This window comes from Podarcis tiliguerta (genome assembly GCF_965153285.1).
Source record: "Podarcis tiliguerta genome assembly, chromosome: 6".
Taxonomy (NCBI): domain Eukaryota; kingdom Metazoa; phylum Chordata; class Lepidosauria; order Squamata; family Lacertidae; genus Podarcis; species Podarcis tiliguerta.
The window spans coordinates 39,984,478-40,106,203 of NC_139539.1; the positions used below are offsets into that span (position 1 = coordinate 39,984,478).

The window sequence follows — 121,726 nt, forward strand, 5'->3', positions numbered from 1 at the left end:
GCACTACGCTATAGAGAAATAATGAACCCTTTATTTCACAGCAGCACTGTGTATCCTAGACACATTATTCTCTGCATGTCTAATCTAGTCTGCAGGTAGCAAAGGCACCTCCTGTTCCCTGTTCAAGGGCAATCAGTCTTTTCCCCATCTGTAGCTTCTGCTCCAGCAGAACGGCCTTGCTGTCTCCCAGCTGCAATCATTCCTGGAGGAGTCCCAGTGAGGTGGGCTACAGATGCTCAAGGACATGTTTTTTCTCTGCTCCACCAAACGTGCTTGTTCACAAACATGCTTAGCTGTGAGAGGAGCAATCACGAGGGATCCCGAAAAGCGACCGCTCGCTTTCCACGGCGTGTTGCAGTTCCCATTGCATTTACACTCTGAAGCAGCACAGGGCCCAGCTCAGGAAATAAAGCCCATCCATTCTCTTCTCAGCCAAGCTTCATTATGCAAAGATGCACGCTTGAGCATAATTATACCGCTCCCCGATTTTAGGAGTGGGAAATATTAGCTTCATCCTCCCCATCTCCCTGCACCATTTTGGGAGCCCATAGTTACTTGCAAATGCTGTTAAATGTTTTAGGTTCTTCGAGCAGAGCTACTGCCTGCCAGGAGTTTGCTCTATTGAAAATAACTGGCAGGGGGAATGGATGTGCATGACATTAGCCACTTAGGTCACCAGTGATTTCAAATAAAATGAGCATGTATTTACAAAATGCATAGATTCGTTTGGATGTTTCACTATCCAAATAACTTCAGAGTTTATGGAGGTTCCTTTGAATGAGGCTACCTTCATAATGAAGGGGGTGGAGGGGGGGGCGCTCAGATGATTCCCCTCACCATTTCTCCGAATGGCCCCTTTGTGAAAGTGGTTCTCCTTCCCTACATACGTAAAATGGAAGGATGCAGGAGTTAAATTACACCTGCTTTTATGTAGCATGTAGTTTGACCCTAAGCTGCAAATCTTTGGTCACCCAAAGAGGCTGTTTTGCTTTGAGGTTGAGAGGCTGCTGAGTGATTTCTGTAACTTTCTGTTGTTGCTAACATGCACACACACACACACACACAGAGAGAGAGAGAGAGAGAGAGAGAGCTTGTAGCTGTATTCTGATCTTGCCTAGTGTTTTGAGGCACTATGGCTGCTTGCCAAGTTGTATTGCTTCCTCTTTCAGGTCTGTGGAAGCACATTTTTAAGCTGGAGTAAGACAACAGAAATGAGCTCATTGCTCAGGATGTCCCCCACCACCACAAAAGTCACATGCACAAATAGATCAGGTGGTTTTCGCAAGCTGAGAAAGGAGATGTGGAAGCTCAAATCCAGGGCCAAATGTGGTCTTCTGGGCATCTCTGTCTAGTCCTTGGAACTCTCTCCAAGCCACACACCCCCTGGCCACATCCCACACCAGAACTGTTTTGCATCCTCCTTGTGTATTTTTGCCTGGCCGATAATGCCTCTTGTCTGCCTGCATGGAAGAAGCAGAATGGTGTGTTGAGTGTGAAGATACCAGCCTACAGTACAAAGGCAAAATTCATAGTTATTGCCAGCAAATCTTCCCTCTCAGGTTTATTTTAACAGTGGTTTTCTCAGATTTAGTACCAGAACCCGTGTTCAACACCTTGTTACAGTTCCAGTAATAAGAAAAATAGCACCTCTGAGTACATTAAGAGTTCTTTTCCTTTATTGTTGCACCCCACACATCTGGCAGAAAAGTGAGGGTGCCGGCCATTGGAAAGTATGGCTTCCAGGCAGGTTTGAGCTGGAGCATCTTATTTTAGAAACTAATAACAGCAAGATCTCCTAGTCTTACATATAGTCCCAAGCTAAGTCTGCCACCAGCAGTGATTCATTCTCTTCCAGCTGCACACACTTATTATTTTATTACACATATAATTCCATGTGATTAAGTGTTCTGAGGGAAAGTGGAGTCTTCCGCACTTCACCCCGGCTCTTTATAAATCACGCTCTTGCAGAAAAGGAGACTTTGCTCCACCTCTACAAAGGAAACAAAAACAGTGTTTCAGAGATTGTTACCATTTGCCTTTGCTTATATAAAGTTTGGCTATCCTGGTTTCTCAAAGAAGCAAAGATCACATGAGGAAAAACGTGAGCAACAGAAAGTCTTCCCTCTTCCTGTGTGCCCCCACACTCCCAACAGAGCAAATTTAGATTTAAGGGAGAGGAGAGGGAGATCCTGTGTTCAGCCAGAAGTCCTTGCACTAATGGAACTACTTTGTTGGACAGCGCCCATCAGGTTTTTGGGGGGTGGGTGGAGAGTGTATCATGAAGGCAGCCTTTGCCAAGCTAGCGCCTTCCAGAAATTTGGGACTAAAACTCCCATCAGCCCCTGATGGAGGGCACCAGCTTGGCAAAGGCTGCATGAACCAATGTTTTTTTAAAGTATGGGGCCTATTTGTCACTAAAAAAGGAAAAGGAAAGCTCACCAGCTGTTAGACCCCGGCAGTTCTCCTCCGAGCGAATGTATCACAGTCCTGCACATGCAGTATTTTCCTCTTTTCCCAAAGCAATTCTTGGTTATTTATAGGGAAATTGGTTAACTTTTAAATTCTTAATCACAGAAGAATTAATTACACAGGAGCAGAAATCGAAGGAATTACCTCCCATTTGTCGTTAGTAACAGCCATTAGAGCATGTAATCAACAATTCTGTTATTCCATGAACTATGTATGGCACCGTGAGCTCCTGAGATAAAAAGCTGGGGTATAAATTCTGTGCACGTGTTTTAAAGACAAGGGGAGCTGCACTGTACAAGAATACTTGAAGTTAATCTGAAGTTTATAAAGTCCAGAGGTGGCTTTTTGGCCCGTCCCTTGCCTTTTTCTCTGGCAGGTATGCAGAGACCTGTGCACCTTTTCTTTAGGGAGAAAAAAATCCCAGGAAGGACAGAAGAGTGTGAGAGCAAATGTTACCAGCATTAGCTGTCCTATTTCACAAGAGGCAAAAACAGGGGAAGAATACCCTAGCTTGATGGTAGAGGATCTGACTTGCAAGCAGACAATCCCTTGTTCAACCCTTGTTCAATCTCCAGGTAGGGCTGGGAGAAACTCCTGCCAGAAATCATGGAGCTGCCAGTCAGTGTAGACAATACTAAAAGGTAAAGGGATCCCTGACCATTAGGTCCAGTTGTGGCCAACTCTGGGGTTGTGGCGCTCATCTCGCTTTACTGGCTAAGGGAGCCGGCATACAGCTTCTGGGTCATGTGGCCAGCATGACTAAGTGGCTTCTGGCAAACCAGAGCAGCACACAGAAATGCCGTTTACCTTCCCGCCGGAGCGGTACCTATTTATCTACTTGCACTTTGACATGCTTTCGAACTGCTAGGTTGGCAGGAGTAGGGACTGAGCAACAGGAGCTCACCCTGTCGCAGGGATTCGAACCGTCGACCTTCTGATCGGCAAGTCCTAGGCTCTGTGGTTTAACCCACAGCGGACAAATAGTTTGACTTAGTATGAAGGAGATTCCTATGTTCCTAGAAGCTTCTGTTTTTTGAAAAGGGAGGGCAATTTCCATCTGGGTTTCTTGAAGAACGGTTTTTAATACTGAGGCCATGCTCAACAGCAATATTTACCTGACTTAGTCTTGCCCAAGAGTGAGAAAGAGGTCTTGTGCAAAACCTTGTTGTTGTTTTTATGATAAAAAGAATGTATTGTATTAGTCTCCAAAGCAATCTCTCACATGTAGCACAGGGAGATCTTGGGAGAAGAAGCTCTTCCTACCTGGGTTCTTAAAATTCAAACATGACTTCAGCACATGACAGTCGGTGGAAATAGGAACACTTGTATTACTTGAGCGCCCAGAAGCAAAATGGCATGGTTTTGCCCAGGCAATGAGCAAATGGCCTTGGGGTTTGTCCATGGACATAGCACAGCAGCCAGCCATCCCAAAGGCACCAAGCAAGTTTTCACGCTGGCAGAGACTGCAAATGCATAACAGGTTATTTTTTTTACTCACTGGATTTTTACATTTCCAAATTTGCATGAACTGTAAACAACAACAAAAACAACAACACAGGTTGGAATTTTGATGAGGAAGATGTTTGCAGACTCTGAAAAAACCTTGTGTGGATGAGCAGCCCCGATTCCACACTGAACTCCCACCTGGAAACACCTCACAGTTCCCTGTATTTTAGGGCTGTTGTGTTTTTTTGTAGGTATGTCTATTGTGATAGTAAGAATTACTTTAAAAAGATGTTCATGGAGCTAATCTGAGAAGCCTGTGTATCAGACAGGACTCCTTTCCCCCTTTAATAAGGGAGAATTCCTTTGAAGGCAGAGGCAACACCACACCTGTATGGGGAAACCATCTCCTCCAGAATCTTTTGAAGCGAACAATAGGTTCGTTCATATAAGGCTTAAACTCGGCTGTTGCTCCAGGAATGGGAAATTACATATTAGAATCTCATGTATGTAATTAGACAGTGCCATTGTGATAAGGGGCTCAGATACAGGAAGGCTCAGGTTGCGTTTGAAGAAGTGGTGAAAGCCCCTTAAACACTGGTTCAGGAATAATGCTGGGTGGGAAAGTTTATACAGGGAACAAATTTATTCAGGAAACAAGCGTTTCCATATGGATGGGATACAATTCACCATCCTTTAATGTTCAGTATTTGTTTGTTTTCTGATGTTTGTGCTGCAGAAGTATGGATGGGTAGATTCCAAGCTTGAGGACAAAGACATAGTGGGTGATATTGAATGTTAGTTGTGAGTAGACCCACTTGCAATAATAATAATAATAATAATAATAACAACAACAACAGTTATTAACAGTTAAGTTAACAGACAAATAACTTAAGTCTATTTTAATTAATTAATTAACACAATTTAAACACCTGTTGATTGTGATGAGAACTCAGAGCGGCTTAGAAAAATAACAATTAAAACATTAAAATTGCCTATAAAAGACAACTGTTCCTCATAAGGTTTCCAGACCCTTGATCGTCTTGGTCACCCTCCTCAGCACATGTTCCAGCTTGTCAATATTCTTCTTAAATTATATCTCCAAGAACTGGAAACAGTATTCCAGTGTGGTCTGACCAAGGCAGAATAGAGCAAGGCGGAATCTACACAGATATAAGAAACGCTGTGAAAATGTGTTTTTAAAAAAACGTTTTGAAAAACACATTGAATTTTGCATGGCACGGTTTCACCATCTAGTGTCACATTTGTATACTGCACTTTACAACACATTTAAAACGTTTCGTTTGCAGCTCCCGAGACTATTTGAGTCCCAAGACTGTTTCTTCCCTTGATCCGGACACTATCCCTCAAAGCAGTATAGAGGATGAATCAATAACACTGGAACATCAATCAACTCTGCAGCAAATCAAAAATCAAACCAGTCACTCTCATATTTCATCTAGGGTGTACACCAGAGCTTTCCAAATTGTGTGTCGCAACACAATAATACATTGGCTGTAGTGTGTAAGTGTGTCACTCAGACACTCCCCGTTCTCCTTCTGGGGTTGGAAAGGGGTTGGTTTAAACCTCCAGTTTTCTAGTAAAACTGAATTATTGTGTCATAAAATGATGCATGCCTGAAAAAGGTGTAACCAGCATGAAAAGTTTGGAAAGCTCTGGTGTTCTCACTCTCCTTGTCCCTTTGCATACAATGCTAGCATCAACAGCCCCCTCCAGATGTTGTTGGACTCCAACTGCCATCAAGGTGGCCAAAGGTCAGAAATGATGGGCGTTATAGGCCAGAGGGCACCAGCTTGAGGAAGGAGGCCAGGGGAAAAGGTGCGTCATCTTTCCAAGCTCTGAAAACTCACCCTCAAAAGAGTTCTCAACTCTTTCCTAACCATTAGTTCCCTGTCAGGCAACATCTCCCAGCCATCATTCCTGGGTCATTAAGCAGAAATCTGCGAGACACCATGAATGGCTGGCCAGCAGCCATAACAATATTTTCATTTGCTCTGAAGAAGTGTTGCTCAACTGCACAAAACCAGCTAGGTAAGGTTGCTTTTCTCCTTATAATGACTGCTTACCTAGAGCTCGTCTCTCACCTTCAACCTACCTGGACAGTGCATTGTAGACTGTGATGCTATGCGTATTAAGCCCCACTATGCTCAATGGACTCTAATTCAATGTACATTTACCTCCCAACTCATAGATAAGTATGCCTAGGACTGAGCTGTTAATTGCCCTCTTCACATAATCCAATTCACATGATTTATTGGAAAATGCCTTGAAGGGCCCTTAGCTGAGTATCGGAACAGGCAACAGGACACTTAATGTATGGAAATGCTGCCACCGTGTGGCATTTTAGGTTCACTACTGAAGATTCACAAGGAGAAGGGGACGACAGAGGATGAGATGGCTGGACAGTGTTCTCGAAGCTACTAAAATGAGTTTGACCAAACTGTGGGAGGCAGTGGAAGACAGGAGTGCCTGGCATCCTCTGGTCCATGGGGTCATGAAGAGTCAGACACGACTAAACAACAACAACCAAAGATTCAGAAGGCCACACATGCTCCAAAGAAGGTTTTGAATCATTCACAGAATTTAGCACATTTCTGAAGTGAAGGGTTTGGGTTCTAAATATGTTGACTGACACACATCAGTATTCTAAATATCTGGGTAATTTTGTCTGCACACAAATGTTTTTTAACAGGTGCCAAAAAGAGTACAGTGAAGGCGCCTGCCTGATATCAAGAGGCAGAGAGTTCCAAAGTTTAAGTGCTGCCATGCTAAACTAATCTTACAAATGTGGAACAGGGATTGTGGTGGCACCTGTAACTGTACCAGTTCCTCAGATTGAAACTGTAAGGCGATCTTGTTGATAAGCTGCTCCCAACTTGTCGAGGAGCTAGAGCTAATTGTTGAAATGTAGCTCCCATCATCTCTGGGCACTGGCTATGCTGGCTGAAAGGATTAGGAGCCCAAGACCTGAAGGGCTCCCACCTGATGCCTTCTTACTATCAGTCCAGAGGATGGCATTGGCTCTCACCTTCCTCCTCCTTAGTGCCGGTGTTGCCCTTGTAAAGCACAGCAGAGTGGAGGATGGGACAAAACTTGTTGGTTTTGCCTGTCTTTGGCTCTGGCTCCCCCTACTGTTGGCTTCCCTGCCTTCCACCCAACAAGAACTGACGTACATCAGCCACTCCCATTAGAAAGACCTTCATCGTTGACGCTACTATTTGAGGTTGCTGTTCCCCATTGGCTGTTAGTCTCAATAAATTCCTAGCAGGCATCTAGGCAATTAGGTGGCATGGCAAGTAACAGCAGAGGACCTGCTGCTAAACCTGCATTTTGGAGCAAGTCCCAGAGGAGGTGATATTTTGAGTCCAGAAAATGAGATGCTAAACAAACAGCACATATATCCTTGGCACGTACTTCTCATGCATATTGATAAAGAAATCATAGAAAGCCTCACCAGGGACTGCAGTAAATTTTTTTTGAAAAGGCCTATTATTTATGGGCACAGAAGAGTTCAGTCTTCTGATAATGCTGAAACTGAACTCTCTAGCTGTAGGTCTTGCCCTTTTATCTCCGCTTTTGCTAATCTACATTCCAAGTAGAGTGTGCTAGCTGATGAAAAACTGATGTCATCCAAAAAACTGTTGCCATCCTGCTTGGTAAGCAGTAGTTGACATGGTGGGGAGGCTGTGCTTATCTGAACTCCCAACAGCTGAGTCACTGCTGCTTCCTGAGAGGGAAAGTGGGAGCGCTGGATTGACTCCACTGGTACTAACTCCCTTCCCACTTTGCTCCACCCCCTTCCTCCTGGTAAGCAGCACCAATGCAGCCACCAGGAGGACAATTAAGCACTGCTGCTGCTCCACACAACCTGCTACCAAAACCTGCAATGGAGGAGAGTCCAGCACCTTCCGAGGCTATCCGTTGCACTGCTGAATAGCTTTTCCCATCAGAAAGCTCTTGCTAATCTCATTTCTTCCATTTTGAATCCATTGGTTGCTTCCATTCATGGATGCTTCTCCTGAGAATTTGTCCAAAGGCTGGTTAATATTGTTGGCATCCGTCTGTCCCGGGAGACAGTGGAGGAGTGCACCTTTGGGGGTGAAGTCAAACCACTGGAGAATTACAGCACCTGCTGTAGCTGTAGAGACCAATATGGGAGAGACATGTTTTGTTGCAGCTGGGGTAGATGAAGGCGTCCACTTGTGCTGCTGCTGCTGCTGCTGCATCATGGCATTTCTTCTGTCTGCACTCCTCCCAGTTGTCATTCCTTCTCTGGCCACTTTGTGGATACACAAGCTGACAGTCTGTCTTCAGGCACAACGGTCATCTGCAAGTGGTTGGTGTTGCAAACCTTCATGTCTCGTTTGCAGACTTCTTTGTAACATGGAGTTAGTCTGCCAGTGGGTCTGGTGCCAGAAGCCACCAGGATGACCAAACCATATTCACATTTGAGGCACAGTAGCATTGATTACTGGGGTGCCTCGCCAAGCACCCACATAGATACCAGGAGATTGTACACGGTAGGATAGATGATTGGTATAGCCCAAATCCTGTATTACCCATAATACCACATGTGCCACTAGGAGGCAGAACTTTGATGGGACTTTGACATTGAAAGGAGCTTGAAAAAATAGAATTGAGCTGTTGTTTGTCTTATGGCCTGCCAACACACACGATCATTCCTAGTTTAATGTTAGCACCTCATGATAAGCAAAAGAAAAATTGCAACAAATAACAGGGGGCCATCCAGACATCCTTTTTATTGTGCATTCATGGTCATTTGTGCTCATGATGATATTGGGGTGGTTAGAAGCAAGCCCAGTTTCAATACTGTTGGCACCTGCAAAAGTTTCAGGGCTAATATAGTGCTTTGTTACCAGTCTGTGGATGCTCTGCAGCTTCCTGCTGAAATCCTGTAACTTTTCATATCACATAAGCTCCACCTTCGTTGTGCTACAGGGCAAGAGCATCCCTCTAGATGGCGCTAATGAGGTAGCCTTGAGGAAGCATCGCAGAATGACTAAAAGAAGCAGAATGATGTGTAGACAGTCCAGCATAAATTCACTATTACTGTGTCAATATCAAAGCAGTGAAAACCCTCCAGTCCTGAGGGGTTGTGAGTTGTATCCAGTGCTGTTGTGTGTGAGAGGAACAGACTTCTACTCACACAGTGGGACTTTCCTTTCCTTTCCTCCTTGCTTTGCCCCCTGCAGCAATCTCAAATTTGGTTTCAGGGGGTTAGGAGAGCCTCCACAATAGATTTTGGGGGTGTACAGGAGTTTGCAGAGGGGAGGGGAGCAAAAAAGTGAAGCCCTGTCTCAGAGTGGTACTCTGTTCACACTGCTCTGGACTCTGCTCAGTTTTCTTTCCTGAATAATGACTTTGCTACTGGCGCAAAGAGCCAAATACATACTTTTTGTATGATCTTATTGGACTTATTAGTCACTTGTCATCCAAAGGTCTCCAAGCAACACACAGCAAAAAACAAAAAAATAGATATGCAATACATAATACCATGGGGGGAAAGTGGGAGGGGGGTCATATAATACACTAGTATTTCATATAACATAACATCCATTAAAAACTTATTCAAATAATACACAAAGCAATACTGTGACCCACTAACTAACACATAAATAAAAATAACAAAGCAATACTCTCACCCCTAATTAGCAAATAAACAAAAATAAACAAAACCTCAACCTCCCCCAGTCCAAAAATCATTTACATCGAACCAACAACTTTCCCCCTTTAACCTCCCCAGCCCTCCCTGAAGCCTGGTGTCAAGGCCAGCTGTTACAAATCAGTGGTGGGTGGGTCCAAGTGTCCTCCAGAGGTGGTCTGACATCTTTCCTTTCCCTTCAGGTTGGAGCAGTAGCAAAACAAAGCAGGAAGGTGGTAGCAAAAGGTTTACCTACTTTGCAGTTGACTTGGCTATTGCTCCTGTCCTGCTGCTGGTTGTGGGGGGTAAAAAGGGATCCCTGACCGTTAAGTCCAGTTGCGCTGGGGTTGCAGCACTCATCTCACTTTATTGGCCGAGGGAGCCGGCGTACAGCTTCCGGGTCATGTGGCCAGCATGACTAAGCCACTTTTGGCGAACCAGAGCAGCGCACAGAAACGCCGTTTACCTTCCCGCCGGAGTGGTACCTATTTATCTACTTGCACTTTGACATGCTTTTGAACTGCTAGGTTGGCAGGAGCAGGGACCGAGCAACAGGAGCTCACCCCATTGTGGGGATTCAAACCGCCGACCTTCTGATCGGTAAGTCCTAGGCTCTGTGGTTTAACCCATAGTGCCACCCGTGTCCCTGGTGGTGGAGGGTGCTTTCTATTTAAATTGTACTCTGTTCTTTTGATTCCATTTATTATCCTAAATATAATATGTATTTTATTTCACAACAGAAAAGTTTGTGCTTGACCATTTAAAAAGCAATTTCAGGTTGCATTTATTTTGAAAACAACAACAACACAACTTCAGTTTTGAAGTATAATTCTGTTGACACATGAACACTTGCTTCCAAATTCTTATCAATAGCTTGTGTCCCTTTGAATCAATAGGAAAAGACAATGGCAAGTTCACCCTTTGCACAATGCATGTTGAAGGTTTGAAGAACACGATGAGGACCAACTTGAGCTGATCCAGTTGTGCCATCTTTGGAAGCTACTGGAAGCTACGGCAGCAGGAATTCTCTTAGTAACTAGACACGGACATGAAGGGCAGAAAGCTGAGAAGTAAACAGGGACATTTGGCAAATACAAATTTAGCAGAGAATTAGCACCAGGCCTAATAAAGAGCAGCATGAAAAGCTGCTGTTTGCCATGGGAAGCATCAAGCCCCGGAAATTACAACTCTGGTGCCATATGCTGAAACAAGACCCATGCATATGGAAGGAGCTGGCACAGAGAAACTAGCCGTATCATTGAGGGGAGCTGGACATCTCCGGGTACCATTTCCAAGCAGAGCCGCTTGAGGGCAGACTTGACACGCGCTGCCTTTCCACACTCGCTTTTTCGCCCGGGGAAGAAGTCAGTCTTTTAATTCCTCCTCCTCCTCCTCCTCCCAGCACCAAAGGGAGCAGGACAGTGACACAGGAATAAGGGGAACTGAGGCGAGGGATGGCATGTACAACCTAACGTACTAGCACAGCTGCCGAGGAGCTGAGCCAATGGCTGCGCAGCCAAGTCCACCCATCCAGTCCTGCTCTCAGAGCCTTAAGTTACTGCTTTGAACTACCCTCCTTGCTCAGAGAGGAACATGATGATGATGCTCAGTGTGAGTGGAAAGGAAGACCCTGCTGACAGTTAGATGACATGGCCCCTGACAGGGATTGCTGCTGAGAGGTACGTGGTTTCTTCCACAGGCCGAAAATGCAAAGCAATTGCCTTGGGGGTGCAAGCTAAGCACCAGCATTATTAGTATTATTGTTTTCATTTTTAAAAGCAAGGGAAAATCCGGCTTCTTCTAAAAATTATTCATCTTGTCCCCTCACTCCAGAGCTTACAATGCTCAGCTGATTTGTGCATTTCTTAATGTTCCTGGCAATACGCGGTGCAGAGGCTGAGTAGATACTTCAGGGTACAGTGGGGGGGGTACCTGTTAAGGCTGCTAGTTCTGGGTGAAGGTTGGCTTCTGCATGGCATGAAGGTTATGTGATGTCCAGGGGTGTCCATGTGTGTAGGTTCTGGATTTAATGCTTTGCACTGAGATATCCATAGTAAAAAACGAAGAGCATATGTCCCAGTGGAGGTATGTGTGTGTCCATGGACAAGCAAGTCTTTCTTCAGACGTAGGATTGCAGCAAAGTTTCTATTGTGAGGGAGATTTGCAATGCAGCCTCTTATAAAATCAGCCCAGGGACCTGTGTTGAATAAGCTGTTTCAAGTCTTCCTCCTCCCTGCCAAGCATAGGCACCAGCTTCCTATGTTTTCTTTCTAGAATGGTGTCTTCTCTCTGTCAGTCTGTGGGACACAGCATGAATTCTCCTAGCCCCCTCTAAAATGGGTAAGGGATGCTAGTTTATGAGGGCACATATGCAGTTTCTTCAAAACTGCAGCAAGAAAGCAACGGAAAGGGCAGAGGGGTGAGGTTCAGCAATAGAGCAGAATAATGCACTGCCATATGGCAAGAAATCAAAGCTCATGTTGATGCCGTATCCTGCTTCAGGGTCAGAGGAAGACACTGAAGTGATCCCTTAATGTTATTGTCACATGATGGTCACATGATGCATTTACAAACGGCAACTCTCAAAGCACAGAGAGCTAACTCCCTTGGTTATTATTTTTTTTAAGGAGTTTTAAATGGGAGATGTAGTTCTTGATTCAATGTGTATGCTCACTCAGCTCAAGATTGCTGCAGTATGTGTGTGACAGTGACTTTTACACTTATCGGGTGGTGTGGTAATTGGACAGATTTTGATCTCTGACACACATATTGTCATTCTGGTGATGCAGATAGCTATCTCAAACAACCACCGCGTCTAAACTGATATATAAGAAGTTGCATTTGCACATTCTTGCAGAAACTCGTTGGCGCTTTATTGTTGAAATTCTATAACACTTTCTTAGGAGTCACACCCCACGAAACTATCTTCTGAGGAAACACACCTAGGACTGTGCTGGAATGAATCATTGTGGAAGGCACATTCAGGGACCCTTTAGACCGGTGTTTTTTGCAGGTGAATTCTGGAACATGTCATCGATGGAATCATAGTACATTGGTGATGGAGTTATACTGGACTCCACTTTGGAGTTATACTAGAGGTCATTCTGCATTCTTAGTTCTGCAACACTTCTTCAATTGCCACATCCACACCATACATTTAAAGCACCATGATGCCACCTTAAAATGCTTGGTTTCACCCGAAGAATTATGGGAGGTGTAGTTTGTTAAGGGTGCTGAGAGTTGTTAGGAGACCCCTCACAGATTCCAGTTCTCACAGTGGTTTAACAATCAACCCCTCTTCACAAGGAACTCCAGAAATTGTAGCTTTGTGAGGGGGATAAGGGCCTCCTCAGTGCCCTTAAGAAACCACAGCTCCCAGAATTCTTTGGAAAAAACCATGGCTGTTTAAAGTGGTTTTGTAGCATTTTGAATGTATGGGGTGAACATGGCCAATGCCCGCACATTATTGCCATCTGGAGGGGCACTCTTGCACTACAGCGCAGCAAAAGTGGACTATTTTTTTTTAACAAAAACAAAAACCTAGAACATTTGCTGTATGAAAAGTTACAGGATTTTAGTAGGAGGCTACAGATATGTCCCGATTGCACACAAAGCAGTATGACAGTGCCAAAAGTTTTGCAGGCACAAATGGTATTTAAAGTGTGATCGCATCTAGTCGCCCCACATCATGAGTATGAATCATGATGAATGCTCAGTGAAAAGGACATCTGCAGACATAAAAGGTACGTTGGCATATAGGTACCTTGAAAAGCAATGGAGTAAGCCAGAAAGCACCTGTGTTCAGTTGCTCGTTCCGATGCACATTTTCATGTGCTTCCAATGTACTTTGGCAATTCATAAAAGCATCCTGTTAAAGCTTCCAGAGATGTTCGAGCCTGTGGGTGGACAAATGGAAAATCCCATGGAAATAGAAACAGGTCTCACACATTCCTACTCTCACACACCTACTCAGCTGGTGCTCGCAGAGAATGCCGAGTTCTGCCTTGACAAGACTTCAGTCTGCAGGAGGTCTGCTTCTGATGTTTGTTCCTCCAGATGGCAGGGATTCATCCTAGCGCCTGGTAGGCAGGGATTGGCGCTTAGGGTCAGCTGACTGAAGGCTCAAGCAGACTGCTATTGATAGCACAAGGTAGGACTTTAAATGCGCCTCATTTATGGAATCACATATTACAAAATTAATAGAAGAGGGGGTGTGTGTGATGATGATAATGATGATTTGTCAGCACCACAGCATGTGGGAAGAGGTCCACTCTTTGCTCTCTTGCTGCTTCCCCCACTCTTAGTAGCAGTAACAGGACACTGAGGGGACGGGGGACGGGACACTGGGGGTGCAGAAGAAGATACCAGAGCCTTAAGGACATTTGCAATCTTCAAAAGGAATCCTGCCCAACATAAAGGCCTTGCTTGGGCCAGTTGCAGTCTCTCAGCCTGACCTACCTCACAGGTTTGTTGTGAGGGTGAAATAGAGCCAAGGGGAAAGCTGTGTGCACCACCTTGAGCTCATTGAAGGAAAGATGGGATACAAATAAGTAATAATAAGTAATAAAATATTGCAATTCACTTATTATAAATCTATTGTGGTATCATAATGTATTTATTATACATCTGCACTTGAAACACTGTGTACAGTGGTACCTCGGGTTACAGAGACGCTTTAGGTTACATATGCTTCAGGTTACAGACTCCACTAACCCAGAAATAGTACCTTGGGTTAAGAACTTTGCTCCAGGATGAGAACAGAAATCACGCGGTGGCACGGCGGCCGCAGGAGGCCCCATTAGCTAAAGTGGTACCTCAGGTTAAGAACAGTTTCAGGTTAAGAACGGACCTCCGGAACGAATTAAGTTCTTAACCCAAGGTACCACTGTATTGCTTACCCCGTCTCCTAGAGCTGGAAGAAGGTGCAGAAAGGGCAACCCAAGTGATCAGGGCATTAGAGCAACTTTCTACCCACAGCAGCTACCACACTGGGAGGTTTCTTGGGTTAGAAAAAAAGATGATTTTTTTTGTGGTGGTGGTGGTGGTGGGGGTTAGGCTTATTACATGATGTATAGTGTGGAAAGGCTGGGTGGAGAAAACCTGGATTTAGCCAATGAAATGTATCTGAAGTAGTTTGAGGAGTGACAAAAGCCAGTATTTATTTGTGTGGTGCACCACTGTTAATCTGAGGAATTCATTGCCGCAGAATGTGGTGGTGACCACTTGCTTAGATAGATTTAAAGGGAATATAACATACAAGCACATACATTAATGGAGGAAAATCAACTGTGGACTACTTGCTAAGGTGGCATAGGGTGTGTGTGTGTGTGTGTGTGTGTGTGTGTGTATATATATATATATATATATATATATATATATATATCCCATCTTTCTCCCAGTTGGGATATATGAAACTTTCCTTCATATGCCTGTTGCTGTGGAGCAACAGCAGGAGAGGATGAATGCCGTGTCTGGTCGATCACTGTGGGAAACAGGATGTTTGGTTCAACTGAGCTCTTTCTTATGCTGTTACAATAATGAACTCTGGCTCAGAGTGGCAAGGGGCCTACTCACCTGTTCACACGCTCTCCTTTCCAAGGGTGCAAAGTGTTAGTCTCAATCTTGCCCCCTACTGACTAGAGGCATGCCTGGTTGCTTATACGTGACAGGAAGTCCTACAGAATTTGGTGGAGTTTCCTTCTTGAGTAGACACGCATTGCAGTGCAAGCTCCTTCTTGAGTAGACACGCATTGCAGTGCAAGCAGACAGTTTGCTCCCTTCATTAGCACCCCCAACACCACCAGTTGAGGTGGGCTGCCTTTCCCCACCTCAGGGGGCCAGGGAACCTCTCTGTCTGGCTCCCAGGCCACTCCCTACACCAGCCTTGCTTCATACCCTCTTTTGAACTTAACTGGAATGCGCCCTTGAACTCTGATGGTCCTCGCTTGCCTGAAGGAAAGTCAGAAAGGGATGTGGGTAGAAATCAGGCTACTGTACAAAGATACTGTTTGTTCCTATTGCTCTATTCACCTTTGCCTCTGGCCTCAACTGCCATGGAAGGGAATTTCCCTTGTGTGGAAAATGGTTCCTCACCCCTGCCCTACCTGACGATGACGCTAAGGCTATTGATGCTATTCAAGAAAGAAATTAAGATGCTTCCTAAAACTGTACAGTCATACCTCATGTTGCATCCCCTTCAGGTTGTGTTTTTTTGGGTTGCGGACTGCTGAAACCTGAAAGTACCGGAATGAGTTACTTCTGTGTTTCAGCAGTCGCGCATGTGCAGAAGCGCTAAATCACACTTTGCACATGCACAGAAGCACCAAATCACAACCCACGCGTGCACAGACGTGGGTTGCGAACACTGCGGGTTGCGAATGTGTATCCCACACGGATCACGTTCGCAACCTGAGTGTCCACTGTATAATGAGCAGGAATGAATGCCCTTTGGTTTCCCAGAGGAGGCCTCCTGGCTCTTCAGGAGCTCCCCAATGACTTGTCCTCCAACTGCCAGATTGTCGGTCCCCAGAGTATCTGTTTTCCTCTCCCCAAACCTCCTGGTCCTGCACCTAAAGCACCAGAGACTTTTCTCCTGTGGTATGTGACAGGAAGGGAACCTTTTCAGCAGAGTGTGACACCACCAGCACCAGCAGCCACCCCGTTCTGGCGTGAGGGAGACTGTCCCTCGTTAATCAGCATTTAATTAAAGGACATGCTGACATTTGGAAATCAGAAGCAAGTCTCCTGTGTGGGCTGGCTCCCTCTCCTTGCCTTCATCTTGCCTTCTCTCTGAATCACTTGCTGACATTTTGCCAGACGGCCATGCATTTGTCTCCTTCCCCTTTTCAATTTAAAAAATAAACAGAGGAGGAGGAAAGCTGCACGGCTGCTCCTTTGGGAGAGGATGATGCGAGGGCCTCGGAGGCTCCGGCAGTCAATGGCGGGACTGCGCGTTGCTCTCAACAGTCTGTCAAGACAAGGAACGAGCAGACAAGTGCCTAATTACTCCTTGTTGTAAGCCATGCCAAAAATTCCTGCTAGGCCTCGTCTAGACGGGGTGCAAAGGGCCGCTGTCAGCTTTTGCTGCCATTTTCTAAAAAGTATAGTGTAGTGAATGCAAGCAATCCCTGCATGTCATGGCTAAAGCATGATGCTTTCCTTGTTATTCTTTGGATGCAATCCTTTGTGCACTGACTTAGGCTCACATTCTACTGAACTAGATTCTACACAGCCATACTTTCCCCATCTCAGACACCTTTTCTCCCTCCGGTAAGGTCAAGCCAGTCCCATAATATCAGCTGTGCTGATAATATCTAATGTAGATTCTTATATTGTCAGGAAACTAACCACTCTTGCCTATTTATACAAGTTGCTAGAAAAACACAAATCTAGTTTTGGGGTGGGTGGGTCAACTCATGTTAATTTCAGGGGCTTTTTAAAATATGGATTGTATCCAGCGAAGTCATCCTGTTTATACAATGATTTCCATCTGCTCAACTGGACTTCCTTTCCTTCTGCCCCCTGTGCATAGGAGCCAGCTCCTAGGGGCCAAGATCCCTTTGCCCCCCCATAAAATATTTGAGGGCCTGGATTGCCCCCCCCCCCCGGTTGGTGGGCATTGCTATTCAAATGGTGTGTGCAGGCCACATCTTGTGATCAATTACGCATGGAAGGACTTACCTGGACCCCCCAATATTTTATTCAAGTTGGCACCCCTGCCCCCATGTGCCCCCATGTGCTCCAGAGAGGGTTGGAGAACCCCCAGAACAGACAGGGAGAAGCGAAGGAGAGGAAGTCCCCTTGCGCAGGCAGAAGAAACGGGGCAACTTTGCTGGATACAGCTCAGTGTATTTATTTTAATTAGTGGCAAAGGGTCTATTGAAGCCTCATGCCCTGGAAAAGATCTTGCTAATTATGAATGCAACAAAAACCTGGCTTCATAAACTATGAAAGGTTTTTCCTCGTTTGCCCGAGTGAGGAAGAAACCTTGAGAGCCCTTCCGCTGCTCATACAGAAGAATGTATAACAGCAGCCATGCATTTATTTCAACACATAAAGCAAAAGGGAACACCTGAACAGTCAAGAACAATTCCCCCTCCTGCAACCGAGTGCCTCAGCGGTGCTATTTATCTTTCAAGTGAACATCTGCAGCAATCTGGGTGAGAACTCACCAGCCCGGCTGCCCTTACCTTCTGAGCGGTAGGCCGGCCGATCTGGACGGGGCTTGAAAGTGCAGCTCAGGGTTGCAACCTGAAGCTTTGAAACAGCTGAGCCACATCCCAAGCACAGTTTTCTTAAACAAAGACTACAACGAATTCTGAAACAGGCAGGTTACTGTTTCCTAAACCAACTCCCTTGGTGTCCTGGCTCCTGCTTGAAACATGCAAACAGAGGCTGTTACTTGTTAGTAAGAAAGCTATCTTTATCCGGGCAGGCAATGGTACAGGCTCCGCAGCAGATACAGTGCTCAGAAGCCATGACTCTGGGGTTCAAGAACAGGGACTCCTCCAAGGTCACACCCTTCCCAGGCCTTACTTTGCACCTTCCTCAATGGCCTTTGCCTGCCTAGAATGTGTCCTTGAGCTGCCTCTTGCTTGCCTGGATGTGTGGTGTGTGTGTGTGTGTGTGTGTGTGTGTGTGTGTGTGTGTGTATCTAAAATGACCTAATTGCTGAATGACGGATGTAAAGTAGAGATGTGGTGAAGTTTCATTCAGGGTTTACAGCAAGGGTCAGCAAACTTTTTCAGCTGTGGGCCGGTCCACTGTCCCTCGGACCTTGTGGGGGACCGGACTATATGGGGGGGGGGGGGGAGAGAATGAATTCCTATGCCCCACAAATAACCCAGAGATGCATTTTAAATAAAAGGACACATTCTACTCATGTAAAAACAAGCTGATTCCTGGACTGTCCGTGGGCCAGATTTAGAAGGTGATGGGGCCGCATCTGGCTCCCAGGCCTTAGTTTGCCAACCCATGGTTTACAGCATCCCCGTTCCTGAGGTGCCTGAAACACTGACATCACACTGCAAGAGCATTCTAGATTGATGAGCAGATAGACTCCGCAGTCATTTGAGGCAGACGTCCATCTTGCAAACTCCCACCCCACCCCCCGCATTAGGTGCTTCCTGCCTCCCATACCTTCTGCTACTTTTGAAGCTGGTCCAGAGTTTTTGTTTATCTCTGAACCCATTCCAGGGACGGAGAAATGCAATCAGCAGTGAGCGATGGGGAGAGGAAGGCGAGGTGGGGGCGGGGGGGGGGAGCCTTCACCATTCGCTTCCCCTCGGCTGCTCATTTCAGCCTTCTTTCAAGCAGAAATTACTCGCATTAATCAAGGGAGAGAATGTGTTTGCAGCCCTGCGAATCTGGTGCCGTGGAATCAAATTCCATCAGTGGCAGCGGGAGGACAGCAGCCTCTATCTCTGTCACACATGGCCTAATAGAGCCATCACCGGAGGAAATTGGATGTGAGAATTCTCCCAAATAAATCTGCCCTTAAAAATACCAGATCTACATGACAAATGGATGCTCGTAACAGAAACCAGTTCAGATGTCCAGTGTGCCAAATCAGTATGGATCACCCTGGCATTGGCTAAGGCGGCGGGGGGGGGGAGGTTTTGCAGAGGAAGGGTCTTCTAAGTGGGATTGCGACAGGCTGCAAAAGGAGAAGGGGCACAGCAACTTTCTTGATCACAGTGCAGGATATAAGGATTTGGGGGTTTTGTTGCTAGGTTAGATGTGTGGATTCTAGGATAATAACATAGGAGCCAGGACTTCTGGGGAATGTATTGCTGCTGAATTAAGAAACAGCTCTCAAAACCTTTGCAGGGGGGCATTTCCCTCCAGTCATTCCTCTCCCCACCTGGTTTGGGTCTTCAGCAGCCAGGTGCACATGTTGGCCCATACCTACCCATTCTCTAGGTTCGTTCCCAGAGGCACTATGAAGGTTCCTCACCGTGCTATAATGCCCTGAATGTAGGTATTATGTTTGAATTTATTCACCTACCCCAGAACACTGAGACGGTACAGAGAGGCAACTTCGTTACATGCAAACAGCACTATTAAGTGCATTGTCCAAGATCACAGAGGGAGGAGGAATGGAGCTCTGTTGCAGAGCAGCAAAAACAAAGAAGTGTCTTGTGGTTTCGCAGATTTATCACGATGGACCAGAGCCCTCTTCATCAGAGTAAAGAACTGAATCCGACCTCTCTCTTTTTGCAGCTCTGTTTAGCAGACTATTTTTCTTCCATGACAAGAAGCAAGGGGAGTTAATGTCCCAGGTCTTGCTGCTTAATTATAAGCAACACTGTAGCTTCTGGCAAGTGCAACCATCTTCCAGGCGTCCTGGTCTGTGCATTTATCCTGAGCTCTCTAGGTGCTTTGAAGGAGCTATAGTGTTGCCACTATCCGGGGGTGACAGCTGGTTTATTTTTAGTAGTGGGACTGGGAATAAGAGGGTTGATTTGCGCTTTGCCTTAGGGTGAGCCTTTTGCCTGTGTGAGGGAGACACTCATGTCGACTGGAAGGGATGATCTCACCATCTAAACATCTTCTGTGTACCAGGCGGAAAGGTCTCCAGCTGGGGCAAATTACTGTCACTCCTTTCAGATCAACAAAAGGTTGGAGATTTACATCCTGCTCAGGAGATGCAGGTTTGAAGGCCAGAAAGGATAGTTTTGTAGTCGGTAGGATTAATCTGCTCAGTTGCCAAGGCCAGAGGATTTCCACCACCTAGTCACACTTGTGTGAAGTGTGTCTACTTGAGTTGCTGCTGTCTCTCTGGGTTAAGCTTATGGTGCTGTAACAGGGATGAGTGAATACGTCCATGTCAGTTTCTCCCTCATTTTTTCAATCTTAAATTGGGTTCTCCATATTTCTCCCATCAGTTTGTGAGTGGTTTGGGGTTTTTTAAAATAAAAATTTCTCATGAAAATCAACCAGCATTTCAGCATTAATTTACATTAATTAACACACCACATTTTTGTTAACAAATTTACCTAATATACGTACTGTTGCAAAGAAATTTTCCCTAATACAATGAGTTTTTCTATATTATTTTCAGTAATATTTGCATTTATATGCACACTTTACCCTTGTATATGCATTTTTATACACGTCTGGAAAACTACATTGCAAAATCCATAGCAGTGCAAGTTTTGAAGGATTGCTGTGTTTCATTTTGCATATTGTGTGGATTAGGTAACTTCTCATTTAAATGTGAATGGAATCAAAGTTCTTCCCCATCTCTTTCCAGTTAAAATGTTGGCACAATTTTATTTTTTAAAAAATAAGGCCCCTACCCACAATCCAGCCCACCTCATAGTTTCATAGTTAATAATTAAATTGGGCTATTCATTTCCAGACTGGTTTCAGGCTTATCCCCCTTCACCTAGTCTGTTCCTAGGTTCCATCTCTTTGTCACACACTAGCGGGTGGGGCCATGCAGATGTCAACACTGGAAACAGCACCTTCTTCTGCATAGTTAATATTGCACACTGAATGCTTGGAAACTGCGATATCCCCCGCAGCAAAGTACAGCCCTGAAGGAACAAGATGGGACTGTGTACAATGAATGAGAAAAACACATTTATTCTGCAATAAGCTAAGGGGCGAAATCCCCCAGTCAGTTGTTATGTCTCTTGCAAGATATTACATTTTTCCAGCTTCTTCGCCCCATTCAATAGGTGTCCACTTTGCAAGGAAGTCATAAAGACAAAAACCTGCTCTGGCTTCTGCAAAGGAGTTAATCACTTTCTCCCACATCAGACTGCAAACTCGTCTTGCCATTGTTCTGAACAGTGCCCGCCCTGTACCCCTATCTATTCCTTTTCAACTGTGTCTGTGCCTGTGGAGCCACTGAATGCCTTCTGTTCTTTGCTTCATACCCAGCAGCACCAGATGATTGAATCTTGACCTTTATTGTTGTGCTTTATTAACTCTCTGTCTTACTGTGTGAGGACTGAGCACCATGGCAGGTGGACAGGGAGACAAATGCCATTTCCAGTACATGCACATACCTGGGGGTTGTTGGACCACAAAACAAAAAATTCGGAGTGAGTTAGTGCTGTGGATTTCTCAAAGGTTTTCTGTTAAAGAGGCTTCCAGTTTTTTCTGCCTCATTCTCAGGGCACTTTAGAATGTCTTTAGACCAGGGGTCTGCAACCTTTAAGACAAAAAGAGCCACTTGGACCCGTTTCCGAAGAAAAAACAACAACTGGGAGCCGCAAAACCATTGCGACATTTAAAACAAATATATCTCCGGAGCCGCAATCTGACAGCGGGCGGGAAGGTGACGTCGGGACAGTGCGTGACTAACGCACGCACCGCCCCCATGCGACGTCACAGCCAGTACAGCGCCCGCCACAGTGAGGAGTGTCGGGGCGCACAATGCGCCTCCTCCCCTCACTAGTATCCACCCCGGAGCCGCGGCAAAGATGTAAAAGAGCCGCATGCGGCTCCGGAGCCGCGGGTTGCAGACCCCTGCTTTAGACCGTCAGTGGCTTTTGAGCTTGTTTTGTTGTTGCAAGGTGGCCGAGAGTGGCGTGTCTGTCACACACTAGCGGGTGGGAAAGCCAGCAGTCACCAACACGGCACCCTCAAGCATGAACGCTCCTCCAGAGGTCTTCCCTAGCACTCACAGGGTGCCTCTGCTACTGCTCAAATTAGGCTTGAAAGAAGCATCCTATTATAGTCAATAAGACAGGTTGTGGTTTGTGTTTGGTTGCGCTTCGAGGCCCCCAAGCCCTTCCCCCATAAATAACTTCACACTGACACTTAAATTTTAGTTTAAGTTATTGGGCAAAATTTTAGGCCACAACTTTATTAATTACAGCAAAGTGAGCAGTGTTGGCTTAGGCATTGGCAACAGACTATAACTGACTCCTGCCTCTCTGGCTGGTAGTCTGAAAGGGTAAACACCAAACGAGGGAGCAACATCAATGAAGATCAACCGAAGCTCACCCCGGGGTTCCTGTGGTCCTGGCATGGCCCTAGCCCCTCAAGTGGACTTCGGACGAAATCCAGGGCCCCCAGATTCCTTTATCGGAATACCCTATTTCTGGAGGGGCAATTGATGGCCGCACCTCCCCTCCCACATACTTCAATAAGCCAATGCCTAACCGCCAAACATTACAAAGGGGGTAGGCGAAAACCAAGTGGCCACAGCCAATCTGCCCAATGGAAAAAATTCCTACCCAGCCCCTGCTCCAAAGCAGGCAACCCAATCCAAAGCAAGGCCAAAGACCTAAAATTAGGGAGGGAGGGTGGATGTTCAGCATCGCAAAGCAAGTGCCCCCAATCAAATCACGCTGCTGCTTCTATAGGCCTCAGGAATCATGCCACTTGCCCTGATTGGCCAAAACAGCCTGGCGCAATCCCAGGCCTAATGGTTAAGGCTTGGGCCACACCTAGCTACAACCCACCCTACAGGGGTGTCCCGGGGGGCCGAGTGCAACCAGGACCCTCATTAAGTAGGATCCCATTTGTGCTTCGAGGCCCCCAAGCCCTTCCCCCGTAAATACGGTAACTTTACACTGACACATAAATTTGTGTTTGGTTGTGGACTACTTCCTATGTTCAGAATGGTTGAATTGCCCTTATGACAGCAGAACCGGGTGGGAACCTGTGTAGCTACTAGGGCCTACCCTGGTATACCTGATTGCAGTTTGTGCATTGCCCATGATATTTCTCCAGTTTGCAAATATCCCCACAGACTCAGAAAGGGTTGGCGACCCCTGCAGTAGACGTTTCAACAACACTCTCCCGCTTCTCAGTCATCCTTAGTTGAAAAAGCCCCATGGGTGGAGTTAACACAGGAAGGCTTGCCCTGGTTTTTAATTGAGGGGCAGGAGTGTAAAGTGAGATGTTTTGTAGAACGGGAGAAAAGGGCACTCAGGAGCATCCCTCAGCTACCCCATAAATAAGCACAACAAAACCCTTTCATCCCACTTATGAGAATTTCACCAAAATTTTCTCTCCTGTTTGGAGATTGCCTGATGCAATTTCTTTCTCATTAATGATGGAGAATGGTAGTGTGTGTGTGTGTGTGTGTGTGTGTGTGTGTGTGTGTTTGGCACTAGCAGGATTTGTGACTGGATGGGAACAAAGAAACAAAGATCTCTGTCTTCTTCAGCAAAATCTTATTGGGTAATTTTAAGCAATCTGACACAAAAAGCATGGCACTGTCTTCTTAGATGTTATTAAGGCCCCCTTCATGCATTATGCACATGAAAGTGTTTCCATTAGGGAAAGCAGGACCAACATTGTTCCTCTTTCCACCAGTGCCCCTTGATGTCTGTACCAGACCCATAGCTATGGGGAGGCTAGTCGGGATTTTTGCCCCAGGTGAAGCCTCCAGAGGGGCGCCATTGAGGCTCCCAGCCTGTGTGTGCGTACACAAATCCACATGGGTGTGTGTGTGCCAAACCAGTTCCATTGACCTGGGTGCAAAAAAAAGCCTAGTTTTGCCCCTGGTCTGCACTTTGAGCATGGAAATCTGAAGAGGGGAAGCCTTTCTACTTCTGTTTCTGTGTGATCTGGAATACTGCCCGCACAGGGTTGGAGATGCATAGAGTTCTATGCACATAGGCCCCACTTCTTCAGATGTCTATACTGAGGGCAAGTGGCACAGCCCTCTTCCTCTTCATTGCATGAATCTCCCTTCCTACGTCTGGTGCACCAAGGGGGTTTCAGACCACATCCAGAGAGTAGCTTCCTCCAGAAATCACAGCTCTACATGAGAAAGGGAATTAGGTTTTTCTGCCAAAGTGGTACCTGCCAACTAACACAGTGGTGTTTTTGTTTGCTTCTGTTTTTTGCTAGTAACTAGTTTAGGCTGTGTTATCTGTGCTTTCAGGGATCAGCATAGATTGTATGCAGCTAATGGTGCCTTGGTTCCATGCGCTTGGGACTTTCAAAAGCTTCCCGGAAAAAGCACAGAGATTTTCACAGCAAATATAAATGAAAACAGGTAAAAGTAATCAGGGAACCAGAACTGGCTATAGCTCCCTGTCAAGTGTAAACCCAGGTTTATTGCCCAGTAATGTGTGAAACAGCCAGCTGTAAGCCAGCCCCAGTGCCCCTGTGTTGCAGATATTAGTGTTTGTTTTGTCCTTCAGTGTTACCTTTCAGATGCTTCCTGCACATGTCGGGCTTCTTCTCACATTGTGGACTGTTAATATGGGTCAGGTGAGTCCAATTCTGACTCATATTTTTTCACCTTTGAGGGCATCAATTTCATAGTTGGAACCATGTGGAAGAGGAGCGGCCTGTCTGCCAATGGTGCTTGGGCGCCGGCCACATTCAGGGAGATGATATGCAAATTGCCTTAATTATGCAAAATATAATTATATAAAATCAAAATTACATGAAACAGAATTATGCACCTTAGCTGCATCCCTCCAGCTCATGACAGATTTCAGATATGCTTCTCAGTGCAGAACAAGTTGCCCATTGCTGCATTAAATTCCCAGGTTCTTTCTGTTATTTAAAAATTCAATTTCCCCCATGGAGGTTTAGAAGTATTAAACAAAAAAGGGAGGGGAGTGGAAGGTCCCAATATGCTTGGAGTCCCAGGACTCCAAAATCTGAGGAACTGCATTTTTAGATGATGCATATCAGATGTGCTGCTTCTGCAAGCCACATCCACTACACTAGAAGCACACCTTTTTAAAAAATAAAAACAATTTCCAGCCAGCCGAAGTAGAATTGGCCTTGTCTCTCATTCCTAGATGCTATGGGAACCCTAAGATTTTGTATGGTGAGTACTATCCACTCCCCACATTTCACCATGCTCCACATTTCTCTCTCTCTCTCTCTCTCTCTCTCTCTCTCTCTCTCACACACACACACACCTAACAGGGAAAATGATACCATAGTGGTAGCACTTTCACCATGATATTAGCTGTAAAGTAAACTTGTGCCACCAGGATCTGAGACCATGAGGACTAGAAACTAGGATTAATTTTTTTTTTATAAAGCTGAAATCTGGGCCCATTTGGCACACATGCTAACTTATATATGCAGAGTCCCAAGTACTGTCAACAAATCTAAAATTTGACAAATAATTTGACACACACACAAATTCATGAAGAGGCACGCAGACACCTTGCACAATTCTGAACCATCTAACATAACCGTATCATATATTTGCTGGAAGGACTCCAATAACTGACCCAGCACAGTTCCCTTAGTGAGGTACAGCTAAACATAGTCACATACTGCTGATGAGAGGAAAGTGTGTGTGTGTGTGTGTGTGTGTGTGTGTGTTGAAAGAGAGAGGGGAGTGAATGTGCCTCTGGGAGCAAAGGCCCCATTCCCACAGGCAATACCAGAGGTGGGGTCTACTTGCTAAAGCCTGACAGGCAGCTTGCTGGCCGCAAGGGAATATTGATTACTTTTACAGTGTAAACTGACAGAGCCTATTTGGATGATGTAATGAAGACAGATGATTCTGGTCTCCTCTCTGCTCAGCTTGGAGGAGGAGCTGAGGAGGGGGAAAGGAATCATCAATCAGATCCTGAAGACACACTCCATCGCTTTCTCCACCTTTGCTCCCCCCGCCTGGTCCCTTTCTCCCATCACATTCCCCCAGGCCTCTTTGTTCACACCTCTAGGCTATTCCGCACCCCTCCCTCCCTTAACCTTCTTTTCCATTGCAGCTCATTTTCTCAGAAATGAGCCGGCTCCGTATTAATTGCCTTGCCTTCACCGATGCAACAGCCGCTGATCATTCCGTTCTCATTAGTGCAGGCTCTGCCCGTGTCTCTGAGAGCTGGGGGAAGCCATTCAAAGCCCTTTTTAATAAGCAAAGAGATGAAACAAGGTATGGCTATTGAACGACTAAGCCAAGACCTCACAGCAAGTGTGTGTGAGAAAGAGGACAGGGATCTGAACTGATGTCCACGGTGGATCTTGCTCCTGCAGGAAGTAATGATGGTCACCACCTTGGATGGCTTTAAATGGGGATTGGACACACTCGTGGACTGTCAATGGCTATGTCCTTCCTCCACTGTTGGAGGCAGTATTCGTTGCTGGGAATCAGAAGTGGAGTGAGTGGGCATGTTTAGCCTGGAGAAGAGGAGGTTAAGGGGTGATATGATAGCCATGTTCAAATATATAAAAGGATGTCACATAGAGGAGGGAGAAAGGTTGTTTTCTGCTGCTCCAGAGAAGCGGACACGGAGCAATGGATCCAAACTACAAGAAAGAAGATTCCACCTAAACATTAGGAAGAACTTCCTGACAGTAAGAGCTGTTTGACAGTGGAATTTGCTGCCAAGGAGTGTGGTGGAGTCTCCTTCTTTGGAGGTCTTTAAGCAGAGGCTTGACAACCATATGTCAGGAGTGCTCTGATGGTGTTTCCTGCTTGGCAGGGGGTTGGACTCGATGGCCCTTGTGGTCTCTTCCAACTCTATGATTCTATGATTCTATGATTCTATGATTCTATGAGTGCTGTTGCACTCAGGTCCCGCTTCTGGGATTCTCATAGTCATCTGCTTGGCCACTGTGATAACAGGATGCTTGACTAGGTAGCCCATTGGTCTGATCTAGCAAGGCTTCCCTTGTGTTTGTGTATAACCTAGACGCCACCTTATTTTTGACCAGTGGCCTTTTTCTTCACTACTTTGTCACCAATCCCCCTCCCATAAGTGTATCTGTGTTGTTTGTTTAATAACAGAAATGATTTATAGCAGGGGTCAGCAAACTTTTTCAGCAGGGGTCCGGTCCACTGTCCCTCAGACCTTGCTGGGGGCTGGACTATATTTTGAAAAAAAATTATATGAATGAATTCCTATGCCCCACAAATAACCCAGAGATGCATTTTAAATAAATATGTAAAAACATGCTGATTCCCAGACCGTCCACTGGCTAGATTGAGAAGGCGATTGGGCTGGATCCGGCCCCCGGGCCTTAGTTTGCCTACCTATGATTTAAAGCCTGTGTTTCCACACTAGATGCCAAAGTCAGCTAACATCAATATAAACGCAAAAATGCACAGCAAAATGAATGAATAAAAAGTAGAAGATTTGGGGAAATGTCCCCTAGTTCAGTAGTAGATCACCTGGTTGCATGCAGAGGATGGCGGGTTTTAAACCGCTGCCAATCATTGCCGATAAAACTGGACTAGATGGGCCAGTGATATTTCACAAGGATAATCTATACCACAAACAAAGTGAGGAGAGGAAAGGTGGCCTTCAACAGGAAAGAGGAGAGTTCCCCACCCTTGGTGTAAATAATGGGGAAAAGATGGCTCTACCCTCTCTTGGAAACTATTGTCTGTTTCCAGCTTAATGAGGAGATGGGAAGAACTGGAACAATGATGACACCCCTGTTCCACTGCCCTGTGCAACGTGCATGCGACAGATGTTCAGAAAAGTAACGAGTTTGCACATTAATTTCAGGAGCTACTGCCCAATTAATACCTAGGGTGGGTGGAAGGGGTGTGCCTGCAGGGTGGACGGCTGTTCTGCAACACAAAACTTGCTAAGGATTCTGCAGCTTATACTGTGGGGGAGACCGATTCTGAAATCTGCCTTTCCTTCCATTTGTGATGGTCAGTACTGAATGCCAGGGATGCATACGTGATTCAGATAATGTTGACCTCATTGGTATTCTGCCGTGCAACTTAGGACGCACCTTTTCATTCCAATTTATGATGCAGAAAGAACTATTATTCCTTACTTGCTATCAGCTTCTACTATGCATGACTGTTAGGACTGAAATTGCATTCCAGCTTTTTTCCGGGTGCCCGTGCTTCCTGATTTCAAAAAGACACATGGGGAAAGTTTCTTTATGGTGTCTTCCCCTGAGTTTTATTTGAAGTGTGGGAAGCTGGAGCAGCAAGGACTCCTGAGAGCAGCATACTTAGTGATTTTGTTTTTAAGTTCATCTTGGAGTGCTGGATTAGGACTTGTGAAACCAGGCTTCCAGTCCTCACTTGGCCAGGGAGCTCACTGGGTGACTTTGGGGCAGCCATTGTCTCTCAGCCTAACCTACCTTGCAGGGTTGTTGTGGAGATGAGAATAAGTGTGTTTGCCACTTTGAGCTCTTTGGAGAAAAGGTAGGATATAAATGTAATAGCAAATAAATAACAGTGGCAGGCCAACTGTATTATGAGGATGGGGCACTGAAAATTCATGCTATGTGTCACATTAGTGACCTCTAGGAGCAGGGAAAACTTCATAGGGGATTTCTTAAAGGCCTGGATACCTCTGTCTGTTGTATGCAGGGATTAGGATGCTGCTATAGCTATGATACACAACACTGCTACTAAAGAAGAATTATAAAACCAGACGGTTAAATATCTCTCCATTCCAGCTCCTGTTTCAAATAGAGAACAACTAAATATTCATAGACAACTTTCAATCAATCTGATTGCTCTACTGAATTTTCATGGTGCTTCCATCAAGAACTTTAAGTTCAGATCTGCCTCATATGTGCTCATGAATGATGCTTCTGAAAATACCATTATGTTTGCAAATGCTGCTTTTGAAGTTCACAGAGGTGCGATAATTTTGTTGCTCATTAGCTCTCATAGTATTTGAGATGCTTTAATCTGGTGTTGCTGAATGGTTAATTCAGTGTCTACATCTGATTACTTTGGGGACACACAGTCTTGATTATGTACTTTGTGGTAGCTTGACTCCATCTCAGGTGTGCTATGAATATAAAAACAACCTGCCCGCCTTGATTCTAGGTGATGGGAAGTTCTGAAAGAAAATGAATAGGCCACAATTTAGATTTGGGTACTTGTCAAAGAAAACCACAAACTGCACATCTGTACAGCACATTAAACCTCTGGCTGGCATAGTATCTTAAATTATATTCAAATCAGCTAATATCTGTGCAAATAAAAGACTTTGACTTTTAAAAAAGGGGGTGCAGTGGGGGAGGGCCGCCCCGGGTGTCACCACTGAGGGGGGTGACAAAATGCTGGGCGGCACTCACCGCAGGGCCTGCAGTGTGCCCAAGCCATGTGTCTCACTTGGGAGTGACGCGGTGGCTTGGGTGCCCTCAGGCTCTGCGCTGCCCAAACGGTGTGCCCGCCACCTCCCCCTCAGCTGTAGGGCAGGTGAGTGGGAGCAGGCAGGCAGACTCCACGGAGCATCCTGCCCCGGCTCACCCCGCCCTGCGTGCTGCCCCAGGCACCCAATTGGCTTGCTGTGCCGCTTGATACAAGATTTTACATTGGAAAAGAGGGCTGTGGACTGAGCATCATAAGCAGACTGCTGGGTGAAATGTGTGAATGAGTTCATTTACTTTTGCAGTTATCAGTACCAAATTTCACAAAACAAGCTGTGCCATTTTTGGATGCACCCAAAAGTGCCAGAGCCCCTTTTGCAGAGTTCTGCATTTATCTAAATTTCCCTTTCCTATCATTTCCTTTGGGTCTGTGGGATACCAATATTCTGCATGTGCTCTGGAGATAGTGAGATCTGTAGATACAGCCACCAGTGGCAATCATACGAGAGTCTAGACACTAGATGAGCAGCAAACTATATCTCCAAACTGTACTCACCTCTTTGCCAGGTGAGTCATAGGCAGAGCCCTCCATCTCTGGGTAGATCAGTCTGGTTCTGCAGAACTGGACTCCTATTGCAAAACATTTCTTAATGGCAATTCACTTCATGAAAAGAATTACAGAAGCAAATCTTCAGCGGCACAGTTATTTTTAGTGACCATTCATCCACTAAGAACAAAAGTTCTGTCAAGCTCCATTGTGAGGATCATGCAAATGAAAGCCACCAAGCCAAATAATAACAATAATAATTTTTTTAAAAAGAAGCCCAGCTAGGGCTGACAAATACCCCTTCCTCTTGGTTCATGTGGGAACCAATGACACTGCAAGCAATAGCCTCCAGAAGATCAAAAGAGACTACGAGGCTCTGGGCAGGAAATTGAAGCAATTAAATGCACAAATCGTCATCTCATCTGTCCTCCCAGTTGAACGACGTGGCCCAGGGAGAGAGAGGAAAATAGTGGAAGTAAACAGCTGGCTTCGCAAATGGTGTAAACAGGAACGGTTTGGATTCTTAGATCACGGACTGCAGTTTCTTGAGGATGGACTTCTGGCAAGCGATGGGCTGCACCTCACAACGGTTGGGAGGAATGTTTTTGCCAAAAAACTCAGAAACCTCATCAGGAGGGCTTTAAACTGACTAATGTGGGGGAGGGAGACAGTGCTCCTGAAGGAAGGAGTCTATTAATTGATGAAGATGATCATCCAAATGTCATAGACCAAATGGAGCAAACAGCAAGCAGACCTAGTGGTGGGAGGAAAAAATCCTTAAATAAGAGACACGGGGGAATGACTAATGGACTTCAATGTCTGTACACTAATGCACAAAGCATGGGAAATAAACAAGATGAGCTTGAGCTCTTGGTACAGCAAACTAAATATGACATAATAGGCATCACTGAAACCTGGTGGGATAAGTCCCACGATTGGAATGTAAAAATGGAGGGATACAATCTATTTCAGAGAAACAGACCAGACAAGAAAGGAGGAGGAGTGGCGTTATATGTCAGGGATGTGTATACCTGTGAAGAGATCCAAGATTTAGAACCTCAAAGCCAAAGTGAGAGCATTTGGGTCAAAATTAAGGGAGAGAATAATAATAGTGACCTCATTGTGGGAGTTTACTATAGATCCCCAAGCCAAACGGAGGACATAGATGATGCCTTCCTGGAACAGATGGCCAAGCATGCAAAAGGAAGGGAGATAGTAGTAATGGGGGACTTCAATTACCCAGATATTTGTTGGATGTCAAACTCAGCCAAGAGCATAAGGTCAAACAGATTCCTCACTGGCCTTGCAGACAACTTCATTGTCCAGAAAGTGGGAGAAGCAACAAGAGGAACAGCCATTTTAGATCTGGTCCTAACCAATGTTGATGACCTGGTTAATGGGGTAGAAGTGGAAGGATCATTAGGCGCAAGTGATCATGCTCTTCTGAAGTTTACTATACAACGGAAAGGAGCAGCCAAGCATACTAGGACTCAATTTCTTGACTTTAAGAAAGCCGACTTCATAAAACTTAGGGAAGTGCTGGGTGAGATCCCATGGACAGTAATACTAAAAGGAAAGGGAGTTCATGATGGCTGGGAGTTTGTTAAGAGGGAGATAGTAAAAGCACAACTTCAGGCAATACCAATGAGACGGAAACATGGAAGGTGCCTAAAGAAGCCAGGGTGGCTATCTAAAGAACTTTTAACTGAGTTAAGATTAAAAAAGGATGTGTACAAAAAATGGAAAAGGGGGGAAACCACCAAAGAGGAATTCAAACAAATAGCCAGCACGTGTAGACACAAAGTCAGAAAAGCTAAAGCACAGAATGAACTCAGGCTTGCTAGAGAGGTTAAAAGCAACAAAAAAGGCTTTTATGGGTATGTTCGTAGCAAAAGGAAGAACAAAGAAACAGTGGGGTCACTCAGAGGAGAAGATGGTGAAATGCAAACAGGGGACACAGAAAGGGCAGAACTCCTCAATGCCTTCTTTGCCTCAGTCTTCTCCGATAAAGAAAACAATGCCCGACCTGAAGAATTTGGAGGAAATGATTCAGCAGAGGAAACACAGCCCAGAATAACTAAGGAGATAGTACAAGAATACTTGGCTAGTTTAGATGTATTCAAGTCTCCAGGGCCAGATGAACTGCATCCAAGAGTATTAAAAGAACTGGCAGATGTGATCTCAGAACCACTGGCAGTCATCTTTGAGAATTCCTGGAGAACAGGCGAAGTCCCGGCAGACTGGAGGAGGGCAAATGTTGTCCCTATTTTCAAAAAGGGGAAAAGAGAGGACCCAAATAATTACCGCCCAGTCAGTCTGACATCAATACCAGGGAAGATTCTGGAGCAGATCATTAAGCAAACAATCTGTGAGCACCTAGAAAGGAATGCTGTGATCACCAATAGTCAGCATGGATTTCTGAAAAATAAGTCATGTCAGACGAACCTGATCTCATTTTTTGACAGAATTACAAGCCTGGTAGATGAAGGGAACGCAGTGGATGTAGTCTACCTTGATTTCAGCAAGGCATTTGACAAGGTGCCCCATGATATTCTTGTAAAGAAGCTGGTAAAATGCGGTCTTGACTATGCTACCACTCAGTGGATTTGTAACTGGCTGACTGACCGGACCCAAAGGGTGCTCATCAATGGTTCCTCTTCATCCTGGAGAAGAGTGACTAGTGGGGTGCCACAGGGTTCTGTCTTGGGCCCGGTCTTATTCAACATCTTTATCAACGACTTGGATGATGGACTCAAGGGCATCCTGATCAAATTTGCAGATGACACCAAACTGGGAGGGGTGGCTAACACCCCAGAAGACAGGATCACACTTCAAAACGACCTTGACAGATTAGAGAACTGGGCCAAAACAAACAAGATGAATTTTAACAGGGAGAAATGTAAAGTATTGCACTTGGGCAAAAAAAATGAGAGGCACAAATACAAGATGGGTGACACCTGGCTTGAGAGCAGTACATGTGAAAAGGATCTAGGAGTCTTGGTTGACCACAAACTTAACATGAGCCAACAGTGTGACGCGGCAGCTAAAAAAGCCAATGCAATTCTGGGCTGCATCAATAGGAGTATAGCATCTAGATCAAGGGAAGTTATAGTGCCACTGTATTCTGCTCTGGTCAGACCTCACCTGGAGTACTGTGTCCAGTTCTGGGCACCACAGTTCAAGAAGGACACTGACAAACTAGAACGTGTACAGAGGAGGGCAACCAAAATGGTCAAAGGCCTGGAAACAATGCCTTATGAGGATCGGCTAAGGGAGCTGGGCATGTTTAGCCTGGAGAAGAGGAGGTTAAGGGGTGATATGATAGCCATGTTCAAATATATAAAAGGATGTCACATAGAGGAGGGAGAAAGGTTGTTTTCTGCTGCTCCAGAGAAGCGGACACGGAGCAATGGATACAAACTAGAAGAAAGAAGATTCCACCTAAACATTAGGAAGAACTTCCTGACAGTAAGAGCTGTTCGACAGTGGAATTTGCTGCCAAGGAGTGTGGTGGAGTCTCCTTCTTTGGAGGTCTTTAAGCAGAGGCTTGACAACCATATGTCAGGAGTGCTCTGATGGTGTTTCCTGCTTGGCAGGGGGTTGGACTCGATGACCCTTGTGGTCTCTTCCAACTCTATGATTCTATGATTCTATGATTCTAGGAACAAAGTCAAAAAGAAAGATCAAGAGCACACAATGTTTGTACCATCATTGCTGCTTCTGAAAGTTGCACAGATGCTGGCGGGTGGAAGGGGGAGCAGTGGCTTCTGTTTTTCTGCCCAGCCTAATAAGGAAAGACCCCAGTGTGCATCACTCGGTCTTGAGTGCTCACAAGAACACCTTTATGTGGACCGATACATTTCAGAGATGGACCAAATCCTAGATTCCTATCAGGTCCTCTTCCCATGTTCAACTCCAGAAAAGTGATTTGGATGACCTGTCCTTTAAACAGTCCCCCACATATCTTGTCACTCTTTATAAGCTAGTCTGTGATTGCAAATTGCCACCTCAGAAACGGACCTCAAGGGAAGCCAAAAGATACAGAGGAAGTGCTGGTGGTGAACAATAGATGGCTAGCTACATTTTATAAAGGAGGCGCTGCTCTTTGAGACACAGAATACTATCTGTAATTTCCTGTCGTGTTGAAATCATAAAATAAACTGAGAGTTGTGATTTTTAAAATCTGGTCGCAGGGAGACAGAAATAATATAGTGTGTGTGCCTGAGGGAGAGAGACTGCAAATTAATTTGGTGCTTTTTCACTTTAGAATTAATTAGGTTCTTAATTGAGCTTCCTAACTGGGTAATAATGCCCAGATCCAGGAGCCTGCCTTAGCAGAAGGTAACAGTGTGGAACTGTGCAGTGAATGTAAAGATCTCATCATAACACCATTGATGCAGAAGTCTTGCCTGCGCTGCGGCCCAATGAGGAGAGAGCAAGGGATGGGGAGTAATGTATTCAATAACATCACTTTCAGGTTGCAAAGCTCCTTTCCATAGCCTATGCCGGAGGGAGGGAGGCCTCTTCATATACACTCGTCCAAGGGCTTCCCTCCCCCCTTCCTTGCACACACACACACACACACACACACACACACACTTCCCTTACAATTAGGAAGATACCTATTCAACACTGCTCTTATTGCTAGGCTTTGTCTCTCTGTCCTTTCTTTGCTAGCAAGCTCTGTCCTGAGTCAATCGGTGTTCTTGCGCTCAACGGTTTGGTTAGTTGCTTTTGTGTTATCTCTGCCCAAGAATTCCAGCTCTGCTGAAGTCTTGAAATTAAGGCACCAGGGAAGAAATCACATAAAGGAGGAGAGAGGGGGGAAAAGTAAGGCAGTGTTCTTCTCTTTCTTTGTTTAAAGTCTTGTCTGGTGGAAGAAAGCATGAGTGACATTTTTGTGAATGTGTGTGCACTGTGTACTATATAATGTTACACTGTATCTCTGTGTTTTGTGTGTGTGTGTGTGTGTGTGTGTGTGTGTGTGTGTGTAGCCCTTTATTCTTATTTTAAGCAATGAATCGAATGCCAGTGCCTGTGAATGATAATCATACGTTCTCATTTACGCACACACCCATTTGTTTGAATAGTGTTTTGTTATACCTGCAATCAGTATGTTCACATAAATCTGTGGATTGTTGATGAATAAGAGGAGATATATTGTCATTCCCAAGAAAGTCACCCTAAGTGGATGCGAAGACAAGTAGCTGCATGTGGATAGGGTCCTAAACATACCCATATGTCTGCAGTGGAAAGATAAATAATGTGCATATGCACACACAATAAATCCTATTGGATCAGAGCTCTTTGGCTCAATTTAGATTTGTTTTAAATATAAGACAATTGTATGCAGGCATATGGGACCATTTGCTTATAATGTGTTTACTTTTGCTCATGGTTGGACACTATGTCCTTTTCAGATAATAGTTTTATAGGAGTGTGTGTATATGTGTGGGCTACTAAAATGAACTTTTTGATTTTTTGCACTCTATACATATCTTTGTTTATATGCTATAAAGAAAATTATTATGTCTGCATGATTAAAATGCTGCTGCCATGTGTGAAGTATGCATGCCTTTATAACCATAAGTTTATTTCTGTAGAGACAGGCAACATATACTAGGTATGTTGCTCTTACATACATTTCTTAGAAGTTATTTTGAAATGAATGCAGTTGACTTTAGACTGAGGTGTGCTCATGGAATCAGCCCAATCAGGCACAAGTCCTTGCTTATTGTCAACTGCCATCTGTGTGTATGAGTAAAGCCTTTGTTTTTTCTGATGCCGTTTGCAACTAACTGATGGCTGCCTGTATATTTGTGTGATCAGATAAAAAGTTCTTTAATCTGTTGCAGTCAAGTATCCCTCTTTGACTGCAGGCGAAAGGGAAAGACACACAGTTAGTAATTACATCTCTTTAAAGGAGTGTGACCTGAACAATAGATAATGGTAGGTAGCTTGATTTTATTTTAAAAGTAGCATGTTCTTTGGCTACAGTTACAGAGAAGGGTGATGACCACCTCTAAAACGCAACATTGTGCTAAGTAAAAGCTAGAACTTCAGCGTAGCAACTGAGATTTTTTAAAGGAAGTCTTTATGAAGCCCAATCAACAGGCATAAACAGGAAGGATGAATTAATTCTCTGAAGGGAGAACCTTGATTAAAGTCATTTGGTTATTATAATTACTTCAAGGGTGTACATAAAGATGCACTCTGGGACAGCCTTCACCAGCCAGGTGTTTGGGACTACAGTTCCCATCAATGGTGCTGGTTGGGCTGAGGGGAATTGAAGTCCAATGCAGCTGGAGGGCACCAGCTTGGCAAAAGATGCTCTAGGTGTATTCCCAACTGCCAATTTAAGAGATAACAGTTTGGTGCAAAGAGACTAAAGACTTTTCACTGATTTACGCTCCTACCAGTAAAGAAAGATGGTCAACATGAAAGCTCATGAGATGAATAATTCGTTTCTCTATTGGAAGCTTACTTGAGAAGGACACAAAAGAAAAGGGTGAACAGGGAGATAAAGAGTGGAGAGAGAGAATGAGAAAGCAAAAAAGGAATAGAATTTGAGACTGTGTTAGTAGTGAATCTTGGAAGTCTCTCTCTCTCTCTCTCTGTGTGTGTGTGTGTGTGTGTGTGTGATCTCACCCACCACAACCCCATGGGGATATTGATTCGTGTTAATAGTGTTTGCCAGCTGGCATGATTGTGAGATGAAAGAGTATGTTGAACTTCAGATAGGATCTCCCTTTTCCTTTGATTTTGCCTCACATTTCCAGATCCTCTGCAGGTTCGCCCAGGATAAGATAGACATGGCATTATTGGTCATTGCCTTGCTCCCACTGGCTTTATTTGTAATGAAGGTGGAGAAATCTTGTTTGTACTCCATACTGTGCGATGGAATTTGTCTATTAAAAGCAAGCTAGCCGGGGAGACACCGTAGTCTCGATGCAGACACATCCCTGCTGGGCAGAAATCTGCACTCCCTTTGTTTCTGCCTTAATATTTTTTCAATAAGGAGAAACTGCTAGCCATAGATTACAGACGGCTCTGGCACACCTCCTGGGTGAGGCGAAGTGCACTGCTTGGGGGTACAAAGAACATTTGCTAACTATTAATTGTTGAGCTATAGGATCCTAATGTGATGGAGCTGGGTGGGTATGTTTAGACTGGAGAAGAGAAAAGTAAGTATAAAAGGAACAGCTGAAGATGGAGGAGAATTGTTCTGTTTTGCTCCAGAAGGTAGGACTAGACCCAAGAGCTGGAAATGGCAGGGAAGCAAATTTTGGCTAAGCATGAGGCAGCACACTCCCCTAATGGTGAGAACTGGTTGGCAGTGGCCCAATTTGCATATAACATTGAGCCAAACCATAGCTCAGCAGAAATGAGGAAATACAAGTGAGTTTCTGGAGTGAATATTTCAGCCACCATGTGCTCTTTCTCTGGTCCTGTTGCTGCCATGCTACTTCGAACTAGTTTGGTGTAGCATTATGTCCCAACCCAGGTTTGTGGCTAGTCGCTGAGTCTGGTGTCATGAAAGAGGAGCAAGTCGTTAAATATTTAATTTGTAATTGTTGTGTTTTTTACAGCCAGGAAGGAGAAGAGACAGTTACTAGTTTTTCTGCCTCAGCTGCCCAAATAGCTTGGCCGGCCTTGAATGCCATGCACCTTGACTTATGGTGGGAACAGGGTACCATTTGCTGCTCCATTTCAGGCAGCAAAATGTCTTGAGCAGCCCTGGGGGGGGGGGGAGACTGTCCGTCTCGGAGGCATTTAAGCAAGGACTGGGGAGCCTCCTCTCAGTGGTTGCACGCAGTGCAAATCCTGCACTGAGCAAGGGCTTGAACTAGATGACCTCTTAGCTTCCTTCTAACTCCATGTGTGGTATCCAGCTCAGTTTTACCCAGAGTACAACCATACAACTGAATGAACACGACTAAGTTAGGTCCATTCATTTCAGTGAGTAAAACTTGGTTGAATGCCACCCTGTGGCCCTGATTCAACTAACCTGGTGTGCTAGTGGAAGCCAGCGCACAAGATCTTGCAAGTGCAATGGGATTTCCCCTCTGCACATCCCCTGCACCTCTCCTAAATCCACTCTGGAGGGTCAGTAGAACCCCCAGACCAGTGCACAGGCGGGGAGGGGAGAGGGGGGATTGTTCCAGCTGGCTAGGGGAAATGCTTGCACTGAAGAAGCAATCAGAAGATTATGGCATTGAATTCCACCCTGTGTTTCTGTGATTCAAACTTGGGATACGGATCAAGATAAATGTGAAATCCCCCCCCCCCTTATGCTCAGAAAAGAAGGTTATGAATACTCTAGATTGAGCTAGATTATAGCTGTGAATATCAGCAGAGTGAGCCTATAGATGATTCAGAACAGAGTGTTCATATTTCCAAAACGAAAAAGAGGATTTGCTGATGTCCCATTGCCAGAAAACTGAAATAGCAAAAGATCTCTGTGTGTGTTTTGAAAATGTATTCTGTAAAAGAAAAGGTGGGGGATCTCTGAGTGGTGTGAGATTCTAAGGCTTCGTGTTTCCACCCCCTACCCATTTGCAATCTCACACAGCGCCCCTTTCCTTTGCTCCCTTTAATGGTCCATCACCCAGACAATCGCCTCATCAGGAAGCTATCCTGGGTTATATTTGAACACTTGCTTAATCCAGGGGTTAGAAGGGTCTCACATACAGCCTAACCCCACAAATGAATAACACTACACCCACCCACCCCAGAACAAGACATTTGTCCCCAGATCTACAAACAAACAGCAAAACACAGATTCTCTGTAGAAATACAACAGACAAGTAAACAAAAGGCATTAGAACACACATTGTTAAATCAGCTAGTAAAACACAATTGCTCTTTTAACCCAATGCCGGTGAAGTAACAGCTTATTCAAGCAAGTTTTCAGTCCATCAGGATCCCTTCAGGCCTTCCTCTTACTCCTTGGTTCACACTCCCATCCACATTTCTGCATCTCAGAGCTACTGTCTCCCACATTTGGCAGCTCCAAATGGTGAGTTTTGTCATGTTTAAGCCAGGATGCAAGACTCGGTCCCAGAGCTGCATTGCTCAAAGGCCTTGCTCATTCTTTACACTATATAATTAAACTGCACTCTTGGACAGTGTTTCAAGAGGGGGGCTAGGGATCTCTGGCAGTGGAGGAGCTTCATGCTCTGGCACTGGGGGCGGAGAGCAGGCGGGGGCGTGGCACATGTCCTGGGGGCATGGTGGGGTGTGCCACCTGCGGGGGCGGGGCGCCCAGTGGGGGTGGGTGGGGGCAGCCACGATGGCACCCTGGGGGTTGTGCTGCCGGGGGTGGTGTGCTCCCCCTCTTCCTCTGCCAGTGATCTCTGGCACAGTTTCCTATCACCTTTAAACTACAATTCCCAGCATTCTTTGAGGTAAAGCTACAGCAGTTAAAATGGGACAAAGCCTATGTATGTTCTGAAGATGGTGAAGCCTTGTGTCTTCTATCCCTTGCCCCACCCCCAGCAGTCCTGATCTTATTGGGGGTTGTTTTGCAGAACTGAGACTCTATTGTCCTCACTGATTCCTAAATGAGTTTATCTGTCCATCCCTCCCTCTCTGCTCTCCCATCTCACCTGTCATTAGTCTGGGTATAAACCTGCTGAAGCTGCACATGCAGACCCTATTTTACAAATATGATGTGGATGCCAGTATGAGAGGCCTCTCTCTCAGTCCTCCTTAGGGTACTACTTACATGTTGTCAGACAAGAAGACGAAAGAGGATATGAATTTGCTTAACATTTCCACATGCTAATTCATATGTATCAGTACAGATTTCAAAATGTTTGCTAAAATTTAAATAGAAATACCACATGTCCTACCATAGTGGGGAAGCCTAGATCCTAGTTACCCCCTGGGAACTGAAGTTTACTCCTCACACAGCTACAGTTCCCAGCACCCATCAACACACTACAATTCCCATGATTCTTGGCACGGTTGCATGTTTTAAATGCCCTTTAAGTACATGATTTGTATGCAGCCTTGGACTGGGGTAGCCCTTCAAATAGCAGACTCCTTCCAAGTGAGGACTGTGTTCTGCCTAGTAGGACTTAGGTAAAGGTAAAGGGACCCCTGACCGTTAGGTCCAGTCACGGATGACTCTGGGGTTGCGGCGCTCATCTCGCTTTATGGGCCGAGGGAGCTGGCGTACAGCTTCCGGGTCATGTGGCCAGCATGTCTAAGCCGCTTCTGGCGAACCAGAGCAGCACACGGAAACACCGCTTACCTTCCCACCGGAGTGGTACCTATTTATCTACTTGCACTTTGACGTGCTTTCAAAGTGCTAGGTTGGCAGGAGCAGGGACTGAGCAACGGGAGCTCACCACTGACCTTCTGATCGGCAAGCCCTAGGCTCTGCGGTTTAACCCACAGTGCCACCCAAAACTACCACCCAAAACCCTTTCCTGCTCCTTCCTCACCATAAAAGACAGGTGAGAAGCAGTGCCTAGGCCAGTGCCTCTTGCTTTGAGTGTCTCTTGGTGGTCTCAGTTCAGCTCTGTTACCATCCCAGGTTTGGCCAAAAATGTTCCTGGCTTTTAAAAATTTCTTTAAACCCGGGTATCTATGCAGTAGACGGATATGTGACATAACAGAGAGAATGGATACAACTTTTGCAGTTTGCTAACATGCTCTTTGAGGTTCCCTGCACTTATTATCCCTCACCTCCTTTCATCCTGATGCTTCCAGTTCTTAATCCTATTGGGAACTTAGATCTCTTACCACGGATGAAAGAGGAGGAAGCTTCTGGTCAGGTCTGCACCTGGCAGGTGCAGCTCTGCGCTCCTTGCACTTCCATAGCATAAATGTCACCGCTCACTGAGACCTGAGGACAAACTGCACAGTATGTTAGGCACACTTTTGAAAAAGGAGCCGACTGTCAGCCATTGCTGGTGAGGAGAGATATTAAACAGAAAACAGTAATTGACAACTTCTCTCCTCTCTTTACTGCAGTGCTGCCTGTTTGCTCATCCTCTTTCTCTCTAGGCCAGGGGTTTCTAAGCCCTTGTTCAGGGGTCTAGTCCAGCCCCCACAAGCAATTTTAACCCCCCCACCAAAAACAACAACAACCCACATTGGTCATTGCAGTGGTGGCAAAAATGGTTCGTTTGTTTGTTTACTAGACACAGCATTCACCCCACAAATCACCGCCTTCATGGCCAGCAAATCAATCATTTGATGAGGGGAGGGGAATTAACAACCCTCCTCCTCAGCTGGTTTGCCTGGATCAGTTGAGGAGGTGGGCTATGTGCCTCTGTCTGTGTGGCAGTATGTGTTCAAAATTGCTTTGGACCACCTGCAACACTGACATGGGGCCCTGGGAGAATTGGTGAAGGGTGAATTTGGCTGATACAAGGTGAGCTATCTATGCTCTCAGTGTTGCACCACAGACGGCTGGTGGTGGAAGGAGCAGCTGCAGTTCCTCTGCAGTCTCCCTCTGGGTGGCATGGTGGAGACTGAACTCCTCATCCAGCCACCCTGTGGAAGCCAGAATGAAGAGGGTTCATGAGCCTGCCAGAGAAAGAGAGCAGCAGGCGAGTCATCAGAGGTGGCAGCAGCCCTCACAGAATCCTTGCTGCCCTTGTTTGTGTTCAGTGGCTAGTCTTATCTGATCCAGCTCCAATGTATTAGAGCCAAAATAGCCTTTAAAAATAGACAAATGTGCCTTTGTCCCTTAGCTCGAACAGTTAAACTTTGTCCCTGCTGATTATAATTACGTTCCACTGATCATCCAGTTATCGATATATCCAATTATTAGACTTACTAAAGTTTACATGCCTAGCCAATTATGAATTTCATATGCAGTGCAAGGCTGAGCAGTTCGGTATTGCCCACGCTAATACAGATCACAGGGGCTACTCTACCTATTTGGGACTTTGCAGTTGCATTTTAGCATGAAAAATTCTGCCAGTGACCTTTGGCTGCTCAAACATCTGCTGAATATTCTCAGGATATTTGAAAGCTACAGGTGAGATCCAGTGATACTTGATTTCATTTTTTTGATCAAACAGTCAATATGTTGTAGTATCTGATAGCCTTTGGCCTACATGCATGCATGTAGTATTTGACTAGGTATGTCAACGTGATATTTCAATGTCATCAATCTGTCTACAGAGAACATAAAGAACCCTTTAAATGTTGCACAGGATTTTAGGATATTCAAATTCAATTTGTGTGGGACACCACTTGTCTTCACCACCAATCACTGTGAAGTGAGAGTATGCTCTAGAGGAGAGCTGTGGTTGGTTTGGAGCCCTCCAGTATAAAGCACACTCTGGCCATGGGAGTTGTGGTCCAACAACATCTGGATGGCCACAGATTCTCCATCCCTGACTATAGTGCACCCAACACTCACCTATAGCTGTGCTTTACATGGGAACAGTGGCAGTGATTAGCTTTCTTTCAAAGAATTTCTTCCATCAACACTAAGCTTCTCCAAAAACCCTACATAAAGCCAAGTTCCCTAGCAAATATGTAGCTTGAAAACCACTGTGTGTGGTGTGTGTGTGTGATGGCTAGACTGCAATCATATTTTCAGTATGCAACAGATGGCATACAATGGCCACCGGTGTTTGAGAGCCTATGAGATTTCATATTTTGGATCATTCTTTTTGCAGCCAAACTGGGTGGCTTTATCTAGCAGTTGGTAGGAGTGTCTAATTTTGTCCCCCCCCCCCCCCAAGTCACAAAAAGAGTAAAGGTAACCATGTTGGCTCATCAAAAATATTTCAAATTCCATATTACGACAATACCTTTATTAGTCCCACCAAAATATCACAAAACAGTGTGCAAACTTTCAGGTTCCACAGAACTCTTTGTCAGGCCAGATGGTAAACATGTGTGGGGCGGGTGAGAATTTTTTTCAATTGATGCTGAAACCATGGAATCTGCATCTGGTCACAGTCTTATGATGGAAGGGGGAAAGAGGTAGCAGACATTCAAATGAGGTTCTTTTGAATGCACACGCAGGGAACAGAATTACTAGGGGAATTGCCATGTGGGTGTTAAACAGCAGCAGTCGGAGCAGGCAAAGGAGGGAGAGAGTGCAGCAAAAGCTCAAATCAAGTGAAATGGAGCAAAATGAAATTCATCTAGTATCATTTTAATCCAACGTTCCAGCAGCTGCCTTGGCTAATTATTCTTCAGCCGGTGCTGGTGGAATGTCAGCAGGCGAGCGGTGTCCGCAGGGAGGTTGGTTCGCAGAAAAAGAAGCTCAGAGATTCTGCCAGCATTCTTGTCTTCCCATTTGCCTTAATTTGCTCTCCTTCCTACTGAAAACTTCTCTCCTTTTTTTTGTAAGGGATAATAGTACATGAACAGAGGACTTGGGGCCACTATAATGCTGAAAGTTCATGTCATATCAGATTGGATCAGATTTCAGGAAGTGGGACCAGATTTGTTTTTGAACCAGGAGGTAAACCATCCCCCCCCCCCCTTTCCTGGTCAAAGTGGTTTAGTAAAAATGCTCCAAATTAACCTGACTCCCTGTAAGAGCCATAGATAATCTAATCCAAGATACTCAACTCCAACAGAGTAAAGGCACACAGGCCAGTTTCATCCTTGGAGATATGTGTGGGAGCACTTAGTTTTCTCATTATTCCCCTTAATTTGTTAGCATTCAGAATTATAGTAAAGATGTAACAACAGAGAAATCGTCTGCTGCACTGAGCGCTCAGTTAATTGCCAGTGTCACATCAATTTCACTCTGGGGGGTGTGCAGCCATGCATATTTTTTGGCAGGGACCCCACCTTGGAAAAGCACTCGCTGTCTTTCTGACAGGGAAGAGGAGCATATAGCTCTCCAGATGTTGCTGAACTCTCCTTAGGCCCAGCCAGCATGGCCAATGGCCAGCGATGGTGGGATTTGTAGGAAGCTGTAGAAAGGGGGTAGTCGGACATGGGGCCCTCAGATTGATGTGGGACTCCCAGGAGCCACATTAGAACTGAAAGAAGGGCTTGGATCAGGCCAAAGGGACAACCAGATGACCCAATAAGGAGCTCCCAAGCAGGACCTTGTGGAATAGTTGGGGGAGTTGAGTATGTTTCAGTCTGAAGAAAAGAAGACTGAGAGATGATATGAGGCCCATCTTCAGATCTCTGAAGGGCTGTCACCTGGAAGATGGAAAAAGTTTGTTTTCTGCTGCTCCAGAAGGGAGGACCTGAACCAAAGGATTCAAATAACAAGACAGAACGGTCTGATGGTAAGAACTGTTTGACAGTGGAATGGAGTGACAGAAGGTGGTGGACTCTCCTTCACTGAAGGTTTCTAAACAGATTTTGGATGGCCATCTGTCAGGGATTCTTTAGTACAGTCGTACCTCGGGTTATAGATCCTTCAGGTTACAGACGTTTCAGGTTACAGACTCCACTAACCCAGAAATAGTACCTTGGGTTAAGAACTTTGCTTCAGGATGAGAACAGAAATCACATGGTGGCAGCCGGAGGCCCCATTAGCTAAAATGGTACCTCGGATTAAGAACAGTTTCAGGTTAAGAACGGATCTCCAGAACGAATTAAGTTCTTAACCTGAGGTACAGCTATAATGATTTCTGCACTGCAGGGGGTTGGACTAGATGGCCCTGGAGTCCCTTCCAACTCTACAGTTCTATGATTCTGTGAACATCTGGAGGGGCACGGCTTCACCATCCTTTTTCTTCAGGGCCAGGAGGAGCCTGTTGTTCATGTTTGAGTAGAAGCCGGATTTGCACAGTGCTGAGACTGTATTCAGACACCACTTCATTCCATTTTCATGATGTTTCATTACCTCATAATTTCCATGTTTTATGGTCCATAGCACATAAAAGCAACATTAGAAACTGGGACAGAAATGCTACCATTATAATCAGGATAACTAATGCAATAGACCCCAAGTCTGAATGCAGAGCAGGGTTGTGCCCAGCTCTGATTGGCTGGTCTGTGCAACAAACATGCTCCCCCATAAGCAACAGATTTCAAAGTGTAAAAAGAAGTGAAAATGACAAACAAATAAAATTTGAGCAGATAAACATGCTGTTGCTTGGGGAGTGGCGGGCAGAAGCAAAATGCCCCCTTGCACAAGGTAGAGTTCATTGTTACTTCTCTTAACTTTCTCTTAGCTTAACTTAACCCAGATACAACCCAAGCCCACTTTTTTATTGTTGACATTCCTTGGGGGACGAACAACCAAGAAATCCATAAACACACCCTGAGTGAGAATTCTAGGCTGGAGGCTGCGGTGCAAAGGTTATGCTTGTTTTCTTTGTTCCGTTCATGCAAGATGAATGGCCAGGCATTGCTAGGAAAATGTTTTTCCTCATTTCCCCTTTCCCTGTTAGACACTCTGGAGATCAAGTTCATGAGAGTGATTCCTTCGCAGTGTGTGCGAGAGTACAGGTCAGAGGCATCCTCAGAAATAGCTGGAATTCGAACACGCAGGGTTCGACCGGTAGCGTTGCCATGTTTCCATCCTCTCCCTGGAGTTGCTCTTGTTAAGCTTGGTATGAAGAAAGGGTCATATGCCCTTTGCTTTGGGGAGTATGTGTTTGTGAAAGGGAGGTGGGAGAGAGGGAAAGAGAGAATGAGTGAGATCTGATGTGCTCCTAGTACAGTAGACGCAGGGGTTTTCAAAACCTTATTTTTCAGCTTCTGAAATGCTTATAACAGAGAAGCCCCAGATACCTCTATCCCCCAAGAAACATCCCACGTATATACAATGTACACCATACAGTCAAACATTAGGCAGGTCCGAACAATAGTTTAGAGTTGATTATATCAGTTAAGTGTCTTCTACTCTCTGCCTTAACAGACTGTCTCAGAGTGAGCCACACTTAGCTGGCGGTGAAGAGACAACATGGTAATTTCCAGTGTACTGAATAAACATGAACCATACTGTTTTGAAATTGTCTTTGGCCTTTGTGTTCCTTCATGAGGTGTTTCGTTAGTTTCTCCATAACAGCTTTGTGCATCTCACCCTACCTCTAGAGACAAGTTAGCAGCCGTTTTCCAATATTGTGTTTATATATTTCCAGCTGTACACATGAAAAAGATCAATAGGTCCTTAAACAATCAGTACTTATGGCCATCTATAAACATATTAAATAACAACCGCCATGTTTGGCTCCACCCTTGACTCCTCCTGATGTCAAACGCCTGCAACGTTGCCCCCCACCCCATCGCCCTTGCAAGTGGGCACCTCTGGACAGGTGTAACCTGCAATGTATACTGATATTTTGTCAGTGACACCACTTTGTAGACTCAATCTGACTCCTTCTATGCTGTTCTCCCTCTTTTTAATCCCCTTCTTCTAATCTTCTTTCCTCCCCGCTCTCCCCAGTCATATCCAGATCACTGAAGCATAATTTACAACACAGCTTCTTCCCTTACTCTCTAGTTGCTTGTCAAAATTACTGGGGATTAAGCAGAGACCTAACAGTTTAGTCCTTCTTTGCATTTCTGTTTTGGGCACCTGAAAATGACGCCCCTCATTCCCCAGCTCTTCCTGTCCTTTCCTGTGTTCCTGTTTGACTCTGCTGTGTCACTGTGTTCTCAGATGAGCCACAATTTTCCTCCAGGGGACTTGAAACCCAGACTGTTCAGTTTCATGAGGAGAGGTGCTCTTGCTGCTGCAAGGGAAAGATGGAAAAGTTCTCAGCTTGCTGATAGGAATGTAATAGGTACTCAGAGCAGCTTTTCCTTGGGCTGAATTGTTGTGGTGTTTTGGTTGTGCTAAGTAAGGGAAGAGACTGAGGCTGTGTCAACATCAATCACGAGGAGCCTGATGGCCAGGAGATGGGCAATACAACACCCCTCCCTGACCAGATTGGCTTTTGAATCTTATTTCAGCAGCAGGGATGGGACAGCATCTTCCACCACATCTGAGGAGAGTAGGCTGCTTAGGGCAGGGGTAGGCAACCTAAGGCCCGTGGGCCAAATGCAGCCCAATTGCCTTCTCAATCCGGTCTGCGGATGGTCCAGGAATCAGTGTGTTTTTACATCAGTAGAATGTGTGCTTTTATTTAAAATGCATCTCTGGGTTATTTGTGGGGTATAGGAATTTGTTCATATTTCCCCCCCAAAATATAGTCTGGCCCACCACATGGTCTGAGGGACATTGGACTGGCCCATGGCTGAAAAAGGTTGCTGACCCCTGGCTTAGGGCATGGGAGAGGAACCTGGTCTGGCCTTATCTTCCCTACTCTCTGCAGGCCACCCACCTGTCAATGACCTGATGCCACAATGCTACCAGGCTTCACCATGCAGGGTATGGAAAGAGCCTGATCAGCAGCCTTGAAGTCTTGATCCAGCAGCTGATGGGTGGTGATTTCTAGCCTGTTTTCTGCATGGATTGGCTATGCAATTGAGTTTCCCACTCCTGACATCATGCCTTATCTTTAAAAACTTGTTGGCACACCTTCATCTCTTTTGAACTTCTCGCCTTTCCCCCAAATTCCTGGATTGTGACTCCCGAGCCTTGTGTCTACGGCTCAGCCTTGCCATTACTTGCTTGAACAAAACCCTCCTTACTATAAGTAAGAGCCTTTGCTTGCATGTTTTGGAGGAAGAACCAAGGCCTGCTTCTACATGGTCTAGTGGCAGCATACATGCAGAAGAACCACAAAGATGGTGTACAAACCCCTGCTATCTGATTGCTCTGAATGAATCTGGATTTGGAGAAAAGCATGTTAATAATGGTGGGGTGGGGGGATTACTGTTCCTTAATGGTCAATGGCCAAGCTGTGCATGTTATGTCTTTGCTCAGGGGGATTTACATATAGTTCCTTTTACTAGTCCACCATCCAGGCAGTTGACAGTTTTTAGAGTTGCTTAGCTACTTCAACTTAGTAGAAGTAGGTGATGTACCTGCAGACCATTTTCTGGGTCTTCAGTAGGGAAGGGAGAAAATCTGCCCCCCATTTAAAGGCACTGTTTACCTAATTTGCGTTTTCTGAAACAATATGAGAACTGAAACACAGTCATCCTTCAAAATATGTGCTTCTCTGAATTATGCAGCCAAGTACTATGAAGAAAATGCATAATCTGGGGCACAGTATCCATAAATATGCATTTATTATTGAAAATAACGGACAAAATGTATTATTTAAGGCAGTGTTTTTTCTAAAAAAAATGTTTAGGGGTACTCTCATTTTCCTACTCATATTGAAATACTGCCCTGCAATGAGGCCAAACATAGATTCACAAAATGTTTAGGGGTAGCATACCCCTGCGTCCGCCCCCCAAAAAACACTGATTTTATGGGATTATGACTTTGCAGAAATGTGTCTATTGGGTGAAATTGCATGTATATATTAGGAGAAATTCACACTAAAATGCTGGTGAATTTTCACAAGGACTCCCTTTTTAAAGAAATCACAAATTGATCTGAAAATGTGGAGGACTCAATTTGAGATTAGAAAAATGAGAAATTGTGATTGTAGCACTGAAAATAACCTTTACAGAACAGAAAAAAAGTTACTGCTATTGGGGAAAATATTATTTTGAAGTGCTTTATTTGATGTGGTAATTGCAGGGATTTTCACAGAGGAGACATTTCAGGCAAATGGCTCCCCATATGAAAATAAGGTGGGAAACACCTCATGTGTGAGTTTTACCACTTAAAAATAAATGTGTGAACCAGTCCTTTGCTCTAGTTCGCTCCTAGGGCAGATCCATCCATATGCGTTGGCTCACATCCCTTGTTTAGTTGCTAGTAGTATATGAAAGAACCAGTATTTATGGCCATTTTCTCCTCTAGGTGGTAAATTTTGTCGTCATAATGCAGTGTGCTTCCCAAGGTACCAGGTAATTATTTGAAATGGACCGATGTATAGGGGGCTTAGTGTCACTCTATCCCATTTGGAGCAAGCTAGATTGTTTCATTGGTTGTTTATAGGAGAGTTCTCAAAACTCTAATCTTTTATTGCAGAGCATTACTCTCAGTATTTTTAGGCTATCACAATCTGCAATGCAATTTAGATGAATTGTTTCACCCCAATGAAAGACACTCTAGAAGAGAGGTGGTTGACCTTTGCTGGCCTTATACCAGGCATAGGCAAACTCCAGCCCTCCAGATGTTTGGGACTACAATTCCAATCAGCCTAGCTAACAGAACCAGTGTTCAGGGATGATGGGAATTGTAGTCTCAAACAGCTGGAGGGCTGGAGTTTGCCTATACCTGCCTTACACATATGCCTTTGGCCAACCTTCTAGGGCCAAAGTGGAGGGATGGGGAGAATGTTCCATTGCACAAGCAAAAATATTTGTAGTGATTTGTACAAGGTGCATTGTAGCATGTACCTTCATTCTACGTTGGACCTTAGGGGAGTCAAGAAGGTAGAAAGGAACCTGCCTTTTCATCGGAACAAAGAGAGCTGCCTGACACAGAATCAGACCATTGGTCCATGTGGCTCAGCATTGTCTGCAGTACCTGGTAGCATCTCTCCAGCATTTGAGATGGGGAGTCTTTCCCCGATGCTACTTGGAGCTGCCAGGGGTTGAACCTGGGATCTTCTGCATGCAAGGTGGAGGCTCTTGCACTGAGCTGTGATCATGCCCTTTGATTTCGCAGGGATGGCCTTACTGCTAGGCAGAATGAGGATGTTTCAGAGGCCGGATGCAGGAGTGGGGTGGCAGTGGCTTCCAAGTCTAGCTTGCACAGGCCCCCCTAGCATACTGCCCTCATCTATCTCAGCACCAGTACTGAAGTAAAGGTTGGTTGCTGGTCTGCGCAGCCTTTTTAAGTGGAATAGAGGGAGGTTCTGGCGCCATCTTGTCCTCTGCCTCAGACAGCAAAAGGTCCTAGGCCAGCCCTGAGGAATCAACACAAAGGACCGTGTGTGCATATAACTGAAAACTGAGAATCTGGGAAGCTCTCATTATGCTTAGACCAGGATTAAGGTGCTCATGAAACTGATGCAAATGTGCTTTTGAAGATTTAGCAGCCTGGCAGCCTTTTAAGAAATAATGCATCAATGCCTCCAGAATATCAGCATGTGGCTTCAGGAGTCAGCCAGGCATGGTGGGAAACGGGACTGGGAAGGCTTAAATCTCTGAAAGAACCAATGTGACTAGAGGGCTGGACTAGAGTAGACCCGTCACAATTAATGGCCCCAGCTTAGGACAGGATTCACCTCATGAACCCTGTCAATAGAAACCCTGAGCAAGGATTTCCGCTTGTGCCACAGCAATTTCCCCATGTCCTCCCTGCATGCTCTCCAAATGGACCCTGGGGGAGTCAGAAGAACCCCCCCAAATGCCACACAGAGGGTATTGTTCCATTTGACAAGCTGAAAAGCTTGCACAGACAGAACATTCACCTTAGCACTATGATGAATTCCATCCATAGCCGAGTTCATTTCGGTGAGTGTCCCCTGTGTAAAAGTTAGTTGAATACCACCCTTGGTGTGGGGAGAGCAGCGGTCAAATCCCCATAGCCCCCCAAACTGACTGGGTGATCTTGAGTCGGCCCCTGTCTCTCAGCTTACTCCTCACAGGGCTGTCATAAGGCTAAAAGGCAGGACATAATATGCTTTAGAGGTAATATTGGACACAAATCTAATAGATAAAACATCTTTATCCTCTCTGGCCCCACCACACACAACTCATTAAGAGCAACGTGGGAAACTGAACACCTTCCTCCGCTTCAGATATCTGAGTAATATGCACCTCCCAAGCCACCTTGGTAACGTCAGCATCCCCTGTGCTGTTTGCGTGTATTGGGGGAGGCAGGCTGCGTTTCCATTCAGTACTGGGAGAGCTTGGCTGCCTTGTGTAGGTGGTCTGCTGCAGACAGCCCACCAGTTGATTGTTTAGAGCACTAATCAAAAGGGGATGTTTTCCCTTGCACAAAGATTTGTGTGAGGCAGCCTCTGACTCCCCTCTCCTCCCCACTTTTAAGGAGCTTAAAATCTTTAGTAGCTCATTGTTGTCATTCTCTGTATTAGAGTCCATTACTCATCAGGGCTCTTTTGTGCTGTTCCTGCAGATCTAGGTGAATTCCCCACTGGTTGTATCATCTGGTATTGCATTTCCTAACTCGCCGCCTAGATTTAATTACAGGCAGTGCTGCAGAGAGATGAAATGTCTGAAAGACAAAGCAGCGCTGAGAGACACTGGGGCATCCTGACAGGCTGGGCCTGAGCCTGCTGCTGCTGCTGCTGCTTTGAGCCGACAGGAAACATGACAGTGTTCCTTGTGTCTTGAAAGCCAAAGATGGTGTAGCTAGGGAATATATACACATATTGAGCAAATATATACACATCTCAGTGCTGATGATACCACTTTTGTGTGATCCTGTGTTTATGCTGGGCTGCTATACAGAGTGCCTCCAAGCACATCTATTTATTTGTTTATATATTGAATTTCTATTCCACTTTTTTCTCCAAGGAGCTCAAGGTGGCGTACATGGTTCTCCCTCTCCTGCATTTTATTCTCCCAACAACCCTGTGAGGTAGATTAGCCTGAGAGGCCATGGTGAGCATCATGGCCTAGTGGGGATTTGAACCCTGTTCTCCCAGGCCCTACTCTGGCATTCTAACCACTATACCACACTGGCTGTCATATTTGGCCAAAGCGGAACTGTTGTAGTTGTTAGAACATGGCTGACCAACACAGTGCCCTTCAGATATCTTTGAACCACAATTCCCATTATCCCTGATGGTTGACCATGCTGGGTGTTGGTCCAACAACATCTGGGGGGCAAAAAAAGCTAACCTGGGTTATGCTGTTAGACCAGGGCTAGGGACATCCAAGTTTAAATTCCCACTCAGCTGCAAAGCCCACAGCCAGTCCCATCTCACACAGCACAATCCTATGCATCTCTAGCTCAGTGGGGCTTACAACCAACGCAAGTGAGTATAGGATTGTGGCCTTAGCCTAATCTATGGTACAGGGTTGCTATGAAGATGGAACAGAGGTGGGGACATTTTGCCTGCAGTCCTGAGATCCTTGGAGGAAGGATGGGATCAAAATGGAATTTTTTTAAAAAAACAACAACAGCCAAGATACTGTAGAAGTGTGTTGCAGTGGTGGAGACCCCTGGCTTTACTGGTCTGCTAGAGGTGTGCTCTGTTTCACGCAAGTAACAAGCTAATGGCATGGTTTGACCTTTGCCTTGTCCTGTAGGTAAACCTTGAGGGGGAAGTAGCTAAGCATTGTAGCATGCTCTGTTATTTATCAAACAAAGTGTGTGAAAACGTGGAATTTAACACTTCTCATTGTTGCACTGAAATAGTAACACCTCCAGCAGGCACAAGCAAGTCTACTAACACTGCTTTAAGGCATGCCTGATGAAGACTGAATAAATCCACACTTGGTGGGTGAGATGCATCTAATGTACACAGGGAAGTTGGTGCCCAAATTAAACAATTGTTTGGGTTTTCATTTAATTGGGGGTGTTGTTCTTTCAGCTTTGACCACAGATTACCAGGAACAACATTTACTTATTTTACTTACTGACAATGAAAAGGTGATTTGGCATATTTTATATCATCAATTATTTCTAAAGGTCTTTTGATGTGGAAATGGGTTTTGGAGGAATGCTCTCTTGGCAGGATATCAGCCAGCCTTCTTGCTCAAAGATCTTTCCTGCAACGTCCTACCCCCACCCCCAAGTGTTATTGTTGGAGCAAAACAGTTTTTACATATATTCCTCTGTGGGAATTACTTTAAGGGACTCCACTGGAGCAACTGATCTGTGTTTTGTCAAAACACAAGGAACCTGAGCATAGTAAAGAGGTTACAAGTAGAAATCCACTGGTTTGCTCACCCAATCCAATCCTGCTTTCTCTTTACTTTTATTCCAAGTTTCTAAATGTCAGATGGGGGCTAACTTCCAGGATATCCTAGGTCTAATCTACAGTAGTACCTCGGGTTACAGACACTTCAGATTACAGACACTTCAGGTTACAGACTCAACAAACCCAGAAATAGTACCTCAGGTTAAGAACTTTGTTTCAGGATGAGAACAGAAATCGCGTGGTGGCGCTGCCGCCACAGCAGGTGGCCCCATTAGCTAAAGTGGTGCTTCAGGTTAAGAACAGATCTCCAGAACAAATTAAGTTCTTAACCCGAGGTACTACTGTATTAATCTTCAGGTTTTGTGAGTCATGCTGCTCTCTTATGCCAAATACCTATTACTGTGCAGGAAAACAGAGCTCTAAAGTGTCTAGCAGAGTGCAGCCCTCTGGATATTGTGGACTACAACTCTCATCTTCCCTGAACATTGGCTATGCTGGCAGGGGTTGATGGGAGTTGTGGTCCCAAACTTTTGGTGGGTACCACATCAGCTGCTCCAGGAATATAGATGCCATCTATATTTCAATAGTTTGGGAGATGAGAAGAACGCTGCTGTCTTGAGGACAACTTCTATTCTTTCATGCTAATATGAAGTCATTTGTTAGCAAGTGCCACAGGAGCAATAGCAGCTTGCGCTCTGACCCTGGATCACTTGCGGTCAAATTTAGGTGCAAGGCTTCTCTCGCTGGCATCTCCTAAGCAGGACCACAAGCAGCTGACAGGGGCAGATATCACATCCTAATAGACAGATAAAGTGTCAGGCTGAGGCAGCATTCATCAACTTGGTGCCCATCAGCCCCGACTTCATTCAACACCTTACCCGGCCATGTTACTCCTTAGGTGAAACTGAGCCACTCACACACTCTCAGCTTAACTTACCTCACAGGGTAGTTATGAGGATAGTATGTTATGCATGCCACCCTGGGGGAAGGATTGAAGCCAGCTAAAACGAGAAACTCGTTACAAGTTCGTTAAGGTTATTGCCACTGTTTCACAGTAACAGCTATCTAATATGGTTTTCACAATTAGCATACGTACCAAACCTCTCAATGATTATTATCTTTATTGTTCTCATAACATGCACATTTGGGGAAATACTGCATAATGGCTGCTCAGCCTGTGCAGTCTGTACACACATAAGAACGGTTTGACAATCTTTGAGTGGCCAATGGACCAAATCCTTTTTGACACGATTGAGGGGGCCTCCGAACTGTCCCTATTTTGCATGAGGGATTCAAGCACACACCAGTAGTCAACATGGTGCTCTGCAGATGTTTCAGACCATAGTTCCCATCATCTCTGGCTTTTGACCACACTGACGCACACCCACTTGCAAATCTGATTATTTGGGGAGTAATCAATGTGGTGCTCTCATTGTCATCTGATTAGACACTGTGAAAGTAGGATGCTGGACTAGGCGGGCCTTTGCAGACCCTCCAAGTGTCCCTATTTTCCAGGGATGCCCCTGATTTAGAGAAGCTGTCCAGGTTTCTTATTTGATTCTGGAATGTCCTGCTTTTCCTTAGGATGTCCCTATTTACATTGGAAAAACATTGGAGGGTATGGAGTTATCCGACCCCCGAGCTGTCTGAAGGCAATCCTGTATAGAGAAGGGTTTGTTTTTTAATGTTTAATGTTTTATTAGGCTTTTATATATGTTGGTTATATATATGTTGGTTGTATATATGTTATATATATAAGTTGCTCAGAGTGGCTGGGCCAACCTAGTAAGATGTGTGGGGTATAAATAGTAAAATAATCATTATGGAATGGGACGTCCCTATTTTTATCAGAGAAATATTGGAGCGTATGCCTTTGGTCTGAATTTAATATAAGGACATGATCCTGCTGGATCAGACCAATAGCCCATCTTATTTTTGGTCTTTGTGGAAGCCTCCCAGAGTGGCTGGGGAAACCCAGACAGAGGGGCGGGGTACAAATAATAAATAATAATAATAATAATAATAATAATAATTATTATTATTATTATTATTATTATTATTATTATTATTATTATTTAGCATCCTCTTCTCATGGGAGCCAAACAGATTCTTGTGGGAAACCTGCACACAAGAGAACTCTCCCCTTTTGTGGTTTCTAGAAACTGGTATAGCAATACTTGGATTTGGGTAGGAGACGCTGTTTTGGATTTTATGAAATGGGACAGACAATGTACTGGGAATAGCACCTCCTGCCTATTTGCAAGCTTCTGCACCTCAAAATTACATAAACGTTTCCAATGTTTACAACCTCAAAGTGATTCTTATTCTTTAGCCTGGATTTCCCACTGCTTGAGGAAGGGAAACCATCTTTAGAAAGTATATACCTCCCTAAAACGACTTGATGGGAAAGTAATATGGATAGTCAACAATACCACTATTCTATACCACTTTTCAATGTACAGAATGCTTTTCTTTTCTTATCTCACCACTCTGTTATGAATCTGTCACATGAACCTTGCAAACCACTTTGCTTGTCAATGAATAATTCAGCTTTGTCAGCCAAAAAGTGGGCATCCCTCCTAAAATAAACAATCTCAGCTGGTTTTCTTCCAATAATAATTCACAGCCTAATGTTTTGATTCAGATCTGTGATGGTGAAATGTGACATTATTATGCTACTGTACTGCAGAATGGAGCGCAGTGGTTCGATAGATCCACTTTATCTTTTGTCAAGTTAGACAGGAGATTCACTGTTGTCTAGGGTCTGTCTGTACTACATTTTTATGATGGATTAGTTATTACTTGAGGAAGGGCTGTCGCTCGGTGGCAGAGTACATGCTTTGCATGCAGAAGGTCCCCAGTATCAGCAGGTATGACTAGGAAAGATTGCTGCCTGAAACCCTGCCATACGGTAGACAATATTGAACTAGACGGACCAACGGTTGACGTGGCATGTGCTAAGATTATGAAAGATTGTGCGAGGGCATATTATCTTCAGTTGCTGACCTTTCTCCAGGGCCTTCACAAAACTTAGATTTCAAGTAATGCCATCTGTATATCTTGAAGTGAGTAAACAGTAGGAGCAAAAGCCTTTTGGGATGTAATCATATTGGGCATATAATTCACTATTTGCTATTCTGTCCCTTATGTGACCGCAGCAACATGACAAGTATTTCTTTATTTCTGTGTAGACTGACGTGATAATGACGGTACTATACAGATGTACCACAATGCATAAGGAGGAAATTTCGTGTCCTCCAATAATAATAATAATAATAATAATAATAATAATAATAATAATAATAAAATAATTTTTCTTTTTCTCCTCTTGCCCTTGCCCTTTTTTTGTTATTGCCTTCCTTCTGGGTCTGTCCTGGTTAACATATCCTTTCACCTAGTTTTCCTCTTGGTTGGAAGATTTCAGTTTCAGCTTTATTTATATAGATCTGGTTTGCTTAGCACAAATGAGCACGTTCCTTTGCTGAAGACCACAGCTGCTGCACTTCTCCCCTGGTCCTGGGGCTGGTTTGGCTCTTAGTGTTACTTTCAAAGCTGGGCCAGTGGTTTGTCTCACTCCAGACAATCTGCAAGCCACCATCAGTGTTTGTTCTTGGGTTATCACTTGTGCTTTGTCTGGGAGGACACAAACCATGAGTTTGGGTTCAGATGTAATGCTAAGCCAAACCATGGTTTAACCCTGGGTAGTGAGGCAGCAGCAGGACTGGGGGAGAAGTGCTAAGGGGAACCGGTTAAGGGGAATGTTGGGGATGAAGAGTGGACATGGCAACATTGCAGCTCCTCTTATTTACAGCATTTCTGCACCACAGTGGAAAGTTCTGCTTAATTTTTTTTTAATCAATAAAATGTTAATAATAGCAACAAAATCAAATATTTTCCCACAGTATTGGGTTAAAACATAACAATCAATTATTTGTAAATAACCAGATTTATATTACCTATATGCTGCCAAGAAACCATGCATCCTTTTTAAAAATATGAATTCTGTTAATGGTTTTAACTGAATTGGCTTAATTGTGTGCTAATTATGTTGGACATTGCTTTTCTTTATAATAGATGTTTAACAAATATTGTAAATCTGCATTATATCTTGCTGTTTGCTAGTCGGTTGAGGTTTCGTCTTTGGTTAGATGCAATAAAGCACATATCAAAACTGACTCGGTCCAAGACAGCCTCCTCGGTTTCATGTCTCCTAGCTTTTGGAGACTAACGTGTTAACTTGCGCTTCCTTGATGTGGTGCTGTAGAAATTTTTCTTCATCCACCTCCCATGCTTTAAAAATTGTTCTGAACATTGGTTTTAGATTCCCCCCACCCACCTTGATTATGTTTTGTGCAGCTGCATTAATTAGACCCCAATTGTGAGCACCACGAGAGATTTAAATATAAAAGAAAAAGAAGCATGTGACAATACATTTTGCTGTGTAGCTGCATTCCCCCCTTCCATTTCTTTGTCTTAAATATATTCTGTGTTTAATTGGTTAAATATATTCTTTGTTTAATGCTTAATTTCCCAGATGTTGGGACTCAAGCCTCATTCGAAAACTGTGATCCCTTTTCTTTAATCCTAGATGAGAAAGCGTTGCCTATGATGATTCGGAGGGTGGAGGGAGGTGAATATGGCCTGCCCTTTCCCACAGTGGGTCCTGTCTGAACACTGGCACTGAAAACCAGTGAGCCCAGGAGGGACGGGTTATGACACAGTGGCACATTTCCGGATAGGGCTGGAAGAGGGCTGGGGTATATTTTTCTCTAAGGAGCTCAAGACCTGATTCTCTCCCTCCTCCTTTAATCCCCACAGCAATCCTGTGAGGTAGGTTTGGCTGCAAGGCACCGAGTGGTCCAAGGTCAACTGATGAGTTTCATGGCCGAGTGGGGATTTGAACCCGGGTCTCTCAGCTCCTAGTCGAACACTTTAACCACTGCACCACTCTGGTTCTCAATCAATGTTGACAATGCTGAGCTAGATGGACCCAACAGTCCACCGTATAGAGCAGCTTCTTGTGTTCCTATTTTCCTATCCCCTTTTGCTCCCAACTCATTATGTACTTCAAGCTCAGCCTTTTATCGTAAGAAGAGAATACAGGCAGATTCCTCCCCTCCCTTCTAAATAGATCTCCCTCCCCCCCCCATCCTTTTCTTCTGAAGCTCAGGGAGCTCTACAGCCAGAGGAAAGAGCTCTGGTGGGTGGCTTGTGATGTGGGCCCAGTACGACTGTCAGTTGCGTTGCCAGGAGTTCTTTTCCTTCCTTGGCATGTACTGTTTAACCTGCCTCTGGATGGTAACAAGGGTCTCATCAGAAGCTCAAGAATGTGTGTAGTCATGGTAAACAATGAGCTCTCAGAGGGGACAGAGCTGGGAGAAGAATGGGCATTCTGTCACACTCCCTGCAATCTCTCAGCTCCTTGGAGACCAGGCGTAACCTGTGGAATGAAAGCACCTGAGAGGCTGGAGGTGGAGAGAGCAAAGGGAGGAGGCAGCTGGGGACTAAATTAACTGGTGCCTCGCAATATTAGGGGCACACAATAGGACATCTCCTACGACTTGAGTGTTAGAAACTAGAAACTCACACCCCCAGCCGCCATGGAACAAAACTGCTGGGGGCTCACGATTGAAGGCCTCACAAAAGCCTTATTATGTCAGAGACTCAGAGCACGTATATAATCTGTGAGATTTTTGATGTCCAGTTTTACACACAGTTTTGCTATTTTATATCCCAGCCCTTCAAAAGGAGGCAGTGAAAGCTTGTGGATGCCCTAAACCTAAAGGCTGATAAATCACCCGGGCAGTTTTCAAAGCACAGGTACTTTAAGTTCATAGGGGTAGGCCAGCCGGATATTTCAAATTTACAGGGAGCTGCCTTATACCAAGATAGACCACTGGTCCATCTAACTTAGTACTGTCTACACTGGCTGGCAGCAGCTCTCCAGGATATCAGGCAGGAGTCCTTTCCAACCCTAACTGGAGATGCCATGGGTTGAACCTGTGGTCTTTATCAAGAAAAACATGTGCTCTACCACTGAGCTATGGCCCTTGCATAAACAAGTGAGATTGCCAGTGTGATGCAATTTTACTTTTCTTTTTTAGCAGACAGGAATTATAGCCAAATTCCCCTAAAGGGCATCTTCATTGCATCCTGAGAATAAAGCTTGGTAGCGTGTCCTCCTCTGACAGCCAGAATAGTGGATAGCAAGCTATTAAAAAAGTAGGATTTCTATTTCTCCTAATTTTCATGCTGTTTTAGACAATAGAAAACAGTCCAGCTCAAAGGTCCATCCAGCTTAATTATAATCTTCTGTACTGAGAAGGTAACTGGGAAAATGGGTAAGAGCCTTTCTCTTCTCCGTCTTTCAGTTGCAGATGTATGTTAGGAAAAAGCAATGGAATAAATATGCAGAGAATGCTGCAGCTGAAGTTGCATTGCAAAAACATCATCTCCAAAGACAGATTTTATTCCATTCTTTTTTTGGACTATGCACTATTCTCCTCCTCAGACTAGCCAAGTTTTATTTAATGCTCCCACTTGAGATTTGATACGGATGTTTTGACTAGGGGATACGCAAGATTTCTCTGGTTCACTCAAAAAATGCCTTGAGCTTTTGAAATGTTCAAGCTGAATGCCGGGGGGGGGGGAGCCCCTGAGGTCTCTTCAAGCATTTAACTTTGAACACTTGAAAAGCCCAATATCCTGCTGCTCCGCCACCCATTCTGCCAGTCCTCCCACCCATGGGTGTCCATGGGTGTGGAGAGAAGACAAGGAGACAGTGGTTGCCCCCTCCCAGATCTCAGGACTCTTCCTCATCGACTGAAATGGGGAAATCAGCAAATACCTTTAACCTTTTTTCTTTCTTTTTTACAGAATTGGTCAACATTAGCAGGCATGGCAAGGCCTTTAGAGATCATCTTATGAGATCATGTCTGTCAAATTCTACACAACTAGATACAAAGTTTGTTTGTTTGTGTGTGTGTGTCTGTGAGACACCTTGACAAAGTTTGAGGCTTTTTAAAAAAAGAGAGAATAAAAGAAATGACTGTAACTTTTTTAATGAATCAGATGAAATGGTTTCAGTAATGGAATAAACAACCTGGGTACAGAAAGTTTCAGTACGTGACATTTTAGAACTGTGTATCATCATTCTTGCCACCATCCATTTTCTTCACTGCCACCACCAAGGGACTAAGGCTGCAGCCCTATGCCAGCTTACCTAGGAGTAAGCCTAGATGAACTTAATGGGCCTTCCTTCTGAGTAGGCATGTACTGTATAGGAATGTGCTATGAGGAGCAGCATTGGGATCCTGCAAGATCTGCATTTCATGTTTATCTTGCAAGTCTATCCAACTGAATCATGAAAAAGTTTTCAGGCAGACACCAGAATTGTGAAAGGTTGTCCTCAACTTAGATCTGTGAACTTCATGGAAAGTGGATTAGTGCCAGCTATTCACAGAGTTTAGTTCTGATGACATAAGCTAGGTACTTTCCAAGCATTTTCTAGGAATAAGAGAATTTTTAAACGGGGCTAATTTAGCCTAGCAATGAGTAGTCTTTCTAGACTACTCAATGTTACCAAAATCCCCTCTCCTCAAACAGGTTTCTTATTTCCATAGCTGAAGTTGTGGGGAAGACATTATGGACTCCCAGCCTTCCTTGCCTAACCTGATTCTTTGGGCACATTAATGGTATATTTTCCATTGTGGGACTTAATCTTCTTGGCCAGGCTGAAGTGGTGGCAGCATTTCCAGCTTTCACAGTGCAATGCTGTCTACATGTAAGTGCATAGGCTTTTCTTAGAGCACATTGACTACAAGCATCAGTTAAAGGTGTATTGGTGGTTCAGTGGTAGAATTCTTGACTGCCATTCGGGAGGCCCAGGCTTCATTCTTGGTCAATGCAACTCCCATTTGAGCGACCCTAAACTGGCACAGTGTGTCGGTGGATCTGGCTATTAACCAGAAGTTTGGCAGTTTGAGCCCACCCAGGGACAGCTATGGGCAGGGAGTTAGACTAGATGACCATTGAGGTCCCTTCCAATACTACAGTTCTTTGATTCTGTGCTCCTAAGATCACTGAAATAAATGGGCTTGGATGCACCTGATTGTATGTTGAACTGAGACGTCTAGGTCAACAGAGTTAATGGAGGAATTAAGTGTTGTGGCTGGTAGGAGTGGGAGGTTTGGAAGACACATTCTTAACTACATTCTCCTCCAGTTCTGAAGTTCCCCTGTGGGATATCTTAAAAGCTGTGTGCAAAAATAAAAAGTGTGTGCCCAAGCAATCCAAATCCTGCACCAAGAAAAACTGAATGCGTTTAGGGTGCAGTGGGCCCAAACCTGTGGACCTTCTTAGAATCATAGAATCATAGAATCATAGAGTTGGAAGAGACCACAAGGGTCATCGAGTCCAACCCCCTGCCAAGCAGGAAACACCATCAGAGCACTCCTGACATATGGTTGTCAAGCCTCTGCTTAAAGACCTCCAAAGAAGGAGACTCCACCACACTCCTTGGCAGCAAATTCCACTGTCGAACAGCTCTTACTGTCAGGAAGTTCTTCCTAATGTTTAGGTGGAATCTTCTTTCTTGTAGTTTGTATCCATTGCTCCGTGTCCGCTTCTCTGGAGCAGCAGAAAACAACCTTTCTCCCTCCTCTATGTGACATCCTTTTATATATTTGAACATGGCTATCATATCACCCCTTAACCTCCTCTTCTCCAGGCTAAACATGCCCAGCTCCCTTAGCCGATCCTCATAAGGCATTGTTTCCAGGCCCTTCCATGCAGGGAAGTTCCTTGCTGAACTTCAGACCCATGACTAAGACCTGCTTGTTCCAGCAGGCATGTTAACGTAGTGTTCAGTTTTATGAGAAGTTTTCATTATTCTATTATTTACCGTAATTCTCTGTATGTTCTATTTTTATGTACCCTGCTTAGAAATGTGAATGATTAAGTGGTATATAAACATCATAAATAAATACAATATCTTACCTTTCTGCCAAGGAATTCAAGGTGGCCTGCATGGTGTTCTTCCCCTTCTTGTTTTGTCATCATAACAACCTTGTGAGGCAGAACTAAAGAGATCAGGGTTCAAATGCCATGCTCCGTCCCACAGCCTAACCTACCTCACAGGTGTGCTGTCAGGATAAATGCTCTCTTTGAACTTTCTGTTTACTATTTTAAAGCACATTTTATACCATCCTTCCTCCAAGGACCTCATGGAATTGTTCTTTCCTAACCTTATTTCAGAGGGATGCAAGTGGCACTGTGGTCTAAACCGCTGAGCCTCTTGGGCTCACGGATCAGAAGGTGAGCTCCCATTGCTCAGTCCCAGCTCCTGCCAACCTAGCTGTTCGAAAGCACGCGAAAAAGTGCAAGTAGATAAATAGGTACTGCTCCGGTGGGAAGGTGAACAGCGTTTCCATGCGCTGCTCTGGTTTTGGTGTTCCGTTGAGCCAGAAGTGGCTTAGTCATGCTAGCCACATGACCCGGAAAAACTGTCTGCAGACAAACACCAGCTCCCTCGGCCTGTAAAGCGAGATGAGCGCCACAACCCCAGAGTCTTTCGTGACTGGACTTAACGGTCAGGGGTCCTTTACCTTTACCTTTTACCTACCCTTATTGCATCCTTACAACAATCCTGTTAGGTAGATTAGGTTGGGAGACAGTGACTGGTCCAAGGTCATCCAACGGACAATCCAGATGACAATCTAGCCACTAAACCAGCCTTACCCAACCTAGTGCCTACCAGATGTTTAGATGGGACTACAACTCCCATAACCCCAGGCCAGCATAGCCAATGGTCAGCATAGCCAAAATGGTCAGGGATGGTGGGAGTTGTAGTCCAACAACATCTGGAAGGCACTAGAGGTTGGGGGAGACTTCACTGCACCATACTAGCTCTTCGTTTTTCTTTTCTGCACTGGAAATAAGACAGTGTCGGAGGGTCCCAGAAGAACAGAATAACTTTACAATTCTGAGGGACTTGCCTGCACTTGGTCAATGGAAAACATAAATGTGTTCTCAATCATTGACAATACGCTGATCTAAGCTATTAAGGCATTTGTTATCAGTGGGGGGAAATTCTGGTAGCTGTTGGAGGCTAGCTCTGCTTCTTGGGTCCCATAATCCAGAAACCACATCCTCTTAAGATATATCTCCCCACAATGCCTCTACCCCCCCCAAAAAAAGTTTTTTGTGATAAAGGAGCCACAACAGAGGATCTTCGCAAGGCAGGAGTTTAAAAAGCACATTCAGTACCAGAAGATCTAGGCATCCAGTCAAATATTTCCTTTGTTTGCCCCTTGTCCAGCTGCCAGTAAAGCCCTTTTGGAAAAAAGAAACGCATCCACCAGCTTCAATGTTCTCAGGATGCTAAGCCAGGACTGAATGGATTTTGCAAGGTGCTTAGTCACAGCAAGGGGGAAAAAGCTCATAATAAAAGAGGGCTCTAAGGCATAGCGGAATATTGATGCTGTCACTTCAATGGTTGGGCGAGTGATAAAAGGCAGGGATAAGTGTCTGTATCTCATCCTTGAAAATCTCGAGGCTGGGAAGGCGCTGCCTGTTTGGGGCAGGGAGAGGCTGTAGGGCAGGGAAACAGCTGTGACCAGACAGGGATGGGTGAGCCCTTTCTGCCATGCCTCCACAGAGGAGGAGAGGCCTTCCAAAACAGGGGAAGCTGGGGAGGGGTGGAGGGGAGCTTACACCCCAGGTTCTTGGCTGCAGCAGCTTAGCAGGAGGGACATGACTAATACACATCCCACTGGGGGAGTTAGATCAAAGGCAGTGAAGTAGATACAAGAGGTTTCTGCTTCACAGGATCTGGTTAAATAGAGCCTTTGTTACCAGGGCCCTCCAGAGTCAGGAATGGAGAAATACCTGATCTCTCCCAGCCTCCCCCCACCCGGCCGCCTCCACCACCGCCAAGAGCCTTGATGCGGAATCAGTTCAAGTATGAAGCACAACAGTAGCTGCTTGGCTACTGCTGGAGGAACCTAGAGGGAGGGGAGAGGAGGGGGGAAATGACGGGAAGGGAGGGGTCCGGGGCTTCACACACACACACAAAATGAGTCAGGTTTAGTTGGACACACAGCTCAGATTTCCGAAGCTGGAGTGGAAAGCAGCGTGCTCAGGGCTAGCCACCAGCTGGATTGCTTGGGTGCTTACAAGCGGGACCATCTTTTCCTGAAGCTTTGATGGGAGGTCTAGGAAGGACAAAGCCTGGCCTGGCTTCTTGTCACCAGCTTGAGGGCTTGATGCTGCTACCTGGTGCTGTCCTTAAGGCCTGCATACTTCCCACCTGCCTGCCTTGGCACCCTCTCCGCTGCCAGGGGGTTTTATCTGCTGAAGGTGAGATCATCTGCGTCTAGTGGTCAGACCAGAGACTTCAGAATAAGTCTCAGGTTCGGTCCTTTTAATTTGGAGAGGGGTGTGCATGTTGTATGTGCAGCATGGCGACGAATGGTTTGGCAGCAGGGGGGAAGTGGAGGTGGTGGGGAAAGGTGTGAGCGCTTAGAGAGCACCAGGTTCGAGATCACTCTGGTTCGTTTATGCCTTGACCCGCTGTATCTACCCTGACTTGCAACTGCACAGCCAATACATGGGGGGTGAAGTGTGGCAAAAGAGCTGGAGGGTTTGTCGGCTATCTGTGTACGTTTAGGTGCAGAGCGTGCACCTATTCTTTTATTCTTTTTCACACAAAATATTTCTATACTGCCTTTCATTCGAAATCGCAAGGCGGTTTACAGTAAAAAGAATAAGAACAAATAAATATTAAAATTATGATACAAACTAAAACAGCGGCCGACAGACCAGGGAAGGAATAAAATTAAGAAATACAACCAACTGGTACAAATGACCAGCAAACATCAGAGAAATTAACTGAGTTTTTAGCAAGTGCGAAAAGGCCTTTAGAGGGGAGATGGGTCCATAGAGAAGACTAATCTGTGCTAGTGATTGAACATAGAGTTGTAGGTCATTTGAAGCTAATCTGGAATAAAAGGCTATGACTTTTGGTGCTTTCACAAATGATGCTAAGATGACTTTTTGTGCATTGAACAATCTGCATTTCCCACTAAATCCAGTGGTCTTTATTCACAGGCAAGTATAAATACTGTTTGTAGTTTAAGGTTTTGAACACTTACTTGGGACTAAGCTCCAAGGAACTTAGCAGGACTTTCTTCTGAGCAAGCATATATGATTGTACTGTTAGCATGGGATGTCCTGTTGTGTTTAATGGTGCCAACGTGCCATATTTAATATATGAGCTCAGTCAAAGCAGGTTTTTAAATTTGGTTTATAGTGGGAAATCCAAAAATGTTCAAGCATCACTTGTGAAACTGGCCTTTATGTATGCATTGCTGAAATTCCCTTCAGGCTGTATCTATGCATGTACAATTGTTTGTCTGAAAGGGGGTACACTTGATGACTTGTACAGCCAACTGTTGAGTACACAGACTGCACACCCAATGAACATTATATTACATGAGAATAACTGTGAGCATACAGCTCAGCTATTTGTGTACACAGGTACACATATAGTACCCTTAATGAAGGTAATGCTTGAACACCCCTACTGAGAAGGCAGGAGGAGCAGAATGGGAGGCCTCCATTTTTTCTTCTGTACAACCATAATGCAGAATACTGCCATCTTTGACTATGCAGGTCGTAAAGTAAAGGAGCCATTTCCACTGCCATACTTGCTCCTGGTGGTTGCATGGCTGGTAGCAGTGATATCATCAGGATAGGTCTCTGGGGCAGAAGTCCAGGACACCATGAATCAGAATGAACAAGAGAGGAGGACCCAAAACACTGTGGGCTTAGCTACTCACATTTTATTTTATTTTATTTTTTAAGTAAGGGATATAACACACACCACCATTTAAAAGAGAGCAGTCCCCCTAAATACATAAAGTTCAGAGTCTAAAATTACCTAAATGCACTATGAGCTGGTAGAAGTGGGAAGTTTCCAGACAGCTTGCATGACTCCTCTGGAAAACAGGAGCTGTACTCTATGGTTCATTCCCATGACCTTTTAGTGGGGGGAAATATATCGTACATATAGCATATTATGCATGTCCTGAGGACACCACATAAGGCCACTGCCCATACAAAAGCAGCTAGACATGTAGCTTTCCGGCCTGTGTAAAAGGAGAGAATAAAGTTAACAGATATTGCAGTGAAATGGAAGGTGCATATATAAGACAGAGGTCCTCTTAGCAGCTGTTGGAATTATGATTGGACATAGAGTTTGAAACACAGAGCATGCACAGAGGATTGCAGCTTTGTACTGACTGATTTATAGGACATTGTCCATGATACATGACCTTATAAAAGCATAAGGTGAGGGCACTCCCAGCTGTGTCTCCTGTGATCGACACAACCAAACCACCCTAATTTCTGTGCTTAAATGAACCATGAACTAATCAAAGTTTTAAAACAAAATTTTAAACATGAAAGGGTATTTTGTGTTACGTTCGTTCATGATCAAGTCAGCTTTTTTTAGCACTATGGAGTGAGCTAGTAAGAAGCACCCACTGCAGCTGTGAAAGGTATGCATATTTATTTATTTATTTCCCTATCCTCCACCAAAGAGATCAAGGCACTGTACATAGTTTTCACACACACACACACACACACACACACACACACACAGAGAGAGAGAGAGAGAGAGAGAGAGAGAGAGAGAGAGAGTTCTCACAACAATCCTATAAGGTAGGTCAGACTGAGAGACAGTAACTGACCTAAAATCAACTTTGGCTGAGCTTGATGGCTGAATGGGGATTTGAATCCAGGTCTCTCTTAAGCAAAACACTTCATTTACCACATCATACTGGCTGTCATGTATTTGTGATGGGTGTTTATGGATGATGGGGATCATTCATCTGAGCTTGCCTAGATTTTGCAGCAGGTCGTGCACTGGACATCTTCCCAGCACACACAGACACACACACACAGACACACACACACACACAATGCTGCTTATTGCTCTCATAGAAGTAATGACTCTCCTATAAATACACATATATACATACTTTTGCTGGCTTTGGAAGGGAATAGTTAGGTCAGAATTGAGAGCCCATGTGCTTCGATAGCCAATAATGTTAGGCAAAGTCATACCAGATGTTCCACATTGTAGGATGCAAGGTTCACTGCCAAGACAGACAGACAGACAGACAGACAGAGAGCGCGCTAGCTTTCTGAGGTTGCTTGAAAATAGCAGTTTCAGAAGTCTTGGGGGGAAAAGATGGGTGTGGAAGTTCTTCCTCTACCAGCCATCCTCCTGTCTTGGTTAAGTTAGTAAATAAGCACTGTTGTTGAGCAAGCATGAGTCAGAGCAGTGTTTGTACAGAGAGAAAAGTAAAAGGCAGAGAGCCAAACCTTCAGCTGGCCAAACTCATGTAAGTTCATTGATTTCCACAGGCGCTCGGCAGATTTAGCCCACAAATCCCATCTTGAGCACAAGGTGCAGACACATTCATTAAAGAGCAGGAACTGTTCCCATCTGTAGGAAGGAGCACTGGGGAGATTTTGTTCTTCTCTAATTAAAGCATTTTCCTTATTCCAAGAGCCCTTCTTTCTTTTTGTAGTTTCCCCGGCCTCAGCACCGAGAGAGGTTCCTTTGAAAAGGCAGCTGAGGAGAGAGACCATCCACCTGAAACGCGGGAGGCGGAAATCGTACACTCAGTGCAACTCTCTTTATCCCTTTTGTCTGGGAACTACAAAAAGAGAGAGAGAGTCTTGTTTTGTACACCTTTCAGAGCTCCACAGGCTGGCATTCATTCATTTCGGGCCATTTTCATGAGTGATGCTTAAATCAGGTCTCACATTTCTTGTGTCTGTAAATGGAATTAAAACCTACATTGACTGGAAAATGTACATTTGGTTTAAAAGAAGCATTTCCCTCTCCCTTTCTGACTTGCAGAACATTCACAGAGGACACATTTCAGGCTGAAAGGCAGCATTGCATATTTGTGCAAACACTCAAGTTGTGGGCTTGTATTCAAAGTTGCATTTTTCTTATATGCCTGCTGCCTGCCATGCCTACAAAGGGGCATTTGAAATGCATGCTTATGGGAAAATGCTGGAAAATAATTCACTGCTGAAAGAATAGCAAGTGGCTTCTCTTTCACTGATGTATTATCTTTCCGTATCTTACAGAAAATTGCCAGCAGTTGTGCGCCTCTGCATGAGCCTCTGAGCATCATACACATAAAACCTATAGTTGTGAGCATAGGGAGTGCATATCTGAAATTGGCCTTGCTTGCCTCACCGTGTCTTGTAGGAAAAATACAAACGCAGAACAGTTGGGCTACAGTAAATTTTCAAACTCAATTTGGCATATCCTGATTTCAGTGTGCAGCATGGTGCAATGTTACTCAAATGTAGCCAGCTGTGACTGGTTTGGGGGCTATTTGTCACATAATACTTTGAGAGCTGGCTTTTTCAGAGGCTTGGCAATTCCTCTTCCCTTTGTGTCATGGTTAGCAAACAGTTCCCTTGCAGTGATGTTTCATGAAAGGGGCAACGATTGAGCAAATTATACATGTTTATAGTGCAAATGTTTTAAATGTAAGCTTTTGAATTCTTAAGAGAGATTTTTGAATTGAATTGGAGAATCTGAGGCGAATACAAAAAGATTTGAAGGTTGATTTCAAATTTAATTCATCCAGTGAAAATATCTGGGCTCAATCCTAGAGACTTGCACTATATGATCTTTGTCAAATCCATTTTACTTCTCTTCTTTCAGGAGAGCTTGGAGTGCATCATTATTTTCAGAAGTTCTTCAAAGTACATCCAGTTTCCCAAGTGTCTAGCAGTGTCAACATGCTCTGCTGATCCTTTAGCCAAATCCTAGCAGTGCTGGATACTTTTATATGGGCTGTGCTATCTGGCTCCACATGTGTCTGGGGGGCTTGCTGGAGCAATCAGGAACTTGTGGATTTCACTTTTGAATTTATTGAGACTCATTCTAAGATATCCCCTGCTCTGCAAAAGCAGGATGAGGCCACTAAAAGCTTATCTCAAGAGATGAGCACAAATAGACAAAGGAAATTTCATTAGGGCTGAGCTTAGAGTAGACTGGAAACTATCAAAGTGGATCAATTACTGAGGACATGACTAGCCAAGGTAGCATTTCCTGGAATGCCTCTGTAATGTGGAACATTGGAGACACAGTCAAGGTGGCCCCTTTTCTTCCCCGTCTTTTGTATTTTTCTAAAGTCGTTCCGCTTATCCTCCTTAAGCCCTCTGCTGTGGTCTATGGCTTTTTATTCCTATGTGATTGCTTTTCATAACTCATGTAGGGCTAAAAGCCATGGGCTACACAGAGGAATAATCCACTTTCTTGGGCACCTCAGCAAAGCTGTGTGAAATACAGATTCCTTAATGCTATCCCTCCTTCATTTAATAAAACCAAACATCCATATTTATTTTGTAACCAACGGTGAATGAAAAAGAGGCTAGGGTATAGCGAGACTTAGCTGGGTGAATGTGGAAAGGAATACATAGCAAATGAATGTACAGAGGTGAAGGGACTGGCCTCTATACTTCTGTGCTTCTTCTCTCCATCCAGAGGTCAGAACAGCCACTGCAGTGCTCAGGGCACAGCTCAGTTGTTGTGAGATGTTTCCTTTCTTAAGAAAAACACACACCAAACCTCTGCTTTCAAACCCAGGGCCCAAAGATTCCATTGCCTCGCAAAAAGCCCATCATAATAAATGCTCTGAGCAGAATGCAGAGCCATTTCCATGAAAGATACACCGAGTGATGGTAGTTAACTAGGCGTGCCGAGAGCAGCTACCAGGTAATTAGAGACACTTTCTCACAGTCAGGTTCCACAGGTGTCCCAGCCAACAGCTGAGGGAAGCTAAGAAATCGAAAAGTTTGACTTTTCAGCCCACAGCACAGTTACAATGGTTTTTAGACCAGCACTCCAGAAGACATGGATTTGCTGCCACTAGGGAATCTGCAAATGAAGACTGCTTCCTTTTAAAAGTGCATACCAGCCGCATAAAAAGCCCTCCTCCTTAATATGTATGTGGTGCCAAACTCATGGGTACAAACATACATGTGGAGTTCTGATTTCTGATGACACTCTCACAGCACAGCTTAAGAAGGATTGTTGCTTTTAAGCATACTCTGCCAAAAAGGCAATCAGTTGAATTTTGATAGCATATTGTTGGAGAGAGCCACTTCACAGGCACATTTGGAGAGCCTGATATATCCAAATCTGGGCATTTTAGCATGGTCTTATCAGCTTCTCAACTGGCTTCCCTAGCTGTGCCTTTGGCAGCCGTTGGGTGTCCAAACACCAGCAGGTGATAATATTTATCTACATGCTGTTATATATATATATATATAAAATCACCTGCTGATTGCTGCAGACAGGAGCAGCCGATAACACTTTCCTCCAGGCTATGAAAAGTTCCACCTGCTAATTTTTTCAGATCAAGCAGCTAATGAAAGCAAATGTGACAGACCAAGCCAGTTTGGGGTTTTCTGGTCAGTTGGCAATCCAGCTGTGGTTAGTGCCTCTGAGAAGCACATGTTGCTGTAGCAAGGAGCTACATTTTACTTGCTGTAAACAGCTGCCAGTTTTATCTCTGAATGACTGGGTAGCTGTGTATTTGTGCATGGATAGGTTATTTTGAAAAGTGGGTGGATGGAGGTCTTCCTCCACCTCCTACTCCTTTATATCTAGGCGTATGATATCTGAGACTTCTTTCTAACACGACCACCCTAGAAAATGCGCCTCTGCTCCTATGGCAGACACTCCCTTTGTGTGCTGCAGTGCCAACTGCAAAGGTCATACCACACACCTGCTTTTCTGATTGTATTTCTCGTAGCGGTGAATGAAGGGGACTTGGATGGCCAGTGCCTAATTAACTAGCAATAATAGGAAAAGGGATGGAGGGGGATAAAGAACCCATTTAACCAGCTTCTTTGTTGCAAACCAAAATGTTTTCTTGTGCTGGGAAAGTAATGAGCAAAATCCCCTTTGCCTTTAGCCGAGCCTGAATTGGAACAAAACCCCTATGGAATGTACAGGCCTGTTTTCGCTTTTTCCGCCCCCCAATTGTATCTCTTAATGATCAGGGCAGCTGCATCGGGGGCCCAGGAGCTTTTGAAGGCCAGACTTTTAAATGGTCAACATTACTGAAAAGGATTGAGGAGCAGCTCTTCTCAAACCCTCAACCTTCCCTGTGTGGTGCTTGCTCACTTCTGCTACTTTCTGATCCCCAAGGTAGTTCATCTGGAAGAGGTAGCCAGTACAGTCCATTAAAATGATGATGATGATGATAGAATCCATAGGGACAGTAATCCTTTTACGAGGATCAAAGGGGCACTTCCAGACTGAATCCTATCCCAAAAGAATGGCAACCACATACCAGCAAATTCAGGTTGTGTAATGAAAGCTGGTTTAGAGCTCTTGTGGAACAAACCTGCTTCCCCAAAAGACTCTGCAGTAAGGGAAGGGATGGGGAAATGCAGTGGAAAGTGTGTGGCTAACTTTTGCTTTGCCGCAATGTCATCGAGCCTCTCCACAAACCAATCAGAATGAATGCTCAACAACTAGGTTATCTAGAAGTACCCTAGAACTCTGTACAGTATGTATTCTGGGGCTTGACAGCTGGCTAGGAAAATGCCCCACTTGGCCAACTCTTATGTCTTTAAAGACAGCTAGCTGAGTAAAAATCAGCAGGTGAAGCTTTTCATGACCATCAGATACGTGTTATTGGTGTTTCATGTCTGCTGATGAAGGTGCTGTTAAATGCACAGGAGCAGTGGCCAGTAAATAAGTAGCAATCCTGGCTGGAACAGAGAAGAAAGGAAGTTCTTCTCCTTGGGGTGGGAGTGGGGGAATATATTAGCTGAATCTGTGTCTAGCACTAAGCAGGACTCACAAAACCCTTGTAAAGCAGACAATGAACTAAACTGATAATCTGGTGATCTCTGTAACAGCCAAGCGAGATATTGATTTTAGAAACAACATGCTAAGCATACAGGGACAATAGAATTGGAATTGAGCAGTGTTGCTGAGTGGTTGCAGGACTGCATATAGTTCCACCTTAGACAGCCCCGTCTCAGATGGCAGAAGGTCTGGACTGCATATTCTAATTGCTTGTAATTGGGATGCTTCTCCTGCTAATCTAAAAGACAGGGATAATTTGTTTCTCTCTTTAATTAAATATTGAGCGCCCAACATCCTTTTTTATATTCCAGACACAGGAGACAGGCAATTGTTTGTAAGAGCAAATTTTTATATTCGTATATCAACAGATTCAAGAAACAGTAAGTGAGGTTGTCCACAATAAATATTCGTTTGTTTAGCAGAGAGGCTCTGAACAAATTTATCACCAAGTTTTTGTAATGTAGGTTAGATCTTTGTCCCTCACACTTTGTGTCGCTCTTCTTTATGCTATTGATTTTCCTTTTAGCAAAGCAGATACCAAAAGCAGCGCTCTGTTCTCCCATCGGACGGCAAGGACGGCAAGAGAAAGCGTTTCGTTTTGTGTAGGGCTTTATCAATAGGATGGATAAATTAGTGGGACAATGTCATCTAATGGTTGAAATTATAGGGGGAAAGGGAGGGGGACCTTAATGGAATACGTGAGCCATTGCCCCGACTCTGCCAAATTGTACCCAAACCATAAGTATATAAAAAAGTCCGGCTGGATCAGATCCAGATACAATATAGTCCAGCATTCTCATAGCTGGCACAAGGCTTTAGGGGCCCCTGCATGGTGTTGCTGGAGGGGCCTCTCATTCCCTCACAGCCACGACTGCACAGTATTTTTCTGCAGTGGTAGCCCGCCATCTTCCCCACTGGGCGCTCAGATGGTGTTTTAGCAGTAAGTGGCAATGCCACAGTTGAAAGGGGGGGGGTGAAGCTCAGCTGAGAAAAAGAGCTTAAAGCAGCAAAATGAGGCAGGGTGGGCTTAACTTAAGGTTACCAGACATCCCTGTTTCCCAGGGACAGTCCCCAGATTTACAAATCAGTCCCCATACAAAATCCATTGAAGTTGAAAAGTGTCCCCGGATTCACTGAAAGAAATCTGGTAACCGTAGCTTAACTCCCTGTTTGAAGGTGCTCTCATTGGTCTGTATATTGACCCTTCCACCAAGGCTGGACCTGGGCAGCTTGCTGCTTGAACCCCACCCCCCTTGCAGGCACAACATGCTGTTGCCTCCTTCTCTGTGGGTGCTCCACACCACCGCCTCTTCTGTATGTGTGTGGTGGCAAGCAGCATGTTCCTTGGGCCCAGATCTGCCACCTGAGGTGGCCACCACCCTTCGCGTCATGGGAGGGCCAGTTGTGCCTCTCACTGGTGCCTTATAAGCCATATGAATGAGCACATGTATAATTAGCAAGTCTGCTTGGGCCTCTATGGAAGAACTGGTCTAGTGAAGCTAAAAAATGAACCAGGGGAGTCCCCACATTTAGTGTCTCCTCCAATTGGGGTCCTGTCTCACAACCTGTATACAGTGGTACCTCAGGTTAAGAACTTAATTTGTTCTGGAGGTCCGTTCTTAACCTGAAACTGTTCTTAAACTGAGGTACCACTTCTGCTAATGGGGCCTTCCGCTGCCGCCATGCGATTTCTGTTCTCATCCTGAGGTAAGGTTCTTAACCCGAGGTACTATTTCTGGGTTAGCGGAGTCTGTAATCTGAAGCGTCTGTAACCTGAAGCATCTGTAACCCGAGGTACCACTGTACTGGACATTGTTCTCGAAATCTCTCAGGAAAGCAGGGCTAGAAGAAGAAGAAGAAGAAGAGTTTGGATTTGATATCCTGCCTTTCACTCCCTTTAAGGAGTCTCAAAGCGGCTCACATTCTCCTTTCCCTTCCTCCCCCACAACAAACACTCTGTGAGGTGAGTGGGGCTGAGAGACTTCAAAGAAGTGTGACTGGCCCAAGGTCACCCAGCAGCTGCATGTGGAGGAGCGGAGACGCGAACCCGGTTCCCCAGATTACAAGACTACCGCTCTCAACCACTACACCATACTGGCTCTCTCTCTAGGGAACCTTTATTTTCCGACAAGGGTTGCATTCCCTTGGGCAGGGGTGAGTGGCCACCCCAGCTGGAACAGAAGGACTCCACAACACAACATGGTGTTGCCGGGCCCACTTTGTTATTTATTACAGACTCCCTCCCCCCCCACTTATGCACAATTGACTTGTGCACGACAGCATAACATGCACAAACACCGGGGAATAATTAAATAATTCAATTCAAACCAGGGAATGGTGGGTGAGAGCTGGAGAGTCCTCGTGGCTCGTGAGGAGACCCTCCCCAGAGCCCAAAGAGGATATTAGTGAAGGCGGAGGAAGTCTTGAAGAGACTGGAGGTGCAGCGGACCTTTGTTTAAGCTGCTCAGCCTTCCTTCTAACAGCTGACATGCGGGGCAGCATTGTCGTCGTCAATTTCCCACACATCCTCCAGCCTCCTTCAATTCTAGTTGTGGATATTTTTGGATATGGCATTTTTGGTATGGATGGAAGAGAGAGTGGCAGAGAGGGCATTTGGAAAGTACTCCTTTACATGATTTCACTTATGCTCGCAGAGGCCCCAAAACGTAACTCCTGCATAAGTATTAAAGATACAGGAGCCCTGCTCCTACAGGAAACCTAATCACAATAGTGATGTACTTTGCTGCTTAACACAGAAGCAGATGTCTGTTGTTTGAAAATGTAGCTAGTAGATACACTACATTAACCAACTTCCTTATGCTCAGCAATATCTCAAGCATGTCAGGCTTTTATTTTTACCTCCTTGGAGCTGACAGTTAACAACTGTGCTGTCCCTAGTTGTAACTAATGATACACTGGATTTTTTTTCTTGTGTGTGTGTGTGTGTGTTTTTTAAGCGATCTGGCCAAATTGTTGCAGGTGGCTGTGTACATTGGCCTGTTGGCTAACATACAATCTGGATTGCCCTGCCTCGTTCTTACGCAACTGGGGCAAGCAGGTGTGTCCAAATGGAGATTGTTCTCTGCAAATGATTTACTCAGCTCTGTCTCTTTTTGGCAAGTGAGACGAGAGAATTCTGGTTGTGTTGAACCATAGCTGGGTGGGTCGAACCCTCCCCACCCTCCCTTTCAGTTAGTTAGAAAATGGGTTATTAAGTAACAGGCTACCCCACTGGTGCTGACTCAGGCTGAAACTAATGAACACCCTGGCTGGCCATTTGAAATTTATTGCACCTATTAATTACAACCATTAGCTGCAGCCAGTGAAATTTTTATAATGAGGACCCTTGCGACTTTGCTTTCCTAGCAGCAAATTAACTGTGTGTATATGAAGGCTGAGGGGGGTTGGGGTTGGGATTGGAATCAATGGGATCAGCATACTTTACAGAAGCAATGTTTTAATTAGTGGTTCTCTGCAAACACTGCAACCTGAAACGCCAGCTGTAGAGGCACCATTATTTCCTTTTAAAGAGCCAGTGCTTCCCTTTGCTAATTGAGTTTATTTCTTTTTAAGGCTTTTTTTAAAAATGCAAGAGGTGGGTGGTATGTCCTTTTGTGATGTGTGTGTGTATTTCTTAGGCTGGTGGTTAATACAAGAAGGCCAGGAAAAGAATGGGAAATAGAAATTAAGAATAGGAGGGTCGGGGAAGGGGAAAAAATGTTAGCACTGTAGCCTTCCTTGAAGGAGCTCAGAGCAGTATATGTAGGAGTTATCTCATGTTATCATCGCAATGATCCAGAGAGGCAAAATTAGACTGAGAGGGTCTCCCCCATTGATCTAACCCACAAACCACTATCCCTGCAAGCGTGCCCAGACACAAAAGGAAGCCAGGCTCCTGTACCTTGAAGACTTGTTGAGAAGAGGGGATTTCAACAGGTGTAGCTTTTATTGCTACACCTGTTGAATTTCCCTCTTCTACACACATGTTTAAAGTGCAGGAGCCTGGCTTCCTTTTGTGGTTGGACCCACTCGCCCTGACACGGATAGTACATTGTTCTATTCTCTGCTCCCTATTTCAGACTGAATAGAATCAAGGTGGTTTAGTTGTGAGAGCTTTTGTTAGTGGATACCTGAGAGGCTGGTTCTCCTGCGTCACAAATATTTATTTATTATCTGCCCTTCACCAAAAGGTCCTAGGGTGAGTTACATGGCAATCAAACAATAAAACGTGATACATAAATAACCAGCAGACTAAAATAGCAACTAATAAAATTGCTCCTATTATTGCACCGAATAGGGAATTTATTTTTCTTTACTGCTTTTCCATTTAAATGTACTCAAAACAGCTCACATCAGGGATGGGGTAGGGAAAGCAAATCAGTACAATTTCATCTCAGGCAAGTTGCAGCTGGCAATAATAATGATGATGAGGAGGAGGATAATAAATTGCATGTAGGTATCTTAACAGGGACGCGGGTGGCACTGTGGGTTAAAGCCTCAGCGCCTAGGGCTTGCCGATCAAGAGGTCGGCGGTTCGAATCCCCGCGGCGGGGTGCGCTCCCGCTGTTCGGTCCCAGCGCCTGCCAACCTAGCAGTTCGAAAGCACTCTCGGGTGCAAGTAGATAAATAGGGACCGCTTACTAGCGGGAAGGTAAACGGCGTTTCCGTGTGCGGCTCTGGCTCGCCAGAGCAGCGATGTCACGCTGGCCACGTGACCCGGAAGTGTCTTCGGACAGCGCTGGCCCTCGGCCTCTTTGAGTGAGATGGGCGCACAACCCTAGAGTCTGTCAAGACTGGCCCGTACGGGCAGGGGTACCTTTACCTTTACTATCTTAACTTTGTATAGGGACACGGGTGGCGCTGTGGGTTAAACCACAGAGTCTAGGAGCTGCCAATCAGAAGGTCGGCGGTTCGAATCCCCACAACGGGGTGAGCTCCCGTTGCTCAGTCCCTGCTCCTGCCAACCTAGCAGTTCAAAAGCACGTCAAAGTGCAAGTAGATAAATAGGTACTTCCCGGCGGGAAGGTAAGCGGTGTTTCCGTGCACTACTGTGGTTCACCAGAAGCGGCTTAGTCATGCTGGCCACATGACCCGGATGCTGTACACTGGCTCCCTTGGCCAATAAAGGGAGATGAGTGCTGCAACCCCAGAGTCGGCCACAACTGGACCTAATGGTCAGGGGTCCCTTTACCTTTACCTTAACTTTGTGTACTTTTTATTATGAGTAGCCATCTAAGGGAGCACATGCTCTTTCTTGCAGTAGAATCTACCACAGTTCTAGAGGTGCCTAACATCTCACTATCACTTGACTTTCTTGGCTAATATTTAACAACTGAGTCCTGGAGGAGGTGCTGTATCTCAGTGGCAGACCACATATTTTTCATGCCCAAAGTCCCGAGTTTCTGTTTCCTCCAGGTAAGGCTGGGCGAAATTCCTGATGGAAATCCTGGAGAATCAGTATAGACAATGCCTTTCAGAATAGACAAGGCTGAGCTAGACAGACCCAATAGTCTGACTCAGTGTAAGACCTATTTTGTCTGCAATTTTCTTGGTCAAATGTTGATACAGCTAAAGTTTATTTTGTGTTTCCTTTATTGCTTGGCAGTTCAAACATGCAGGTTTATAGACCCAGTTCACATGCCACGTTAAACCATGCAAGTGAGGAAACAAGCCCATGGTTCTATGTAGGCTTATCATTTCCTTCTCTCCAAACAAACCCTCAGCCCAGGTTTGCACATTGTGACAATCCTGACTCTGGCTTGTGAAGAGCAGGACAGGAACAAAAGTGTATGTGCTCATTAAATTATTCTTTATTTTAAATGGTGGTATAATGTTATGTACCAACAACATCATATTCCTGGTTTTTTTAAATGGCATCCAGGCATAGAGATTCACCCTTAAATTATACAGGCCTGCAATCACCTGATACAAAACAATCATTTCTGTGGTTGAAGATTTGATGGCTGGCTAGTCTAATCCTTGCAGGGTAGATCTTAGAGAGATGGATGCATTCCTGTGATCAGGACTAAATATGTGGTCATGACATCATCCTCTGCCTGTATGACTGTTACCCATGATTTGGTCAAAGCAGGCTCCTTTGAAGGAGTCCATTTATATTCTAATGTTTGCTCCTGCACTTTTCCTGGACACATATTAGATATGCCCTAAGAAGGCATACTCCAAGAGAAGAATAGTTCCCTTACCAATATACATTTTTTGTGTCGGTGGTCGAAACGGGAATTAAAAATCAGTCCATTTCCTTGCTCTTTCCATGGGACAATTTCCCTCTAATTCCTTGTGTAGGGCTTTAACAAACTGGATCTCCTCCTTTCCTCGTGGCTGGGAGAATGTGTGAAAATGGATAAAGATTTCCAATTTCAGCAGCAGGGCCCTAACTGTTAAGAAGAGCAAAAACCTGGTGAAATCGGTAATTGTTGGTCTAAGGAATTGGTTCTGTCCAGCTGGTTCAGAAAGACATTTATTAGAGCTCAGGGAAAGTGACATTATTAAAGTGAGCATGCTGATTTCAGACAGCTCCCAATTCATCACTCTGACAGTGACAAACACAGTCTGAGGTTAAGCAAATGACTAAAGAGAATTCTTTGGCTTTACATTTTTAATGCTCACCACATTTTTTTGGCTGCAGAGGGTTCTATTCAAAGGATCCTCTCCCTTGAATAGAAAGGGCAGAACAGGGCCATGAAACATGCTTGGATTTTGCAAATCAAGTAGGGCATCTGTCACTCCACTAGCGCTAGTTCATTTATTTTTTAATTATTCCTCACTCCTTAAAAGATCCCTTTTCTCCATTTTCAAGAAGAACAGGAGCATTTGACTCAGCTGTGCTGCCTCTGTTCTTCCAGGCTCGTTCATCATTGTCTGCCCCCTGAATGGAAAGTGGAGGGTCAGTTTTAAAAGGCTCCATGCTACAAGCTTTCCTAAATACATCAATAGCTCCCTAATGGAATTGGGGCTCTTGTCATTCAGACCACCCAGGTCTTCCAGCAAGCAAATGTACCTCAGGTACTTTGGTATACTCCATCCCATTAGCAGGCAATCTCATGTAAGCAGATTATTGTCTTTGCCACGGCTTCCCTTTCGACAGTAACATGATGTTGGACTACTGTAAGGAGCTCTACATGGGGCTGATCTTGAAGACATTTCCAAAACTTCAATTGGTCCAGAAAGTTGCCACTAGGATGTTAGCAGGGATTGGAAGATTGGTGCATATAACTTGGGTGGGATGCTTTTAATGTATTTCTCTTTTCTTATGGCTTTGGGTTGCCTTGGACAAGATAAACGACTAATCATATATATATCATATACAGTATATATATATATAATTGTGTATCAACTACACTTATTAACAATTCAAGGTGCAGCCTAGGAACTTTAAAGCCTCAAATCACCTGATGCCAGAGTATCTTCAGATTTGCCACTTCTTGTGAGAACTTTCCCAAGAATTCCACTGCACTGTAGCGTAGCAGGTGGACACAAAAGAGAGGTCCATCAGGTGTGGTGCTCAGGTTGAGGAGCAGCTTACTTACAAAGGTTCACCTGAGCAATCCATTGGCCCCAATGAGTGGCAATGAAGGCAATTCATCTAAGTACATTTAATTACCTTGACCTCTCATATGTATGTTTCTAATCTTATGATATTTATAGTTCGATTTTTTTATTGATTACTTTTTTAGCGAGTTGCCTTGTGTAGAGAGTGACAAATTTGTCCATTTTGTGTTGTTCAGTTTTTCATTTTTCTCATTTTGAGTCCAGTTCATCACATTTCCACATTAGGCTATGTACAATCCTTTTGATCTTAATCTATTTTTTTAAAAAAAAGAACCATGGCAATATATATATATTTTTAAAAAATAATTATTTTCTATATGTCATAGAGTTGAAAGGGTGACCAGAAGGTGATCCAATCCACCCACCTGCTCCAAAACAGGAGCTGTAAGTTTTTTTATTTTTATTTTTTGTTTTTTGTTTCTAATGCTGTAACACACCCTGGAGGGAGGGGGGAGGGAGGGAGGGAATAAATAATTTTTTTAAAAAAAGTCTCTTCATCCAACCTACTCTCTCACACCAGATCACAGTGTTCTACTAGCACTATTTAATGAGCCTATGAAGAAAATAGTTTTAGATGCTCAGGTAAAAGTGGAAAGCCACATTAAGCTGGGGAAAGCAAATGCATAAAATAAAAATACTTTTCCTCTTTCAAATGCAAAAGCAGCAGGGCATCTACCCTGAATACTTAGTTGAAAAATATATTAACTTTGGAAACCAAAGCTTCCGAAATTATTTAGCAGGATACATTAGCATTGAGCCCAGTGGAAGCAATTTGTTTGCATCATTTACGTGCCAGCCAGTTCTGATGAGTTGTGCTCTCTTATGACACTTGATACACATGTACTTTAAATTATATATTTATTAACAGCAGGTGCGTATTGTAGGCCATGGACAACTTGAAAACCACCACAGCCCTTCAGACTGTCAAATAAGGAGATGAAGACCAGATGGAGAGTGCCTGATATTGCAGGTGCAAACATGACATTTTCAAGTATTTTTACTTTTGTTTTTTAAAAAATAAGATCTTATGCCCTCTTTTAAACAGCGTTATGATTTGCAGACATTTATGGTAAAAGAAGTTTTGAAACCATTTCAGAGCACAATAAAAAACAGTATGTGACACACTTTCTTCCTGAGTGTACACATGGTATTTAAATATACTTTTCCTTATGCTATGTATTCAAAATGTGCAATAAAAAACTTAAGAAAATAAAGAAAATGGCTTAAAAACTGTGATTTTTCTGGTGATTTGTGATGTTTGGCATTCCTTTTATTCCTCTACTTTGCTTTTAGCAATTGTTTTTTGTTTTTAACATGAAAACCTGAGGGCGGGGGGAAATATAAACACAGAAGCTGAAAATTTAAGGATGTCCATAGAAAGTGGATTTCCTTTTTCCTGTTTCCTTTGCCTTCCTTTAATGGAATCTGGTGTCGACTAAGGTATTCTAACACTTTCTGACAATGCCATTTACCTAGAGAGGGTTGACAGCAAAATTGCAGGCTGAAAGCAAAGAATGAGTTCACTTTTGTGGCTGCATAACTAGCCTTGCAACAGCTTCATTTGGTAGAACTGGCTCTCTCCTGGCCATTACCTCCGAAAACTCTTTTGCACGCATGCAGTATAAGCAGCTGAGAGAGGCACAGAGCTGGCGGTCTGCTCACAAACCTTGCAGACAGGAAGACTCATTAAGGAGTCCCTGGTCATTGCTTTGTGAGTCTCAGAGGAAGTATCGGGGCCTTATTTAAACTAGGTGTCTGGCAGACAGGTATACCAAAACCTGTCAAATGAAACTGGGGGTGGGGGTGGTGAGCGTGCAGCTGAATAAGTGAGTTCAATGGGAGGTGTGCATTTGTCTTGCTTATCTGCACAGGGACTGCTTTGTGCTGAAGGCAGGGCCTGTCACTGCAAAGACAAGGTCAGGCTGAAACAGAAAGGATAAAGCGAGCCTCCTCTGGTTCCCAGGTTACAGGATGGGAGGGATGCAATTTTTATTGCCATGTGGAACTGACTGTTCTGAGGTGCTGAAGGGTTATTTAATGAATGCCGAGCGGCTGTGTTTGAAGTTAGAAGGTCAGTCAAATATTCCCTGTAACCTTGGAGGGCTTAATCATGCCCTGAGTGCTAGCCGAGCTATTGAAGAGCAACCATCGCAAACCGGGGGATTTTGGCTCTCGCCTTTTCTTTTTCATCTGGCTGAGGTAATTCGCAGATTGGAATGCTGTGATTCGGTGGGGGCAGGAGTGCGAATGGTGGCGGGGGGGGGGGGTGGCAGGAGAAGAAAAAAGTCATTTGGACTCCGTATGTTTGATTTTACTTCACAAGCTTTGTGCAAAGAAAAGAATTGTTAGGGCTTTGCTGGTGTCTCTATGATCCCCAACGAGAAGTTCCGGCCCTAGACATCTTTTCATCTTAAGATGAAACCTCATTTTAAAAACAACATCGCAGAGATGGAGTGAGGGAAATGACTGGTGCCCACATTGCTTCACATTGCTCTGCAATAAGGACAACCTCAAAAGCTGTCGCTTAGTTCATATTCTTCGTGGTTAAGTTGGCCTCCAAGCTGTTGCTTAACGTTGATTCATGATCATGCCTTTTGCTTGCCTGGATGGAGGATTGAGAGTTGGGAGTGGGGGGAATGCTGTGTTATTTTTCTAGAAAAAGAGGTGTCAGAACTGACTATGAACAGCCTCCCTTGTTCTCTTATAATGGCAATGGTACCCACCTGAGAGATGCCAGGACTGAGTTCCACCAAGTTCCAGCTGAAAAATAGCCCAGGGGGATGTACGTGTATGTCAAATTTAGCCTCCTTTACAAAGGTAACCTTTACACTCATTGCTCCACCTATCTTTTGAGGTGAAGTTATTGTTTTATTAACTGGTTTCATTGCATCTTTTATTTGAGTGTGACCTGCCTTGAGATAGTTTGCGAGAAAGGCTGGGATATAAAACGTGTGAATGAAGCGATGAATGAGTCAATGCGTACCAAATTCATGATAGCAATTCTTCATGCCCAATGTGGGGCTCAAACCTACAGTGATGAAGCTGTACTCTGCCGCCTCAGCTAGCCATGCTGGTGTAGGAAAGGTGAACGATTAGAACATCCATACATTACTGATGCCAAATGGAAGCCAGAAGTGGATGAGTGGCTTTGCAGCAACAACCATACCACAAAGATAACATGTGAGTCACTGGACCATAGTCAGAAACAATGAGGCGGAATGATGGAGATGAGGGGCAGCCACCCAGTGCTTAATTTCTAATGTGAGAGATGCGAGGCGACCCATACCTAAACTGTGTATTCATGAAAGGCATATGTGGTTTCAGGTGTGCATGGAGGGGGGGGGGTGCCTCTGGCAAACCCAGCTACAGTGTGCATTTCATACTGAAGTGTTTGAAAAAGAAATCCTTTCCACATAATATTGTTTACAGAAACAGCTTTTTCAAAGATGAGTTTCTGGTGGCCTTTGTTGGGAACAAAACAACAAAAAAGTGGGGAGTGTCAAAACTATAATTTGTGGGGAGGAATCGTGGATTGAATCCAGGGGTTTGAATCTACTATGAAACTAATGAAGCTTAAGCTTCAGGGCCCCTAATCCCAGAGAAGCCCCAGAAGCGACCTTAGTCCACATGGCTTTAAAAATTTGCTTTAAAAATTGCATCATGCATATATGTAACATTTCCCTAATTTTCATCCCCTCCCTCCAACAACTCAAACTATAAGACATAGGACATTTTTGTTCACACCAGTGATTTTGACATGAGATAATCCAGTACAGCAATTTTAATGAAAAACTGAGATGTAGTAGTTAATTTTTTTAAAAACGTGGTGATGTGTTGTAGAATAACCCAATTAAGAAGATAGCAGTGGTTACCCAGACCTCATTGCTGGTTGCGAAGGGCTCTCCCATAACAGTTTAAACTTCAGGGGGCCCCAAATGTAGGTCCACCACTGATTGAATCTGATTGTGGATGGCAGCAGCTATCAATGTTCAAGGAACATAGGGCGCTGCCTTCTACCAACCAGGTGAGGCCTTGCCCATCTGGTGCAGAACGATATTCTCTTATGGTTTGCAGGGTCTCAGGAAAAGATGTTTAACTGGAGATGCTAAGGATTGAACCCTTGGACCTTTTGCTTGCAAAGCATATGCCTCACCACTGAGCTTGGTCCCTGGTCCCTGGTTCCCCCCCCCCCAATATGTAGAGGTTTTAGGTGGGGGAGCCGAGATTCATTCTAGGTGGAAAACCTGCCGTTCTCTAATGCACTGAGCATTTGGAACGCTGCTCTAAAATGAGAGTAAGAGATGTTCTATTGGAAAGCAGGGAAAGAAACCCAAGCTTTTTTTTCTCTCCACCTTACTTTGTATAGATTTCCTTGGATGCTCCTGTCCTTTGCCTGTCCCAGGGGATGCCCCAGTTCACCTTTGCTTGCTTCTGTGGGCTCCATGGCTTCTGCAAGATGAAGAGGAAGAAGGAAGAGCCCAGCGCTGAGCAAGAGACCGCGGTGTGACCTTTCCTTTGTGCATCATCTTACTTCTCTCTGTTGAGTTGGAGGAGCACAGCAACTGTGGTATGATGCTGTTACCCTTGTAGGCTACCTCCTGCCCACTCTCATGGCTCTGCCCTGGAGGGAGGGGACTGAAGAGTGCAGCACCCAACAGCACAGGGCTGCATGTGGCCTCCAGACAAATTTTCTAGAGCCCTTAAGTCAATTTCAAAAAAGCAAGGTATTAGTTTAGACCTCTGGGAAGAGAAAGCTTTCCCTCCACCAACAGCCTGCTGTGCAGGGAGACAGGACAGAGAGAGTGGATGTCAGAAAGTGAGTGAGAGAGAAAGGGGTGCCAGAAAAAAAAAGAGAGAAAAGGGGTGACCCCACTCATTTTTTTGGTCTGGCCTGTTCTGGCCCTACCCACAATAATCATGTGCCCATGACAGAATGTGGCCCTCAAGAGGAGAAAGGGTTGCCCGCTCCCACACTAGCATCTCTGCATCATCATAATTATTTTTAACATCACCACAGATTTGTCGAGGTGTCAACGGAGAGGTTGGAGCAAACCAAAGGAATGGCGTTTCTGGTGGAGGCTTAGTGGGGAGAACCTAGCTCCATGTCCCCCATGGAGATGCTGCCCCTCTCCTTTCGGCTCTTCCATGGAGCTTGATGGATTAGCTCAGGAAGGGATACTGGCAGGAAGAGATGAACCCATTATGTGAATGATAGCCTCTCTCATCAGTGCCGGCAGTGGGAAGAGAAGAATGTGGAAGACGTTAATCTGCTTTATTACATTTATTTCTCTCTCCTTGTTTTTCTCCCCTAGAGACTTTGCAGGCTTGGGGGGGGAAAAACCTTGCTCTGTGCAGATAGGAATGTAACTGAGGAGCCAGAAGCCAAGCTGGGCAAAATGGCAATTCTACACGGTGTCCTACTTGGAATTACCCTGAGCCTTAGAGACGGTGGGTATCATGACTTAAAAGATTCTGTTAGCTTCTTAAGATACCACTTTATGGGTTTTTTTTCATCTATTGTGTAAGAAAGCTGCCTGCAAAATCCTCCGGATATAATCAAAATTAATTTGAAAGTTCATTTAGAAACAAAGCACTAATGTGCTTATATTGGATTATCTTAATGAACATTCTGTCATACACTTTCATATAAAATCTAGTAGATGCCCCCCTTTCTACTGAAGCATTGCCACTTGCACACTGAAAAAGAAGAAGAAATGCATAACAAACAAACAAAAAAAGATGTAGTAAGTACAGCTATTTAGAGATGCTATTTACAGAAAGACTGTGACCAGGTGACCTTATGTGCCTGCTCAGTCTGCTGTCCCAGGTCCTCACAGTTGAGGGGCAAGCTGAAGACCTTGCAGCTCCTCCTCCTTATGGTTTTAAACTCAACTTGGACTGGATAGTCCTCCCAAGAGAGGACGTCCTCAAACAGAAGATTGTCCTATGTAAAGTAGGACACATGGCCACTCTATTAATTGCTGAGCCCATTTCAATTATTCAATAAAACCAAAAAAGGCATGAGAGAGAAGGGAGCCTTTTAACTATATAAATATACTTGTTTTAACTGATTTTAATATTGTATTTTTCCATTGTTGTAACCCAGCTTGGGACCTTATAATTAAGTGTAGGATACGAGACCTAATTAATAATAATGAATGAACAAATACTACCACTATTACTACTACTGCAGGCCGCCTGACCCTTGACAGTGTAAAATTTCCTGAGCTGGAACTATCATTCTAATGCATGGTGTTCCAGTGTGTTTATATTAGGATTGAGGAACTAGTTCTGGCTAAAGAGTCAGATGCATAGGGGCCAATCCTCCATGGGCCACTTGGGCAGATGAGAAGGGATGCCTACCTGTCAGTCACCTGACATCAGCTGACTGAAACTGCAAAGGAAGATTCTTCCTTCATTTGTGATCCTGAATTGAATCAGATACTTTAAAAATTTAAGCTATGGCTGCAAAGGAAGACTCAAGAATGCACCCCTGATGCTTTCTTTGTAGCCTTGGCTTGAATTCTGCCCTTTTAGAATATAACACCTTTTTCTGTCATCAGGCACAGGAAAAGTGGGCATGGTTCACCCAAGACAGCCTGGTGGGCCGACTTCTGAGACCATTACTGCTTTTTATCATGAGGGCATACCGGTAATTTGATGCATGTCACGCCACCTATCTTTATTCTATGGGGCACAGGAGATTAATACAGAATAAATCTAGCCCTGGAAGTATCTGATGAACTGACTGTGGATGGCATGCAAGTATATCTTATGATAAACTCTCTTAACCTTTCCAAGCTCCTCATCTCTGCCAAGAGACCAGATTTGCACCATAGTAGCAAAGCTGTACATGCTGGTGACTTGAGCTCTTTTTAGGAGGACTTACAAGTCTGGCTGATTGCCAACAAGCACACAGCAATTGTTCTATTTTCTTAGCCCATAATGGGAATGTACAATTTGTGTCCAGTAAAGATGACCAACTATGAGCTAAATATGATGTCATTCCAGGGAAGGGGTCCCCCCCCCTTTTTGTAAAGAAAAAAAAAAGAAACTAAATAGGTTTTAATCAATCTTTGTCAAGTTCTAGGGAATGATGTTGCTGTAGGAGATGGCTGAAATGTTCCAAACTTGTAATTCTAAAGAACAGTAAAATAATGGGCATGAAGCCACAATGAGGATTCATCTCCTCACAGAATCAGTTTTAAAAGTTCACAGGAGTCCTTTTCTCCTTCACATTGCCATGGAGCTGAATGAAGACACTCATACAAGACTTTGGCTAGTTCAACTATACACAAAAACAAGGCTAGGAAAGCAGCCTAACTCATCTAACAATGGAAGCCACCCTGATACAATTTGGCCATCGCAACAAAGAGTGCTCTCTGGATACCACCACCTTACACATTGCTACTTTGGACCAAGTCCCACTGAACACAGTGGAAGCCTATTTCTGATGTAGGATCAATATATTTTAGATCCATTGTCTTCTCAAAGAGCATTCAAAATGCATTCTAACCACATTTTAGCCACAAAAAGTGTGCAAGTCTCATCTCCATAAAATAAGTGTCAAGATTACCTTACCCCCCCCCCCGCCGCTTTAAGATGTTGAACTATCTATGCCACCTTGTACAAATCTGGGGATGCTAGCCAATAGGCATCCACCAGAGGTGAAATTTCTGCAGTTTAGATTGAACCATGATGAAAACTGCATAACTGGGATTTTTTTCTCCAAAGCTTGCACTAGGACAAACATACACATTTACTTGGAACTACCAAACCATCTCCCATCATGCTTAATAAGCCCTGCCCCCCCCCCATATACATAACTATATAGCTCTTCATGTTTTCCAGATGAACTGCTCACTACCATTTTCAAGATAAGTTCTTCCCCTCTAAGGAAGCCATTTCCAACAAAACTTATTTAATATGTTCATCCCTATGGAAGGTAATAATGTAAACAGAGTGCACTATCCCCAGTTTCCGCATACACGTACATTCAGACAAGGCTGTATCAGAACTAATCAAGCAGTGACATTGTTTTTGCCCTCATCCTTGTCTCTAAAATTACATTGGCAGACTTCAGTGTTGACTCTAAATCATATGGCTCAGAGTTGTTTAACCTGCTAGTTTTTATTTTCCAAGTATCAATACAGTGTAACCTCAGGTTACAGACACTTCAGGTTACAGACTTCACTAGCCCAGAAATAGTACCTCAGGTTAAGAACTTTGCTTCAGGATGACAACAGAAATGGTGCAGTGTCAGTGGGAGGCCCCGTTAGCTAAAATGGCACCTCAGGTTAAGAACAGTTTCAGGTTAAAAACGGACCTCCAGAATGAATTAAGTTCTTAACCCGAGGTACCACTGTACTGCAATGTATGGATGCAAATGACTCATTTTTGGTTGGAATCATGTGCATCCGAAAGAAACATAATAATATTTGCAGTTTTTCAACTTTGAGAAAGATGTTTAAAAATGAATGAGCATCAACAGTCAATATAGGTGAGTGGGAAGTTAGTCGGTGTGTGTGTGTGTGTCAAGATTTTTACCATTAACACTAATTGCCTGCAACTTTGCTTCAGGGTATCTTTCAAGATAGATAATATATTGTCTGTCTGGATAAATATTAGTCTTGCTCGGAGCCAGAATGTCTCCCAAATGTTTAATGGTAGGGTAGGAAACAAAACTGTGTGTGTGATGAAGCTGTCTTCAAAGTTGTGCTTTGTTTTGATCTTTTGACAGAGGTGATGCTGCCAAGACAACTTTCATTGCACCCGTTTAAGGTAAATGACAAGTTTTTGTGACCAGCTGGACGGGTGCAGGACATGCACAAATTGCAGGAATGAAGCCAAGGAAGGGAGAATGAGTCAAATACCTTGTTGTACAGCTTCCCAAGAAGAAACTGTGCTAAATTATAAACGTGAACATCTTTCCCAACCTAAACCACTCTGCTATGTACACTTGCACTACTAATCCTAGAATCTTAAACTGTGAAATAGGAATAAATCCAATAATTGTGTTATTTCTGACTGGCATTTAAAGGTATTACAAAAATATAAGTATCAGGTTAATTTCAGGTTGTACAGTTACTGCATTCCAATATTACCTAAAGTAGAAAGGATACTTTAAAAAAATCATAATACAAGTTGTATGGTGGGTTTTTGCACTGAGGCTGATATGGCTATAAGAAGCACTTTATTTCTACAGGGTCAGTAGATATATGTTTTGGGATGAGGTTAGACCAGCATCTAAACGTTCATGGCTTTGTTGCTCACAAGGATACAGTCTCTCAGGAGATAGAAACAAAGAAAACCAAACATCTACTCAGTATCTCTTACCTTCTACTTATAGCTTATTGCTATAACCATCTGATGTGTTCTCTGAATTTCAAAGCTGAATGCCTGGGTGGTCAGTGAATTTATGAATTTTTCAGAGGGTGGCTGAAAATGTTTTATATTATTTTGTCTGGCCATAGAAAATACTGCAGTGACCAAATCTTGTCATAATTATCATGGTAAGCAATAGGCACTATATTGAAATTGAATGAAATCCTGTGCATATTTTGGTATGCAGTATACAAAACTGTGGGCTGGATTGATTCTGCATCTCTGATTAATGGAAAGAATTGTTATCTACCCCATCTATTTATTGAATGTACCTGCAGTCAATTCGCACAGTCACATTTATGAGTGACCACACGTGTATATAGACCATTAATGATTCAAGTAAAGTCTATATAGATTTATATATTTATCTATATACAAATATAGTCTAAGTTTACTCTTAATTATGCTGGAGCCTAGCTAGTGCACAGCAATTTATTTTTATTTCAAAATGTCCTACGTTCTCTGAAATACATATGTGTAGGGATGGGCATTGGTCAAACCCAGCAACTTTGAGATCCTTGGATGTACACACCTTGAACCTACCAGAAACATTACAAGGCAATTATATATCTTTGTGAAATAAATTAGAAACTCAAATGTTTCTTTCGTTAGGTTCATGAAAGCTGTTTTTTCCACAGGGCAGAGAACTTGCCGAGAAGTTACAAAGACACACAGATAACTCTTTCTGTCTTTGCTATATGACTCCAACAAGTTCCTCTTCTGGGAACAATGGCACTGATTGTGTCATTGGATATAACAGTAATATTGTATGTATTCAGGGTCAAAGGTGCTAAGTGTTAGCGATAAAGCACAAGCTTCAGTCCATTCCTTTTGACAAACTACTTAAACACCTACTTATATCTAGCTGTCGGCTTTGAGAATCACAGCTACCTTGGAAGTTAGTTCCTTTGAACAACTTGAGCACAGAGTCATTGAAAAGGGATGGAATTAAGTGTGCCTCCAAACACTTGCTAGGCCAGACCTAATGATAGTGGTCCATATTCACCGTTACTGTAATTCCTGTGACCTCCATGGATGTTCAAAACTCTCCACATTTAAAGGTACTGATGTGTCCTTATCAGCCATCCAAACCTCCTTTGAGCAGTGCATGAGATTCCAGGGGTCTTGGCACTTAACCAAGGTTTGTGTTCCATTTGGAAAATTAAGGCACATATGCAGTGTATTGACGCCCTGAACAGGATAAGCGGCATAGCCTGTATTTTTACATTGCTCTTTCTATCTTCCCTTAATACTCCAAATATGAGCTAAATGATAATATTTATTAATTTAAGAGTTTAGGGGGATCTGCCTGACAAACCCATAACAATATGTTTACTGCCATTAACCGACAACCAGGGTATTGAGACTCACTATATAGTCATTTTCAAGCCACCTGTATTGATTTAAAACACTGGGGAATCTAACTCATCCAGAATGCATGTATCATCCATGCAGAATATGCCAGCAGAAACCCCTGCAGTTCCTAGATGTAAATCTATGTCATGGGCATCAGAAATGGTAGCGATTGTGGTATTGGAATGTCTGAGGAAACAGATAAAGGCATTGCCTGTAACAAGAGGAGCAAATAAGAGTAATTGAGGGCACGGGCAGAAATACAACTTGGCATAGACCTTGATGCCTTTCCAAGGCATTCCAGTGTGGTGTAGTGGTTAAGAGCGGTAGGTTCGTAATCTGGTGAACCGGGTTCACGTCTCCGCTCCTCCACATGCAGCTGCTGGGTGACCTTGGGCTAGTCACACTTCTCAGCCCCACTCACCTCACAGAGTGTTTGTTGTGGGGGAGGAAAGGAAAGGAGAATGTTAGCCGCTTTGAGACTCCTTCGGGTAGTGATAAAGCGGGATATCAAATCCAAACTCCTCCTCTTCTTCATCTGAAAAAGTCTGATGCTTCCAAGTTCATTATAAAGGATGTCACGTTTAGGGAGCTTTCTTCTGTCATAATTATGGGTCATGCCCCATATTAAACCTCCACCTGCCCCCATCAGTGGTAGCTGTTACCTGTTACACATGCTCTGTTCATCTGCGATACTTTGGCCAACTTTTAGAGCTGGCAAGACCAAACTGTGTAGTAGTTAACAAGAGACAGTCAGTTGGGTCATGTCAGGACATATCTCTGCAGCAGGGACAAGCGAGTCTTAAATGTTCCTAGCATAGCCCCACAGTCCATCCCCCTCTGCTGCAGACGATTTGTTCAGATCTCACTGCATGGAAAATCTTGAGCCTATCTTGAATGCCTTCTGTGTCTTGTTTTGTTTGCTCACATTGCATTTCCCCCCCTAAAACTCTGAAATGTCTATTCAGGCTTCTTTGTGGGAAACCCCCTGGACATAAGGGTAGATGAAAATAGATGCTGTTATATTAACTATTTTTAGATCTCATTGTAATTGTGCCTATCGTGCAGAAAGTTCTTGCCTTGCTATGCCATACTGGTTGGTCTGACCTGGATCTCCAGCTCTTGTCAGTAAAAAGGAGTCCTACTTGAACTGAGGACAGGGAAACACGAAGGCAGAAAATGTCCCCGAAGCTGGCTACATTTGTTTCTACTCCCCTTTTTGCTCTCTGGATTCCATCATATAGGAACCTAAATAGAAATATTCCTCAGTAGTCTTCCAGCCTCAGTAGCCATAGAAACCAGCTATTTTTATCTATTTTGCATGATATCAATAAATGACTTTTTCTACACTGGATAGACAGGTCAGCTCAGCTTCCTGCTAACTGGATGTCCTTAATAAGCCATGCATATCTCTTGTATAATATTGTACACTGAGAATAGAAAACAGGATTGTTTGTAAGTGCACAAAGGATTCTGCTATGTAGATAATTCACATTCTATTACGTACCCTTTCAGAGAGAGAAAATATTTACGAGAATTTTTAGAATACACCCTTTGTAGTATTTATTTATTTTAAAAAATGTATTGAGAACCAGGTGGTGGTTGTCATTTATCCTTGATACACAAGCATTCGCTTTTAACAAAGATGACAGCTTTTTTTAAAAAAAGGACACACCACAGTGTCTCCTTAAGATTAAATTAATGACTGTGAGAATATCATTGTAACACTAAAGAAAGCCAGCCAAAAATAGTGTAATTGTTTTATGGAATCCAGTCTGTATTTGCTAAAAGAGGCTTTTATAAAGCAGGATAAATAATCAAATTTGTATGCTCAATAATCAAGTGCACTTCACAAAAGAACATAATTGCAATTTGTAATGCAGGATGCTTCTCCTAGGATTTCCAGTCCCACAATTGGATGATTATGGTAGTCTGCCATATCTCTTTGGAGTCCTAAATGTTTATCCATTCATTTACATTGCAGAGATGAAGGCATTGCAATACATGTAAAATGTTTATTTGAAACCTATACAGTAGAGTCTCCATTGTCAAAACCTTAATTGAAAACTTGTTATCCGAATTCACTGTGTACTTCAGAACTTTTGTATCCCTCTGAAAATAATATTTCCATTTATGTGGCCCACTGAGTATCTGAATGCTTTGGATGACTCCAAGGCCATTTCAACACACATATCTGTACAGAATTGCTGTATGTGCCCTTAAAATCCTATGAGCCTTTTGGCTGGGGATTTTTTTCTGGTGAAAAAAATGGTGCTAAAAATATATACCGTATTCATGGATTGTATGTGATATATATGATATATATTGATACAAAGTAAGGCTCACTGACAACTTGCTAGATGTTACTGAGATTACCTTGCTAAAATGAAAGAGATCGTTCTACATGCCCCAAAACCTTAGCTACGGTAAAATCAGAGAAGCCCCACTGACTTTATTACTGATGCAATCCTGCTGAGCATGTTATATATACATTCCAGTGCTTCTCAACACTGACACAGCAGGACCCTCTTCCAATTGGATCAGTAAACCCCTCACGGCACAGCTGATTTTCTTTTAGCACTTAACAGATATATTTTGGGTTGTAACAACATAAAGCCCAAAGACTTCTGCTCTAACAAGGTGGTTTACAAGGTTGTATTATAAATTATAGATGCCTATCATGTCTGTATCTTTCACTGAAATACTTGCCGATCGATTGGCCTTCTGGCTGATTAATTCCCTTTTCTTCCCAATGCCCGTTTTCGAACCAGCTTGCTTGACTTCAGTTCCTTCCTTTGTATTTTCTTTCTGTAAACTATGCACTTGAAGTAAGCACTTTTTTGCTCTAACTGTGAAAGCATGCTTAGGAGAGCAGATATGTTAATTGCTGTAATAAACAGACTTTATTATTACGTCTCTGTGCAGTCTATAAATTACATCTGCTGTTGCTTGATGCTTTCTTTATTGTTACTACGGATGAACTGAAATACACCCCTAACCTGAACCACTGGTTACTTAAACAAGTGAAAGAGCACAAAGGTAGAAACACTTGCTGACTATGATCAGGAATAGAAAGCAAAAGGGTGGCTGAAAGAGAAGGCAAATGAGGCCGCTTTGCTGGAAAATGAGCTGTCCACCCTCCTTTTTATTATTCAGTATGATGCAAACAACACAGAAATAGCACAGCCATTACAATCTTTTCAGTTAACAAGTTTTTAGATCTATATACACTACCCTGGCAGCCTAGAATATTCTAGATGTTTGGGCCACTGGGCCAGGAAATCCAAAAGGTGCCCTCCAAAGTGGCACGTGCCTAACATCTTGCTGTTCTTTAAAGCCATCTCCAAATCTGATGCTTAATGGTAGGATGAAATCTGCATGACAATGTGGAAAGGAAATAGAATGAGTGGGAAGGTCCTCTTAAATCCCTGCTGATATATCTAGGCATATCCACCCTGGCACCTCCAGGCAGGGATGAAGAAAAACCTGTAGTTAGTGTAGACCAGTGAAGGCCAAACTTGACCCTCCAGCTGTTTTGGGACTACAATTCCCATCATCTCTGACCACTGGTCTTGTTAGCTAGGGATGATGGAAGTTGTAGTCCCAAAACAGCTGGAGGGCCAAGTTTGGTGTAGACTGGTGCAGACCAAGGATGAGGAATCACAGGCCTGGAGGCCAATGTAAAAACCTCTTTCAAGCCCTCATGACTCTCCCTTGGCCATACATGCTTTCCAGGCCACAGCCCTCACCAGCCCTGCTTTGTACTCTTCTAGGGTGTAGTTGCCTGGCTGGAATATGTATGCAAACTCGGGTTGGAATTGCCTGGATGGAAGACTGAGGGAGAAACTAGTCTACCATAAAGGTAAAGGGACCCGTGACCATTAGGTCCAGTTGCAGACGATTCTGGGATTGCGGTACTCATCTCGCTTTATTGGCTGAGGGAGCCGGCATGACTAAGCCGCTTCTGGCAAACCAGAGCAACGCACGGAAACGCTGTTTACCTTTCTGCTGGAGCGGTACCTATTTATCTACTTGCACTTTGATGTGCTTTCGAAATGCTAGGTTGGCAGGAGCAGGGAGCTCACCCCGTCATGGTGATTCGAACTGCCGACCTTCTGATTGGCAAGCCCTATGCTCTGTGGTTTAACCCACAGCACCACCCGCATCCATACAAACATAATAAATTCTCATTTGCTGATGTGCCCACTCTTGTCTCTGGTCTGTTCCATTGGCAATGCTTTTTACTAGAACCAACTAATATGTCACCAAATCATGACAAGATTTCCACTTCTACAGAAGTCTATCAGGCAAGATGCTACACAAAGTATGGGGGAGGGGAGGGGGAAGTACAAAAACTAGCCTGGGTGTTGTAACCAGGTCAGCTTACAGATTCAGTTCCAAAATGGAGATTGCAGAGTGACTGGCCTCTCCCAGGTGTCAGAGCCATGAGGACCCCCCTTATCCATTCTCCTCGTATGTTGTGTAAGACATTTGAGTTCTGGGGAACTCACAAATTTGTTAGAATTTTGTGACATTTTGGTTGGTCCTAAGACAGCTATTGCTCAGGGAGATCTTGAGATGAAGACTGAAGAAGCATCCAAAAGACGAAAATGTTGTAGTCACAGATAACCTTGGCTACCCTCACAGGTCTAATTCCAGCATTTAATCTACTGGATAAATGGTTCTTTAGTAAGATGGGTGTGTTCCCTAATACCTTTTATTGCCTTAGATATTCCAGGTTCTAAAAATAAAACTGCAAAAGTTGTCACCAGTTTTAAATAGACTTGAAGGATTTATTTAAACATGGTGGTTTGTGATATATATATATATATCTGTATATATGTATAACTTTATTTTCAAGGTCCAGGCCTTCATAAGACATACCTGAATGTATTAAAACAATACAAATACAATAACAAATCAACAGAAAGATAACCAACATAAATCAGATTAAAGCAGCAAAAAGAATACAGAGAGCCTCCTTTTTTAAAAAAACCAAACCCCAATCCAAATAAAAAGAAACCAGCCTTTTATAATATTTCAAGATCACTTGTCTTTTTTGTTATTTCCCAAAGAGAGCAACCCTAGTATGAGAAAAGGACATATGAAACACTATCATCTATATGTAGCCTATATCCAAAATCCAGGAAGGTCACTTGAAACTCTATAAGAGATCAATAAACCTCAGATTTAAGCCTTATTTGATGTGGAGAGCTCCAAATCTGGTAATCTAATCCAAAATGAAAAATAAATGTGTGAACCACCCTAAAGATGAAGTGTAAAAGAACCACAAAGCCTTTTACACTCAAATCCCTTTCTCTGCTTTAATGGTAAAATATATTCCTGTGAATTTTTAGATTATTAGAATTATTAGATTCCTTAGGTAAGATATAAAGAACAAAGTAGCAGCAGTCTGTATCAAAACAAGTACATGCTTCACAAAGCCTTTTCCTGGGATATAAAATGTCAAGACAAACTTTATTATCTATTGCAGTGGTGGGCAGACTTCAAACATGCTTTTTCCCTAGAACTCAAGAGCTGGAGTGAAGTGCAAAATATTGGCTTAGAAAGAGGAACAGACATATACTTAGAACTAACAAAGAGGGCACCTCTAGGAATAACCCATCCCAGAATATTTTTCAGTGTCGGAACTGAAATAAAAGTCCTTTCACACAAAAATCCATTCTTGGTTTCCCCCCCCTCATCTATGCTTTTTTTGTTTTTTGTTTTGTTTTTGTTTCAGTAGCCTAATTTCAGGAGGAAAGCTGAAGTTATGGGAGTCAGATATCTTTGCTAAGGACCTGGTAGATATGGGTCAACTTTTTGCCTACCCCTGACTATTGTATGTGCGTCATTAAAAGTTGAATAAATTATACCGGAAACTTCAACAAACATGTTAAAAAACCCCATTTATTATAAGATACAAGGCATTTAGAGATATCCTAAGGTAAAACTTCAATAGGGGCTCTTCCAGAAATCAGCTTCCATAGGGACAGCAGCTGCTGATCTGAAAGTACATTTTAACCAAAAAAAAAAGTGCTGGTAAAAGTGCTAAAGAAGTATTTAAAAAGCAAACAATTCAGAGAATGGGCACATAATAGCGTTAAGAAGATGAGGTCCGCATGGGGCAACTGAGATTAGGGCCCTGAGCAGACTCTTTCAGAAGTCCTGACAGGTTCAGGCCGCTTCCAGCTGTTGAGGATGCTAGTGATAAGAACAATAAAAAAGATGACATGTGAAAACAATTAGACACCAAAAACTGGTTTTGCTTATATAAACAGCAGATCTCAGAAGACATGTTCATCAAGGTCCAATTTTGTGCCATCAGAACCGATGTATTTTTACGAATATTTGTGAGCTTTTTAAACTCTTTAACAGGACAAAATCTGTATCAGTTAACAACAACAAAATTACATTTAATTTGCTTAAATTTGCAGCCCTAATTGGACAGAGTGCGCCACTTTTGGGGGGGATGTCTGATGCACATAAATACAAGTTGTGAAACTTATCTAATGCCAAAAAACAAACAACTGTGTGAGGTCCCCACCCTAAATCAATAAGTGTCTAAATTTAATGCCTTGGCAAAATGGCCTTCCTGGGTCCCCCTCTGCTTGGCCTTTGCCCTGAGTGCACAAAAAAACATGACTCTGGAACCTGTCTTTTATTTCACAAAACAGTTAGAAAGAAGTGATTGATGCCAAAGCTTGATAAATAGCAGGTTAGATAAGAAAAAAATTAACCTGAAATGGAGTCAGTGAAAGCTATTATTTCAATGGCATTTCCATGTAAGCATTTGTTGGTTTGTACCTCTTTATAGGTATTTAGGGATGCGGGTGGCGCTGTGGTCTAAACCACTGAGGCTTAGGCTTGCCGATCAGAAGGTCGGCGGTTCAAATCCCTGCAACAGGCCCATTGCTCGGTCCCAGCTCCTGCCAATCTAGCAGTTTAAAAGCACGTCAAGTGCAAGTAGATAAATAGGTACCACTCCGGGGGGGAAGGTAAAGGGTGTTTCCATGAACTGTTCTCGTTCGCCAGAAGCGGCTTAATCATGCTGATCCAGAAGCTGTCTGTGGACAAACACCGGCTCCCTCAGCCAGTAAAACGAGATGAGCGCAGCAACCTGAGTCGTCCGCAACTTAATTGGTCAGGGGTCCCTTTGCCTATAGGTTAGTTTTCATATATCTTTTCCCCAAAACACCAATGTCTCTTTGGTCAGAGGTCTGCACATTTAATTTTATGGCAGCCAGCAGCAGCAGGCTGCCCTCAGTTTAAAAATAACTATTTTGACAGTTTTGATGCAGCTATGTGAACTACATGATTTTTGCATTCTGTACTGCCTGGAGCTATATGAGCTGAGAATAAGGCAGTAAGGAAAAAGATCAGACAGTGCCATCTGCAGGGCTTTCCCTCAGCTTTTTTTTCAGAGAACACAGCAGCTAGCAAAGCAGCACTTTGGAAACTTAATTCCTTCCACGAGGGCACTTCGCCACAACAGGAGTCTAAGATCCACAGTAGGCTGAAGATAGGCCAGGTTTTTTGGATATAAGTGAAAGCAATGAATGGTGTCATAAACATCATTTACAGAGATCCCTGATGAGGAAGAAAGGATAGAAGGGAAAATTGTCACTTAACCCTTGGGTTGCAACCTTATTGATGAAGCCGTTAAATTAAGCTTTTAAAACTAATTGCACAAGCATCCCTGTTTACGCAGACAACATCTGGGGAAAAGTTAATGATTTTGGAGATTTTCAGTGCAAAAAAATTAAGTATAAATTTCATACAGAACCATCTTAGAAGTATTCTCTTTACTAAAGATCCACCGTCTTCAAATGGGCTGTATGGGGTGTTAGGACAGGAGTACCTCTACTGTTGGGGGACATGTTGTGCTCCTTCTGGGGTAGTTTCTCCATCTTTGGTCCCCACCCTGCACTCAGCTCTCATCTGTGGCTCCTGGAAGCTGTCAGCATTTGACAGCAGCCACACCCCAGGAACAGCTTCAACTGGCCAGCTAAACCAGGTGAGAGTAGCTGATGGGTCTCAAACCATCAGTGAGTTAGGGATTTTCCCAGCATGTGAAGACAGGTTCTGGCAGACTGATGGATGAGACCAATAGTAAGTCCAATGGTCAAGACGGTGGTTTCTGCACGTGCTGTAGAAGGGAGGGGCAGATGGGGCTCATCAACCTGGAAAGGGAGTCCATCTAGGAGAAGGAAAACTCTGATCCTAGATCTCTGCTGCCTTACAGGATACCTTGGGGGGGAGGCAAAGGAGTAAACCCTACAAAAATCCAGAGTGGAGTTCCTAAGACAGTTTGATGGTGCCTTGTAGGTCTTCTTCTGGCAACTCCAGCAGCCAACCTGGTGCCAAACATATTGCTCTGCTTCCATTTGGACCACATCAGTGAAGCTGAGAGGAGGGTCTTGTCATCTGGGCAGCCCAGGACCTCCATACACACTGTGCAGGCTTATGGCCTGGAGAGGTCACTTTGGTGCTACTACTGCAGCAATTTGACTTCACCCCTGGAGGCACACTCCATTGTGTCTTGAGGCAGAGGGATGCCAACAGCCATCTTGAAATAGTGCCTGATGAGAAATATGCAAATGGCTTTAAAAACAAACTAAAACACTATTTCCCCCCTTTCAGAACCATTGCCTCATGCAAACTGATACAGATTTAGTCAATCTGATCAATTATTTTATCAAGTAGCAACCTGATCCTGTTAGGTGAGCTAAAAAGCACATTGATTTGGATGGGTTGGTGTGTGCTATCGCTGCCTAGAATGCAGTTTCAGATATGCACAGGATTTCTGTGGTGACAATCCTGTGCACACTTACTTGGTAGTGGTGATGAAGCAGACTCAGTACACAAAGAAGCTTGTACCATACTAAATTTGGGGTCAGTCTTCAAGGAATTACAGCACTGTAGCGCAACGGTAGCGCGTCTGACTCCAGATCAGAAGGCTGCGTGTTCGAATCACGTCGGGGTCACGGGTCCCCGGGAGGGGATTTATTTGGGGGACGCGGGTGGCGCTGTGGGTTAAAGCCTCAGTGCCTAGGACTTGCCGATCGAAAGGTCAGCAGTTCGAATCCCCGCTCCCGTCGCTCGGTCCCAGCGCCTGCCAACCTAGCAGTTCGAAAGCACCCTCGGGTGCAAGTAGATAAATAGGGACCGCTTACCAGCGAGAAGATAAACGGCGTTCCGTGTGCTGCGCTGGCTCGCCAGATGCAGCTTGTCACGCTGGCCACGTGACCCGGAAGTGTCTCCGGACAGCTCTGGCTCCCGGCCTATAGTGAGATGAGCGCACAACCCTAGAGTCTGTCAAGACTGGCCCGTATGGGCAGGGGTACCTTTACCTTTTAGCTTTTACTTGGGAGTAAGTCCCATTGAACTAATTATTTCCTTTTGAGTTCTAGTTAAATGTGCTTAGACTGCAAACAGTCTATACCGCTATTTATATTTCTATTTATACGACTATTACATTTCTAGGAAAGCAGTAATTTGGTGAAATGCTGGCTCTCCTACAGGCATCCACATGCATGGTTTCGACTGGACTTTAGTTGGCAGGTGGCAGCTGTAAGATTTATTGGTGTGGGTTACGTGGACTCAAGTCTTCCGTGGCATCAATGTTATCGACCTGTTGTGTGTGAAAGTGTACGCGGTTTACATCTTCATTAAATTACAGAGGTGAAGTCAATATGGAGACGACAACAAAATAAAAGAGTCTTGTTGTGCATTAAGGACTTTAACCATTCATGAGAGAGGTAAGAAGTGTTGGTCTGCCAACTGAGGACTTCTCATGCCTCAGAAGACTCGGTCCACAAAATAGCTACACCTTTTTAAAGTGACACAAGGCTCTTTGTTGTATTTTCCTATCAACAGCGACAGCTCGCTCTGCAAGCACCGCGTTCCCTGCCCAAAGACAGCCACTTCGCTCCCCCCCCCGCCCGCAGGACCTTTAGTGGACCTGTCCAGTAAAAGTATGTTCCCCACAAGGTGGTAGCTTCCGGCGTAACTGCCTTCTCAGGGTCTGTTTCCCCCGTAGGTTCCGCCCATAAAGAGGCGTGGTCTGCCTGGTGGTTGCCTGGGTAAAGACATAGGGGCTGTCCTTCAAAACGGCGGTTTCAAAACGGCCCGGGAGGGCGCGAAGCTGTTGCTCCTCCTACTAGCTGCCTTGACATCTCTTTCTGCGGGGGGCTTAGAGTAGGGTTTTGAAGTGAAAATAAGTAAGGCTATGTAATTTCTTTACTTCCTTTAGCAAAGGGTAGCCAGTCTAGGAATGCAGAAAAAGCAAGGTCCCCCACCTCGGTGAGTGTGTATTTTAAAAAAACCCCAAACAGAGCAGAGCGCATGCGCAAAGAGGAAGCGGGAGGGGAAGAAAAAAAAAAAGCAAGCCGAAGAGCGGCGGCAGACTCTTCAAGCTGAGCTTTCGAAGAGCTTCCTAAGACCTCGTGGCGCAACGGTAGCGCGTCTGACTCCAGATCAGAAGGCTGCGTGTTCGAATCACGTCGGGGTCACGGGTCCCCGGGAGGGGATATATTTTACCCCTTCGATGAAGTTGTAAGCAAGCGGAGTCGAAGGTTTAAAAAATACCTTATGTTTAGAAACACTCCGTTCTCTACGCCGGTCGTTTAAGAGCAGGGGGGGCGCCCCCTCGGGGCTTGCAGTGCAGGGCGAGGAACCCAGACGGGGGTGAAAACGGGCCTAAAAGGCGCGGGGGTGGGAGGGGCGTCGCGTTCCGCGTGGAATGTGGCGAATGGAGCGCGACAGCTTCGTGAGAGCGAGGAGACTGAATAGTGAGGCGGGAAAGCGAAAGGGCGAGGCCCAGTTTGCTACCGTCCAGGACGAGCTAATAGGACCGAGGGGCCATCCAGATTCATTTGCCTTTTCTTTTCCAAAGGAGGGAGGAGGCAAGTTTGAAAAGTAATAGCCGTTTAGGGAAACTACCTCACAGAGCACTGTGATTTTTTTATAGGGCGTTATTAAATGAGGTAAATATAGAGCAAAACAAGGTTCAGGAGATGCTTTTTGGGAGGCCCTACGGATTGCTTTTTTCCTTAAAAAATGTTTAGGGGTACTCTCATTTTGACTCAAGAAAATCGATTTATAGTTCAAATCGGGGGAAATAAATACAGTAAATAGTACAAAGTAAAAGTACAGTGCAAATACAGTAAAAGTACAAAGATTCACAAAATGTGTACCCCCAGAAAACACACACCGGCCCTACCCCTTTTTACACTGCATTCTGTTACTTGCTGTTTGTTCACAATATTGAAAACGTGGCCATTTTCATTTTTAAAAACCCAGATGTCCTATTTTCTATATCCCTCAGAAAAAGAGAAGGGTGAATCTGAAATTTTATCCTCTTTCCAGCCCCTCACTTTCACAGACATTTTAAAGAACATGGCATTCAGATATTTTTTTGAAATGGAAAATTAGGGACTGACAGGGTCGGCTCCAGATTTGAGAAACTCCAGGGCAAAAGTGCTTTGGTGGAGCTGGCAGGAGGCTTACCTAGCTGTTTGTATCAGCTGGTTGGGATCCAGCCTCCCTTTTAATTTTTCACAACATCTGTGATCTAGCATTACTCTGGGGGAATTGTGGGGAATTAAAAGTGTGTCCCGATGCAGCTGTATGGACTGACACTGACACTGCTGCATGTGGGACACCCTGACCCACATTGCTCAGGACCTCCTCAGACTTGGAGCTGGTCCTATCCTTCCCCCAATTTTTCATCCCATAAAATGTGTTCCTAGCCGCCGCAACCCAAAAAAAGGCATGGGGACCTGGTGTGTGTGCGTGCGTGTGATCTGCTGGCTTCCGAAGGGTGCCAAACGCTCGTGCCAGTTCTTGGGGTGATTTAATTGGAAACACCTAAAAGATGTGAAGGGTATTCCTCCTGGGTGCCTCCTGACTTGCTGTTTTGCAGAAATAATTCTGGGAATACTGGTTTCTGTAGTTAAAAGTGTTCCATTGTGCTAGTGCAACAAATCCACTTTATTTTTTTAACCTGGACTTCTTATGGTTAGGAAGGTATTCAGAGTGTGGCAAGAATGAATGATTGACAGGAAGATGCGTAAACATTCCACAAACAAATAACAAATGGTCAATTTATATATATATATATATATATATATATACACACACACACACACACACATATACTGCCGTTTCACAGAAAATATAACAAGGTAGTGTATGACATAAAAGCAGAATACTGCAGTAACCACAGTAAAAATCGATGAAAGCCGATTGGTAAAAATATAAAAAGCAATAAAGACCAGAAATAGTCTGCTCTCCCTTTAAACTTTGTACAAGTAAATCAGGAGGAATGCTCAATAAACAGGTTGTCTAGAGGAGCCGTTGGTATGATTTATATGTGGGGATAATAAGAGTTTTGAGGACAAAATGTATTCTGAGAGCGGATTTTAGAATATATACTGATAGATCTTATACAATAAAAACTCATGCCTTTAATCATTTACTGTATTTTCAATTGGGTTACAATAGAAATAAGGTCATAAAACAAGCTGGAACAGCACATTGATGCAACTGATAATATTGGCTTGAGAGCAGGAAAATATGTATATGTAAATCTGAAAAGCAGTTTTGTTCTTTGCAATGCTTTACTGCAGTTACTGGTTGGAATCTCTTTTTTCTACTTAGCTGTGTTGTTACTAATCGGATCATACTGCTATGGGGGGATGATGTAATTCTAAAACCAGTTTACTTAAGAGTTTTCAAGGGCATGCAGTGTGCCTTCCTCTCCAATAGGAGGTGCACCGCCTCTTTTGGCGCTCTCTTTTGCAGAGTGCCAGGAAGACAATGAGTTTTTTGCACTGTGCCATTTCTGCCCACCTTCTCCTTGCACAAACAGTTTATCTTGCATAACTGCAGTCCTGTTGAAAGAAATGTTTCTTTGCTTCTATAGGGCAGGCTACAATTATAGCATGTTACTTGGTGAGCTTCACAAGATGTGGAGAGGAGTATTAGACATGGGACAGTAATCCCTCCTCTGCTGAAAGTCTAGTTTTGCCCAAAATATATCCAATCATTCTGGCAGTCACTTTTATTGGTTCATCATGATTCCTGACACTCTTTCTAGTTATATATACTTTCATTTTTGGAGCACTTAAACTGAAATTTTGGCAGAATCATTTTTGTTGGTGTCAGTGAGATATGTCACTTTATACTTAATTTGGTTTCTACATTTTTATGAATATGCATATAAACATTGCAATACTGTTCATCTCATCATTCTTTTAAGACCATAAGAAATCATTCCAAAGCTGGCACAAATCCAGATGCAGCACTTAAGCTAATTCATGTTTACTTGTCTGATTCAAAAGTGATTAATGGGGGGAAATACTGCAATAAAAAGAGTATTCTTAACCAGTGTTGTGTTCTTTTCATAGGCCCTACCATTAGGAGATATGGAGAAGGTTACTGTTGATGTGCACATAGAAAACAAGGGAAAAGATTCTCCAGAACAAGGCTCCGTGGAACAAGACTCCAATGAAATTGATGTTACAGCTCTGAGTGACACTGAGCTATGGGAGCTTCTCTGTGCATATGGAATCACCCCTGGACCAATATTACGTATGCTTCAGAAGAGTGATCACTAAAACTGATATAAAGGGCAGTTGAGTCTAATGTAGTGAGGAGTTGAATTTGCAGTAACAGATGAGTGATTTCCAGATTAAGGCAAATAGTTGTCAATCCCAGCTAGAGGCAAGCCAGTTCTGAGCAGGGAGAGTGTATGCAATTGATTTGAGGTTCTTTTTTTTTTCTTTTTTTTTCTTTTTTGACAGAATGAATGTTTGGTTGCTGCAGGTCAGCATGGGCACATGGCTCCACCGCTATGCCCATGGTGCCTTGTCCTTGCAATCACTCCCTTGGTAATTGGCAGCAGCCTCTGTATTGGGAAACTAGGTGAGCAATGTCTCTGCCCTGCCAACAGCTACTGCATTGGAGAGGGCAAAGATACTGGATATATCTGTTGGGAATCCCCCAGCTCTAGATTTCCTGCATTGTTAAAGCTCCATCCAGCTCTAACTATGATTATCAACCATTCCGAGTATGTAAAATTTCCCGTTCAATGCAAACAATTTAATAACACTTTGAAATGCAGCAAGCTATTGCTAAAAACATTTGTGCTCTGGCCTGTTTCTTTTAGCTTCTACAAGGACCATTTATGAGAACAAGCTCCTGCAGTTGATGAAGCAATGCCCAGGAACAGCAACTGAGTTGAACAGTGAGGTTAATTCTGAAAATGATGGAGAAGGTAGTACATAGTAATCATTCCCTAAATGAAATGCTTTGAGCCCCCACCCCCAATATATAGTACAGTCCTATGGCTAACAGATTTGTTGTAAATTCAAATGATGACATTCATAATTAAAGTAAGCATGTTGTGGGGATCTCATTCTGGAGCAATCTCATGAAGGGTTGGTGTGTGTTTGAACCATTCTCGGGATTCAGTTGTGTGTGTGCTTTTCAGGTTTCACCCATGCACATTATTTGCATGCATAGTTCCCCATCATGTTAGGGATGCATGTGCAGAAGACTACTTTCATGAGCATATGGCTGGCACAAGGTGCCTGGATTCTGTAAATTGGGAAAACAGGATTGCTGAAAGTACAATGGCTTGGGAAACAAAGGAATGCTTTCCCTATTTGAATAGTAGAGTGCGGGGAAGGATGTTCTAGTAATCTACCTGAGAATAGATCAGGAAAGCATATCACTTTCGTAAAATCCCATATCCTAGCATTCTGCACAGTAAATTCAGCTACTTCAGAACTCTTGAGTTTGGAACTCCATTTTTGAAAGTATTGTGTTGTATAATGTGGCATAGATGAATCAGTGACAGTTACTAAAAAATAATAATATTCTCACCTAGGAAAAACCACAGAAGTAGTCATCCAAACAAATGGCCTCACAGTGACAACTGAACATACCTCTGGGTCTGAAAATGTAAGTAACCCAAGGCATGACTATTTTATGGCTATAGCTAAATTGTGAGCTAATATAAACTGATGTACTTTGTGTCAGACTCCTGACAAGTGAAGCAATTACTCCAATCACATAACTAGAATGTTCTTCTGTGGCTTCTGTTGATGCACTAGAGCCCTAGGAAATCTGATGCAAAATAGATTTCACAGATAGTTAAGTAATAAGTAAGTAATATAAGTAAACTTTATTTACAGACAGAAAATACACATCAGAGGAATTATAACTGGGAATGTAGATGAATTTCGGGTATATTTAAATGGGACGGAACAGCATTCATATCCATGCAGTGAATTGTTCCATGATAGATCTTCTAATAATCAAATTGGCTACTTTTGGTTGTTAGCCTAATGAAGATAAATTTTGGAGAAGCAATCATGGCAGAAATTGATTTTCTGGCAACCCACCAAACCCCCTAGGGATGCCAACCTTGCACTTAAGCACTGGTCAGGTCCAACAATGTGGGGGGGGGGGAGATTGCTAGATACAAGTCACACCTCAGACATGCTTATCTAACCTGTTATTCTTTCACAAAGAGTTTACAAACTCAAGAGTAACCTGTTACAATGCCCAGCCATACTTCACTCCCTCACTTGATTTCTCCTGAGGTCAGCTGCTGGGTTGTCTGCAGGAGCAGCAGTTGAAACACAAACCTTTAAGTCTCTTTTGGAAGAGTTTATTGGCCAAAGGGGGCAACCCCAATATTCTGTGATGTTTATGATGCTATTAAAAAAACCAAAAAAGGCTGCTTGCTAACTCAGGAGTTACCTAGATATCCCATGCTAGTAATTTATGGGTAGGAAAACATCTCTTTAAAATTATGCATTAATTTTATTTAATCCTACTATTGTATAGAGTAGTTGGCTCTTTGTGGTCTCTGTGCAAGCACATCTTTTGGTTTTTCACCTGTCCAAAATACTGCTGAGAACTCTCTAAAGTAAAAGTCTATAAACTGATACCTCCTCTCAAGGGGGAAAGTCCTCCCACTACACTTATCTCATAGGGCAAAACACACACTATCATTCTTGGTGTGTTTTTTTGTCCACTGAAGCAGCATTGTGGAAATGTTTATTTCTTAGTGAATTTTGTTAGCCATTTTTCATAGTTATGGGCTCATTTGTTTTCAGTTTCCTTTCAGTTACAGTCTCTGGCCTGTTAATTTTTATCAGGATTTGTATTTTACTTTTTATTTGCTTTTCCTCCTGCCCTGGTCACTTATTGTGCATCAGACTTCATTTAAGAAATGTCATGGTAGAAAATGTCCAGTCAACAAAGAACACAATAACTACCACCACTGTTTAGGTGAAGAACACAAAACTGATTCCTGCCTCTTATTCAAAAAACTTACTAAGCATTCTGATCTCAGAACTCTGTAGAGCAGCCAACTGGTTGCATAGTTTCATGTTTATAAAGCAGTATGCCCATCCTCACCCACACATAATATCATAGGACCTTCTCTATCTTCAGTTTCAGTCATAGTTTTTATGGTTTCTTTTTTACTTCAGAAATCACCTGCAGATGTGGCAGAACGTCAGAAAAAACTCTTGTCATCTGATGTTGAACACAGTTTAGCTAAAATAGTGGCAGAAGTAAGTAGCTACTGTTGCAGCCCTTTGATTTAGTCAGGCTGATGCAACTTTCATTGTCTGGGTCATTTAACTTAGTTCTTCAACCTTGGGTCCCTAGATGATGTTGGACTACAGCTCAGATCATCCCTGACCATTGACTGAGGATTATGGGAATTGTAGTCCAACAATATCTGGAGACTTAAGATAGAAGAACATTGATTTAAATAATAATCCTGCAATACTCTTTGTTGTAGTACTTACTTTCCATGGATGCTAATTCTGAAGGATTGCTACTTTGACTTAACTATTTTATTTCCAAATTAGTTTTTGTTATCCTCTGTGGGGGTGGGAAACTGATTCTCTTATTTTCCTAAAGAAAAAAATAATTTTCAAATTTTGGCCAGATTTGTCATGTTGGCTGCAATTAATGATAAAGCTGGAGTTGCAATGTCTCTTTTACATCAACAGTTTCTCCATTTTTAAAACTCTCAGAGTGAAAGCGTGGAGTGACTGCTGCTAAAGGAATTGTAGCAAGCAGACATTTTTTTTAGCAGACTTGCAATTTACAAATGAATGATACTGTTTATGTAACATGCCTGAACTTTTGCCAAAGACGATAGATCATCTTTGCTATGAATGCTTCCAGCTTTCATCCTTTTCTTCTTGCCCACACATCTTTAATTAATGTCATCTTGTGTATTAACAGCTGCAGGAAATATTGCCAGAGGGTAAAGTGGCACTGCATCGGTCACAAGGACCAAGGAAGAAACCTGGCAGTCCTGAAAGGAATTACAGACAAAAGGTATTTTTGCAGCGATGGTACAACACACTCAAATGTTAAACCTGGCACTAAATGTGCCATTCTTGAAAGCAGAGTTCTGGAAGCAAAGACATAAAATATCACTTGTGAACAGCACACCACTCTATAAGTCTGAATATATATATATATATATATATATGCAGGTTTTGGTGTCCTCGGGTGTCTTCCCGTGTAAAAGTTGGGGTGTCTAGGCGACGTTTCGACGAGGTCTCACTCGTCATCTTCAGGCTGGTGCTTTCGGCTTCTTGTTACTGGAACAGAGCAGGATCTCAGTGTTTGAGTTCCTATAAATACTGTTGAGGAGGTGTGGTGTATAGCCTCCAATGTTCTGGGCAGAGAGGAGGTTCCCAGGCTAGTGTGCCTTTTCTTCTTTTGTTCCTTAATTACTTGAGGGATATCTTGAGTGATTTCTTGAGTGATTTCCTGAATCCCACTTAGGTGGGTCATTAGGTGTGGATTAGTTGCTAAAGCCTTCGTGTCTTGAACTCTTGAACTTTGTGAAGAGTTTTTCTGAGAAGATGGCTGTACTGCACTTGGTTGTGCTCTGGCTTGGCTTCGTGTATAGGGGCGAGCTGTGGTTTTGTGGCCTGTGCCAGCCAGATCTGTGTAGGGATTGCAGGGGGGTGCAGCATCCGGAGGTGCCACCCTGGTTTGGCTACTGGATGGTGTCTGTAATTTATCTGTGGAGAGGGTCTGGGTTTGGGTCTGGTGTGGTTGATTGGTGATGGCGTTCTGTGTGCCTCTGGATCTGGTGTCAGATTTTGTGGGGAGGGCTAATTTCCAGATGTCTGGCAAGCGGGATGTGTCGTCACGCTTGTTCATGTTGTGAGGGTGTTTCTCTATCTCGATGGCTTCCATGATTATTCTCTTGTGGTGATGTTCCATGTTAAAGAGCAATTTGGAATCTGCAAAATTAATTTCGTGTCCTGTTTCTTTCATGTGTTGGAAAAGAGAGGAAGTTTTTTCTTCTTTTTTGACGGCATTCTTGTGTTCTGCGATCCGTGCATTTATTCGTCTGTTTGTTTGTCCAATGTACGTGGCTGGGCAGACTTTGCAGGGTATTTCATAGACCCCTTGGTTTTCCAACTGAATTTTATCCTTGGGGTTTCTGAGGATATTGGCTATTTTTTGGTTGGTGCAAAAGGCTGTTTTGATATTGTGTTTATGGAGGATTTTGCTAATTTTATCTGTAGTGCCCTTGATATAAGGAAGGAGGGCTATGCCATTGTTTTCTTCTGTGTCTTGGTTTTTGGGGGGTGTTTCTTTTTGGATTAGCTTCGTAACCCTGTTTTGCTGGTATCCATTGGCAATTAACACATTTGAGAGATTCTGTAACTCAGTTGTCAAGTGGTCTTCGTCAGCCAGGCGTTTGGTTCTGGAGATGAGAGTCTTGGCTACGGAGTTTATTTGTGCAGGGTGGTGGTGTGATTGTGCATGTAAGTAGCGGTTGGTGTGTGTTTTTTTCCGGTAGATAGTGTGTCCTAGGGAGCCATCAGGTTTTTTGTAGATTAGGACGTCAAGGAAGGGAAGTTGGTTGTTGGCTTCTATTTCCATAGTGAATTGTATTTTGGGGTGTAGGCTGTTGAGATGTGTGAGGAAGCTATCCAGTTTTTCCTTCCCGTGTGGCCAAATTACAAAGGTGTCGTCAACATATCTGAGCCAAAGTTTGGGTTTGTGTTCTGACTTGTCTAAAGCATTGGTTTCAAAGTGTTCCATGTACAGGTTAGCGATGACCGGTGAGAGGGGTGATCCCATAGGTGCTCCTTCTATCTGTTTGTATCTTTGTCCATTGTGGATGAAGTACGTGTTGGTTAGGCAGTGGTTGGTCAGGTCCAAGATGTATTCGGGGGGATTGTATTTGTTTTGAATGGCAGACAAGGCTTCATTAATGGGCACTTGTGTGAAGAGAGATACAACATCGAAGCTCACAAGTAGGTCATTGGGTTGTAGGTTTTGCTTCTTTATTGTTTCTATGAACTGGAAGGAGTTTGGAACGTGTGAAGAGATGGATTCTGCATAGGGCTGAAGTTGCTTGGCGAGAAATTTAGCGAGATTTTGTAGAGGTGAGCCTATGGAGCTGACTATTGGTCTGAGTGGTGTTCCTTCTTTGTGTATCTTGGGGAGGCCGTAGAGTTTGGGGCATCTGGATGATTTTTCTCTGGGGATGATTCTTAGCTGGATTTCTTCACTGATAGGAGAGGCTTTTATTTTGGATTTGGTGGTTTTTTCCAGATAGGTGGTGGGATCTGTTTTTATAGGTTGGTAGGTAGGGTCTTGGAGTAGATTTGATAGTTTTGTTTGGTAGTCTGATGTGTTCATCACAACAGTGGCATTACCTTTGTCTGCTGGGAGAATGATTATGTTGTTGTCTTTCCTCAGGTTGGTGAGTGCTTTCTGTTCTTCTTTGTGTAAATTGCTTCTGGGTGGTTTGCTGGAGCAGAGGATGTTGGTGACTTCAAGTCTGATTTTATTGGCTTCATCTGGATTGATTTTGGTTAGGCTAGCTTCGACTCCGCATATGATGTTTTCCGTGGGGATGCGTCTCGGGGCGACTGCAAAGTTGAAACCTTTGGAGAGTACTTTGGTTTCAGTTGAGGTGAGGATCCTGTCTGATATGTTATGTACTGTTTGTTTCATGGGTTGTTGTGGAGGGTGGCTGGGCTTCTGGCGTTTCTCTAGTTTGTGGAGTTTGTTGGTGTGTGTGTCTGTCTTGTGTGAGGTCTCCGTTTCAGCTCTCCAGACGGCTAGTTGTTTGCATTTGTCCCAGAGTGCAGGGTGGATTTTGTTACAGAGTTTGAGGTGAAGAGTGAGTAGATCTTTGTTGGTTTGGTTTAGTAGGTATCTTTTCTTGTGTAGTTCGTTTCTGATTAGAGATAGTTCAGTTCGTTTCAGGATCCTTTCGGTAGCTGGGGTTTTAGAGTGGAATTTAAGTTGGAAGCATGTGGGAATTAAGTTGTTGTCTCGGCAGTTGCGTAGGAACAAGAGGTCACATAAGATGGTGGCTCTTCGGATTTCTAGTTTCTCGTAGGTTCTTGTCAGCTGGAAGGTTTCCTCCCCGTAGAGGTGAGATATTTGCTTTCGTAGATTTTCACGGGTACAGGAATGCAGGTTTTGGTGTCCTCGGGTGTCTTCCCGTGTAAAAGTTGGGGTGTCTAGGCGACGTTTCGACGAGGTCTCACTCGTCATCTTCAGGCTGGTGCTTTCGGCTTCTTGTTACTGGAACAGAGCAGGATCTCAGTGTTTGAGTTCCTATAAATACTGTTGAGGAGGTGTGGTGTATAGCCTCCAATGTTCTGGGCAGAGAGGAGGTTCCCAGGCTAGTGTGCCTTTTCTTCTTTTGTTCCTTAATTACTTGAGGGATATCTTGAGTGATTTCTTGAGTGATTTCCTGAATCCCACTTAGGTGGGTCATTAGGTGTGGATTAGTTGCTAAAGCCTTCGTGTCTTGAACTCTTGAACTTTGTGAAGAGTTTTTCTGAGAAGATGGCTGTACTGCACTTGGTTGTGCTCTGGCTTGGCTTCGTGTATAGGGGCGAGCTGTGGTTTTGTGGCCTGTGCCAGCCAGATCTGTGTAGGGATTGCAGGGGGGTGCAGCATCCGGAGGTGCCACCCTGGTTTGGCTACTGGATGGTGTCTGTAATTTATCTGTGGAGAGGGTCTGGGTTTGGGTCTGGTGTGGTTGATTGGTGATGGCGTTCTGTGTGCCTCTGGATCTGGTGTCAGATTTTGTGGGGAGGGCTAATTTCCAGATGTCTGGCAAGCGGGATGTGTCGTCACGCTTGTTCATGTTGTGAGGGTGTTTCTCTATCTCGATGGCTTCCATGATTATTCTCTTGTGGTGATGTTCCATGTTAAAGAGCAATTTGGAATCTGCAAAATTAATTTCGTGTCCTGTTTCTTTCATGTGTTGGAAAAGAGAGGAAGTTTTTTCTTCTTTTTTGACGGCATTCTTGTGTTCTGCGATCCGTGCATTTATTCGTCTGTTTGTTTGTCCAATGTACGTGGCTGGGCAGACTTTGCAGGGTATTTCATAGACCCCTTGGTTTTCCAACTGAATTTTATCCTTGGGGTTTCTGAGGATATTGGCTATTTTTTGGTTGGTGCAAAAGGCTGTTTTGATATTGTGTTTATGGAGGATTTTGCTAATTTTATCTGTAGTGCCCTTGATATAAGGAAGGAGGGCTATGCCATTGTTTTCTTCTGTGTCTTGGTTTTTGGGGGGTGTTTCTTTTTGGATTAGCTTCGTAACCCTGTTTTGCTGGTATCCATTGGCAATTAACACATTTGAGAGATTCTGTAACTCAGTTGTCAAGTGGTCTTCGTCAGCCAGGCGTTTGGTTCTGGAGATGAGAGTCTTGGCTACGGAGTTTATTTGTGCAGGGTGGTGGTGTGATTGTGCATGTAAGTAGCGGTTGGTGTGTGTTTTTTTCCGGTAGATAGTGTGTCCTAGGGAGCCATCAGGTTTTTTGTAGATTAGGACGTCAAGGAAGGGAAGTTGGTTGTTGGCTTCTATTTCCATAGTGAATTGTATTTTGGGGTGTAGGCTGTTGAGATGTGTGAGGAAGCTATCCAGTTTTTCCTTCCCGTGTGGCCAAATTACAAAGGTGTCGTCAACATATCTGAGCCAAAGTTTGGGTTTGTGTTCTGACTTGTCTAAAGCATTGGTTTCAAAGTGTTCCATGTACAGGTTAGCGATGACCGGTGAGAGGGGTGATCCCATAGGTGCTCCTTCTATCTGTTTGTATCTTTGTCCATTGTGGATGAAGTACGTGTTGGTTAGGCAGTGGTTGGTCAGGTCCAAGATGTATTCGGGGGGATTGTATTTGTTTTGAATGGCAGACAAGGCTTCATTAATGGGCACTTGTGTGAAGAGAGATACAACATCGAAGCTCACAAGTAGGTCATTGGGTTGTAGGTTTTGCTTCTTTATTGTTTCTATGAACTGGAAGGAGTTTGGAACGTGTGAAGAGATGGATTCTGCATAGGGCTGAAGTTGCTTGGCGAGAAATTTAGCGAGATTTTGTAGAGGTGAGCCTATGGAGCTGACTATTGGTCTGAGTGGTGTTCCTTCTTTGTGTATCTTGGGGAGGCCGTAGAGTTTGGGGCATCTGGATGATTTTTCTCTGGGGATGATTCTTAGCTGGATTTCTTCACTGATAGGAGAGGCTTTTATTTTGGATTTGGTGGTTTTTTCCAGATAGGTGGTGGGATCTGTTTTTATAGGTTGGTAGGTAGGGTCTTGGAGTAGATTTGATAGTTTTGTTTGGTAGTCTGATGTGTTCATCACAACAGTGGCATTACCTTTGTCTGCTGGGAGAATGATTATGTTGTTGTCTTTCCTCAGGTTGGTGAGTGCTTTCTGTTCTTCTTTGTGTAAATTGCTTCTGGGTGGTTTGCTGGAGCAGAGGATGTTGGTGACTTCAAGTCTGATTTTATTGGCTTCATCTGGATTGATTTTGGTTAGGCTAGCTTCGACTCCGCATATGATGTTTTCCGTGGGGATGCGTCTCGGGGCGACTGCAAAGTTGAAACCTTTGGAGAGTACTTTGGTTTCAGTTGAGGTGAGGATCCTGTCTGATATGTTATGTACTGTTTGTTTCATGGGTTGTTGTGGAGGGTGGCTGGGCTTCTGGCGTTTCTCTAGTTTGTGGAGTTTGTTGGTGTGTGTGTCTGTCTTGTGTGAGGTCTCCGTTTCAGCTCTCCAGACGGCTAGTTGTTTGCATTTGTCCCAGAGTGCAGGGTGGATTTTGTTACAGAGTTTGAGGTGAAGAGTGAGTAGATCTTTGTTGGTTTGGTTTAGTAGGTATCTTTTCTTGTGTAGTTCGTTTCTGATTAGAGATAGTTCAGTTCGTTTCAGGATCCTTTCGGTAGCTGGGGTTTTAGAGTGGAATTTAAGTTGGAAGCACCCCCCTGCAATCCCTACACAGATCTGGCTGGCACAGGCCACAAAACCACAGCTCGCCCCTATACACGAAGCCAAGCCAGAGCACAACCAAGTGCAGTACAGCCATCTTCTCAGAAAAACTCTTCACAAAGTTCAAGAGTTCAAGACACGAAGGCTTTAGCAACTAATCCACACCTAATGACCCACCTAAGTGGGATTCAGGAAATCACTCAAGAAATCACTCAAGATATCCCTCAAGTAATTAAGGAACAAAAGAAGAAAAGGCACACTAGCCTGGGAACCTCCTCTCTGCCCAGAACATTGGAGGCTATACACCACACCTCCTCAACAGTATTTATAGGAACTCAAACACTGAGATCCTGCTCTGTTCCAGTAACAAGAAGCCGAAAGCACCAGCCTGAAGATGACGAGTGAGACCTCGTCGAAACGTCGCCTAGACACCCCAACTTTTACACGGGAAGACACCCGAGGACACCAAAACCTGCATTCCTGTACCCGTGAAAATCTACGAAAGCATATATATATATATATATATATATATATATTCATTCTCTTGTTCTTTGCCCAGATACTGAAACTTGATATATATTTGCTAGACCAAAGTTGTCAAATGTTAGGTATCTGTTCTTGCTGTAGATGCCAGCTAACCATGATTGCATTGCTTATTTGTGGATGAACTAGAATTTGACTTGCGTTTTTAAAGTCAGAACCTTTTTTTGAACATGTATTTAACCTTCAAGGGTGACATTTCTGAGAAGCTATTATAAACTGTTAGGACATTCAGTTTATGTGTAAGACAGAGTAAACAACAGGCAACCAGCATTTTTATTTGAACTCCTGGGCTGCCATAAATGTTTCACAGGTTTTCATCTGACTTCTTTACTTCCTTTTCGCTTTATTGACACATAAGCGTTTTGATCACAATGTGTCAGATGGCCTTCTAAAAAAGTATGAAAAGGATTCCTTTTCTTAAGATGTTGCCTGTTGTTAAACAGATTTTTTAAAATGTATTTTACTTCTAGTTAAGGCTGGGCAGGTTGAAAACTTTTGTAGAGGTGCAGCAGGAAGCACACAAGCTCTGCTAGTTTTACAGTAATGTCAGTCTACGTCCCCAGAGTAGAACTAAGCAGATCATGTCAGTTGCTCCTCCAGATTTCCCTTAGCAAGTAACATGCCCTCTGACAGCTTTCAAGGTAGGAATAATTTAGGTTGTGGAGGACTTAAAACCAAGAACTGGCCATAGTTGCATTTATAACCTCAGAAAAGCAATTCCTGTGTCTGATCTTCATGTCAGATTTGTCTGAGCATTTTAGGTCCGGTAAAGAGAATATGTAACTGGCCAACATGGACGTAGGCAGGGGAGGGCAGGTGCCCCCCCCAATCAAGTAAAACAATAGAAATAACTAACTGACAAATCACTTCAGTTCTGCCTCCCCAAGTCCTGCCCTTTCCCCCCCAATGAAAATCATGGCTACACCTATGCTGGCCTATATGTTTACCGTTTCATACTTGCTTAGAAGCAAGCAGTTTCATTAATCAAAAGTGATGCACATATGTGGGACAATGAATTTGGAAACCTGGACACTCTGGAAATTGCCTCTGGTTCAACACATCAAACCAAGAAAGCCAAATGTTTCACCTTCCCCATATAGAACTCAGGGAAAGTTGTGTCCAGACAATCCATGATGAACTAACACATTTGAGTTTGTCTCTAAGAAGATTATAATTAATAAGAAAGGAAGACAATTGTTGTTTTTTTAAAGGGCTTATGCCAGGAACCATTGGGAACAAGAGAGAGAGGTGATATATTTGGCTATGTTTAGAGAATCAGATTGATAAAAGCACAAACCTTATAGTGGGGAACTTTCACATAATATGATCTAAAATAGAATATTATCCCTACATGACAGTACCATTCAACTACAAGCTTTCACCATAACCACAAAAGGAGGTAACTGCTAGGATGCCTATGAAACAAACCTTTTTCCTTTTTGCAGACAACTGATCTACCACACCAAGACTTTGGCTATCCTGATGTTAATGTTACTGTAGGACAAAGGTAAAGCTCTTCAAAAACTGCCTGACAAAGGATCTCTCTCTCTCTCTCTCTCTCTCTCTCTCTCTCTCTCACACACACACACACACACGGAGATATCAACAGTTCCTTAGAATTCCTAGTCTTGGAAGTAAACTGAAGAAGTTCTGTTATGGCTTTCCATATGTTGTGGAAAAGAAATTCATTGAACATACTGAGTTTGTGAATATTTACAGCACAGCAGAGGTAGAGAACTGGATCAAGCCATTGGACCAGGTCTTTACCTTCACAAACCCCTGTGGGCCAAGTTAGACTGGTGGACAGAACCCGCCACCTATTAATTATTTGATATTACTATGATGTCAGATGACCTGTTTTTTTTCCAGGAGAAAAAGGTATATGTCCCTTCCCGGGCATCAACAATCAGCTGATTGTTGGCACTTGAGAAGCATCTGTTCAAGGCCTGTGCTTGGCAGTTGAGATTATAGGGGTTTGGGAAGCACTTAGCACAGGACCTGCAAAGCCCTCCTACACAGCACTCTTCAAGTACCAATAACCAGCTGATTATCATCACTTGGGAAGCATTGCACTGGGGGCCTTGGTTGATTGTGGATGCAAAGCCCCTTTCATCAAGCCCTGCCTTTACCTTCCTCATGCCTGCTATCATATATGATGGGAAGTGTAGAGTAGATGGATGTGGCTTGGCCAAAACAGCCTCGTGAACCAAATGAGGATTCCTGGAATACCTGATGAGGCCCATGGGCTGGAAGTTCCTCACCTGATTTAGAGCTTACTGGGTTGCATAGGTCAATAATCTTACTCTGCAGATATAAAACAATTGTGTGTTATATTAGTTTCAAGGGAGGTCAGTAGCTTAACACTCTGATCCATGGCTTAGCATAAATGAGCAAACATGGATTCCCAGAGTGAAGATGGGGACTGCAGCACTTTCCCCCTGGTCTTGCTGCTGCTGTTAAGCCATGATTTGGCTTAGCATTATACCCAAACCCTAGCTTGTGGTTTCTCTATCCCAGACAAGCCTCAAGTGGTAAACCAAGAACAAACCTTGGTTCTAACACCTAAACTAGACAATTATTCCAGCTTTTCTTCACAATTAGTTTATTTGTGGTGCAAGCAGGTGGTAATACTTTCTGCTTTTCAGAGCACTTAATTTTAATGATAGAGGGCAGAATTCATCTAACCAGCCCTGTCAGTCAAAACCTTGCATAAGGACTGTTGCTTGCATTATGGGGCTTCCCTCCCCCTCCCCTCCAAAAAAAGAGGCTTTTGGAGGGATTGGGAGAACTCACAGGAGAGTTGGGAATCATTTCATCTGACAAGGTGAAATGTTTGTGTAGAATTGGAAGAGTGCAATACTTAAATAGGTTAGTCTGAGGTAGGGAACAATTGATTGCTGGGAAGGGGAAAACAAGCAACAATGGACTAAGCCTTTGGAAGATATATCTTTGTTGGGATGGGACTTTACTAGTAGTTCATCAATTGGCCTAACAAATGTGCTGCTAGAAAGCTTGAATGGTTTCCAGAAAAGTTAGGACAGATAATTTTCAACAGCATTAAGCTGTCCAACCCCTGCCATTCAGAATACAAAGTTCCCACCCAGTACCACTCCTGCACCTGTTCTATACAAAAATGTTATTCTGAATTATAGTGCTGCAGTTTAGTATTCTTCTAGTTTCCTGTTTTTCTAGGCTAGGATGCTGATCTAATGTGAGACTACATGTCTTAATTTGAAAAGTGTTAGGCAATGTTTCTCTTTTTAAAAGTATGATCAGCAATATTGCTTCTTGTGTTTCTAGTGCTAGAAGAAGAAGAAATGCAATAAAGGAGAATCCTCCCTCTGTGAAACACGATCCTGAAACCAAATGCCATGCAGTACCTGGGAGATCAAGAGAAGGACGTATACCAATACGTGTAAAGATTGCTGTTTTTGCCATCTTCATGTTCCTTCTCTTTGTGTATGTAACTATGGAAACTAATTTTCATAATCCATTCACAAGCTTTGCCAAGGGCAAATGAGTGTATTCTGTCTTTTAGAAATGGAGTTGTTAGACCAGACAGGGTGGTTCTGTCTAGCTGCTTATGAATTAAGTATTTGGGGGTAGCTGATTAAAACACAAAAAGAATTATCCTGTGTGTGTGTTTTCTTCCTTTAGAGTTTGTATTAAACCAGTTTCTCTTGACTTAAACATCTGGTAGCATCACCTTTCTTTATAATTCCACTTTTCATTGTTGAGTTCATATATGGACATTTCTTTAGAAGGTTGAATTAAAATTGCTCACTTTGGCATGTTGTGCCATTTTAGGGGGGGGGGGAAATCATAGAAAGTTGCGTTATCTCTTTAGCAGTCAATTTTCCATTCTAGTTACTAGACCATCTGCCCAGAAAATATTGTTTAAGCTGATGAACCAAGCAGTAAGAGATAGGAACCCAGAAAAGCAATATGCCAGCAGTCTTGTCCCCAGTATGTGTTCATGCCTATAAATGTTGTTGCAGAGTGGTTCTCTGTAGGTGCTGAGCAGGACGTGTGTCCCCGTCCATACTGATGAGCTGAGGTCATATCTGCATGTTATAGCACAGCCAGGCACTTTACCTCAAGCAGAAGCCCTTATTACTTCATATAGGACAGGCTTGCAGACTTCTCCCAGGAGGAGCTGGACCACACAGAGAGCCTGAGAAGGAGCAAGCTACTAAATGGTCCAGGGCAAAGGACAGGAGAGCTCCTGCTTGTGGTAAGGTGTCCATCTGTAATGAAATGTGGGTATGCAGCTGTAGCTCACTCAGCTCAGAATAGACTGGTTTTATTGCATCTTTCCTTCTGATTGGCATTCTGACATCTGGGTATTGAGAGTTTAATTACACCAGATTCTTTTTGTTTGCTTACACAAATTAGACCAAAGCTTTTCTTACTCATTTAAGGCTTTGTTTTGTGAAGCATGAAAGTGATTACATTATCAATTTCAACTCCCCTTGTTATAGGTTGAATACTAAGAAACTAGAATACTGGGTTATGGAATCACAGCTTTTGTAGTCATGGTTTTTAAAAAGCATAAAGTATCTCACAAATGGTGAAAGCTCAAAAGTTGCTTTAAGACAAATTTTAACTTTTTAGCAAATGCCAAGTTACCTGTGTAATTTCTACAATCTTTGTTAAAGTGCTTTATTACATTTCTATCATCCTAAATTGTACACCTTATGATTTTATTCTGTGGTAACAAAGGGGCACAAGCAGCAATCAAGTTGTCATTCCTCTCATTCAATGAATGTTTCCTGTGATTACTTCCTGACATATGATTTAGTAAGAATGAGAGATGGTTTGGTTTGATATCTTCTAACGTATCCATGAAAATGATATTGTACAATTACCTATAATAATGTGCAGGAAGCCCAGGGTAAGGAAAGTTGGCTACTGAAGCTCAAAATCTTGTGGGGGTTTTTTGGGCAGGGGGTATGAGACATCTTTTTATTGCACATTCATGATGATTTTATGCTTGGTATCTTGTTGGTTATGTGTGATCCCACTTTTAATGCTATTTGCACCTGATAAACTTTCAGGGTAATACAGCTTCATTTCCAATCATTAATACGAGAAATGTGGGTGGGGTGGGGGGTTGTTCTGCTTTAGCTGTGCTATAGTGCAAGAGTACCATCGACATAAGTAGATGGAGTTGGATTTTGGGGTAGCTGAATTATTTCTTTTTTTAAAAAAAGTTACTATGTGCTGTAGTTCAAAAGACAAGACAAAATGTGAGCTCTCCACCCCCACAATTTCTGTAAAATGCTGGCTGGTAGTCCCTGCTTGAGGGACGCGGGTGGCACTGTGGGTTAAACCACAGAGCCTAGGACTTGCCGATCAGAAGGTTGGCAGTTCGAATCCCCGTGACGGGGTGAACTCCCGTTGTTCGGTCCCTGCTCCTGCCAACCTAGCAGTTCGAAAGCACGTCAAAGTGCAAGTAGATAAATAGGTACCGCTCTGGCGGGAAGGTAAAAGGCGTTTCCATGTGAAGCTCTGGTTCTCCAGAAGCAGCTTAGTCATGCTGGTCACATGACCCGGAAGCTGTACGCCGGCTCCCTCGGCCAATAAAGCGAGATGAGCGCCGCAACCCCATTGTCGGTCACGACTGGACCTAATGGTCAGGGGTCCCTTTACCTTTAGTCCCTTTAGTACCTTTAGCTTTAGTCCTTGCTTACAGGATTTCACCCAGTGAGTGAAGTCAAAGCTGGAATTGGTGAGTGACCTTTTTGGACAAGAGCTAGGCATTACTAAGTAGCTGCCATTTCTGAATTTATCTCATTGCTGCCCATCTCAGGCATTGCATATTGGGCAAATCATTTCTAGAATGTCTTCTTAATTTTAGGACAGCCTTCAAGTTTGAGGTGGTCCTGGGCAGTGTGTTAGCTTCCATTCATGTATCTCAACAGCCTCAGTTCACAATATCTATACTCAATATACGGTAGTGTAGCGCAGCTCTCTTTTTCTTTGACTACAAAATTTTCCAACCTATTTTGTATATATTACAACAGTGAGGCCCAGATTGCCCCCATGTTCTTGAAAGGGACTGGTTGCCTAAGGCAATTTATTTACTTTGTTAAATTTGGTATCACAGCTTTCCACCAATGCTCAAGGTGGCCAAGAGCAATAAAATACAAATACAATAAGACAACACAAGTTCAAAGCCAATGCGAGATTGAAACAGATTGTGTCTTCTGGCTCCATACCTCATCTTAGCCACAACACTGTAGAGGTCTAAACTTCTGTATGGCTAGCCAAATTATTTTATTCTAGTTTCTTTATGAAGCAATGCCAATATCCAAGTTAGAGTTTCACCAGCCAGAAAAAGAAGGCTTCCTTTTAATATGGGAATGGATGGATCACATATAGTTTCCCTTTGATGTTCATGCAAATGATCAAGGTGAATTCTTGGCTTCCTGAATGTCTAATGAACAGACTTGTCAACTGTGCCTGGCTTATTTCTCTCTGCTTCCGTTGGTCTGGAAAAATACATGTGAAACAAGAAGGAATTAGGGGTTTCTTTTTGAGATCAAGCAGCTTATCCTGGTTGTTAATAAAGACATGTGGCTTCTTTTTCATTCCATTAATACCTGCTACTTTGAATACAGCTTTAAGCTCTTCTGTGTCTAAACACCCAAATTACTGCTGCTAAGGAGTGTGCATGCGTGGGCCGCCCTGTGCATTTTATTTTATTTTTCCCAGGCCTTGTCTTTTCACAGCAGCTGTCTTTTCTGAAATGATGCCTCTCCGTGTTTTGTCAAATGGTCAGGCACAGCTGGTGAACTTCTTCCCTTGGGTTATGTACCAGTCAGAAACTCAGCTCGATCCACATCTTCAGATGTTGACCTGACTCAATGTGGCAATAACTGTCAGAGCACATGGTAGAATTCCATTTATCAAGTCCTTTTTTAAATCAATTGTGCCACAGGACTAGGCTAAACCAGCAATTATCAAGCCTTCTAGACTAACAGAATGCTGTGCCAAATCTCTGTGGTATCACTATCACGAGAGCATGCTCTGTATTCAAATCTCAGCTAACTTTGAATTTGAAACCGAGACACTAAAACCAGATTGTTCAGAGACCAGTGCAGTATAGCAGGGAATCTCATTTCACAAAACAGCCATGGACAAGATTCAGAGATGGATCAACTGCCATTGCCTCCTTTTTAAAATAATAATTAGATTTTCCCATTGCATTAACAAAAAAACAAACAAACCAAAGATGTGAGATCCTATCCTGGAATTTCTGCTTTGTATCTTGGTGCTCAAGCTGGACACTGGAGATCACAACAGAACTTGCAAAAATTGGGTTGAATGCAGAGCGAGGAATTTTTGACACGTTTGGGTATCTCAAAAGGCATATTTGTTGTTTTATTCTGACTGGAGACCCTTGACTTTATATATATCCCACTCTGTTCCATGGGCTCAGAGTAGCTTTTACAGTAAAAGGTAAAGGTAAAGGTACCCCTGCCTGTACAGGCCAGTCTTGACAGACTCTAGGGTTGTGCGCCCATCTCACTCAAAGAGGCCGGGGGCCAGCGCTGTCCGAAGACACTTCCGGGTCATGTGGCCAGCGTGACATCGCTGCTCTGGCGAGCCAGAGCCACACACGGAAACGCCGTTTACCTTCCCGCTAGTAAGCGGTCCCTATTTATCTACTTGCCCCTGGGGGTGCTTTCGAACTGCTAGGTTGGCAGGTGCTGGGACCTAGCGACGGGAGCGCACCCCACCGCGGGGATTTGAACCGCCGACCTTTTGATCGGCAAGCCCTAGGCGCTGAGGCTTT

At 43.8% G+C, this 121,726-nt stretch overlaps 2 protein-coding genes and 1 long non-coding RNA gene across 7 annotated transcripts; all 3 read left to right on the top strand.

Moving 5' to 3' along the window:
• The first annotated feature begins 10,962 nt into the window (after nt 1-10,962).
• Nucleotides 10,963-92,986, top strand: BLACAT1 (BLACAT1 overlapping LEMD1 locus). Of its 5 annotated transcripts, none has more exons than XM_083444648.1 (6): nt 63,913-64,204; nt 79,666-79,721; nt 80,206-82,517; nt 83,704-83,904; nt 84,650-84,785; nt 88,078-92,986. In XM_083444648.1, exon 4 carries the CDS (start codon nt 83,743-83,745, stop codon nt 83,842-83,844), a length of 102 nt encoding a protein of 33 aa, XP_083300774.1. In that variant the 5' UTR covers nt 63,913-64,204; nt 79,666-79,721; nt 80,206-82,517; nt 83,704-83,742; the 3' UTR covers nt 83,845-83,904; nt 84,650-84,785; nt 88,078-92,986. The 5 variants fall into 5 exon arrangements, with proteins under 5 accessions (XP_083300776.1, XP_083300777.1, XP_083300773.1 ...); XM_083444649.1 differs by having other exon boundaries at nt 80,206-80,307; XM_083444650.1 differs by lacking the exons at nt 63,913-64,204; nt 79,666-79,721; nt 80,206-82,517 and adding an exon at nt 10,963-11,274.
• Nucleotides 58,174-59,961, top strand: LOC310679430. Its single transcript, XR_014512254.1, has 2 exons — nt 58,174-58,666; nt 59,723-59,961. It is a non-coding gene; the product is annotated as an uncharacterized lncRNA (long non-coding RNA).
• Nucleotides 92,987-100,400: 7,414 nt separating the features above from the next.
• On the top strand, nt 100,401-117,555 carry LEMD1 (LEM domain containing 1). The gene is given in 9 exon segments (XM_083444646.1): nt 100,401-100,451; nt 100,453-100,533; nt 103,487-103,670; nt 104,248-104,355; nt 104,971-105,044; nt 106,586-106,669; nt 107,355-107,450; nt 115,371-115,432; nt 117,226-117,555. Coding segments are annotated over 9 exon segments (939 nt in total). The 5' UTR covers nt 100,401-100,421; the 3' UTR covers nt 117,446-117,555.
• Nucleotides 117,556-121,726: the final 4,171 nt, after the last annotated feature.